General features: G+C 45.8%; 6 protein-coding genes across 7 annotated transcripts in view; 3 read left to right on the forward strand and 3 right to left on the reverse strand.

The window, feature by feature from the left end:
* Positions 1-50,255: 50,255 nt before the first annotated feature.
* Positions 50,256-59,297, reverse strand: LOC134037149 (desmocollin 2-like protein). Its single transcript, XM_062482500.1, has 16 exons — positions 59,046-59,297; positions 58,731-58,824; positions 58,350-58,543; positions 58,157-58,261; positions 57,426-57,581; positions 56,913-57,057; positions 56,641-56,795; positions 56,380-56,514; positions 56,046-56,231; positions 55,633-55,880; positions 55,289-55,431; positions 54,479-54,700; positions 54,032-54,253; positions 52,091-52,206; positions 51,649-51,978; positions 50,256-51,257 (listed from the first exon to the last, which is right to left on the reverse strand). The coding sequence occupies exons 1-16, from the start codon at positions 59,109-59,111 to the stop codon at positions 51,060-51,062; spliced, it is 2,715 nt and encodes a 904-aa protein (XP_062338484.1). The 5' UTR covers positions 59,112-59,297; the 3' UTR covers positions 50,256-51,059.
* A 4,668-nt stretch (positions 59,298-63,965) lies between these two features.
* On the forward strand, positions 63,966-72,825 carry LOC134036201 (desmoglein-2-like protein). Its single transcript, XM_062481023.1, has 14 exons — positions 63,966-64,136; positions 65,124-65,249; positions 65,796-65,951; positions 66,147-66,288; positions 66,412-66,575; positions 66,809-66,943; positions 67,061-67,246; positions 67,473-67,747; positions 67,949-68,091; positions 68,187-68,408; positions 68,631-68,864; positions 69,107-69,234; positions 69,354-69,689; positions 70,111-72,825. Exons 1-14 carry the CDS (start codon positions 64,083-64,085, stop codon positions 71,005-71,007), a joined length of 3,198 nt encoding a protein of 1,065 aa, XP_062337007.1. The 5' UTR covers positions 63,966-64,082; the 3' UTR covers positions 71,008-72,825.
* A 114-nt stretch (positions 72,826-72,939) lies between these two features.
* On the reverse strand, positions 72,940-77,166 carry LOC134036202 (tubulin beta-2A chain). Its single transcript, XM_062481024.1, has 4 exons — positions 76,979-77,166; positions 76,422-76,530; positions 74,980-75,090; positions 72,940-74,382 (listed from the first exon to the last, which is right to left on the reverse strand). Exons 1-4 carry the CDS (start codon positions 77,033-77,035, stop codon positions 73,298-73,300), a joined length of 1,362 nt encoding a protein of 453 aa, XP_062337008.1. The 5' UTR covers positions 77,036-77,166; the 3' UTR covers positions 72,940-73,297.
* A 3,505-nt stretch (positions 77,167-80,671) lies between these two features.
* On the reverse strand, positions 80,672-109,298 carry slc22a23 (solute carrier family 22 member 23). Its single transcript, XM_062481776.1, has 10 exons — positions 108,537-109,298; positions 102,201-102,304; positions 101,887-102,041; positions 92,277-92,445; positions 91,160-91,287; positions 89,431-89,533; positions 86,655-86,890; positions 85,732-85,764; positions 84,553-84,676; positions 80,672-83,297 (listed from the first exon to the last, which is right to left on the reverse strand). The coding sequence occupies exons 1-10, from the start codon at positions 108,987-108,989 to the stop codon at positions 81,791-81,793; spliced, it is 3,012 nt and encodes a 1,003-aa protein (XP_062337760.1). The 5' UTR covers positions 108,990-109,298; the 3' UTR covers positions 80,672-81,790.
* Positions 109,299-113,532: 4,234 nt separating this feature from the next.
* dspa (desmoplakin a) lies at positions 113,533-130,004 on the forward strand. Of its 2 annotated transcripts, none has more exons than XM_062481971.1 (24): positions 113,533-113,920; positions 114,544-114,628; positions 114,867-114,988; positions 115,129-115,267; positions 116,541-116,666; positions 116,903-116,962; positions 117,056-117,223; positions 117,549-117,653; positions 117,739-117,834; positions 117,974-118,099; positions 118,425-118,577; positions 118,736-118,890; positions 119,173-119,299; positions 119,667-119,853; positions 120,855-121,126; positions 121,336-121,517; positions 122,000-122,138; positions 122,332-122,525; positions 122,643-122,805; positions 122,895-122,978; positions 123,168-123,275; positions 123,549-123,647; positions 123,837-125,663; positions 126,196-130,004. In XM_062481971.1, the coding sequence occupies exons 1-24, from the start codon at positions 113,682-113,684 to the stop codon at positions 129,418-129,420; spliced, it is 8,181 nt and encodes a 2,726-aa protein (XP_062337955.1). In that variant the 5' UTR covers positions 113,533-113,681; the 3' UTR covers positions 129,421-130,004. The 2 variants fall into 2 exon arrangements, with proteins under 2 accessions (XP_062337955.1, XP_062337956.1); XM_062481972.1 differs by having other exon boundaries at positions 113,534-113,920; positions 123,837-124,334.
* A 1,069-nt stretch (positions 130,005-131,073) lies between these two features.
* Positions 131,074-143,507, forward strand: part of LOC134036722 (tensin-3-like) — a 32,168-nt gene continuing 19,734 nt past the window's right edge. Inside the window, 15 exon segments of the mRNA XM_062481777.1 lie at positions 131,074-131,429; positions 137,541-137,690; positions 137,693-137,710; positions 137,802-137,852; positions 138,364-138,447; positions 138,450-138,488; positions 139,167-139,231; positions 140,486-140,569; positions 141,150-141,262; positions 141,834-141,851; positions 141,854-141,893; positions 142,064-142,139; positions 142,282-142,411; positions 142,706-142,771; positions 143,412-143,507. The exon segment at positions 143,412-143,507 is cut by the window's right edge and continues 6 nt beyond it. Coding sequence (XP_062337761.1) covers positions 137,559-137,690; positions 137,693-137,710; positions 137,802-137,852; positions 138,364-138,447; positions 138,450-138,488; positions 139,167-139,231; positions 140,486-140,569; positions 141,150-141,262; positions 141,834-141,851; positions 141,854-141,893; positions 142,064-142,139; positions 142,282-142,411; positions 142,706-142,771; positions 143,412-143,507 — 1,012 coding nt within the window. The 5' untranslated portion in view covers positions 131,074-131,429; positions 137,541-137,558.

Below are 143,507 nucleotides of genomic sequence, written 5' to 3' on the forward strand. Positions count from 1 at the left end.
CTGTGTTCCTTGATAAACGAGTAGCCACTGTGGGAGGTAGATTAATCCCCATAGCTCCAGGTTTCCCTAGCTGTACTGAACCACAGAGTCCCAGGGCCCTTGTTGCTGTTACTGAGCCCTCCTGCTTACCTTTAAAAGGAGGAGCAAAGAGTTAGGTCCCTCGTAAAACAACACTACTCCGCTACCGTGTGTGTTTACAAGTGTGAATGTGTGCATACTGTATGTGTGTGCTTGTGTGTGTGCGTGCATTAGAAGCAGCTTTTTGTGCTTGTTCTTCCTGACATTTCTCTTTCTTTCTTTGTCTCCGGGCTTCAGAGAAGAATCCCTGGGAAGATAAATGCTATACTTCCTGACACTGAACACACTTTGTATCTTTCCTGCTGTCCAAGTGAGAACTCCCACTCAGGAAAGATGAGGAGGGGGAATTTATTTAACAGCCCATTTGGCATTCCTGTGAGCGACTTGTAATTTAGAGATTTAATAGCCTCTGAGATGGTTCAGGCAGCTCATCACCCACTGTTCAACAGCTTTAGAGGAACTCCTACCTATCTCAGTGTTAAAAAGACTTCAAACTTGTTACGGCGTGCTAACGCGTGTCTGCATCCTTCCGTTCCTGCGCTTGGTTCACGTCGACATCTCAGTCGCAGAGCCTCCAAATGAGCGTTGTTCACAATCCCCTTTCATACATGTCACTTACAGGTAGTCGAGCCCTTTTTTGGTCAGAGAAAAAAAAAGCAGTCTAAAAAGATTTGATTCTATATTTCTTTTTTTCCCCTTCTTCTTCTGACCTCTCCGCTTTTGCTCTGTAGGGGAAGGCCTCTGCTCGCTGCTTGAGTCCGGCCTGTGAGTTGGGAGCTTGCTCTACTTTCTCCTCTCTCTCCCACTGCCTGCCAATTTCCCTGACAAGCGAAGCTGAATTTACAGACGGAGGGGGGGGGAAAAGGGGGTCAGAGGGCTGTCGAAGAGTTACGCCAGACCGTCTACCTTCTCTGACGTGACCCCGCTCTCTTTAACCTGGCCTCCTCTCTCCATCCACTCCCTCGCTTTCCTCTCCTCCCTCTCTGTTGCAGCGAAGCGGGTTTTATCATCTGTGATAAAGCACCGACAGTCTGGCAAGAATCAACCCTGGATGGTTATTACATTAGGTCAGTGCCTTCTAATGGAGACAGTCCGGCACACCATGTCAGCGCCACAGGGCTACAGGGGAGCGGATACAGAATCCCTGTACTCCCTCTCACACACAAACACACAAGCAGACACACACACACGCGCACTCACGTGAGCGAAAAGAGGTTCAACTCGATTAGAAAGCTATTATGGATCTTAGTGCGCGCCATTTATTTGACTTTATGTAATTTGAAAATAAATAAGCAATTATCCATGTCTGCTTGCCACGCACACAGCTCTGTCATATTCCATTTATTTTTTTGGTCCCAAAAAATCTGTTTGACGAAATGGTCACTCTACTGTCTGTCTGTCTGTGTGTGTGTGTGCTTTTGTGTGCATGTGTGACACGGATTCCATACGAACTTCACACACACCTCCGAGGTCATTCACAAGGTCATCCCTGATGTTAGTTACAATACCAAAAAAGTGCAGTTCAGCTTTCGTTCCTCCGAGCGACAGATTGTTTCATTTGAGAAGAGTCTGTTTCCGGGTCTGATAGAAGCACACTGCTCAGGTGTCTGTAACAACGTCAACTGCCAACTCACCTGGGGCCTACAATTAGCGTTGAGCAGATGTTGTGCTTTCTGCGCCGCGGCAACTCAAAACGCCATGGATACAGCCTGTCAGCTCCAGATATCAAACACCCAGAGAAAAAAACGCATCCCTGTCCCTTCTGCCTGGACTATTTCCATATCTGCTTGCTCTGTTGTGCAAAGTAAATACACTCATACGTATAGAAGAACACAGACAAACGTCATTCCCCATCCATTGATACCAATCACTCAAAGGTCCAGATACCGAAGTCATTCATCGGTATTCAACCTTGCATGGAAAGGGGAATGACTGCCCTCCCCCCAACACACACACACACACACAAACACACCAACTCCCACCACCCTCAGTCCAAATGGCTTGACCCTCCCGTGGAGAACAGACAGGCAGTGGCCCCCAGGTGACCCTGGCCAGCCCTGCCTCCGTGACACGGGGCCACCTCTGATGAGGACCAGTGGCCGTGTGTGTGACGTGAATCACAGAGAAGTGCTTTAACTGGCCACGGCGCTGGACTCACACCGCCGTAATGATTATTAGGAGAGTCAGGGAGAGAGCTGGACAGATGGTCTCTCTGGAGGGATTCCCTATTAGGATGCAGCTGTCACCAGTGAAGACCAACTACCTGAAATAATGCATTTCCGTCTCACCAGCCCCTCTGACTGTAAGGTAACGACAAATTGTAGTCGAAGTTCCGCAGTTTTTCTATCGGCTGATTAAAGCCGGTATCTGTCTATCCATTTGTGATGCATAGATTCAGGCCTCCGAAATGGGACTGGGGGGGATCATGATTATGGGATACTGTGTCGTGTTGCTCGCTCCCTGAGGGCACCAATCAACTGCTCACTGCCAGTCTCCTCCGGATTGGCTGTCTCCATTAGTTAAGTCCATCTGTACTTTCTGCTTAATTAAATGGCTGGGATCTAGAGGTGCACACTGAAAGCCAGGATGGTGCAGCGGTTGTGTTTCAGCCACAAAACACACGCAATCCACAACCATGCAAGATGATCTCCGATCGTTTCAAGGTGTTTGTGCTCACTCAGTATAATCCCATGTACAGTATGAATTTGTCTCTACCAGAATGTTGCTGTGTACATTTCTTCAAAGGACAGCACTGCACATGGAGGGAACACCAAAGAACACGTTTCTGCCTACTTAAAATCTTACCTGGAGGCAGTGTGTGTGTGTGTGTGTGTTTTTATGCGGTGTGTGAGCGTAAACCTGCCTCTCTACTCTCTGTGAAAATGTTATTTTTCTGTCGAGGGAGTGAAGGTGCGTATCATTTAGGCTGTTTCTTTATCAGTTTGGAGGCAGAAAACACGGTGCTGGTGTAGCAAAACAAACAGGATCAATCTCACCAGCCGAGGCAGCGGAGCGGAGAGAAGCAAGATGGCAGCCGTAGGCCCATCGCCGGACGGCTCTCTCCCTAATCAGACAGCCTTCATAAAACCATGGGTTACTTTCATCCAGGCAGAGAGGGGGTGTGTGTCATGGTGGGGGGGGTGGGGTGGTCTAAAATAACGGAAAATAAGGTTTTATTATCATTTTTTCTTCGTTTTCTTCACTGGAGCTGACAGGTGTTATTTGTGATGGCCACGCGCAGCGCTTGTTGCGCAAACAAATGACGAACTCTCCATTTCTTGGATCTTTAAGCGTCTGTATGAGCGTTATGACAATAACAAAAAACTCAGCCAAGCCAAACTACTGAACTGTAGATCTCTGGTCAACTTTTCCACTGGATCTGTGCTGAGATTCTCCGTGCTACGGTACATCGGAATATGCATCAACGCGCTCCTCTGGAGATGCTCTCCACGGTGACCTCCCTCTCTCTCCCTCTGTAGATTAAGTACACTCCAGCGAGAACTGCAGTCAAGATGATAATTGTTATCCTCTGAGCGGTCTGAAGTGCTGACTAATATACAGGTTGGATTCCGAGCAGTGCTGAGGGTGATTTCCTTGGCTTTTCATCTGCTTGTGCAGATAGTCAGATACATGTACTCTAATGAAGCTCTGCGGCCATGTGCTATAGGCCCACCTGTTGTTTTGATGTTTGGGCCTCATCTAAAGCTTCACAGGCGACATCACTTAGAAAAGAGCATTACTGCAGCACTGGAGACTGCAAAGGATATGTATCTGTGTAGTACACTGTTACAGTCTCTTTTCACCTGGAGATTAAACATGAAAGAGAAGGGATGTTGCTGAAAAGGGCTCATCATCACCATCACCGCTCTCATCCAATGCCCCCCCCCCTCCACCTTCTGCCAGCCCCTTGCCACCTCCCATCGATGGCCTCCTCTCCAAACCTATTTTCATTACCTCGAGAGTTCTCTAAACATGCTCGGTGCAATCAACGGCGATCAAAACAGCTCCGGAAACCTGTCCAATAGCCTCTCGGCTGCTCTCTCGACAACTTAAAAGCAACTTCTTAGTCAAAGGATTTTGTTTCAAAACATCACACTTTTAAATGATCTCATTGAGTCCTTCCATTCCTTAAACCTTGTAATTCTTTCAGTCTGAAATGGGAACTGATAAATGAAAAGTCCAAAAGGACAGAATAAATATATGTCCTATTTTTCCTGTCCAATCTTTCCTGAAGCTTGTTTTTGTTCTTGTTGTAAGTGCACATCCTTTATACCGGATGTGCACTTATATCGTTTAGATTTTGACTCTAAAAAACATGTTTCACTGACTTGCTTTTGGAGTGTGGCTGTGGTATGCGTGTGTGTGTGTGTGTGGGGGGGGGGGGGGTCAGATTGTGTAATGCTCTATTGGGTTAAGTTTACTATAAAACATGTCGTATTTGTGTTCATGTACTTGATTTAGTTTCCCAGCAGTAGAAGATAGAGCTAACAACATTCTCCATTTGCACAAGTCATTCATGTCAATAACCAAGGGGAGAGTTTCTGAAGCGCAGAGCTGGTACGAGGGTGGACGAAGGGTGAAGCAGAGGGCAGCATGTTGTCTTCCTGTTCTAGTCCTTTCTCCATCATGTGATGACCCTAAGTCCCTTGGCAGGGGGCTGGGTCGCCAGGGCAACCCCCCCTTCATTACCCATAAGTCTCGGAGTCGGACTACAATATCTCATTGTGAAGGCAAAGGTCAAATTCTCCATTCTCCTCGTGAATGCACATGTGTGCTGTGTCTTTCGCCCACAATGCTCTTTTATTCAGCAGTACTTAGATGATAGATCATGACATCTACGTTAGAGAGAAGCTAACTTTAGAAGAGACAGAGACACTGAAAACATAAATACAACAGTACAATAACCAGTCATTCTGTGGATACCATTGTTTGCATTTTTTGTAATATTTGTATTTTTTGTATTTTTATATTGTAAATTACTGCAACTTATATTTTATTTTATTGTATAGTTTATTTTAATCAAATTCCACTTAGTATTGCTAGTTATGTACCCTTAGTATAGTTAGTCCTCATATTTAAATTTTAGATTCCTATATGTTTAATGTTTGCACCTTCCTGCCAAAGCAAATTCCTTGTCTGTGCAAACTTTCATGGCGAAATAAAACCCATTCTGATTCTGATTCTATTTGATCACTTTTGATTATATGGCATGTTTTTGGGATTCCAGTTGCTTTACATTTCGTTTCCTGGATGTAACTGCATGTTTTACAACATCACCCCTGGTGATCAGAAAATGAGCCACTTATGTGATATTCAAGTTTTAATTCATGTCTTTACCTCTTTTGAATTGTGACACCTTTTCAACACCCAGTTTTTTATTGCAGGAAAAGTACTCTGAAAGTGTCTCTTGTGATCTGCTTTCTGAGAGAAAGTGTGACATGAGCAGACAGGGCTGTGGAAGCCGAGGACATAATGGAGGCCAGGTTCACGGGCTCCAGGCGCTGGTCTCCACACGGTATCAATGTCTGCCTGGATGCCTGGCAGCACCAACTCACTGCAGACACCCCCCCCCACACACACACCCCACGCCCCCCCCCCCCCCCCCACCACCACCTCCAGAATCTCTGCAAGCTATCTAAAGCAAATAAAACAATGTTCAATTTTAGTCGACCTGACCTACCCCCCGTACTCACCCCCTACTCCCCTCGAGGATGAAAAAAGAAGTTGACTTTCCCATCAGCACAAAATTCTAAAATAACCAACCTTGCTGTAAAAATAAAAAATAACATTTGAGAAGGAGATTAAAGGAAAACTGTGGAACATCTGGCCAGCAGACTCAGGCAGGTTAAGGTAAACAGCCAGGCCTTTTATGGAGGTGCTCAAACCCTCTTGCAGATTCCAAGGTATGATGTGGAACACCTTCAAAGGAGCATGAGGCCAGAACATCTTGTGTTCATTTACCTCGTAACCAGGACAACACTCCTCTTCAAATAGTTCTCTTGGCTTAATATACTCCCGCAAAGGAGAAGATACTCCACACACACATGAACCTGAGAACCATGCATGCTGATATAGAAAGGACCGTGTAAAAATACACTCTCACGTTTACTATACACATACACATGCCCCCCCCACACACACACACACTCACACACACCCACATGCATACTCATACTCACACACACGCACACTCACAGCTCCTCACACACCACACACGCACTCACACCCACACTGATATTTTCAGACCAGCACCACATATTTGAGCAGTGACCTTCTGTGGAAGTAGGGAGGGGGTAGATTAATTAGTTCATGCCCGGCTCTGAAGCGAAGTGGCACGCCAAAGCCACACGTCAAGCCCTAGAACATCTGGCACTGGGCATCTGGCACCATACATCAAACCAGCTCCTCCATGTCCCTCTCTCATGTTGCCTTATCAAACTAGCTTCTCCTAAAACTAACATTTGCTTTAAAGGGGAAAGTGAGAAAAGGAGCAGGAGCTAGCTGGAGGCTTCTGGGTTCCGAGTCCCAGAGCCAGTTTATCCGACCAGGCCTGAACAAGATCCCTCTCTAAACATCTACCTCCTTCCCTGTGTCAGGGGGGAATGTTGGCCGGTATTCCTGGTGTAGGCAAGTTTCAGACACCACCCCCCCCCACCCTCCGTTTGTGTTCAGCAAATACGCAAATACACTCACTGTACTGTACACACAGACACACACACACACTCCTTTGGTCCAGTCGAGGAGGATGAGATGACCAGGGAAGCTGTTACAACCCCTCCAGGGCCCTCCACGCCTTGAAGGCTCCAATGAACAGAGTCTACCACCAGCCCTGTAGCCAATGAGAAGCCTGCAGGCGCTAGCTGTCACACTGGCATGGACAAGATCTCCATGCTGAGAGGAAGAGCCGGCCTGTCCCTGATAACAGCCAGGTAGCACACACAGTCTACACACAGTCTACACACACAGACTATGCACACAGATGACACACACAGGCTACACACACTACACACAAAGGCTACACACTACACACAGACTACCCACACAGACTACACACAAAGGCTACACACAGACGACATGCAGACACTACACACAAGCCACACGCACTACACACAGGCTACACACACAGACTACACACACAGGCTACACACAGACTACACCCACACACAGGCTGTCAATCTGGGTCATCCAGTATCTGTATCCACAGCTGGCCTCTACTACACACCAACCACCAGAGCCCCACCAGCATTGAGCATTTTGTCCTCACCCAACCCCAACCCTCTGCTCTGGTAACTACATTCCTGTCTTCTGACACCATGTAGGGCCCCACACCGCTGGGGAGATAAGATGCTGGTGGTGAAGAGCTGCCATGTTCTCTGTCACAAAGCAGCATGGAAGACTCTCTACCCTGCTGTGTGCGTGTGTGTGTGTGTGTGTGTGTGTGTGTGTGTGTGTGTGTGTGTGTGTGTGTGTGTGTGTGTGTGTGTGTGTGAGTGTGTGTAGTTCTCGGTAGTCAGCAACTGTAATTGAATGATATTGTGCGGGATAAATTAGATCAGATATTGTGTTTATTTCTCTGTCAGTTTAAATTATTGGTCTGCCTTGAGCAAAGACATACACACACAGACAGGCATGTGCCTGCAAACGTACTCACACACACACACACACACACACACAAACACAAGAAAACAGGTAAGAGTAAAAAGAAGAAAATGAAACTAAATCTACGTTTTGTTGTGTTTCATTCAAAATCTCACAATAGTAGCTTTTCCTCAAGGAAAAGACGGATTATTCAGATTGTTCCAAAGATAATTCCATCAGCAGTTCGATGGCAAGCACATAAAATTTAAAAAAATCACAACAAGATGTTAAACAAAATCTCAAGGCAAGTGTTAGAAGAGACGATGTCTTAGTACAGGAACATCTTTTATAAAACAGTAATTATGTTTCACATGAATCATCCGATCTTCCTTAGAAGGGATGATGTTTACAGTCCGCTCCAAATCCGATTATGTGAAATTTATTGTGTTTCTTTGTGAGTTTCTTTCTTTCTCTATTTCTCATTTTCTCCCTCCATTTCTTTTCCTCTATCTCCCTCCCCCCCCCCATCAGTCTCTCTTCCTCCGTCTCGCTCTTGCTCTCCCTTGTGTTGTGTGTGTGTGTGTATTTGTGTGCTTGGGGAATCGGTAAAAGCCGCTTGGGAGGGGATTGTTGAGGGGATTTTTTCTCATGTACCGTTCTGCAGGAAAGGGGGTAGAATCCAACTGTTATTGTGTAGGAATGGCCTGCAGCTTTATGTCTGTCTCCTGTTTGCTGGGTAAGAGGAGGTTTTGCTATACTAAGCAGGCTATGGATCCTTTCCCCACCAATCCTCCAGTAATCCTAATAATCCAAGCTTGCGTTCTCATTCCTCTGTAATAGGTGCCAGATGCTGATAGCCCAGATAAATAGCAAACCTGTGTTTTCATCCAAGGAAAATAAAACGGCGGGGGCCACAGGAATTTGCATGCTGTTCTTGAAGCATGTGAACACACACACACATACCTACACGGAGCTTTGAACGTCTGTATGCCCATCAAGACCAAGTGGGAGACGTCCTGGAGACAAATGTTGGACACGAGCCGCCCACGCATGTCCCACCCTTTATGCACGTTCACCAAATGCAGAGAAACAGGAGCGATGTACAGTTAACGCAGGGACGTGGGAGAATTAACGTCAGTACATCTCTCTCCCACACACACACACACACACACACACACACACAGGCAGACACACTCACATCCACTCAGAGGTTCTACAACCTCAAGCACAAGTCCCTGTTTCAAGGGAATTTCTGCAGCTATTGGGGCTGTACACATCATGTGTTTTCTACTGGCTCTCGGTGGAGTGGGGTATGCAGGGGGGAGAGAGAGAGAGAGAGAGAGAGAGAGAGAGAGAGAGAGAGAGAGAGAGAGAGAGAGAGAGAGAGAGAGAGAGGTGTGGTGCAGAGTATTGTTCAAACCCCATGTTCTGAAGGCTCCAGGCTGCTTGCACAGATTGCTTTTTCCCACTCTGCAGAGACCCAGGTGGTCTGGGGTGGAGACAGCGGATTGTGACTGGCCTATCGTGCCAGGAGCCCAGACGCCGGGACACGGGCTGAGCTGGCTCTCCTCTGGGTCTGGGAGAGCTCCCCGCACGTCTTGTTTGATGCTCCCATGCGTGCTGCAGGAGAGGGAAGCGACAGAAAGTCAAGCCCACCATCTCAATTAATTTAATTTGATATCGTTTGAGGCATTGTGGAACAATGGCAGCAGGGTATAAAGAGCCAAATATATGTTGACGTAGTTCTTGAAAAGAACCTTTATTCAAGTGGCACGTCGGATTTGGGTGCTGCAAGGCCAAATTCACAAAACAGAAATCACAGGATATATTTGTGAAGGTACACAGACTATTGTTCTGTATATCTGAGTACAGGCAATCTGTATCTTTTTTTCCCCGGTAAGTTTTAATGCAGCATATTGACTTTTTCTGAGAGGCCAACAAAAGACTGTTCTGGCTTCACTTTTACTTTAGCCTTTCAACAGAGAAGATGTTCTTCCTAGTATTTACTCCAGGCTATGATGTGTGCTGTCCTTCTCTGTGATATTACCGGAAATATATGAAGGCGCTGTTGCATTGAGAGTTTGTCGATCCTACTGTAAGTTCTCCTCTACTGTTATTGATTTTAGTTTCCTTGCTGTCTTTTTACTTTTCTTTCTCCACTTTTGTCCTTTTTACTCTTGTCTTTTTTTCTTTGGCTTTTATTACACCATGAGCTTTCTCTAACCTTCCTGTGAGCTCAAAGTGTCATCTCCAAAGGCTGAAGCTAAAGACTCTAATCTCCACAAGTTATACCAGTCCTGGATACTTCCCACCTAAATGTACCGTTCTGTACATGGTTATCAGATTGACATCAGTGAAAACATCATCATTTCATTGCGTTCGGAAAGCTCGCAAATGACAATAGCCACGATAACGGAAACGGCATTGACAATGACCTTGATGGTGATGGAATCAGTGTCGTTGATGGCGGAAGATACCGCGGTGATGGCACCAGCGGTGATGCCGATGACAGAGAAAGGGTAATACGATGACTCTCCTTTTGACAAATAATCCTCTGGCTCCATTCTATGCTAAAGAGCGCTCTCCTGCCGGGCCCCTGTTTAACTGACAGCAGTATACCTCCCTCCTCCTCCTCTTCCTCCGCCCTGGAGACACCAGGAGCCCGTACCAGGGAAGGGATCGATCATAGTAATGGCTTCCCCCTGTGGCGACTGAAGCCAGAGGCAGGTGACACATCGCCCCATCACACTGAACACAACGCTCCATCACGGCTGACAATGGTTGCCACAGCCCCGGACCAATCAGCTTCCTTGGCCACTTCATCATTTTGGCCAATCAGCTCTCACATCCCCCAATCAACAGAGCCCATTCGCTCTGACTTGATTGCATCACCCCAACTAGCTAACCTATCAGTTTCCATCCCTCCATGTCTCAACCATATTCGGAGAATGAAGACCTGCATGAAAATTTCAGCCGCTCAATAGATAATTCATACACAAAAGATCCCTTGTGCTTTCTTCTCCCCTCTGGTCTATTCCACAGTGTTCCAACGGCTGTCAGCAACCATATATCTTCAGCCTCTGACCGACAGACTCCATCTCAGCCTGTAGGCTTTGATCCTGTCCCAGCCTCCCTGCACTCTATCAATCCAGTCACTCTCCCCTGCTCTCCCCTGCTCGTCTCTCCTCTGCTCTGCAGTTGTCTCCCAGGGCCCGGGTTGAGTTCCGGCTGAGTAATGGTTCTCTCCATCAACCTGGGTTCAGCTGCCAGGGAGCCAGAAGGCTAGTGGGCACGAGGCTAGGAGCAAAGGCGCTGATGTTTATGGGGGGGGGGGGGTTGCTGTTCGCTGGCTAGTTAGTTTAGGTGTGCTGAGACCAGAGGGCTTCCAAAGGTCATTGGGAGGGATGTGTCACGGGAGCTCCATCGCTGATGCAGACAGACTGAGGGTTCCCATGGGCTTTCACAGAGCGTTGTCATGGTTCTTAAGGGCAGATGAATGGTATGTCAGAGGTAGAGCACTGGAGGGTGGTGTCACCTTACTGATCCGCTCTCAGAAACAACATCCATGTAGGAGAACCTTCTGGAAAATCTTCAATTGGGTGTTTTGCTTCCAGCTGCTACCACAAGCCTGTTTAGCTGGTACCAAACAGGTGCTATTTTAAGGATTTTCTCACAACCAAGGAGATAACCTTAAATTGATATTCTGAAGTGTAGAAAACCGTTTGTTCAGATCATCCATTCCTTAGATCTCTGAATTCTCCAAGGTGTCTGACAGAGACATGAACAACACATGATTGAGATGTTTGCTAAATCCTAGATACACAGTGAGTCAAACCATTAAACCCCCTCACCTTCTGTTTCAGATCCTGTCAGACAGAAACCAAGGCCATGACTAGGCGAGTTGTTTTCTGACCTGAGTTTATCGTCCCATGTGTAACCCTCCTTTTAGGACAATGGAGGCCCCCTTCAGGCAGGGATGTGTAACCGCATGAGTCAGGCAAACAGCTGCTCTTTGTTAGGCATAGTCAGTGTGCATGTCACACCAATGCTGGATGTGTGGGGCTGGATGATCTGCTTGTCCGGCAAAGGGATGGGTTTTTGAGTGTGTGTGTGTGTGAGTGTGGGTGTGTGTGTGTGGGGGGGGGGGACGGACGGACGCGGATGCTTGAGCACGTGGGTGAACATTCCTTTCATTGTGTTTGTATTAGCATTTCTCACACATAGATTTGTTGTCTCATTAATTGGCGATTTGTTCCCCAGCTGTTTTTGAATGATTACAGTGATGGCCCTTTAGAAACATGATGAAGGCTGGAAAAGCGATTAACCCCCTCCGTCTTCAATCCTACAAGACATAGACAGATTCCCAGATTATTAAGACAATCAGGGTAATTGTTATTGGCAATTGACAAGCTGAAACATATTTGACTGAAACACATCAGCCAGTCTGACAGAAAGCAACCTGTATTTAAGATGGAGCTGTTTCACTGACTGTTTACTGGGAACAAAACTGTTGATTCTTCTTAGGGAAAAATAAATGAGCTCATTTGTACTTGAAAGCTTCTTTTTTTCAAGAGTCATAAATTACTAATGTACAACAAAGCTGCTGTTTATGATTTTACCCACGTGGGATTGTTATTTGTTATATTGTTAAATTGGGCCATACTTTTCAGAAAGCGTTCTCAAACGGGAATCCACAATGGGGATGAAGATTATGCACATCTCAATAATTAAAATTTGTTTTGTATTGTTTGCACCATGCATTCTAAGACACTATTCTGCTATTTGTATCTATCTATATAATGACTATACAGTCTCTGCACAAACGATTAAAAGTGTAAAATCATCAGGGCAAATATAGGGTGAGCCTAAAAGGTTTCTTATATGAGTATGTGATAACTCAAGCAAATGCTTTCTAAATGCACAAATTGCAGTTTTGCATCATGATTCTTTCATAGATTATTCATTAAAACATAACAGTTGAATTCATATGTGCATAATGATTATGTTCCGCTGGCTCTTTAAAAGCTGGAGCGTGGACACGGCTGCTCACAGCATCGCCATGGCAGCCAAGAGCTCCTGAGATAAATCCCCTCGCTAATCAATGAGGGTCCTCTGCCAGGGCCGTATCCCACGGCCACGCCAGCCTATCACCACCATTTACACCTGTCGGAATCCATCACTGATCACAAATCATGAAGTCCTGCACCCCCCCCCCCGCCCTCTCCCCACATCATCGCACCCCGCTATCCTCCCATATGTCCCGAGACACACTAGACCCCCCCCCCCCCTCCAAGTCTAATAAACTCCTTACAGTGTCACGGCAGACATCCCCTTGTCTGGGAAAGCTCCCTGTTCTTAGTCATAAATGATTTATGTGACAGTGTTTCAGCCTTGTCTTTACTTTCTTTTTTTTTCTCGGTTTCGTCCTCTTTTCCCCTCTCCATCGTTTTGAGGGGCGTAATTAAAACCCTGGGAGCCGTCTGACTGTGCTTGGGATGAATCTCCCCTGGCACACCTCCATCTGGGGCCCAGTCGTCACACGTCCTTCTCTGCATTAGACCCCAGCTGTGCAAATTATCTGTCGGGCCCGCACAAGCCCGGCAAAACACCATCCTCATCCAAAGCTCCTTTCCTTTCCTCTCCCTCAAACCTCAGCCCCATCATTGCCTGTCAATCTGCTTTGTCCCTAGTCCCATCGGTCCTACGCCCAGACCCTCCACCCAGCAGCCATGACCCCATCCCAAACCTATTTCCAAGTTCTGTTCCTAAACCGATTCATGTCCTCACCCCCATCCCAGCCGCAGCCCCTTCATCCTTCCTTGCAGAGATAGAGAGTGAAGAAAGAGAGAGAGAGCGAGATGCAGAGATCTCTCCAAATCTGTCTCAATATCTCACATCAGTTCTACTTTGCCGGGCTGATTTGCTCCTAATTTGGTCTCAAACAGCTCTGTCCGCTGTGATCTGGTTGATGCTAATGGCCGCCGCAGTGGAGATATTTGGGTGGATGAAAGGCTTTTACAGAAGCATGCAGGGAAGATGGCCGACTTGTTAGTGCGATATCAAGCGAGAATGTGAGTTTGAAGTTTGTTTTCCCAAATCCTTCTCTTAGACAGGGTAGATATGAGAGGGCTTGTGACGGATGCTTCGGAGATTGTGACAACATATGCATGTGTCTGTTGGCAGCCAACGTTGCACAACACGACAAACAGACAACTGGAGCAAATGCTATGCAAGCAAAGTGAGAAATGGAAGGCCTATTTAGACTGCGTACATTCCATCACTCGTGATAATGTACATGTTTACATGAAACTTCTACTAGTGATTGATTCACAATGTTCTGTGAAATGATGATAGGTGTGCTGGTCTCAGACAGGAGAGGGACATGTGCATGTTGAGCAGAAGCACGAGCAGAACCTTGGCTGTTGGTAAACCGGCGCTCAGGCACGATGGGCCGAAAAGACCATCCGAATGAGCTTCACGACAGCAGTCAATCCCAGCATGCCCTTATAACATCAAATCCAGGGCCTCATCATTTGATGGGAGACAGCCCCTGTCTGACAGCCTAGTCAGAGAGCTTGTTTTGCCTCACGGTCCATCCCATTTAACGGGCCTCTGGCTCCAAGCGTGCGAGATACGGCCGATCCAATTTGGGCCACGCTCAATCAACCTAATTCTACGGGGGGACGGAGGCAGGGTACTGTAATGTGTGCAAGAACGGAACGCTCGACAAAGCAGCTTTTAAAGGTCATGTTTTCGCTGCCTCTGTGCCCAGAAGACCCTTATAGAGGGGCACGGTTTACCAACACACGGTGTAAATTCATCAAAGCCATTCAAGTCTGGAGTGATTAATGTTGTTAAGTTGGGAGCAGCAAGTTTTGACGGTGCAAGCTGGGACTGTGTGAAAACTGTGGTGTGGCTAAATCCCCACATGGCCTATTTATAGATTCTGCAACTGAAGAAACAGTTCAGTATATCTCTCAAATCAACAAATTGATTGGGCTTGGAATAAAGAAGCACAGTCTGCAGACCCCTCTGGTCACCTTCGTTTTTTTATCGATAGATACATACTGTAGCTGCCACATTGGTGAATTGTGCACAATATATGCAATATTTGCAAGGCAACAAACTTTACTTCACTACCCCTCTCAATATTCTCATCATTCTCCTGGAGAGCCCAGTATCATGCTTCTGACTCTGCAGTACAAGAAGCCAATTATATTGTCAGCATGGGACCTCCGCTTGACATCGCATGTCCTGATGGCCTAATGGAATAAAGGGGGTTTCACACACACTCCCGCTGTGTCCTTGACACTTTGAAATGTCTACTTTGCAATTTCTGTAATTTTGGTGAGGAGGGCGGGGTATTTACAGAGATACCACAGTGTGGACTGGACTCCAAAGGGGGGAGATTTTAGGCAGCCAATCTCAAGATGCGATCCAGGTATGGGGCACCAGTCACTAACCAGTGAGGTAAACAAACAAGTATTGTGTTCCATGAAGTTGTTGTCCCATCACCACAGTCACTATGCATTGATGTATTTCATATTGCAGTATTTGCATTCCTAGTTTCTTAACTTTGGATAAAGTGTGGCGGTTTGACCTATGGGTGACCAATGACATTAGCAATGAAACTGACCATTAATTGGAAGATGGCACCAAACCAAGCTGCTCCACAGGCCAGGCTCTTTGGGGGAGATCTCAGTAGAAGTGCACACTTGGCTGCATGGATCTCAGAGGGGTAGGCGCAAAGGCAGAGAGGAAGACAGCTTCACTGAGTTTCGTGCCTTGTCATCAACTCCCAGACCCCCAGACGTTTACAGGAGTCAGGAATGGTTGTTGTAAATGTACAACACGCAGTTTTAAAGTGAGTGCCAAGCCGTGTTTGATGATGGGGGGGCTTTGACTGCCTTGTTCTAATGAGCTCTACCCCCAACCACCAGATGTGATGGAGCCAGTGCTCTGTGAAGTTAACATCTGCACATAATTGGATATTGTAGCTATTGTGGAAAACATGTTGAGGGGGCCCCTTTTCACTGTTAGAACTCATTATCAATGTTTGTGTTAATGGTTTCGCCCAACCAAGGTTGTTCTGGATGCTAGCCCCGTTTTCCAGATTGAAGCAGTTTTGCAGATTTTGTTTTGTTCTGTTTACAAGAAAAGGTTTTCAACCCCTTGACTATTTCTTCCAGGGTTTAGGAGGTCTCTGGAGTGTGAGCAGCCTGTTCCACTGTTCCACAGTGACAGGCAAACTTGTTTCTTGGCAAACACGGACTGAGAGACAGCTTTAGTCACTTAGTGATTTGACACATCACCTGTCACACACAGATGTTAGACTTAATATGCACTGTCAAAGAAAAACCTGCCTGCCTGCCTGTCTGATGCTTGTCTTCATACACTGTGCTCAATACATAATTTGTATAATTTTCCTGACAAACGTCAAGGTGCATCTGACATCCAATCAGGGTTTCTACTCCATTTGTACCTGATGTTAAAAAATGTACCTCAGTCATTTGTACAAGCATGGGTATCAGTGTTTTAAGTAGTAAAAAGGTATATTTTATCATCACATACTGTAGGCTACTTTTTAAAATGTATCCTAGTATTAATCAGACTAAGATGCAGTGAAATAATTTTTGCAGAGGTGGGTGTCCTGTGGAGAGAAGCCTGGAGCAGCTGGAATAAATCTCTCCTTTCATGTCAGACATCCCCTTAGATGACCTTCTTCTGCTTGGTATTATCGTGAACAAGATTGAATAATTGAGAACACATTGCGAAAAGGGAAAAATTACCAGCCCTTTCTCTCTCTCTGAAATCCTTTCCATTTTACATAATCAGTGGGCATCTGGGCAAATGTGTGTATGTCTGGTTTGGATCTCAGATTGCTGTCTGCTTGTGTGAAGGAAACCCCGGCTGTGCTGGTCCCTGCTGGGGAACGGCCCCTTCTTCTTTCGGTGGCGTAATCTGTAACAGTGTTACTTTAGACATCCACTTCTCAGGGATGTGCATAGATTGTACAGCATAGATTGGTGTAACCTGACTCGTCAGATAGTTTGTTACACATATCCATCTGGGAGGTCGTCCTTGGAAACTGTTTGGGAAACAGCAGGCACTTTAAAAAAATCTATATTTGGTAGGTGATTGGATGAACAATCTGTCTATCACTGTCTATCCCGGTCTAACTTCATCCACTCCCGTAGCTGCCAGCCGCTCCTCATTGGACACATTGGATTATGATAAACGAAAGACTTGGAGCTCAGCAAGCATGGAATCTTGCATGGTTGTGATCTTGTGAATCCAGCTGTCTTGCGAGGTTTAACATTGGTGTAGATGCAGCACTTCCATGCCTAACAGCTCATTCTCCTGGTCTTCCAGACCGATGCAGAAATACAGACTGGCATACCTACAAGGGAAGCCAATCAGGAACAATGAGGAAGTGTAACGCGCCAGTGAAGTCAGCAAGGAAGGACAAAAGTGAGGAAGAAAGGAAGGGGGATAGGTGAGACGTGGATCAGCATGAGGAAAACTCCTCCCTCTTCGGTCTATTCCGAGGTGGAACCGACCGACACGATTCTCAGACCTACCTGTAGCACAAGGAGGTGTTCTACTGGACACTTACGTTTTTTCTTTTGCTAGAAATTCTTGACAGACTACCAAACATATACACAACAAACTGAATAGTTTTGTCCTGTTCTGGTCAAACTGAATGACATAATCAAACATCTTTGTACCACTTCTGTTCGTGTCTCTCTCGTTCTCTTTCAGTTCTCTTCTGAGGATGAGGAACAGGATGGAAATGATACTCAAATAGAGCTTCAGTGGAAAAGAGGCTGGATATGTTTAAGGCCTTGGAGCTTTGAGTTGCGTGGGTGACATCTGTTGTATTGATTCAAATGGTAGTGTTATTGAACAGAAGAACACAGAGTCCAACCCTGGCTGTTAATTGGTTTTGTGGTTACATGAGGTTTCAATGGAGAAGTAAAAAAAAAAAAACGGAATATTCTTCTGCTCGGCAATGTGTCGTTTATCCATGATAGCACCAATACGCTCAAAGACATGCAGCACAGCCATGGACCGCTTTGTGAAAACTTAATTAACACAAGTTTATTTCACTTGACACGACCTTGCATGAAGAAGGACACCACTTGCCAGTATGTTAGCCTGCTTCAGAGACTGTAATCCCACAGTAACTCACTAAGCGATAACAAACATGGCGTGTGATAAAACTACACTTCAACGGATGGAGAGGCGTGTGTTTAGATTTACAGAGATGTACTGGGTGACTCTGGGGAGGAGGAATGGGTAGCAGAGACAGGAGGTCAAACAGCAACACCAGAGAAAAAGCAGAGATATCCCCCATGATGTCTTACTAGTCATGCAACTTATATTCTTTGAATCGTTCTTAATATGAAATGGCATACACATGAACTGATTCTGGTCTGAATTGGAAAAATAACATCCAATCCTGGGTAACATCCTCCAAATGTTTTAAAATACTTCGCTTTAATCAAATTCTAAATTAAATAAACATACAAATTAAGTAAAAGGAATTTGTTATTGCCTCCCAGATCTCCCTTAGTTTATGAAACTAAAAGATGATGACTTCTGAAAGACGTCACAGTTAGGGAATGAATTTCTGTGCTGGAAGCTTCGCCCAATCCCCACCATGTGATTTGAATTGATGTTGATCTGTGTTTATTAATGTTTGGAAATGGATTCCAGTCCACCTGCGATGATAGCCAGACAACACATCAGTGCTCTGGTTTCATGTTTTTTTCATTACCAAAACTAAACAGATATTGATTTGAGAAAAGGTGTTTTTCAGGAAAGTTGGGTCCCACGGATTGTTAATTATCTGCCACAATCTCATACTGATCTGGAAGGTTGGTGGCAGACCTGCTAAATGATGTTCAGCAACATGAGAGAAAATGAACATCTTACTGTAAATTTTCATAATAACTCTCTATTAGGCCTCTAGCAGAAATGTTTTCTCTGATTTAAAAACTGGATGTGTGCCTTTCTGTTGCTCTGAAAGCAAAAATAATTTAGTTTTTTGTGTTTGTTCTGTTGTTCTTGTAGCAGACTTAAACCTCGTAGACTGGGCCGTAGAAAACTAACAGAAGAGGAAATTGCTAGTATTGAAATGCTGCGGGAAATTTGTGGTTATCTCTGGAACCTTTCAAGCTACTGCTAAGTCAAAACATCCCAATAATAGTAACCCCAATAACAGCAGCATTTGTTCCAGCATTTGTTTCATCCTAATGATAAACTGTATTTCTATACCTTTCAGAAGAAGCAAAAACCCAATATATTGACTGACAAACTTAATAAGTCTCCAACAATCCATCCAAGCATTTATATTTCCTTAGCTAGCTTTCAGCAACATTCTGAACCCAACATACATACAATTTACATATTACTCTTCACTTGAACCAGAGCAAGATACAGAATTGTCTGATGTCCAGTACTGCATGGACTGTGTAGACCAGCCTGTGTATGTGGTTTGTCTCTGACTGTTGACCCCATGTCTTCCCCCAGCCAGACCATCTCTGTCCCCTGAGGCCTCTGATGGGGAGCGCTTGATTGATTTACCTTGGTTCCTCTGAGCGGAGGTCTGGCTGTGGGTGAGGAGGGTGAGGAGGTGGAGGTGCTGAGGGTTCACCTGAGCGGGGGTGTAAACACGGACATGATGAACCCTAGTCGGGAGGAGGAGGGAGGGGGGGGGGGGGGATCCTGCCAGGGTAAGTCATGACGGAGAGGACTTTCCTCTCTGTGTGATCCCACCACCGACACACCAGTTTGAGATAACCTACCACACATGCTGCTTGAAAAAGCAGCATGTGCATCTTTTTCTCTCAGTTGCTTTGTGCTTGGAATGTGTTCACGGGCAGCTGTGTCAACAATACAAGAGGCCTGTGGAAGTTTAGCCTAGGTGCCGTGCCATCCTCCAACTGGCTTTTCTCGATATCAAGAAGACAGTCTGCTGTGCTGGCAGTGCCATCGTGTCTCACTGCTGTGAACTGGAAGTGTGTGTGCTGAATCCTGGCCTTCCGCACACTCGAGCAGCCCGCCCACGCCCAACGCCCATCTGCAAATCTGTCCCTGCCGCTATCAATGACAGGCACTTCTTTGCCATGGTGTGACTGTGAAGTTTATGTGTGTGTTGACAGAGAGAGAGAGCGAGAGAGAGAGACAGAGAGAGAGGGAGAGAGAGAGGGAGAGAGAGAGAGAGAGAGAGAGAGAGAGAGAGAGAGAGGCGGAGCGAGGTGACAGTTGGAAATGAGTTGAGAAATGCAAGCGGATGAGAGGGTAAGGCATACTGTAGCAAGTTTCATAAAAACATACATTTTACATAATAATAATGATACACTTACAGTATGCGGTTGCCGATAGAGTTAAGCTACCATGTGCCAAGCTGCCAAAATACCCAAGAACGCAATGACCCAAAAGATTTCCGAGGGTAATTGATGAACCTCATTTTTCCTTTTCTCTTCTTTCCACCATGCACACAGTGGCACATCCTTGCACACTCGGTGAGGACGAGAGAGATGAAGTCATCATCCACTGTTGTCTCATTTAGACTCTGCAGTCCCCACTCATGCGTATACGAACCCTCGCACCCCCCACCCAGACCCCCGCTCTCCTTTTTTTGACTTAATGTTGATAAATGAATCTGTTCTTACCCTGTCCCCTCACCGCCCTTAAACAAAACTGTCACTCTTAGAGAAGTGAGTCTGTTAAGATTCAACACCAGGATCTTAAAGGGGTCATTGACTGGGTTTTTGGGGCATTTCACATTGTTCCCTAAGGTCTCTGAATAGAGTATGTAACATTGGTTGGGCTGAAAATGGCCCGGGTGCTGTTCTATGAGCCCTGATGCATCCTGTGAAATAGCCCTGTGAAAAAACAAGAGGTTTTCTCCTTTTATGGTATGCTCATGAATATATAGATGAGCTGTGCGCTGATTGGTTGGTTTACAACGAGTGAAGCTGCGGAGCAAAGACGCAACATGGCCAACAGCACTCACTGAAACATCGAAGGTGGAGACTTGAAATAAAAACGTACAAATAAATCTATTGTGTCACACAACGCTGTTTCAACAGATTGAGTAGATATAATTTGAAATGATAACGTTAGTTGTTTCCACTTCTGTTGTCAAAGCAAACAGGATCGACTTAGGTGGGTATCGTTAGCACTACAGCTTAGCAAACAAACTATCGTGATTCAACTCAGCTTTAGTTAGCTCTAGCTATCTTGCTGAAAAATAGATCTGGACAAACATGCATCTTAAATTGTAGATTTACATGACAACACAGGTTATTTATTTGAATGAAACACAGTCAGGAACATGAAATAACATTAGCCCCATTGCCAATAAACTAAATCATCACACATTCTACCGATGCTAGATACAGGCAGGATACGTTAGCATTGCTAATAAATGTTAGCGTCAACATCATACTACAGCTTGCAGTTGTGATGAACATAAGGTCGGAACAGCACCTCTTTTCAGCAACAGCTTCATAGCTAATCCTGCTTTACATTGTCCCAGGTTTTCAAAACTGTCCTCTGTGAAATGGTTCGAGCAGATGTGTAATTGAGGATCGAACTGCACAGGGATCTTCTCATAGACAAACATCACAGCCCGTTGAGTGTTTGGTTCCTTAACCCTCGTGCTGCCTTCGGGTCACATGACCCAAAGGTTCATAACGAACCATCGTTGTGTTTACCCAATTTTACCCAATACAAAAACAAATAAAAATAATTTTCTTTTAACCTTCGCAATGTGGGGGGTCTGAGACAGCCCAACGGTTAAAAGAAAATGCTTCACTTTGTTTTTGTATGCGGTAAAGTTGTCGCAATACGACGGTGGGTCACAATGACTGATGGGTCAGAACGACCCGAAGATAACACAAGGGTTAAGAAGACTCTGAAAAGTGTCAGCATTCCCTCTGTATCTCTCTTTCAAATAGTCGTCAAGGACACAGGGGCTGCATACCAGCACTCTCGAACAGGGCTGTGTCTGAAGTCCTGAGAAACACAGCCAGAAAAAAAGTTCTACCAAAGATTTAGAAACACCTGTTACAGAGTAACTGGGCACCAGGTTCTTCCATTTACATAAAGTTCACCCTTGTGGAGGTACTGCTCCCATGACGACAGAGCCATCTACACTGCAGTGCAGTCAACTGTTAACGGAATTCAAACAGTGCAATTAGACAGTTGTTTCAGTCTATTAAACACAGTCAAGTCAGAGCTAGAGAATACTCTACAAATGCTGTTCATTTGAGCTAAGAGGATGTAAATGTTTGAGCCCTTTGTGATAAATGCAAATTTGCATTTTAGCTGATCTCCCAGAAGTTTCAGTTAGCATAATCATAATTGCCATGATTGCCAACTTGTGGTTCTCTCTTATTAGGTTTTAGAGACCAGCTCCTCCTCTCTCATTTGCCTCCCTGCCCCACCACACCCATCCCACCCACTTTACACTTTTAAAATGAGCAAGTAACAAAGAGGATAAATTGAGAGGAAAGAGGAGAGAGAGACAGAGAGAAAGTGAGAAAGAAAGAGAGAGAAAGAAAGAACGTTTTGGTTATCTAGGTCTTTATACCTCCAGCGAGAGTGTCTGAGTTCTAAGTTTACGAGACACTGTTTGCTGCAGCAGTGAGAGGCGGTTGCCAGATTTGGGTCAGGTTCTGCAGCCTGGGTTCAGGCACCACGCAGGCTTCTGCAGATGAGAGGGGGTGGGGGGCATGTAAATACCATTCCTCCTCCAGATGTAAAGGGGGAAGCATAATTGGGAGAATCTCTTTTACCTCAGGTGTCACAGATGGCGGGGTCCCCAAACAGGGAAAGGCATATACAGCCTTGCACACAGGCTGTGGAAGTTCACCACCCAGAGACCAGTTGACATGCCTAGCTCCATCAGTCACAGCTGAGTCCAAATATTCTCCACACTTCTGTCTGCAAGGGCAGGTATACAATGATCAAACCTGACTGATACTACAAATACTGTAAACTTCTTGGCTTGAGCTTGAATTAAGTCAACCAGTTCAATGAAACCAATAGGTGAGTCCCACAACTGCAAACTGTGAAGCAAACTCCCTCATACCCGGTCTATTGAGTCTGGTCTGTGTTCTGGGCTGGGATGGTTGTGGGTAAATCACAGTGACAGGGAGGCCCAGGGCCAAGGGAGTGTTGTCTGGCTAGATCACTTGGATTCAGCTCTCGCCCTCAACTATCATTAACCACTGGGGTCAGTCTCAGATCGACCTCAGTCACAGAGACCCTTGTGTGTCCTGGGCAGACAGACAGACAGACAGATAAGGCAGGCAAGCAGACAGGCAGGCATACTTACATGCAGGCAGATGATTGGAAGGATGAGGCAGTAGGGCAGGGGGCCAGACAACCAGACCTTATTTGTGGCTGGATTTAGGTTGTCTTAATCTCTGCATGTTCACGCATTTCTTTTTACACAACCCTTGTTTGTACTGTCGGGCACCTATTTGGATAAAGGGATTGGAACCAAATTTGTGCAATGAGTAGGTCTACCTGTAACTTAAGAGATCTTTACAAATTCCTTCTAGGTCTAGTGGTAGATGTTGCGGTGCGGCTGTCCGGGGATAGACCCCCACCTCAACCCACCATTTAATCAGCACTTTGATAAACTGATCCTAGAGGTTTTACTTGAATCTCTTCTGTACGTCATTGGATCGATTCATCCAGTTGTACCAGGCCAACTAATGATCTGAAGGCCAAGTAGGCATTTCTGAGGGCTCCACTTGTGAAGCCTGTAGGAATGGCATCTGTCACAAAAGGAAGGCTCCATACTGGTCTGCTTGTTCTGTATTGTATGGAGCTGCATTGCCAACTTCCATCTTCCAGCAGTCTGTTCAACATCAATAGTGTTGACCCTGAGATTAATGGAAAGATTGATGGTATTCTCAACATTTGGTTATAAGATTCATGTTATAATAAAATGTTCTGTATTGACCAGGGCCTCAAACATGGGGCAAAGCTCCTTTTGTAGCTGTGGAAAAAGTATGACTTTGTGTTTTGTTGAGAGTACACTTGAATTTCATGTTTCTTTCACCATCGAAGGTCTCAACTGAAGATAACAAGCGGATGGTTACTGTCAAAAAATCTCATCCCTTTGTGGTAAAGATGTTAAAGATGGTTTCACGCTTTACCACAGACATTTAGGACACTGGCGCTTAAAGGTTTATCCTGTAATGCACGTCGGATTTCACATCAGTTCCTACATCACACACATCCTAGAAGTGGAGGGTGAGGAGACCGATGGTGACAGGTTGCAGGTTATATTGTCGCTAGTCACACAGTAATAAGACAAAGCCACAAATCTAGTTGGAGATAGTGCCTACATTACTGTGTATATGCATTGCTCAGATTCAAATCACACATACACGATAAATGTTAATAACTTAGAGCCTGGTAACAACACTGTAAAAATGTTCTTTTTTTACCTGCAACCGCTAGATCTGCTGTCAAATGCTTTAACGGTGAGGTATACCTGTCCTCTGATGAAGAAAAAAAAAATGTTCAATGAGTGCACACAAAGACACAGATAGAGACAGACACACACTCACACTAAGTAAACACATCTGTGAGTGCTGGTCAAATTGAGACCTCTTCGTTTTGCGAGTGTGTCATTAGTAAGATGACAGGATGAAAAATAAAAGCAGAGCTCAATCCCAGCACTCGATACAGGGGCAGAGGACAGTGGAAAGAGGAAAGGAGAAAACAACTAGCCGGGTGGTGGACAGATACCCACTGACCCATCCCCCTCCCCCACCCTCCCCCCGGCTCCCCTACAGATGGAGGTAATGACCAGCGTGGGCTGAGGCATGCCTATCCTCACGGTGAGCAGGTAAGCTGGTGAAGTTCAATAGGATGCAGGATAAGGGCCCCAGGGTGTGTGTGTGTGTGAGAGGGATGGGTTGAGGCTCACAGACTCAGACAAACACAGCTCAGCACACACTCTTGCTTTTCAAACTACCAGGGCCTCTCCTTCACAGATGTGTAGCCTACCTACCCACCTCTACAGCCCCCCGGGGAGCCCAGCCCCGCCAGCCCAGCTTGCAGGGCTTCAACTTGCTGGGCAGAGGTGGGGGCCGGGAAGGAGGACGGAAGCTTGAGCCGGATCGAAGGAAGACAAACCCGAGGCGAGGCACACAGTGGAAAATGTGGTCCATGTGATAGAAAATGGGTGATTACCATTCTTAAACAACAACAAAAAAGATTTAAACAGTGGCTCAGATTTTGCCTTGAATTTATGGTTAAAGATAAGGATTTGAGAGATATACTTTATACAGTGCCTCACAGCAAGGTGACGAGTTGTGTATTCTTGTTTTCCATGGCTCTTTCTGTTGTGTTCACGTGCACATATATACACACACACGTAGTCACTGTTTCAACCCTGGTATCCAAGTGTGGAAAAAAAGTGGAAAAAAAACTCTCACTGGGGAGGCCAATTTCACTCTGTGTCTGACAAGCAGAAATTACACGTCTAATGGAATGGAATAGTTGTGCAAATTGGAGAAATAAAACACCGTTTTTTTTTCATCTAGGTGTCTCCTTAAATTCGTTTTTAATTTAAACCACCTTCACAGGTAATGGAGTGCAGTCAGCCTGCTTAGGCGCCTCTCGTCTGCCTGCAGCTCTCATGGATTCAGTTTGTCTAAGGTATTCATTATCAACTCCACTGACCATCATTTGGAGGCGACTGCAGCTAATGGTGCTGATGGCAAGATGACAGATGAGAGTCACATCTGACTGTGAAAGAAATGCAGTTAATTACTGACACAATGTGTCATGATTCACTGTTTTACTCTAAAGAGATGAGATGTGAGGGAAGCATGAAGCACTCACAACATAATACACCAGGAACCACTGGTGACAAACTTCCTCCCAGCCTCTACATGCTTTATCTCTAGGCTTTGGGGAGGATCCCAAAGAATGTTTTCTGCTTTGGTCTCACTGTGGCCTACGAGTCAATGTACCAGAAAACAAAGTTGAGATTTCACAGCTGCTCCAGTTCAAGTAAACAAGAGAATTCTTATGGGAAGATGGAGGTTGTGGCCAAGGGAGCTGCCCAATGGGTCATCTCCATTTGACCATAGGTCACCAAAAGTTTCTCTCAGTGAGAGTGCTGCGCTGTGTGTGTGTGTGTGTGTGTGTGTGTGTGTGTGTGTGTGTGTGTGTGCGTGTGTGAATGTGTGGGGTTACCGGGGAGACAGATTTTCTATGTAAAAGGTTTCTGAGAATCCCTCAAGCCCTTACCAAACCAGTTTTGCTCAGTCTAAATAATGAAAACAAAATGTATTTCAGATAGAATTTTTGACATCAAATGGTTTTATTATTAGCTGACTTCTCTGTGTTGGGGAATAGTGATGAATGGGGAAGGGCTGATTATCATAAAATAATGTTTCAAAAAAACCTCCTCATAGTCAATTAATTTGATAAAAAGACATAAGATAATCAACCCTTTCAAAGACAAACATTACAAAGGCTGTATGTTCTGATTGGGATTCAGCTGAGCAGTACAGTAGTGTGCTGATGTAAAACAGAAACCTTTCATATCACTCCTAAGGGAATTCTGTGGGCTGTCAGTAGCTTCCTGTGGCGATCTAAGGCATGAGAGACAAAGCAGAGATGTGTTGAAGGGCTTGTGGCAGAAATAGTATCTTATCACTGACCTCAGGCCCCTGGCAGTTTGGCTGAAGCCTCAACCCCCAACCCCCCCCCCCTTACATCCCCACTCATAGCAATACCGAACTTAGCTGACAAAAACACTCTTTCCCAACGTTCTGGGAAGACCGTGGAATGAACAGAGAATGTGGTGGGTGGTAGAACGAGAGAGACTGACACCACTGCACAGAGTTTAGACAGGCATGTTGTAGTGGCATCAACTTTGCAACTGATAAGATGTGAGGATGACATCGGTGAAGTTAGGGTTGGACCATGAGTGGCACGAGAGGACCTTGTATTGGCTATTATTTCCTGTACATTCATTCATTATTCATGAATATGCACCTTTACATTATTGTGTTCTTGATCTCCACACCTCGATTAAGTGTATTTTGCTGGAGGATAAAGCGGAACCATCTAAACAATTCACAACAAGCCTGGATAAAAAAATAATTGGGTAGGTTATGGGTTTTTTTGCCTAAGGGCTGGTCTGAAAAAGTTTGGCTTGTAAGTGAGTGGGTAACACTGAGTTATATACAAAGAAAATGACATTTGGTGCCAGTTCCAATTCTTTCCTCACTCACACAAACATTCCTACCTTCCCCAATTGCAATTTTCCATGATTGAGGACCCCGGTAGAACCAAAGAGTGAATCTACAGCCACAATGGAATAGGGAGAGAATAGCGATGCTAATCTGATAGAGGCGGACAAAAGACACAAGAAACGCACGACAAATACGGATGTGGCATGGAGAGAGCTGCATGGAAAATTACCTGCAATAAATTAAAGCCCGTGCTGGAGAGGATAGTAGTAAAGTGAGGCAGGGGAAAATAAATAAATGTGAAAGTGGCTTGCAGACTGGTTGTGTGTAATAGCCATTATCTGGACAGCCAGGAATGTCTCTGGGTAGCGTGGTTGGAATGCTAAAGTGTGGCCTGGCATGTAATTAACAGATAAAACTGTTGGTTCATTAAATGCAGATGCAATGTCATGTGTTCCGAGTGTATTGATCTGCTGCTTGCCGAGCTGGGCCTCCCTGCTCACCAGACTACTGACACTACATCCATCACACCTTCCACCTCGGCATATTTATAGAATTATAATTAGCTCTGCGCTCAAGCCAACATCATTAGCTTTGCCTTCTTTTTTCCTTTTCAAAAAGCAGTCATGCACGGTAATAATAGTGTTCTTAGCAGAGCAGACGGTATCTTTATCAAGGAAACATCCAGACATGGGATTCGAGAAAGAGAGAGTTAGACTGGAGGAAATATGGCAGTTTCAAATGACAATGAAAAATGGAAGAGGATGAAGAAGAGAAAACATGACGTGTTCTACTCAGGCAACAATGTCACCTTGGAAGAATTTTTAGATTGATTACATAAGCAGACCTAGTCATTCCTCAGAGATGGCCTGGTTTGATGATAGTTGATATTGCCAGAATATTCTGAACCCCAAAGCTCTGTTCTAGGATACCATGCAGGCACAGCTGCCTTTATTTTTTAATACCGTATAAAAGTATTTTACATTAATACTGCACTCTGCCCAAATACTCTCTCCAATACTATAAAAGGTACGGTAGCGAAAGGCAGAGGTAATAAACTGGCACAATTTTAACTCTTGACATTTTCACTTCCTTCAATCACATTTGAAAAGCACGGACAGAGAAGGCATATTCACTGTCCGTGAAGTCATGTGTGTCGATGTGATTCTAAGGGCCTGGAGGCCAATACTGGCCTTGCCGCTCCTCTCTGCATGCTCATCCAGCCTTGTAAAGGGGAGGTCGCTCATGTAGGACAGATTCAAGGTGAAAAGCTATTAGTTTAACATTAACCCATGGCTTTTTAGCATTAGCACCTGGGATGTGTTATTGTACATGGGATTGGACCTGACTGCACTTTAAACCATGCTCTCGCGGCCTTTGTGCATTGGCGCATTTTCAACCTGGAAAATGGAAAACGATTTCAATATTCCATTTTACAGAAACTCAAACGGAGATGGAAGATGCCACAGTCCTATAAATGACGGTTTTGCATGACATGGTCTTGAGTTTTATTACTGCAACATCATAATTGGTGCCACTGTCAGAGGCGCTGGTCACGGTGAGCTGGCAAGGCCTAATGAAGTGAGAACGTCTCTATTTTGTGACACATTGCTGCATGATTTATAGAGACAAAGGAAACCCAATCTCAAATACAGTATGTTATAGAAGAGCCTGTTTCTTTGACTTTATTTTCAGCTCGCTGTTCGGCAGAGTTAATGTAACTGAGCCTATCTAGTGTACAATGACCAATTATTTTATTTTGATGATTGGTTTTGATGTTGTTGCTTCATACACACAGACCCTTGGAGGTGACCTAATTAAACCAGAGGGTAGATGTAATTACTTGCCTCTTCATCCCCTCCAGGCACTATTGTTTTGGCTAGTACTCGCTATTGCTTGTGGACTCAATTACTGTCTTGGTGGCTCTTGCTAGGAGTGATTTAACCCATCAGTTTGGATAAACCCTCTAGAACAACACCACCAAGCATTGAGGAGCCCCCAAAAAAACAATTGATAACTGATTGACTACAAATGTACGTTATGCAATGGTCATTGTAGAAATAGTCATTGTAGAAATGGTCATTAATCCAAAGGTTGCCAGTTCGATTCCCGGCCGTGTCAATTGACGTTGTGTCCTTGGGAAAGGCACTTCACCCTACTTGCCTCAGGGGAACTGTCCCTGTTCTTACTGTAAGTCGCTCTGGATAAGAGCGTCTGCTAAATGACTAAATGTACCCTCATTGTAGAAATGGTCATTGTAGAAATGGCTGCTGGGTGTAGCTCAGCAGAAAGCGTATTTAACTGCAGATCGAGAGGCCACAGGTTTGAATCCCATCCTGTCGTTTTAGATGAAAGTGTGTTAAATGCACATTATAATTATGAATGACTGACTAAATGCCTGGGGGTTGAGTTAGTACTGAGACAATCCATTTCTTAAAAAGTCTAGTCTTCACATGGTGCTAGAGTTGAGGAGAGGGCAAGAGGAGTCTGGGCGGTGCTTGGGGGTGACCAGGGGTCGATGATAGAGTTTCTTATCACACTTGCTGTCATTTGCAGCTGCTGTCAGTGCCCGGCCTTGTTGGTAATTAATCACATCGGCTGGCTAATACATTCCTTCGATCCGGGTGATTCATTTCTCTGGACAGTGGCCCATGAAAGGTCATCCTTCCCTGGTCGTTGGTCATTCCGGGAGGACCGTATTCGCAGGAGGCGTGCCCTCTCATCCAGTCAATACATCTCTATCACGATGCACATATGAAATGAGTTTGTAGCGTCGGCTGGATTGAATTATCGTGTTGTTGGACCACGTCATCATGTCTGGGAATAACCTGGACAAGGTGACTAATGGCTTCCTTCCAGGCAGGCACAGTCCTGGTTAGTGTCACAGGGGTAGCAATCTTTGAAGTTGAACTACAAATTCACTTAGATGATTCTCTATCTACTATAGGTCTCTGGCTCACATGGGCGCAACAGTGCATTATAACTAACCGTTAAGTGAAGGCCCAGCTGTAGTATCCATGACGGGAGGCCCAAACGGTACGTAGAATAAAAAATCATCCAAACTGAAACATAATACATACATAAACGTCATGTCCATACTCTAACATCGCTCAAACGGTGCCGTTGAAAGACAAATGCAAGCACATGATGTGTCACAGTGTGGAAAGCACCCATGATGGGGCAGGGCTGAACTTCAGAAGGAGCAGATGAAAGGTCAGGGAGCAGGGATGACCGCCAACTGTACCTCCATCGTTTCGTCACCGTGATCATGTCAAGTCCACACACCACTCCACCGTGCCAAAGAGCGATGGCTGGCGTGTGTGCAGAACGGTCAATGAAAGAGGATGAGAAGGAGGAGGTGGGATTGGTGGGGAGGATGAGGGGGAATGGTTGTCAAGAAGGAGGAAGTTGTGTTGGGTATGTTCAAGATTTAGCAACCTCACTGACAGTCACACCAAGGTTGGCATTTCAGTGATTTCTATGGAATGTTTGTGATTAAAATGGTGGTCAGGCAGTTACAAATTGAGCATCCACTTCTGTGAAGCAGTGGTGTACTGGAGTTTCTCTGTGATGGTGGCAGGCAGTTCACCATACCACCCAATAAACATTTGCTATGGCAGCAACTCCACCTAAACTCTATTCGATGGGGACAGTGATTTGCCTGTTGGATAACATACAGGTCAAGAACCAAAACAGAATATTTAGTAGAGTTCCCACTTATCGTCTAGGTAAGAAGGTGTGACTGGAATCACCCAACACAGGGCAGATGGGTAAAAATGTATTTTCTCCAAGTCATTTCACATAGTATTGATCAGCTGGTTTGGCAAGCCAATGAAATCATGTGATCCCCGCCATCTATCATTGGTTTTGTGATTGTGTGTGAGAGCCAACCAAGCGCTCACATGGTAGTCACATCTTAGAGAGGGTGGAATTGAGACCATCTGGGAGCGCTGACCCCAAACACAGCGTGTGCGTGTCACAGGTTGACCCACTAAAGTGATACCCTGACTGGAGTATGCATCACTGTTGGAGTGCTTACCATCATCTGGCTGTGGACTTGAAACGCATCCAGCATCCAGACAAGGCTGTGTTAATACTAGCCTGACAGCAAATCAATAAAAAGAATTCCCTCTAGTTTCTCTGTCGGTGGATGTATAAAAAATGTCTTGAGTCTTAGAAACATGAAAGCGATCGACATGTTAGAGCATCGGTGAGGTTTAAGTTCTCTCGACTTTAGTATAAATAAACAATGAAGTGATCGCAGGGCTTAGTGTGGGATTTTGCCGCACAGTTGTATTGGATTTTCTGACGCCACCTGGGATCCATTTATTCAATGGTAATGAAGTTGTGTGCTTGTGTGCCCTCCTGTACATGAACATGCACGATTGCAACACTTCACATTGAAATTCATCTTTACCATCTGAGTGGAATCTGTGGCTTGGACCCCAAAAAAGCAGAATTGTGTTGACATGACCATACGCATGTAACTGCTTAATAGAATCGGTCAAATGTGGGAAATCTGGGCCCCCAAAAAATATTGACACTCACACTGTCTAACATTTCATGGCTTGCAGTTTTCAAATTCGAAACTTGTCACCTTGGTACCAAAACTAATTAAAAAGTAATTAAAATGCAAATGTGGTAAAGTGGTCACGGTGTATTCAGTGTTAGATGGAGGGCAGTTGGTGGCATTACATTTATCCTCAGTAGGCCTCCTCTTTACTTCTCAGTGTCTACACTCCTGAACTGAAGTACAATTCAGGTCTGACCCAGAGGAAGGCTATGCGAGGGGGGAAATCTTTTCTGTATGCTGGTATTATTTAGGCTTCCTGTTTCTTACTGTGCAGCACGCGCGCATAGACTGAGGAGTGGTATAGTCCGCTGTGAGCAGGCCATCATGGTTAGTGGAGCAGCTGCGGTGGTCCCCTCTGCAGGTGGTCTGATCTTTGATACAGATCTCCACCACAGGGATTACATGGTCTGAGGCCCAGAGAGACTCTGCTCAGAGTCAGGCCCCTAAGGCAGTACCCCCAATCAGCTCACAAACATCCTCTTCAAAGCAACCGCACGCACCCAAACTTGCTCCGAGTGTGTGTGCCTCTTCCTCCCAGAGTCGGTCTCCACCTTTCTCTCTTTATCAGCTTATCTCCCTCCCTCTCAGCTGCCTCCGTCAGATGCCTCAATCTCATCCGTTCTTACAGGCAACTCTCTTGCACTCTCGCGTTCCAGCATCTCCCTCTTCTCTCTGTTTCTCTCTCTCAGTGTATCTCTCTCTCTCCTTCTCTCCCTCCACCTCTCTGTGTGTATCTGTGTCTGCGAGGAAACTCAGTGAACCTACTCTTCTCATTGCCATCCCATCTTGGCTGCTGGCTGCTGATCTGTGTAATTCCTGGACGAGACCCGTGTGAGATTGGCAGGGGGCTTGGTTTCCATTAAAATGTCTGCAGCGAAAACACACACTTCCTTATTGCGATTGCATATTGATGATGCACACGACATAGGCAGTCATGGAGAAAAATAGAAACAGAAGAAGATATAGTGAGTGCGTGTGCGTGTGTATGTGTGTGATGCCAAAGGAGACTACAGAAAACAAAAGATGCTTTGATCCTGGGGGACTCTGAGTGCATGCTACCTCACACCCCACCTCTAGTTTCTAATCAGGGTACCATCTTCTACAGAGCTCTGTGAATGTGGATTAATTAAACAGATTGTATCGTGTTTGACACAGTAGGAGGGTTGATCTCACTCTCAAGCACACTAGAAAGGCAAGAAGAGCTGCAAACCTGTCTCAGATGTCTCTTCAAAGAGCATCCCCTAAGTGGAGAAAAAAAAAGTTTGATAAACCCAGTAAGACTCCCAGCAATACCAAAATAATGATCGCACCGCTACAGTATGTTCATCACATGTACCTCTGCTGCACCCTGGTTCTGACATTGGACTTCAAATGGTCTCTTAACAAAGACGAGCACAAACAAGTAATCTTCTTTCAGAAGGCAAACATCCACTCAGTGGTTTTATGTGGCATCGACTGGATGCAGAGATGAAACATCCAGTATGACAGTGGTCCGCTTCTGATCATTAAGTACAATACTTAAAGTAGACTCGATCCACATTTGTCCTTTGTCCTGTTCTTTCCCCACAGTAGATTGATTGTTACACAGTGTTATAAAGCTTAGAAAACATATTGTTTTTAATTGGCAACTGACAATAATAGCACAGATGTATGAGTAGGCGAGACATTACAAACCTTCTGGATCCTCTCTCATCTTTGTGGAAGGAAGGAAGTTGCAACTGAAGACTAACCACTTCCCTGGAAAAAAGTAACTAAAAGTTACTTTAAAAGTAAAGTAAAAAGTTGTGTGCAACGCAACACACACGCGTGCAGACATAGCCTACCAAGAGAGAACCCCCAAGTCGATTTCTAAAGTCAGCGAGAAATTCAAGGAGATGGACGACATCAAATGAATTCTCGAAGTTGAAAAGCACAGGGAGTTGTATGACCTCCACCACCAATTTGACAAGGACAACGTAGGCTAGATAAGGATCAATGCTGGGATATAGCCAATGCCATGTTTATGTACCATGTCAGCGTAAAGGAAAGCTCAGAGTAGCTGAAAGGCTTGGTGACCGGCGCGGAGAAATGCGCGTCTGGTGTGAACACGATCGTGGCGCTGCGCGGCGCGTCCAGGTGCTTCGCAGCCAGTGTGTCCCAGGCGTTAGACTCTGTTGGCACAAACATCTTGTCCACAGCTAGAAAATATTATTGTGTGTAATTACAGTATTAACTAATGGTATTAATTAATGGGACATAAAAATTTGAGTCATTTTTCAAGTGCTTATATTCCAGGGCTGCATTTTGCTGAGGATGAAAGTAAAACTTTACTTATACAGCCATGATCTGTGATGCGTCCTCTAAAGACCCGGCAATTCAATCAATTTCCCGGCACATTTGCAATGTAATGCAATGCAGATGTACACACCGCCCCCTACCGAACAAGATGGGTAGCTCGTTCAGCAGGGAGCTGAAGAAGAGCGGCTACTGACGTCACTCTGCTGCGCCGCTCAGATTGCTTTTTCGTTTTCGAATTCTGAGCAGTACTTTGCGGGCAGACCACGAAAATGAAAAATCAATGTCCGCTCTGTTTTCTTTTTGATTATGGCATAAAATGTGCAGTCTTGAAGAAGAAAATGCAAATGCAAATAGAATGATTGATTACTAATTTTATTTATGAGTCCAATAATGCAGCCACATTCTTAAAATGAAAAAGCATTTCTGCAAATGCATTTAAATTTTCAAATTTTACATTTCCAATTGAATTTAGGTATCTATTTGCTGGGGCATATTTTGAAAATTAAATCTCAAATGTCTATTTCTTTTTCATTTTAATTAAGTGAAAGATTGAGCACTTTTGAAGAAGAAAATTAAAATGCACATAGGAAGATTGATTACTAATTTCATTTATGAGTCAAATAATGCAGCCACATTCTTAAAATTAAAAAGCATTTCTGCAAATGCATTTTAATTTAAATTTGGGTCACAATTGGCTTCCATAGTATCTATGGATCTTTGCTAACGTGTGATGTTGTGACGTTAGGCTAGCACTGAGATCCCTTCCACACAAGGCACTTTTTTGCCACAAAAACATTGTAGGCCTATGTGTCGTTGTTAACGTGTGATGACATTGTGACGTTTAGGCTAGCACTGAGTTCCCTTGTGCCACACAAGGCACTTTTTGCCACAAAAACTTAATTCAAGCCTAAACCGTCAAACGGAACGTTCGCACGAACACAAGCAACTCAATCGGGACCAAGACAGGGTTTAGGGGTGGGAAAATAATTATAAAATGATAAATATATATGAGAGAGAACAATGGTTGTGCTCGTCGAAGGCTTGAGCACACCCAATTAGTTATAGGCTACATCCCTACTGTGGGATGAATCGGGGATTTCTTATGTGCTCATGTTCATCACAATCAGTAGATAAGCTATTGCCTTATTATCTGTTAATGCAGGGGTACTCAATTACAAACCCAGTTCTGGAGGTAATTTTGTAGTATCCATGCTTTGTGTGACATTCTCGTTACCACTTAGACAAGGGCAACCCATCCTATGACATTCCATCCTCCAACGTCACGAAAACACACGTGACTACCTGTAGCAGAACATTCGTTTCACGTCTGTTAACATGGGGGATAGCTAGGCTAACTATAGCTTTACTGCAAGGCAGCTGCAGGAACGCCACAAGCAAAGAGGCCAGGGTGATAACTATTTCTCATTTTACTTTGTGATGTGAAACACAATTATGAAATGTAATGTACAATATTAGCTGATATTATTAAGGAAGGGGCCCACATCTACTTTTGGAAACGGTAGTCTACTATTTCACTGAAGCATTAGCATCATGACATTAGCCTCTGTTGCCCGGGCAACACATACTACAGTGGTCTATGATGCATCTGTTTTCAATCTTTAAAATAAACATTCCTCACAAATACATTTTCGTTGTAGGATTTATTATGACATTACAAGTAAACGATTTGTGGGTGAAATTATCATTACCTGTGGTTTCAAACCAGTGTAGCTCACTGCAACGCTGTAGCCTACGCGAGACACTACAAAAACATCTACACAACATGTTCGGCACTCCCCTTACTTAAATCGAAAGTCTAACTACTAACCTGAACTTCATTGCCACAGCCTAAACTTTGTCAATCTGTTCATGAAAATAATTAATTTCAGTCTAAACCGTACAACGGAACGTTAAATCCAATTCAACCAACACAATCGCTACCAAGACAAACACAGCAGTAGTCTAGTACTGTACTGTAGTAGTAGAAAATGCGATGTTACTGACAATGATCGCTACCAGTGAGCTTTTTATGAATGAGCGATTTTCCACTAAATAAATGTCAAGCTTATTTACGTTTTTGGGGGCATATTTTCAGTTAGCAGATGGTACTGTTTGAATCGCGATTCCATCTTCTACTGCCGGTAACGTCGTAGAATAATCTTCAAAGGGGGTTCTTTATTAATGAATGAATGCAATATGAGTAGGCTAAATGCCTGAAAATATCACGAGAAGGGAAAACTTAAAAGGACATTTAAGTCATAGAGATTAGGTCCATTTTTACACCGGTCTGCCAAATTTATTCGTTTTGATTCAGCTATGAGGCTACCTCTTGCAGGGGAAATGAGAAGACATCATATTTAATTCTACACTTCACTCGTATTTTCAGTTGTAAATGAGCAGCACCAAAAAAATGCTTTTAAATCTATGTAATGTTTATAAATAATAAGTATGCATTTTAATATAAAATATACAGATATATCAGTTGTAAAAATGTCATTCAAAAACGGACCCCTGTGCAACCGACGCAAGCAAGCACACCCTACAATTTCCCCAGAAATTGTACCCTCTCTAGTTATTATTATTATTTTTTTAATTTCTTTTTGCCCCCCTAAAACTCAGTCAATATTTGGCCTACATAGACAACGTAGGTGTCAAAAGTTTCGTCTTGGTAGCGATTGAGTTGCTTCTATTGGAATTTACGTTCCGTTGCATGGTTTAGGCTGAAGTTAAGTTTTTGTGGCGAAAAGTGAAGGGAAATGAGAAGACATCTATTTCATTCTACACTTCACTCGTATTTTCAGTTGTAAATGAGCAGCAAAAAAAAAATGCTTTTAAATCTATTTAATCTTTATAAATAATAAGTATGCATTTTCATATAAAATATACAGAAATCAGTTGTAAAAATGTCATTCAAAAACGGACCCCTGTGCAACCGACGCAAGCAAGCACACCCTACAATTTCCCCAGAAATTGTACCCTCTCTAGTTCGTTTTGATTCAGCTATGAGGCTGCCTCTTGCAGGGGAAATAAGAAGACACCATATTTCATTCTACACTTCACTCGTATTTTGAGTTGTAAATGAGCAGCAAAAAAAAGATGCTTTTACATCTATGTAATCTTTATAAATAATAAGTATGCATTTTTATATAAAATATACAGAAATATCAGTTGTAAATATAGCTGCAAGCAGCAATGAGGTGGCCAAGCAGTCGAATGACCCATAAAACATGTTGTACATCCTCAGAAGAGGGTTACGAGTACACGCAACAAGTTTGGTGTGAATCCATCAAAGATTTGCTGAGATACGACCCAACTTCCTGTTTGCTGGCTTAATGGCACATTTTGATTGGCCGTATTGGGCAAACGGTTTTGAAAATCCAAAAAACATATGATGGCTTTTGTGAGGCTTGGTCTGAAGATGATCTCTGCCAAATTTGGTGAAGATTGGAAAACATTTGTAGGAGGAGTACAGAAAAAACGTTTTTTCAGTAATTCAAAATGGCGGCCGCATCAATTCGGCTGTTATCACAAGTTATCATGTGTCACACACGGGATGTCCCAAGATATCATGAGACAAAGGAATCACTTAATAAAGGCAAACGAATCAACAGTTATTGGCCAAAACACATTTTTGCATCCTGCGGCCACGCCCAGTGATCACATGACACCAAATTGTTTGGACATCCTCAGATGAGGGTTCTGAGTCATCATACCAAGTTTGGTGTTGATTACTCAAGGATTGGCTGAGATATGACCCAACTTCCTGTTTGGTGTCTTTGCTGCCGATTTTGATTGGCTGTACCGGACAAACGGTTTTGAAAATCAAAAATCTTTGGATAACTTCTGTGAGGGTTGCTCTGACGATGATGTGTGCCAATTCTGGGGAAGATTAAAGAAAAATTGTAGGAGGAGTAGGCTTTCAAAGGTTTTCGATAAAACCGGAAATGACGGAAAATCTATATAACCGGAAATTGACGTCATAGGGTGTGTTGAACTCGTCCAAGTTTGTCCAACTTTGACCCGTTGGTGGCGCTAGAGTGCTCCAATGGGAGACATGAAACTTGGTGAATATAAAGAGGGGACTGTGCTTAATGAGTGTGCCAAATTTCACAACTTTTTACCATACGGTTCTAGGGGCTGTCATAGACTCCAATGGCAGAATAAGTGTAAATATAGCTGCAGGCAGCAATGGCGGGTTCCTCCTCAGCATTGCAAACCATTACAAAATTGACATGACACAGACATGTATTTCATACATGTACACAACATTTCAAGACAATTGGATCAATGGCTGATTTGAAGTCATTTTTTGAAATTCTTCACAAATTGTCACTGTAGAGAAATATCCATGCTGCCGACATTATGGGTTCTTGAGACTTATTTGTTCCCCATTGGCAATAAGGCATGCGTACCAACTTTTAGACATGTTGGACTGACAGGGTTAAAATGCCACCCTTTTGAAAGTGACAACTTTGAAGCGTGTTGTGTCAGGCCACCTGTGCTCTGGTCAGGCCCATCATGCAGAGATCCATTCTTTAAAAGCTTTGATTACAACAATAACTTTATGAAAGTGAGGATACACTTCACTAAAGGAAGTGTGTAGGTTATGTACTACTACTGCTTGCTCTGCCCACACACTTTCCCCATCCATGCTGTTTCCCTCTATCCCAGCGCAGGTCATGCCAAGGCATAAATGCGGCAGCCGTATGAGTATTAGAAGTAGCCCAAAAAACATACCATACACAGTCACACTGTTTTCAAAACTGAAACTGGTTAGAAGACCATGGCTATTAGAACTCTACCTGAATTGAGCTCTCTCTAGAGTCTCAGTCAAACAACTGTCAAGAGTCATGTAGGGAACTGGACCAATGTATAGCTAATGTCCAGCTGTTAGCAAGTGTACCTTGTGATGGTACAGCAGCTTAACAATACTTTGTCATGGTCAGACTCTCTGATCCCATTAAACTACACAACATGCACAATCAGGGTGACCAACAGTATTAACTTAAGTAAAAAACAATAACATTACACACATTTAAGTGAACGAACACAACAACTGAAATCCCTTGCACAGCTGTTGTAACCAAACTATTTTCCACAGCTATTTGCGTTTTTGGTGTGCACTGCATGCTGGGTACCCAAGGGCGCTGACGCTACAATATTTATTATCTAGCTGTCTTCCGGCTGTGTAATATGACGAGATGCTAGCGATGAAAACATGAAAGCTTGTCTCGGGGGGTCATGCATGTGATCTCACTACAAGCTTTTGATTACACGTGAGGACTGTTAGCAAAGTATTTCTATTCGTGTTTTGTTAGTGATTGAATGGTAATGTCAGCTAGCTAAAAACAATGTTAGTTAGCTTGGCTAAAATGGTTTTCATAGCAACAGATATCAACAAATCAGATCAATCTAACTTTATTCAGAAGGGGGGGGGGGGTGGGAACATATAAACTAGAGGTGAAATGGTAGGCATTGTTCTGCCTTGAAGCTGCATGCGCATCCTCATTGTTTGTAACCACCAACCCATCTATATGTAAAGATAACATCCAAGCTAGCAATTTCGCCAAATTTGACTGCAGATTTTTTACACCATATGTACTTCGTTATGGTTTTTGAGTCAAACAACTTGCTAAATGATTAAATGTCTGTTAAATGTCAAATCCAACTTTAAATGTATAAAAGAGAGAATTAAACCTAGAGGTTTAAAAGGCTACGTTTGTCTAAACTGACATGCACAAACTCAGAGCACTGAGTTTCAACATCCATGTACACATTTTGTCTCTTTTTTACTCTACTCTTTAACGCATGACTATGTTTAACTTAATGTCAGCACCTCTCTGTCATCAATTGTCTCTGGAGTGGGGGATGGGGGCTTCTTATCCAACAAATTACATCCCTGAACTTTTAAAACATATCAATGGCCTACTACAATTGTAAACATCCTTTGGCCTTCCCATGCTGGGAAGAAAACTACAGTTTTTCTTTGATTAAACGTTGACCTTGAATAAACGCTGCACCAAAAATGAACATTGTGTAATAAATGGCACCTTCGATTAAACGCCTCCCCACAAAAATCAGAAAACGGTTATTTAATTGGTTAAATTAAAACACAGTATTTATTACACAAGTAATTTACAAGTGTAGCATACTATTATCCCATGAAACACTGGCAGGCACAAGTGTCTTTCTTGCTACAGATTTATTTGAAGCTTTTTCTCCAAATCCACCGTTAAAACTAAACTCACGCTGTAATGAGAAAATAAAGACCACTTTAGCTTAATATGAACATGCAATGACATGCGCAGCATGTAAATAACATTCACCAAAGTCAAATACAGACACAAAACAACATACTTTGTTGGCTGCATGCTGTAGCCTACACAAGGGAATAGAGGTTTCCTTAGATTGCTAACAACCTCTATAACAACCTTAAACTTATCACTTAGAGTGAATGTGCATAAAGCTCCAGGACCTGACAACATCCCTGGCTGTGTTCTCAAGGCCTGTGCTCCTGAACTGGCAGAGGTGTTCACTGACATCTTTAACCTCTCCCTGTCGCAGTCTGTCGTCCCCAATAGGTTCAAGGGAGCCACCATCATCCCAGTCTCTAAGAAACCATCAGTGAGCTGTCTCAATGATTACCGCCCTGTTGCCCTGTTGTGATGAAATGCTTTGAGACGTTAGTCAAAGACCAAATTACATTCTGCCTGTCACCTGCATTAGACCCACTCCAGTTTGCATATAGGCCGAACAGGTCTACAGATGATGTTGTAGCTTTGGCCTTGAACACTGCTCTCTTTCACTTGGATCAGAACAACATATACGTGCGGATGCTCTTCATCGACTTCAGCTCCGTTTTCAACACCATAGTACCATCCAGGCTCATCATGAAACTACAGGACCGGAACATCAGTCCTTCCATGTGCAGCTGGATAGGACACAGGCAGTACGGCTAGGTAACATCACCCCACCAGTCTAACACTCAGCACTGGTGCCCCACAGAGTTGTGTGTTAAGCCCACTGTTGTACTCTCTGTTCACCTATGGTTGTGCAGCCACAAACAGCTCCAACACTATCATTATGTTTGCTGATGACACCACCATTATCGGCTGCATCAAGAATGGTGATGAGTCTGCCTACAGAGCAGAGGTGGCAACAATGACATCCTGGTGTCAGCATAACAGCCTGTTGCTTAATGTAGCAAAAACCAAGGAGTTGATAGTGGACTACAGGCGGCTGCAGGGAGAACATGCACCCATTCACATCGAGGGCACAGCTGTGGAGAGTCAAAAGTTTCAGATTTTTTGGTATCAACATCAGTGAGGATCTGAGCTGGACCACCATATTGGTGTGGTTACAAGGACAGCGAAACAGAGGCTCTTTTTTCAGCGGCGACTGTGGAAATTTGGCATGGACTGCACTATACTGACCAATTTTTACCGGTGCACCATTGTGAGCATACTGACTGGTGGCATTACAACATGGTTTGGCAACAGCACTGCCCAGGACAGGAAGACACTACAAAGAGTGGTCAAATCTGCACAGCGTATTACAAGGACTGCATTACCATCCATTCAGGACCTTTACAGCCAGCGGTGCAGGAGAAAGGCCAAGTGGATCATTTCTGACCCTAGTCATCCCTGCCACAGTCTTTTCTCCCTCCTGCCTTCTGGAAGGCGATACAAGAGTATAAGGTCCTGTACCATCAGATACAGGGATAGTTTTCTCACACATGCCATAAGGATGCTGAACTGTCCTTGAAATATCTTTTTGCACTACAATTTTTCTTATTTTTTCTACCCTTTTTCTCCATCCTTTAGTATTGAATTTTTTTATTCTGCAAGTTGAACGGACATTGAGCACAAAGAATTTCATTACTTATAAATGCTGTTTATGAGTATATGATAATAAACTTGAACTTGAAACTTTTATCAGAGCTTTAAATTGTCTGTGCTTCGCTTGCTGTTAGGTTGTCGACTCTCTCACTCATGAGCGTCCCAAAAGGCCTTCAAAATAAAGTCACGTAATAATTCTGAATACAATTATATAATTCTAAATTAAGACATTGCTTGAAAAAAAATTATACATTATTATAATGCAATTGCGACAATTGCATTCAGGCCTATAGATAGTTATACATATTGTATACAATATGGCGAGGTAGCTGACTTAACCATTCCTGAATGTGCTTTTCATCAACACCAAGTTTGCGTGCTATAGATCTGTTGCTGGTGGTGAGTGCTTTCTGCACAGGTTTCTGTTTGAAAGCTAAAGTGTAAGAATGTTACGGCATGCTGCGTTAGATTTGTACACAAAGTAGAGACACGCGCGGCATACATTTTACACTGGGCTTTTGTTTGACTTCCTTGTCTATTCTGTGTTTGTCTATGGCTGCACTGCAGCTACAATTCACTGAATCTCTCTTACCAATTAAACGTTGCCCTTGAATGAACGCCACCCTCGAATAAACGCTGCACCACTAACTGCTCTATTAAAAGGGTTCACTATGAAGCAAACCATTCTAACAAAATAATAACAACATTTACAATGATTTCAACAAGAAGTCTCTCTGACTTGACAACTCTCTAAACAAGCAACTTTCCAAAGCAATCTCTGAAACAGCTGACCAGTGTGGTAATTTTATGTTGACAACTAAACCGCTGATTGGAAGTGCGCGGCTGATTGCCAATCACGAGATAGGGAGACTGATAGCCAACCGCCAACAAACGCTGACTAGACCATACCTGCATGCAGCGAATAGAAAGAAAGAGGGGAGAAAAGAAAAAACACACAACCACAACTATACTGAATTAGGACATTTTAAACATGGGTCCGTAACAAAGACGTTGTTAAAAATGCTCATTCACATTCATTTTTCTCAATTAATCTTATCACTTAAACACACTGGTTTAGCATTTTTTCCCACAAGGAAGTCTAACCTCAACAGTGGATCCTTGGTCCCTGGATCTCTTGCTGGAACATGGCATCTAAAAAACACATAGAAAAACCATCAAAAACTATGAAATGTAACATACCACACTACTGCTTAACAATTTCATAGTCTTACATTATCATAACTTCATACTCAACAGTTCTAGTATACAGACCTTTAAGAAAATATTGAAATGGTTAGGATTCTCAAAACACCAATCTCTGTACTTAAAAAAAATATTTAGACATCCATTATTTACCTTTATTCAATTTACACTGTCTACATTCAAATTTAAGTCTGTAAAATGTAAACATAGAGAAACGGACTCGACTATAAATACAAATTAAGACCAATTGAGAACAATTTATCTTGCAAATGGTTTTTACTTTAAATTCATGTTTCACCAAAAGAATCATCACAGTTTAACACAAATAACCAAACCTTACTGTTAAAATACTGCCAAGCCACTGACTCACATTAGAAAATTAAAACAAATAAACATAGCCTAGAAGATGTACCTGTAGGTCAATTACATAATCAAGAGCATGGAGTAGGAATGGATGGATGACAAAATACCCCGCCGAGCCCAATCCATTAAATATTTCCTACCCATAAGTTAATTTCCTGAAATGCAATAATTCACCAACATTTTGACAATTTCATGCTCCAAACTTTGTGGGAACAGTTTGGAGATGGCCCCTTCCTGTTCTAACATGACTGTGCAACAGTGCACAAAGCAAGGCCCATAAACACATGGATGAGCGAGATTGGTGTGGACGAACTTGAGTGGCCTGCACACAGTCCTGACCTCAACCCAATACAACACCTTTGGGATGAATTAGAGCAGGGACTGCGAGCCAAACCTTCTTGTTCCACATCAATGTTGGACCTCACAAATGCACTTCTAGAAGAATGGTAAAACATTTCCATAAACCTCTTAAACCTTGTGGAAAGCCTTCCTAGACGAGTTGAAACTATTATAGCTACAAAGGGTGGTCCGACATCATATCCTATGGTTTAAGAATGAGATGTCACTCACGTTCATGAGCGTGTAAAGGCAACCGAGCGAATACTTTGGCAGTTTAGTGTATAAAATTGATACAAATATAAAATGTTATCAAGAGATAGGAAATCGTGCAGCATGGTACAAAATGCCGATTACAAACGTATTGTAGGTCTATAGGCTTTCAATGGAACTCCTAAACGATCAAACCATGAACCCAAACAAAGCTAGCAAGCAAAACAACCATGGTACCATTGCTACTTGCTTATGCTAGGTAGCTCTAACTGTGCAGCAAACTAGGCTACCTAGCTACAGTTTCAAAAAGAATAACTTACGATGGGAAGACCGTCAGAAAAACTTGGAACGAACAAACAAAATTACATCAACAATGACATGTAGCTAAAGATAGAATAACCCAACCGTAGGTACGTACAGTACATAAATTTGAAACGCCGTCCACAAAAGCAAAAACTAGCCTTAAGGGTTATAGCTTGCTCGGCATTTGTTTGACCTCCTTGTCTATTTGTTTGTGTATGGCCGCACTGCAACTACAATTCACTGAATCTGTCTTACTAATTAAACGTTGCCTTCGAATAGACGCCGCACCACAAATGATCATTGTGTAATACACGCTGCAGTGTTTAATCGAAAGACACATTTGGAACTCACCGTACTAATTTAAATTACATCAACAATGACATGTAAAAATAGAACAACCCAACCGCATAGTTACGCACAGTATACAAATTTCAAACGCGTCTCACAGAAGCAAGTATAATGTTAAAGATTTTACGACTTGCTAGCCTGTAATACTGTCTGTACAAAGAGATATCCTTAGCTCAGCTAGCCTAGATAGATTAGCTGCTATCCTGTTTACGATAGTATAAAAGTCTTCAAGTTATCATACGAATACAAACGCTAAAATACATGTTTTGTACTGCCATTGTAGGATCTTATTACTCACTGTCAAATGTAACAATGAAAATCTCTGAGGGCTGCAGGAGTTCTCCAACGATAAAATAAAATGGTCGTCTTCTTGTGCGTGTACCAAGCTCGCGCGTGTGTCAAGGGGCTCTAGCCCCTTGTGTGTGTGAGAATGTGGAGCACGCGCGCACAGGAGCAAAGGGAGAGAGGATTTGGGGAAACAGCCCTAGAAATTAGCCAAGCATGCATGTTTCAAATATTCACTAAAAATCGAGTTTTCATGTTACAGTCAACTTTTTCTCAGATTTGTGTACTCAACATTCTCAAGAGTCTTCATATGAACTAGTGATTGAATCAGAGTATAGTTTTTTGGCCGGCGGATGTGTAAAGCATTATTTTAGCATTAGCAATAAATTCAATTTGCTTTATATCAATCATTTTTAGAGGTATGAAGTTGCCTTTGCACATGGTAACATGTTGTAGTGTCTTCCACGTGACATACCAAGTTTGGTGTTGATATCTCAAAGATTTGCTGAGATTTGACCAAACGTCCTGTTTGGTTGCTTTGTTGCAGATTTTGATTGGCTCTACCGGACAAACGGTTTTGAAAATCAGAAATCCCTACGATAACTTTTGTGAGGCTCAGTCTGGATATCATCTATGGCAATTTTGAAGAAAATTCGACCAAAAATGTAGGAGGAGTAGGGAAAAAACGCGTTTCCTTAATCTTTATTGTACAGACAAATCCAATATGGTGGCCGTTATAGCTTCTTGAGGCTTTTTTATTCCTCATGAGAAATAAGGCATATGTAATGAATTTCAGAATTTTGGGACTTATGGCCTGCAAATGGCATCAATTTGAAAATTGACATATTGGGGCGTGGCCTGTAGCGCCACCTATTGTCTCACATGGCCCATGTTTGGTATGGTAGTTACTAATGGTCTGCAGTTTCAACATGCCAAATTTCACAACTTTTTACGGTACTGGTCTAGGGGCTGCCATTGACTCCCATAGGTAAAAAATAATAATACCACCAATAACAATAGGGTTCTCCTACCGGAGGAACCCTAATAATAATAAGAAAAGGTAGAAACACTTAAGTGGCTTCGCCGCTTCGCGGCTTGGCCACCAAAAATGTCATTAAAAAACGGACCCCTGTGCAACCGACCCAAGCAAGCACACTCTACAATTTCTCCAGAAATTGTATCCTCTCTAGTTCTGTTGTGTGATGAACTTAAAACTCATTTTCAATTCCACTTTGCAGGATCTTTAAAAACATCGGTTTTGTGCTGCTCCCCACTGGCAGCACAAATGCATAGCCTACTTGTCAGCCCACTGTCTGAAATTTGCGATTTTCGGAATCAACTTTTTCGCTTTTTGTCGGGTTTTGTCTCGCCATGATTTTCGCTAAGGAAGAAACAGGTACCGTTAGCAAATCGATTAGCCTGCGTTGTTGCGAATGAACAACCTGCGTGACCCACAGAGGTTAGGGTTAGGGTTGCGGCCAACGTTGAGTGAGTGAGTTGTCATGGTGATTACAGTTATTACTGCTCCTGATTGGACGGAAGATAGAAAACAACATCTCGTAGGAAAAAAATATAGGCGCAATATCACGCACCAATGAAAACTCGCTTGGACTAAATGTTGATTTTGGCTTCGGTCCAAATTGTATTGCGTCAGGGTCCGGATCCGCCTATTGAGTACCCCCGTTTTATTGTGTTCTAAACAGTCACTGAATAAAGCCAAATGACCCACTGTATTTGCTGACAAGCAACACATATATACGTGGGTTAGACTCTGTTTGTTAAATCATGTTGACTAATTAAGACACAGATCCATCTCTGGGGTCTTCCAGCAAAATGATTTATCCGATGAACTTGACAGTTGCATGTTTCAAATGAGCATGGTTGACAGAAGTTGTAACCCCGAAAGAAACACAATGGCCCAAACAAATCATTAAACTAGGAAATTATACTCTTGCATAATTAATGTGTTAATAATTAAAGGGGCATGTTCTCCCAATTGGTGAGAATAGTCACAGGCCAAAGGGATTGCAGTATTGTCAGGCATATCTACTGAAATGTGTTTTTGAGCGATGCCATAACCAACATGTTTAGTTGACAATACTCACACAGCAAATGGCATAACATCTGACATGTTTACTAATGGAACATTCCATCATCAGATGTAGGCTAGTTGTTTCTCTTTAATTGTCAGTCTTACTCTAGGCCTCCATGTGGCAGCATTTACAATGTATCACCCTCATAAAAGTATCCATCTTGGTCTGTAGGCCACTGCTCTTGACAAAGAACTGAAATGTTGCCAAATAAACGTATATTCTCTGTTTAGGAAACACATTTCTTTCATACTCACTTTAAAGGATATTTTAGACAAGGTTTGTGTTTTGAGTCTTGGACTGCCTTGCATCATTAACTGTGTGCTCACTTGCAGCCCATTAATCATCACCAGTAAGCCTACACGTGTAGATATGAATCTGGCCACACCCACCGCTATTTTAAGCAGAAAGCGAGACATTGGGACTGAGACCTTAATGAGAGAATCAAGCAACCGATTGTGTCTATTTCTTTTATGTGGTGGTGGTGGGGGTTCCATAATATTCCTGTCAGTATTAAAACGCTAAACATCATTGGTGGGCACATTTATCACATGTTGGCAATGTGTAAGTCAACTGATGTGACATATGTCTTCATTTGTTATGTAAAGTTCACTCAAAGACGTTGAACGTATATATAGACACTTCTGGCAACAAGCATGCCTGCATGCACCAGGCAAAGATTTAGTTTGTTCTGTTACAAATTACTTCTGAAACAGTACAGTATACCACATCCAGTGTCACTGCCATCATGTATAGTATTTCCAGCTACCCACTACCGTACATGGGACAGGAGAGTCAACTGTGGAGATGACGGTACAAAAGCAGACATACACAGATCTGTTGCGCTTCTGTGTCGGCACTCCTGCGGTATCTACTGAAAAGTGAAGTACGGATGTGGACAAATGACAAAGCTAGTTTGTGTGCTCCAGTTTCAACTCCAGAACCAGTGAGACTATCGAAATGACCAGAAGACTCCCTCTACCCTGAGGGAAGAGCCAGGAAAGAGGCAAGAGTGACACCTACTGTTTTAGATTGGAAGGCCATGCAGTGAGAAGACCACACGTGTCTACCGTATACATTTATGTGATGTTGTCAATGCTGTATAGAAAATACTGTAGTGTATACGTGCAGCAGATAGGTGTGGTCTTCATAGACCCTAGTTTTAGAGTGTTCCAGACACTTAGCTGTTCTAAGAGCATCTCCGTATTGGTCTCCGATGTGGCCAACTGCCATCAGAGTTTCCTGCGGAGAGAGAGAACGCAGGATATCTCTGGAGATTGTTTTCAGAGTACGCAGAAAACTAATTACAAGCAATAAATTAATTTCACGCTGCCGCTTTGGAATTAATTGCGTCTTTAAAAGAGTGACTGGGAGCGATGGCTCAAGCAGCGATAAGAGTGGACAGACCGAGTAAATGAATTACAGCAACTTGCCAATGGCATCGCTTGGCGGTGGCCCTTCATGCCCTTTAAATGAATTCTTTCAAGACTTTAAGTTATTTAAGTCTTTTTTTTTTACTGTAAGTTCATTTTTGGTCTGAAATGTTCTCATGCTACAGTAAATAAACATTCAATCTATTGCCATAGGGATTGAAAGTACAATAAAAGTATTCAAAGGTTTTGTTAAGTTATTATACAAATTATTAATGGGAAAACAACAAATATAAAGTTTGAGACCAAAACATCAGGAAGCATGTTGGTTGTTTGTATGTCTGTGGCACTATCCCTTCACCCTGTCACCTATGAGGTGATCATTCTGACCATAGGTGGAATATTTAGCACCAGATGGGTGGTGCTACGGACTAAGTCCGATGTTGTTCGACTGTAACCAGGAAACCGTGACAACAAGGCCTCCATGGGAATGTGAGGTGGGTACATGCGAGGTGAGGGGACATGACACATTATGTATATTTACTAGATTTATGATCTTATATGAAGGAGAGTAGAGTTAGTAGACTATGATGCTCTTAAATTATTGAAAATGTGCAAGAATTCCATATTTCTTTATATAGTAGCATATCTATTGCATCACCCATGAATGATGGAATATTAAAATGTAAATATAGATCATATTTAGGTTTATTAGTACACTGTATGTGGGTCAGCTGCACGTTTCTATTATTTCTGAACACAGAAGCAGTGAAGTCATTTTTGAGGATTGAAACAGGAGTGTGCTGACTTCAAGATAATACTAATTGGCCCCAATGGGAATTTGAACAAAAATCCTTGATGTGACTTCTCACTACTCTCTAGCAATGCTCACATGAAAGACCCCTCCCATTGCAACACATTCTCATAAGTTTGACAGTCGCAGTAATCTTTGTTGATGTCATCGTTGTATTTTTCAACACACTGCACTGTTTGATCATTATGAGAGACGTCATTTTCATTCAGATAATCCATGTCTGTTCATGTCCATTCCCTTTGTCTGTCCACTAACATCATTGATATTTATCCCCCATAGAATGACAGATATGGACCCATTCATTTTACTAACAGCTTGTGTACTAAATGAATCAACTTAAGAAAGATCATATCTATACCTATTTCTGATACAGTATATTTGAAACAGTTTTCTGGAAACAGCTTTAGCTGAGCTAAATCTTCTGCTGGGCAGTTCACTGGTATCATTCTGAATGGTAATCAGACAAGACCCAAAATCTAATTTATCTTTAACTGAAACTAGAAGGCCTACCCAAGGCTCTGGACAGAATACTGATTTCAGAGTTACAGTGCACATGTCATATTGTTCTGCCGAAGGCTAGTTCTAGGTAGAATCTTAAGAGGATTTGGTTAAAAGGTTAACTGGTGTGCTTGGTAATCTCATTCTAGCATGGTTACTGTGTATCTCAGAGGTCTATTTATTCCCTCCGGGCCACATAATTGGATGGGTTTGCCAACTATACGTTTTCACGTTTAATACTTTACACATAAATACTTGTACAACACTACGTTGCTGTGTTTGTTGTGTATATTCATTTGTTGCCATTTAAAGATTGGTGTTTGAAGGTACTGATTCATCTTTCTTATTGCAGTTTCCTGGCGGTGTCAAAAGGGTTCCCAAGAGCCTACGTTGTACTTCAGACAGGAAGTGACAGGAAGTGACAGGAGTGTGTGTTATTTATAGGTGGAAGGAAAGGGCTGTTGTTTTGTTAGGAGAGTAGTCCTAATAGGTTTGTTGGTAATTCGCAACCTTTAAAATGCTGCTGGAAGTCCACCTGAAGGGGGAAAGATGTGTGGTGGAACACGAATAACACTAGAGTTCCTCTCAGCTCTCTGCATTCTTGCTTCTCTCTCACACTTCAACTGCATTATGGTCATCGGACACTGGGTAAGCACAAGTGCGAGCCACACCCTGTAAATGATTCACCACATACTCTACTGTTTATCTACCTGTGTAAACAGGCTCCCTGGTAACGCCTGCACATAATTATACTCTCTCTCACACACATAGGCAAGTACACACATGATGTACAATTCTCCTCTCTAAAATGTTCATACTTAACCGAATAAAGTTTAAACATGAGAAGGGAACACAAAACAATTTATTTTCTGTCAAACAGCTCAAAACCATCAATAGAAATACTGTACATGTACTATAGATAAAAATATATAGTTGGGTGATCATATTCCACATATTATCACAATTAAAACTGTTGCAGAAGGGCAGTCTGCTGACTGAAGTATTAATTGAACACTTCTTTTCAGGTATTCATCTTCATTGGTATGGTTCTGCTTCAAAAAGTGCTCTACTTGCAGAAGTTTTACAGTACCCATGCTAAAACAATGACAGAGAGCTGTATAACATCCAGCCCTCCACCTGACAGAGTACAACAGAACCACAAGGTAAAGGGTGGGGTGGTGGAGGCAGCAAAACACCATCTTGTGTGTGTGTGTGAGATTATGGCCATGATAATACAAATAACAGTAGACTATCAATTGTGCACTTACAGTCTTCTTGTCTAAATGGCTTGGCACATTTTGCTTTCTAAACCCTCAATAAACCAGTAATGTGACAACCATTCTAATACATTACAAATGTGCCCAAACTTCATCTTATTAAAACATGGGAGAAACCTATTCTTAAATACCACACACCAATTTACTCTTATAACACTACTAAAAAGGTTAGCAAAAAGGCCAAAAAGCTATAAAATACCAACCAACCCTTTGCCACAGAATACGCAAGTATCCCAAACATAAAATCCAGTGCAAATCCAATACGACTACAACGAGCATCCATAGCAGTTCAGTGTGATGACCCCACAATGACCTCTGACATTGCGGGGTCATTCACGGCTGTAATTCAAGTATCACTCAGTGCTCATTGTTCATTTCTTGGTGCAGGCCTCTGCCAAGGTCTGGAACTTAGGCCCCAGAGTGTTGAGAAAGTCCAGGTTGTCTTGGTTACCCTGGTCACTGCAGCAACCCACAGAGCCGGCCTGTGAGCCCACTCCCTCAAAGCCATACGCATGCAGGATGTCATCCGCGTAGCGCTCCTCTTCCATGGTCCCTAGGTACGTCAGCTTCTACAGGGTGGGAAACACAGGCCAGTGGGAAGAAGGATATTAAGTTTGGTGGTATTACTGTAGCATCCAGAACAGGATATTTCACAGACAGATATTACACAGGGTATTACACAGATAAACCTTACACTGGCAAGATAAGACATATGAACGTTTACAGAAGGGGCCAGACGAGATTACATGGAAGAATTGACAGTGCTCTCACCACGAGGGAAGAGAAATATTAAACCTTGGAGAAAAAATGGCCGCATGTCTAGCATGTGAGACTTTATCTTTTTATTAAGTAGGGAGCTGTGATATTGACCTTTGTTGAACAATCTCCTGTCTAGGTTTAGGTTAGTGTCATTAACAAGATGAGTTTAAGCTCAGGATTAGCTGTAGTAATATATATTACCTTTTGTAATAAGCGTCCGTTGGTTTGCCAGGTGTGGTTTGCAGCAGAGTCTGTCAACTGGTGGAAGCAACCAGTGTTATCCATAGCGAGATTATCACCAGCGAAAAACTGTCCTCCTCCATATTGGCCTCCACCATTGTACTGACTAGGAGAGAAGCTGTTGTGCGAATCGTTGAACAAAAGGCCACTGGACTGGTGGAGCAAGTTCTGTTGGGCGTTCAGAACCCCTCCCTTTGCTAGCGAGATTTTGCTGTCTCTGAATCCCGCGTCGGCCATGGAACCTTTACTGTCAGCAGTCGCAGACGCAGGAACAATAATGAGATTGGAATCCTGAGGAGATGGATGTCACCAAAAAGAAGAAATAGAATGAAAAAATGAGGTCTGTAAGCAGTAGGATACAGTATGATATCCCTTCCTGGTTCTTTCATCGTGAGGATCTTACCAGCTGGTCCCCCGGGGCCTCCGTGTTAGACTTGAGGAGGACCCCGCCACTGTTGCCCATATCATCCATCTGTTTGTTCTCATCTTTAGTCACACAGACTAATGCCAGCACCACACCTGCCATTGACGGAGAGACAAAGACATTAAGTTAAACAGCTCTGTAAAAGCATGGCTCCAGAAGCCACTACTGGTTGATGCATTCGTTTTCTGAGTGATTCGCTCCTTCTCAAAACCCTACTGAATCACTTCTGCTTTGACACATACTGCATAATGTACATTCAGTATACATTTTATATAGACATTTAATGGTTCCAGTCTTCCTTCAGACAATGCATACTCTTATCATAAGTGTATATGTGTCATAATTTGTTTTGTACTTGTTAAGGTCAATATTTATTTATTTGACAGTACAATAAAACCCCAATCCCGACAAGTAATCCCTCCCTGGAAAACGTGTGTCTGTGGTGTAGCACGGTGAGGAGGAGAGGAGGGCGGAGGGGGACTCACAAAGCAGGGTGAGGAGGAGAGGAGGGCGGAGGGGGACTCACAAAGCAGGGTGAGGAGGAGAGGAGGGCGGAGGGGGACTCACAAAGCAGGGTGAGGAGGAGAGGAGGGCGGAGGGGGACTCACAAAGCAGGGTGAGGAGGAGAGGAGGGCGGAGGGGGACTCACAAAGCAGGGTGAGGAGGAGAGGAGGGCGGAGGGGGACTCACAAAGCAGGGTGAGGAGGAGAGGAGGGCGGAGGGGGACTCACAAAGCAGGGTGAGGAGGAGAGGAGGGCGGAGGGGGACTCACAAAGCAGGGTGAGGAGGAGAGGAGGGCGGAGGGGGACTCACAAAGCAGGGTGAGGAGGAGAGGAGGGCGGAGGGGGACTCACAAAGCAGGGTGAGGAGGAGAGGAGGGCGGAGGGGGACTCACAAAGCAGGGTGAGGAGGAGAGGAGGGCGGAGGGGGACTCACAAAGCAGGGTGAGGAGGAGAGGAGGGCGGAGGGGGACTCACAAAGCAGGGTGAGGAGGAGAGGAGGGCGGAGGGGGACTCACAAAGCAGGGTGAGGAGGAGAGGAGGGCGGAGGGGGACTCACAAAGCAGGGTGAGGAGGAGAGGAGGGCGGAGGGGGACTCACAAAGCAGGGTGAGGAGGAGAGGAGGGCGGAGGGGGACTCACAAAGCAGGGTGAGGAGGAGAGGAGGGCGGAGGGGGACTCACAAAGCAGGGTGAGGAGGAGAGGAGGGCGGAGGGGGACTCACAAAGCAGGGTGAGGAGGAGAGGAGGGCGGAGGGGGACTCACAAAGCAGGGTGAGGAGGAGAGGAGGGCGGAGGGGGACTCACAAAGCAGGGTGAGGAGGAGAGGAGGGCGGAGGGGGACTCACAAAGCAGGGTGAGGAGGAGAGGAGGGCGGAGGGGGACTCACAAAGCAGGGTGAGGAGGAGAGGAGGGCGGAGGGGGACTCACAAAGCAGGGTGAGGAGGAGAGGAGGGCGGAGGGGGACTCACAAAGCAGGGTGAGGAGGAGAGGAGGGCGGAGGGGGACTCACAAAGCAGGGTGAGGAGGAGAGGAGGGCGGAGGGGGACTCACAAAGCAGGGTGAGGAGGAGAGGAGGGCGGAGGGGGACTCACAAAGCAGGGTGAGGAGGAGAGGAGGGCGGAGGGGGACTCACAAAGCAGGGTGAGGAGGAGAGGAGGGCGGAGGGGGACTCACAAAGCAGGGTGAGGAGGAGAGGAGGGCGGAGGGGGACTCACAAAGCAGGGTGAGGAGGAGAGGAGGGCGGAGGGGGACTCACAAAGCAGGGTGAGGAGGAGAGGAGGGCGGAGGGGGACTCACAAAGCAGGGTGAGGAGGAGAGGAGGGCGGAGGGGGACTCACAAAGCAGGGTGAGGAGGAGAGGAGGGCGGAGGGGGACTCACAAAGCAGGGTGAGGAGGAGAGGAGGGCGGAGGGGGACTCACAAAGCAGGGTGAGGAGGGCCAGAGGTAGCAGCATGGCCAGGATGGCCCATCCTCCCAGGGTGGTGGATTTCTGCTGGGCCACGCAGGCTCCGCTCCTGCAGCGACACACCCGGATGGTGACCGTCTGCTCCTCTCCCATGCCCTGCAGGTCTTTCACCACCAGGGGGACTTCGTAGATGCCTGTAGAGAGCTCCCTGGTCTGAACCAGTGTGGCAGCAGTATCTAAAGTGGAGAAGTGGGGCATATGCAGTTTAACAGGCATTCTGACAATCCAAATCGGCTTAGGGACAACATTTCCGATTTTGGTGAGGCTGCGAATGCTATCTCAAATCTAAAAATGTGTAAAAAGTGAGTTGTAGTCTCTCCGTTCCTACAGTAGACAGACAACGTTAGCTAGCAGCATGTGGACAGTAGTAGAACACAGTGAGAATCCTCGTCACCACACACCATTAAACCTCTTCACAGCCCATTTCCCGTCATTCTTGGCCCCCAGCTGGAAGCTGAAGGGGGAGGAGTAGGGAGGTCCGTCTTTATCCTCGGCCACCGCCAGCGTAGAGCCCAGCTCACCGCTCTTCTCGCACACAACCATCTGGGCGGAAGGCAGCTCAGGGGTGTGGTCGTTCATGTCCACCACCTCGAGAATCACCATCCCCGAGCCGGTCTTGCCACCTGAAACACGGCAGAAGATAACGCAGTTCAGGGAAGTGTCCCAGAACATGTGCCCCGCCGTTGGAAACACTTGCTGAGAGAGGATACTGTATGTGTCATGACAACACTAAACGGCTGTCATAGGTGGTTACAGGTGTTGTCTGAGAATGTCTCATGTTTCTCTCTGAAATCACTGTCTCTTTCGGGTAAACAGTGAGTAATCTATCTTTCACTCTCCATGTTCCTTTCTCTCTTTCCCAATCTGTTACGTACACACCCAGGGCACTCAGGGTACACTCAGACAATTTAAGGTGCGCCAGAACATCCTACTAACATTGCCTCAAGGTAAAAACATAGTCCTCTGTAGCAGCATGACTAAGCTATAATTATGGCCCTCTGACATGATTGTAGAACCAGCTCTGTGACTTATCTAAGAAAGTTGGTCCGTGCAATACAAACAGAAATGAGTCAGATAATCAGGAAAAGTCATAAACTAAAATCGGACTTTTATTCTCTATCTGGTATCTGAAGCCGTGAAAGGGACTTTGGAGTGATTGGTATGAAATAATGTGGAAAAAGGAGCAGTTGTTTAGTACAACATGGACTTACTGGCATCCACAGCCTTCATGGTGACATTGTACAAGCCACCTTGAACGTAGTTGGACTCCCTGTCTATAGTGTTGGCCACCTTCAGCTGACCACTGTTTTCATCCACACTGATCCAGGACCCTGGGTCGACAACCTTATAGTACCTGGGAGAGAAGAAAAGCAAAACATGCAGGTATATTAAAGTAGTTTCGAAGGAATTGATTTTGACTGCCCTTTAAATGCCTCAGATAGGGATTTTTTTTTTTTTCTTGTTGCAGAGCTGTACCACCATCTTGTGTTGGGATCCACAAATGACAGCCACACAAGGAGGATTGGAGACATGGGGAGAATCTGACAGGGCTTACTTGATGCCAGCACTGCTCTTGGTCTCGGGGTCGCTGGCGGCGTAGGTCCCCAGGAGGGTTCCATTAGATGTGTTCTCCTTGACGCTGATGCGCATGGTGGGAGCGCTGAACTCCGGCCCCTCGTCCTCGTTCCCCACGTTGACGTCCACAGGGATGGAGAGCCAGGATTCCGTGGTGCCAGTCAGATCAGCCTGGTTCTTTGCCATCACCTCCAGCTTTAAGTTCTTGGCTGCTTCATAGTCTAAAGGCTGGAGGAACGAAAGGAAGAAGTTCACATGCAAAGTCCATGTCTCAGACAACAATGGACATGATATCATATCACTTAAGTAATGTATATTGCTTCTAGAAATACAGTAAGATCAGGAATCTGTAAATCCTGTTCAGTGAACAATATGCGTTGGTGAGGAACTCACCTTGGTCAGGTAAAGAAGGCCTTCGTTCGTTTTCGGGTCTCTTTCGATCTTGAAGTTACCGTTTTCATTGCCCTTAGTGATGACAAACTCAGAGTTCCAGTTGGGTGTGTTCACCAGGTCCTTGTCCTCGACAGGGATGCGGAGGAGGAGACGTTGTTCCAGGTTCTCCATGACGTCCAAAGTGTACTACAGGCAACACACAAGGTCAACTGAAGTCAAATGAACGTGAATGATCACACTTCATATAAAGAGTGGCATTGTGTCAGATAACTTATCAATACGTATCAACTGTCCATTTTCCCATCCGCTATCAACCTCCACCATCACCACGTACCGATGACTTGGTGAAAGTGGGCGGATTGTTGTTCACATCCCCCAAAGTGATGGTGGCAGTGCCGGTACTGAACAGGCCGTTTGGTGCTCCGCCCATGTCCCGGATTTCAACTATGGCCAGATGAGTGTCTTTCACCTGGAGAAGGAAAACAAAGATTCCATTGCAGTGTTGGTTACAATCTACAGAGCCTCAGGTGGAGATACCATGGTGGTGCTGAGAGAGGCTGGGGTGGAGGCCAAAGGCGGGGGGGGGGGTACTGACCTCCCTGTTCAGATCGGAGGAGACGGTGCTGATGACGCCGGTCTCTGGGTTGATGGAGAACAGGTCATTGGCGGATTTGAGGGAGTAGCGGATCTTGGTGTGGTCCGAACCCTCCTGGTCTCTGTCCGTGGCCGTAATCTGCCCCACCACCACACCTACAATGCCAAACACCCAACTCGGGTTTTAAGGAACGTTCACGCTCTAAATATACTGTACGTGGTTTATTTGGAGGTGTTTAATGGGAACAGGAGTGCCCTGCCAAACACTCTCACCTGGCTTGCTTTGCTCTAGTACAGAGAACTGCAGTGAGCCGGTGAAAGTTGGCTTGTTGTCGTTCACGTCATCTACGTTCACTGTGATTGGCAAAGGCAGGTCTGTTTGCACGTTGGTCAGTCTGTCGAATACATTGGCTTGGAACTGGCCAGAGACAAGACATGAAGTTTCAGTTATGGACATTATGATATTCAACCTAAGTAGAATGTCCTTTTCAGTAGACAAAATAAAAAATACAGACATAAATATAACATGGCAAACTCTGTCATCTGATGTGATTAGCAGCACGGGTAATTGTCAGTGAAGTGACTCGAAAGGTCAAACACAGCATGTTGGACTTTGTTCATAGAACAGAATAATTCTTAGGCTGTGATGGATATTTTGGATGCTTAAGACAGATTTGAGTGGCTCAGATTCATAGTCATACGAGGCCTTCTTCACAGAATATAAAAAACATTAGGATGACTGATGGTGACTAGGTGATCATACTCATCTTTAATCCTCGTACTTACTGTGAACTTTGGAAACTCCTCCCGATCCACAGGCTGATGCACCCTCAGCAACCCTGAGTTCCTGTCGACACTGAACAATCCCCTGGGGTGCTCGTCAACTCCCGGCCCACTGATAGTGTAGTACACACTGTACATAGCCGCGGAGTCAGATCCAACCTATACCGGCAAACCCCAAACAACTCAGTGTCATCACATCATAGGGAGTCAGGTGGCTGAGCGGTGAGGGAATCGGGCTAGTAATCCGAAGGTTGCCAGTTCGATTCCCGGTCATGCCAACTGACGTTGTGTCCTTGGGCAAGGCACTTCACCCTACTTGCCTCGGGGGAATGTCCCCGTACTTACTGTAAGTCGCTCTGGATAAGAGTGTCTGCTAAATCACTAAATGTAATGTAATGTAATGTATTCAGTACTGGCGTTTTTAAAGTGTAATACACACTTTCAATTTCAAAATCAATATCTATCGTTCAAAACCCATCTTCCTTTGGACGGTAGGTTTTTGTGAAAAGATTGAAAAGCTCCCACAGTATATAGGACCTTGAGGCAAGTTACAACACATGCATCCACCACCCAATGGCTTTGGTTCCTGTGTTTGTGTATTTTTCAAGGGTGTGTCTATGAGTTTGTTTTGCCCCATACAGTACCTGTGAGTGTGAGAATATAGTAGAACATGGAGCAGAAGATAGATCAAGTTAATAGTTGTAGTAAAAAAGCAGTAGTAGCCACTGTCTTACCAGATCTACATCTTTTGGAAATGGTTGCACATCATTTTCTATGATGTTAAAGGGTATTGGGCTCCATCTTCTCTTGGAACGCCTCAGAACCCCATCGTTTTCTACCTAAGATAGGCAGCAGAAGATTCCTCACGTAACACATTTGTACTATTTGAAACTGTAACTCTCCATCAACAATGAAACTGTCAATCACCTCATTTGTACTACGGACGAGATAGACATCCATCACAGCCATCTGACCACTAGGGTCTGGGTAACGTAGAGAGAATATCCTCCCATTGGCTGGCACTGTGGCTTTGTGTGATGTTATGATGGTGCCGTCTGCTTGAACTGTGAAGTCTGGGTCACTCGAACTGATATCAAACGTTTTGCAGCGGTCCATGTCAACTAATAAACCAAAAGGAAACAACAACAATTGTGGTGACTGTCAAATAAAGACAGAAATAAGTGGATCATAGACTATGACATTGAATCTGTTAACTACAATGCATTTCTGTAATCATCACTGATGATGGGTTGCGAGCACAGAAACATGTGGTAAATCAGAAGGATACATGTATAGGAACAGTAGTACCTTTAGAAAGGACATATCCAGCAGCTATAGTATGGGGTACTGATACTTGAAGGGATCGTTGGAATGAGCAGGACTCAACATAGCTGAAAAGATGCTGGAGAGAATATTTCAATTGTAATTGGTAATTGTCTGTACTGTATACTTCACACATGCTAATTTTGCCATCCTGAGTTGGCTGTTTTATGTTTGTCAAAATGTCCTCTCAATGTTTCTTAGGCATACTCTATAATTATTGTTTAAATTCTAAATTTTCTTTGAAACTTCGTATTCACAGTCACGCAAACTTAACTGAAGTAAAAACAGAAGGCTACTTACCGAAAATAAGCAGATATTGATGACAAAACCTGGTGTGATAAACCACTTCCGCTTAATATAAGACATTCTGTAACAGCCAATCGATCAACAGTAGCCTACTGTGTGTCGATGTAGAGTCAGACGGTGGCTATTTGTCTTCTACCTATGAATCAGTGGTTCGGTAGTATGAGTCTTGAGTACAAGATACTTCTGAATATCTTTCTACGTTTTAACGGTTTGCCTCACCTCGCAACAACCTAAGCATTCAATTGGCTATGAAGTCCTACAGACGTGCGCCGGGTGACTCACCTCTAAAATGCCCCACCCGGTCCCTGGATCAACTCCACCCTTCTTGGGCGTGGGATTCGAAGAACAGGTGAGAAAGTGGACGGCAGTTTCGGATTGCGTGCAGTGACGGTCCTAGCACATTTGGCTACCCCCCGCCCCCCTCACCACCACCACCACCAGGTAAACTGCACGACAATGGACACGAACGCACTACCTTTTTATGCCAGCAGAGGGCGCCAACCACAGCACTGACATATGACGTGCCGCGGTGGGGAAATTGCCGCCCCTCTCTTCATGCCGCCCCGGGCTGCTGCCTGCTTCGCCCGTGCCAAAAACCGCTACTGATTTTGCGTGTGACTGTGGTGTAAACGGACTTCTTTTACCGCCAGGGGGAAACATTGTATCTCTGGATTTGGTCATATTCGTCCCTCCAGTTTACCTAGTGCACCATTAATTCTTTTCTGTAGCCTATCTGAGGGAAATGATTAGTTTTAAATGATATATTCTCCTTCAAAGGCATTTACACTAACAATACTGTTTTTAGTTCACTTCCACACCTTGATTGCGTATGACGCAAGAGAGATTTAATCTAGAGTAGCCTACTAGTAGTATTTGATGTAATTTAGGTCTTCTTAGAGTCTGTGCGTGAACAGTTTTTGGTCTGTTGTTATGGTGTGCCACGGTTTGACCTCTCTGGCTCATCTTATGCAGCATGAGGTTGAAGGCTTGTGGTAAGTGAAGCTGCAAAGGGCTCTTAACTAACCCCACAGGAATGTGTGTTGGATGAGGGCTGGCGTGGGGGAGGCTGAGCTCACAATATCATCACAAACTGCTGATAAGACTGGTGAGTTACACAGCCTCCATAGACACCACAACAGCACTGAGGGAGTTATACAGCTACAAGCAGATAACATGTCTGATTATAATTCTCACATTATAAACAATGAGAGCTAGAAGTAAAAGCTTTACTAAGTGAGACTGGGTCCAGGGGGAATTTGTAATTCTACAATAGTGCCCCTATTAAGTCTTATTAGTTGAATTCTATAGTGGAGAAAATACTGAGAATTTGACTGAGAGATGAGCAACACTTTCTACTATGACTACACCTAGCCATGGGCCTTCTCCAGCTAGAGGAATTTAACACTGCCATTCAAAACAGTCTGCCAACACCCCTGCAGAGACAGTCAGATAAACCTCCTCTCTCAGGCTTCACAGAAAATACAGGTTTTCACTTTCCTCGAGGCAGTGTTCGTTTATGCTGATTCACCAACATTTACAATATATCTTACTGATTAAACATGTTTCTGTTCAGTGATTGAGGGAGCGCGCACTCATTTCACTTACCATAGGCATTCATTAACTGAAACCCCTTTGTTTGAGTTACCCAATGTAAAGAGGAGTGTTTGTGCTGGTAGCAGGGTTATTCCAGAAGAATACCGTGTTGGAATAGGTCCCTAATTGTGAGACATAGGCTGGCTACTGTATGTGTTTCTTAAACATGAAAAATGTCTTCCAGTGAGTGATTTAGGTTGAGCAGCTTGGACAGAATCTGCACTCTGAAGAAATCTGCTCATGCCCCACCCCAGTCCTGCTAAGCCCATTGTAATGCATTACCAACTAGAGAGGGTACAATTTCTGGGGAAATTGTAGGGTGTGCTTGCTTGCGTCGGTTGCACAGGGGTCCGTTTTTTAATTACATTTTTACAACTGATATTCCTGTGTATTTTATATAAAAATGCATACTTATTAATTATAAAGATTACATAGATTTAAAAGCATCTTTTTTTTGCTGCTCATTTACAACTCAAAATACGAGTGAAGCGTAGAATGAAATAGATGTCTTCTCATTTCCCCTGCAAGAGGCAGCCTCATAGCTGAATCAAAACGAATAAATTTGGCAGACCGGTGTAAAAATTGACCTAATCTCTATGACTTAAACTTCCTTTTAAGTTTTTCCCTTCTCGTGATATTTTCAGGCATTTAGCCTACTCATATTGCATTCATTCATTAATAAAGAACCCCCTTTGAAGACTATTCAACAACGTTACCGGCAGTAGAAGATGGAATCGCGATTCAAACAGTACCATCTGCTAACTGAAAATATGCCCCCAAAAACGTAAATAAGCTTGACATTTATTTAGTGGAGAATCGCTCATTCATAAAAATCTCACTGGTAGCGATCATTGTCACTAACAACGCAAAATGCGATATAGCCCTGTGAACAGATTGACTAAGTTTAGGCTGTGGCAATGAAGTTAAGGTTAGTAGTTAGATAGACTTTTGATTTAAGTAAGGGGAGTGCCAACATGTTCTGTCGCCGTTTGACTTCCTACAGCTATGTAGATGTTTTTGTAGTGTCTCGCGTAGGCTACAGCGTTGCAGTGAGCAACACTGGTTTGAAACCACAGGTAATGATAATTTCACCCACAAATCGTTTACTTGTAATGTAATAATAAATCCTACAACGAAAATGTATTTGTGAGGAATGTTTATTTTAACGATTGAAAACATATGCATCATAGACCACTGTAGTATGTGTTGCCCGGGCAACAGAGGCTAATGTCATGCTAATGCTTCAGTGAAATAGTAGACTACCGTTTCCGAAAGTAGATGTGGGCCTACTTCCTTAATAATATCAGCTAATATTATACATTACATTTCACAATAGTGTTTCACATCACAAAGTAAAATGAGTAAATAGTTATCACCCTGGCCTCTTTGCTTGTGGCGTTCCTGCAGCTGCCTTGCAGTAAAGCTATAGTTAGCCTAGCTATCCCCCAAGTTAACAGATGCGAAACGAATGTTCTGCCAAGGTAGTCACGCGTGTTTTCGTGACGTTAGTGACGTAGTGACGTTAGTAACGTCAGTGACTGTGGCTAGCAAATTAGCCACCGTTAGCTTCACTTTTCACCACAAAAACTTAAGTTGAGCCTAAACCATGCAATGGAACGTAAATCCCAATAGAAGCAACTCAATCGCTACCAAGACGAAACTTTTGACACCTAGGTTGTCTATGTAGGCCAAATATTGACTGAGTTTTAGGGGGGCAAAAAGAAATAATAATAATAATATATATGTGAAAGAACAAAGGTTGTGCCCTTGCCGAAGGCAAAGCACACCCAATAATATATATGTGAGAGTACAAAGGTTGTGCCCTTGCCGAAGGAAAAGCACACCCAATAAATATATTTTATCTTGACAATCTCCTCTTGGTTCTCACCAGCTGACAAGTTCCAAGGAAGCCTCACCTGTCATAAGTATTGATTTACAACACATCTAATGAAGCAATATCCGGATGACAAGTTCGAACTAGAGAGGGTACAATTTCTGGGGAAATTGTAGGGTGTGCTTAGCCTGACGTTTTTGAATGACACCTGACGTTGGGGACAACTACAGAAAACCAGAATCTGGGCGGACCAATGAAATTGCCAGGGCGGGCTTTATACTCCTATTGGGGACAACTACAGAAAACCAGAATCTGGACATATATATGTCTATGTGTCCATCATCGTATAAATCTGGACGAAATGTCCGCCCAGATTCTGGTTTTCTGTAGTTGTCCCCAATAGGAGACCCTCCAGACCCAACTTCCCGACCAATTTTTTTTGTGGGTGGGACGAAGTTGGGCTGGCAGCCAGGCTAGGGTGTGCTTGCTTGCGTCGGTTGCACAGGGGTCCGTTTTTGAATGACATTTTTACAACTGATTTCTGTATATTTTATATGAAAATGCATAGTTATTATTTATAAAGATTAAATAGCACACCCAATGAAGCCTCACTTGTGAAACATCCGATGAAGCAATTTAAAAAATACTATATAATTAAATTGGGGGTGGAAGTAGCATGGTCTTACCAGTCTAGATCAAAGCACACGGCTCTCCCATGTATTTGAATGTACAGTTACTGGTAACTTGGCAACAGTTGTGAATCAATTATAGTCGTCTCTCTCACACGCTCCCCCTTCAATTCTTATCTGTTTCTGTCTGTCTTACTTTGTATTTCTAACAGACACACGCGCACACACACACATGCGTGAGCTTACACACACACACACACAATTATTTCAGTTTTAGCCACAACAAATTTTGCCTGCACCCAAAAAAAAGAAAAGGAAGCGTCCCCATTAGTTAGATATTTTAGGCTAATGATGTCCATCTCGGGACAGAAACAGTAAGAATTTCACTGCCCTAAGTGAAGTTTTACAGTGCTAGATCACAGACCTGCTTGTCTCAAGATGAAGGCCAACCGAATTTTCGATTTTGACAATTTAGCTTGTTGTTGTTTATTGTGTGTGCAAGTGTGTGTGTGTAAACATTTTAAGGCAGGCCTTTATGACAGTTAGGCAATAGCATGCAGTTATTGACAAGGGATATTCAAGAAAAAGTCCTAGAACATATTGAACCAAACGTTCAAAGGCATACTTAGGTAATACTACCATAAAAATATAAATTGCGAGCATTTGCGTTGAGTATTGAGTATTGTAGGCTATTGTAAATTTACAAGAATAGTTTGACAAATTTGTCAAAAGAACATGCACAAACTATTCAATTTGCACCAATGTTGAGATGAAGAGCTTCGCATTCCCGATATCAGTTTATAGCTGTGAGAAGAGTATAAAGAAGGCACCGCCATTCTCTGACTCATCAGTATTTGAGAAAGTTTCGACACGGTAGGAGTGGCCAAAGTCTTAAATAACCGAGTTGAATAGAAATAGGCTCACGATACGGAATTTACCTCGGGAAGGGAAACATTACACATTTGTCCAGCTACAATGGTCCGACTTTCAAAATCCAGCGTTATTTTATGGTTACCGTTCATGCTAACTGTAAGTACGATATGAGTTTCTGTCCGAATCGGGAAAAGTGCAGGTGTTAATTATCGTGTAACGGGACAATGGTGTAATGTAGCCTATGTCATTTCTAATGAACGCGAGATGGGTGGTGTCACTGATGGATCTAATTATAACGGATTAGTCGGTATGAAAGACTCATAGACTATGTTTGCAGATTTTAATTAGACCTATGGGTTTGAGTTTATTGACTGCATTCCAATGTTGTTGCCTATAGGCGTACCCCTATGGCCAAAAAGCTAAACCAGTTTATACAAAGGAATAATAGTAACAGCTGTTGAATCAAACGTTTTTTCAGTTTTTGAGAAATGAGGTTAAAAACTGTGTAGGCTACTGGTAAGAACTTTTGTAACAACAAAGTAATCCTCTGTTTACCCCTCAGAACCCCTTGAACTCCTCTGTTTACACTCAGAACCCCTTAGGTTCTGAGTGTATATAGATGGGGTCAGATGGCTAAGCGGTTAGGGAATCGGGCTAGTAATCAGAAGGTTGCTGGTTCGATTTCTGGCCGTGCAAATTACGTTGTGTCCTTGGGCATTTCACCTTACTTGCCTCGGGGGAATGTCCCTGTACTTACTGTAAGTCGCTCTGGATAAGAGCGTCTGCTAAATGACTAAATGTAAATGTATATAGCCTGTAAGGCAGTGCTAGAGTAATTAATGTTATCGGGCAATGACAACAACTGCAATACTGCATGAAAAGTATAGTGGTGATAATGTTTGTATCTACGAATATCCCAAACGTTTTGATATACCATTATCCAACTTTCCAAGAAACATCCACCAAATCAAGATTTTGTGTAACCTATGTCGTCCTAAGGAGTCTAATGGAATCTTTTACATGCAGTATGAGTCGTCATTCACTGATTCTTTTTTCCCAATAGATAGATTTAGATATACATTTTAAATAAAACACTTTGATGATGATGCATCCCAGCCTATTGAATGACTAGTTTCTTGATAGTTTTTACAGGTGGTGGCAGATGGTGACGGTCAGAAACTGAGAAGACAGAAGAGAGAGTGGGTTATTCGTCGTCCTCGTCAACTATATGAGAATCATGATTACCAAGGCCTGGACTTCATTGCTAAGGTATGATCTTAACAGTGACACAGCATCATTGTGGGTGGGTGTGGGATTGTGCCACTGTTGCAGCTCATATTGTACCCATGTTGACACACTGAGTAATGTGAGTTATATTTAGTTTGAATACATTTGTACCAACCTTTGGTTGCTTCAGTAAATGGTTGAGAATGATCCAGTAAAATCCATATTGTAGATCTTCCTTGCCTTCCTAATTCCTCCTTTCATTGATGGTGTTTTGATGATGAGTGTTTTCTTGCATCTATCTATCAGACCAGCAAAATAAAATAAAAGAAGGGCCACGAATACTTCCCTAATATCTGTTTTGATTTTATTGTGATTTAGTGTTACCTTATGTTATCCCTTTGTATAAACAAAGTTCCCATGTATTGTTCATGATCCCTACAGTGGATTCACTGTTCTGGAGAACTAAATAGTAACATTTCTTATTTGTTTATTTATTCATATTTATCCATATGTTTATTCATTTATTATTCCTATGACCTTTATATATAAAAACTTGAACAGGATTACTGATAGGCGTCTCTGTTCTAGATTCAATCAGATAATCAGTATTGGTCACCGGTGTTCTACTCCCTGACGGGTGATGGGGTAGATCAGGATCCAGTGGGCTTGTTCTCCATCAACTCAACCAGTGGCCTGATCCGAATCCACGACAAACTGGACAGAGAGAAGAAGGACTCGTACCATGTAATCCTCACCCACACAACCCGTATCTTCTCAAAACGAACGCATACAAGATCAAATCAGCTCGCTTGTTCTCTTTTCTTTCTCTCACAGAGAACATTCTAAACTCGAAATCTTCGAGTTAGGCCTGTGTGAAGACGCAAGGTCTCTGTGTATGTGGTGATGACACTGACAAGGTGCATGTTCTGACTTTTGCAGTTCATCGGAATGGCTAAGTACAGCAATGGACAACGTGCTGAGAAGGACCTTGACCTGAGTATTGTTGTCCTGGACAGGAACGACTGCCCACCTGTGTTTTCAATGTGGCAGATTGGAGAAGTGTATGAACACAGCGCAGTAGGTGTGTGGTTCACACTTGATTTCCCCCGTGCTCCAGACTCCTCATTAGTGAACGTTTCCTGCCGTGTGCTTTTGAACTACGACCCCTGTAGTGGTGCTTATGTCTTTACCCGGTCTATTCCAGGCCAAGTTGTCATGAAAGTGAACGCGACAGATGCCGATGAACCTGGCACTGCGCACACTCAGATTAGCTTCAGCATCGTGGAGCAGTCCTCCTCAGACGGGATGTTCTACATGAACCACAAGACTGGAGAGATCCTGGTCCTCCAGACCAGTCTGGACAGAGAGGTGAGAGGTCATGATTGATCAGCACTAATAATCACAGTACGCAAACTGGGATTACAATGAGACTGAGGCTATGCAGATCAATCCACATGGGTTAAATGATGATCTTAAGTCATATGAAGCTGAATTTAAATTCCCTCTCAGACTGACACTTGAGTGCTCTACCTAGAGCAGTGTTGATACTTGAATGGAATCCAGTGGGTGAAGGCTTAGTTGATATTGTTTTCATTGTCCAGACACAAGACACATTTACCTTGACGGTGAAGGGTACTGACATGAATGGAGCCGCAGGAGGGCTGTCTGGAACAGGACAAGTGGTGATTAAGTTGCTGGACATCAATGATAACATACCCACGCTGGAGGAAGAAAGAGTAAGGAGCAACAAACACAAATACTGTCTTCTTTCAGCCCAGACCTACTTATATGAACCCTGAGTGAACCGGTATGTGCTGTGGGTTGGACCTTGTGTGACGTGGTTTGTGTTGCAGTACGAGGGGAGCGTGATGGAAAACACCATCAGCATGGAGGTGCTGAGGATCAAAGCTGTGGATCTGGACTTGATGTACTCCGACAACTGGCTGGCTGTATTCACCATTGTGTCTGGCAATGAAGCAGGCTACTTCCACATCACCACTGATTCCAAGACTAATGAGGGCATTATCACTATCGTTAAGGTACGGTTGGGCTTTAGCTTGTCTAAGTAAAGTATACACTGTGCAACAATGTAGTCTAAAACAAGAAATTGCAAGAAATTCAAGTTAAAGTTGGATGGAATAAAGTCCCGTCAGTCCCGTCAATCACACGTGCAATCAAATCTAGAGCAAGATTTAGCTTGATGTATTTAACTAAATACCTTCAATTGACTGTTACTATCTTGCTCTGTGCCTTTTAAAAATGAAGGCTTTGGACTATGAGGAGCTGAAGGTGTTGAACCTGGGGGTGAGTGTCTCCAACAAGGCAGAGTACAACTTTGGCTCTGTCATCAGCACCCACCCCCGACCTAAGATCTACACCATCAAGATCAACGTGGTCAACCAGCTGGAGGGACCGCGCTTCCAGCCTGCCATCAAGGTGGTGACCATCTCCCAGGACAAGACCACGGTCTCCCTCAACAAGATCATCACCACCTACGCTGCCATTGACAGTGACACCCTGCTCACTGCCACCAACGTGAGGTAAGAAGTCAAGCTCACATCCTATGTCATTTACTGCACAGCAGGTACATCTCAAGCAGGCGTCAATATACTGTATGTCACAATGGCGGAAAGTGACTATAGACTGTGTTTGATTACATTAAATATGAACTGTATACTGTAGTGCTGTGTGTGAAAGGACACTAAGATACTGATATATTTTCTGATTTTTCTTTCGGTCAGATATGCCAAACTATATGACATAGACAACTGGCTGATCATCGATGAGAAGACGGCAGATATCAGATTAAACAAATGGCCCGACCGAGAGTCCAAGTTTGTGGTTAACGGAACCTACACAGCCAAGATAGTCTGCATCACAAACGGCAAGTGTGACAGGCCCATGGAGGCCCTCATCGTCATCATTCATCTGCTTTGTCACTTTCACATCTAAACCAAATGAATTCTTGTCGGTTTACAGAAGTAAACGCCAAAACGGCCACAGGGACAATTGCCATCCAGGTGAAGGACATCAGCGACAACTGTCCTACCCTGACCGACACATCTCAGACCATGTGCCAGTGGACCAACATGGTTTACGTCACAGCCAAGGATGTGGATGCCTTCCCCAACAGAGCACCCTTTAACTTCCGGGTGATTCAGGCAGGCAACAAGCAGAACTGGACCATAGAGCGTCTTAATGGTTGGTCGTAGTCTGCATCAAGTATATATTTTACTAAATGTTTTTGTGGTTGAAAATGGAAAATATATAGAATACAAAAACAATTTAAAAATATCTATAATAATAATAATAGTAATGATGATAAAGTAGCTCAATAAAGTAGTCAACATTTTCAACTTTCCAAACTGTCTTGGCTTACTATCTTATGGTCCATCTTGTTTTTTTGCCCTCGCGACTTCTCAGACACCACTGCGATCCTGCGAGACCACGCCTCCCTGTGGCCTGGGGACTACAGGGTTGCCCTGGAGATCCCGGACCAACAGGGCAAGGTCTGTGGGGACGTCCAGTGGCTCGACGTGGTGGTGTGCACTTGCGATGCCGCCAACACGGCCTGTTTGGGGCGGCACACGGACAGAAGAACCACGTTCGGAACACTGGGTGTCCTCATGCTACTCCTGGGACTGCTGCTTCTCCTGTGTGAGTCCTGCCTGTGTGCCCTTCGCACTCTCTGTCAGGTTGATAACAGTCACGTCGAGGGACGGAAGGAGAGTCTCTGTCTCGTAATTCAGCCTCTTCTAGTGTTATTGATAACGCGCATTAACAATAGCCCTCGTTTGAGGCCCCGTTTTGCTACTTTATGGTCTTTAAGGTTAGCTTGTGGGTGAAGTGTTTCAAATGTGGCCAGTGATATGAAAGGAAATGTGTGCGTGTGTTTCCAGTGCTGCCCCTCTTCTTGTTGTTTTGCCTGTGTGGACGGGTGGAGGACCTGGGAGACTTCAAGGCCATCCCGTTCGACCCCGCAGAGCACCTGATCTCATACCACACGGAAGGACAAGGAGAGGACAAGGTACAGAGAGCCCTCCGTTCCCATTGGCTCAACACGGTGTCACTTTCACACAACACGCGACACATAGGCTGATACCGCATATCGCCGTGCTCTCATTGGCCCACGCGTTCCCTTCCCAGGAAGTCCTCTTGCTCAGGGTTCCTCTGGAGGTGGACCATGGTTCCATCAATGCCGGGGACGTGAAGAAGTACGGAGATAATCAGAGGCTTGAGCTAGGGGGGGGTGTGGGGAGTGGAGGAGCTGGAGGCGGCTTCACCTCCATGTCCACGACAGACATGTACGGTGAGAGTGATTTCCACCAGCACATGGTCAGCGGGCACGACCATGTGGACGGCAAGGGCGTGGGCGTGGGCGGAGCCACCATAGCAGGAGGGGAGCAGTCCTCGTGTTACGATGCAGGGTTATATGGTGGGATCGCCCTGTCTGACAGCTTCCTGGAGGAGTACTACTCAAGTGTGAGTATCAACACTCAGCCTGATGTGTAGAATATAAAATGTGTTATTGTGCTGTTTTTTAGTTTTAACCTGCCAAAGGACTACAGATGTGAGTTAATTTAAAGTTATAATCTGGTAAGGTGCATCAAATGGTGACATTTTTGTTTTAAACTGTACATGGTCCCTTGGTCCACAATAAATATACATATAGGTTGCGGAAGTCATAGTCTCAGAGACATGAATTGTCCCTGACTTAACAAGACAAACTCTAAGTTAAGTAAAACAAACAAAGTCAAGCTTGCAGTTAAGACAATCTTTTGTTCGGGCCTATGTATGTGAACAGGAAACATTATCAATCCTAGATTTGCAATACTGTATTGTAGTATTACAGTATGTTACGTTTTTGAAGCCGTTTTATTCATGGGCTGTTCACTGCTTGCAGAAAGCCAACCATGCAGCACAACATTCAGAACAGCAAGACGCCCCGATGACCTACGACTACGAAGGTCAGGGGTCACTGGCGGGCTCGGTGGGCTGCTGCAGCCTCCTGGAGCACGACAACGACCTAGACTTCCTCAAGTTCAGGTCCCTGGCCGAGATCTGCCGAGGGTCCAGCCTGGAGGCGGAACAGTCTGTGGGGGTGTCCGTTTGTCCCCCCAGACCCATCCCATCCTCAGGCGCCCACATTGAGACCTCCCTGGACACGTCTGCCAACCTCAACACCCTCACCAGCTCCGGACTGGCCTCCTCCTCCTCCTCCATGCTCATCAAGGAGACGGTGCTCAGAGAGCAGGGGTCCGCCAGCCTCCCCAGGGTCCACGTCCAGGAGAGCATGCTGGTCCCCAGCCAGACCCCCCTCATCCAACAGCCCACCAAGTACTACACCTCCGCCCCGGCCCTGTACGTGGTCGAGCCCCAGCCTCAGGTGCTTCTGGTGGATGCGAGGGGAGCAGGGGTCGGGGGCCAGGTGGGGGTGGGACAGGGACTGGTGCAGGTAGCAGGGCCGTACGGCTCCCAGCAGGGCATGGTGCTGGTGGAGAGGCAGGTGGGGGGGAGTGGAGGGGCTCAAGTGCTCACCAGCACAGGCCAGGCTGTGATAGGAGGAGGCCGTGTTGTGGCCGGGGGAAGCCACACCCTGTCAGGGGGGAGTCAGGTCTCACACATGGTGGGGCAGACCGTGGTAAGGCCAGGGCATTTTGCCACGGGTTCAGGCATGTCACAGGGCAGCGTGACGAGATCCAAACATGTCCGTGTGGTTGAGAGCAGCTCAGCAGTGGCTGAGGGCGGGGCCAGTTCTGCCGGCCTGGCCTCGGGCGTGGCCCTGGGGGGGTTCTGCTGAGGAGCACAGCCTGGAGGTCAGAGTTCCCCATGTGGAGATGAGGGCTCAGACTGGCTCCTCACTGGGCTCCAGCTCCCAGGCTGGATCTGTGGGGTCAGACGAGGACTCTGCTCTCATGGCTGCTGCAGGCTCCCTGGGCAGCCACACAGTGCTGGTTCAACTGGGACACATTTTTATGTAACTGATGTCATTAATGCCAACTTAAAATGATTTAAATGGTAGCCCATTTTGTACATGGAATGGAATTCAACTGGAGCTAAACTGTCAAAAACCGAGCAATAGTTTTTGTAAATATATGTCTATGATCTATTTTGTAAAGTCAATGATTTATGCTTTTTTAACAATGGAAAATATAATTGGGGAATACATTTGTATACATATTTACTTTGGATGAGTAAAAGTAAGATTATGTGGGGAATCTATGTAGGATGGGCTACTGCTATGCACTGATATACATGAATATTGTTAACATTGCTACAATTGTTTAGCAAATGCTCACTTTCAAGATTTCATGTCTAATGTATTTTCGATGTATGTACTTTTTTAAATCCAAAAGCAAGGCATGTGCTCACTTTGTGTGTTCTGATGGGCGTGGCCTCAAATTGGATCACATTAGCAAGACTATAATAGGTCCAAATAAATTAGCAATGTTTCATCTTTGAGATGCTAGTCCAAGCACTTGTCCTCTCAAAGTTGGACTACTGCAACTCGCTGCTCGCCGGTCTCCCAGCATGCGCAACCCGCCCTCTCCAGAGGATTCAGAACGCAGCAGCCCGTCTGGTCTTCAATCTACGCAGACGCTCCCATGTTACCCCGCTCCTCATCTCCCTCCACTGGCTTCCCATCACGGCCCGTATCAGATTCAAGACTCTGGTACTGACCTTTCGAGCGGTGAACGGGACTGCACCCATCAAGTCTCCCCCCCCCCCCCCCCCCCCCCCTCTTCTGACAACCGTCTGGTGGTCCCACCGCTCAAGAGCGCCCAGTCCCAACACAAGCTCTTCTCCTGTCTGGCCCCCCAATGGTGGACTCAACTCCCCACCTCCATCAGGGACACTGACTGTCTCCCCACCTTCAAGAAAAGGCTCAAGACGCACTTGTTCCGGGAGTACAACGGCACTTAGGAATGCTTGGCTGGACCTGATGTTAGTTTCCTCCAGGATCACAATGACTCGTATTGAGAGACTTGTTGCTCTTGTTGGTTAGTTGTAACGGTTTTAAATTCATGTACTCGCTGTGAAATATTTTACTGTTGATTTTGTTATTTATTTTTTCTACTTGCACTTTTTGAGTTTCATGTTGTTTAATTGTAACTTGTTTAACTGCATGCTCTTATGGTTCTTCCCTTTGGCACTTATTTGTTTTTTTCACAATGTGTGCTTCATGTTTTGGCTGCTCGCAATGTTTGATCAGTTGTTATGATCAGTGACCTATGCTCTTTTGTAAAGCTCTCTCTTGGAAGTCGCTTTGGATAAAAGCGGCTGCTAAATGCATAAATGTAAACGTAAAATGTCTCCTTGTGTGCTATAATGAGATTAACGGCGTTAGACAAAAGCACAAGCTGAGAACGTTTTAGTAGTCAAGAGTAGATCATTAGGATGGATTTTGTCGTAGAAGTTTTCAACCGCAACATCCCCACTAACTCAATGTTGTCACTTCAAGTCTACTGTAGGCACAGACCGTACAGATATTTACAGAAGTTATGTAGACTTTTAAGATAAAGAGGAGCAAATCCACTGGACGTGTGCGAAAGCACTGGGGTGTGATGAAGAAAGGGTTTTGTCTGTCTCTTCATTAAAGGACTGACTAAGTTCAGTTGAGTTCATATATATGTGTTTGCTCAACTGACATAACTGCTTATTTCTGGTAGTGTCTTTTGAAGGTGTAACCTTATATGCGTGTATATTATGAAAATGTACAAGGACTAGAATGAATAGGATAGAACATTTTAATTTTGACTTGTAAGAGAGAATGCATTTTGAGGTAAAGGTAACAAAAAACATACTGGAAGTTTCTGACACCAACATTGATAGCCTAAAACATGAACCGAAAAACCAATTACTACAGTATAATAACAATTACATAATTGTCATATTCTACATCGATCATGGTCTTCAAAGAACATATTCAAACCGCCATGAGATGCGGCATAGCTTAAAAGCTATAATTAACTTCATACACACACACACACTGCATAGTCGGAAACCTCTAGATCTCTGAACAACAATTATTGACGATTTCAAGTGACTGGTTAGATATAGCACAGGCTGGTACTTCCATATGGCACAGATCAGTGACGGACTTCATGACGGACCTCCTCTTCATCTTCCACCTCGTCTTCCTCGTACTCGCCCATCTCGTCGGCGGTGGCGTCCTGGTACTGCTGGTACTCGGACACCAGGTCGTTCATGTTGCTCTCCGCCTCGGTGAACTCCATCTCATCCATGCCCTCGCCCGTGTACCAGTGCAGGAAGGCCTTGCGGCGGAACATGGCGGTGAACTGCTCGGAGATGCGCCTGAACAGCTCCTGGATGGCCGTGCTGTTGCCGATGAAGGTGGCGGACATCTTGAGGCCGCGGGGAGGGATGTCGCACACGGCCGTCTTGACGTTGTTGGGGATCCACTCCACGAAGTAGCTGCTGTTCTTGTTCTGGACGCTCAGCATCTGCTCGTCCACCTCTTTCATGGACATGCGGCCGCGGAATATGGCCGCCACGGTGAGGTAGCGGCCATGGCGAGGGTCGCAGGCTGCCATCATGTTCTTGGCGTCAAACATCTGCTGGGTGAGCTCGGGCACGGACAGGGCGCGGTACTGCTGGCTCCCCCTGCTGGTGAGGGGCGCGAAGCCGGGCATGAAGAAGTGCAGGCGGGGGAAGGGCACCATGTTGACGGCCAGCTTGCGGAGGTCGGCGTTGAGCTGGCCGGGGAATCTGAGGCAGGTGGTCACCCCACTCATGGTGGCGGAGACCAGGTGGTTGAGGTCGCCGTAGGTGGGCGTGGTCAGCTTGAGCGTGCGGAAGCAGATGTCGTAGAGCGCCTCGTTATCGATGCTGAAGGTCTCGTCAGTGTTCTCCACCAGCTGGTGCACGGACAGCGTGGCGTTGTAGGGCTCCACCACAGTGTCCGACACCTTGGGAGAGGGCATCACGCTGAAGGTGTTCATGATGCGGTCGGGGTACTCTTCGCGGATCTTGCTGATGAGCAGGGTGCCCATGCCTGAGCCCGTGCCCCCGCCCAGGGAGTGGGTGAGCTGGAAGCCCTGGAGACAGTCGCAGTTTTCAGACTCCTTCCTCACCACGTCCAGGACTGAGTCCACCAGCTCGGCCCCCTCCGTGTAGTGGCCCTTGGCCCAGTTGTTACCGGCTCCGCTCTGGCCTGAAAAAACAACCGTTCACCTTAGTTAAAGATGCATCGCCTTGGCACTTCATATAATAACATCAAAAGTACATCATTATTGGGACTTGTTTGTACAAAGTGTTTGGGCTTGTCAGCAAAAAATTTAATATTACTTGCAAATGAAAACAAATACATTAACAATAACAACAATTTCACCAAATTAAGCAGTTTATTTCTTATACGATTTTATGAAAAAACAATTACCCTATAATAAATTGTGAATTCTTCAGAAAAAAAGAGTGACATTCGAAGTGAAAACAAGAGCACACTACTGTTGAGTGTGTTATTGGACATGTAATAGAATTGTCTGCGCCTCCTATGTTTTATCGAGTCTTAAATCCTCCTGACCAGCAGCGCTGCAGGACTGTCCCCTGTGGGCTGGGTTTTGCTGAGTCACCTCGCTGTCTGTGCCGCGCCTGACACGATGGCACATCACATAGCGTTGCTGAGGGAGTAAAACTTGCTTTGGCTGCAGAGGATGTGACAGGGAATGCTGACAGCAAGGGACCGTACTGGTACGCAGGACAAGTACAGAGAAGACACCACCATCGCTCTACTGGACCTCCGCCCACTCACCGAAGACAAAGTTGTCGGGTCTGAAGAGCTGTCCGAAGGGCCCGGAGCGGACCGAATCCATGGTGCCGGGCTCCAGGTCCACCAGGATGGCACGGGGAACATACTTGCTCCCTGTTGGAGGGAGGAGAGGGAGGAGGGAGAGAAGGGGGGTGTGGAGTTATAACCCGCAGGATATACTGATACTGTGGGTGTGGTGTGGTGTGGTTCTGCATCTAAGACAAATAGAGAGAGCATACAACACTGCTATGATAATGTGCAAAGACGTGGTCATATGTGGGAAATATATGCTGGAATCTTTTGGGAAGTGCTAATATGTTTTGGGTAATCCCTGGGTGTGTTTGCAGGGGACACTGTGTGCATGGGGTGCTGCCCTCACAGAGGGGATCCCAGGACATCCAGGCTGGAACACACTGCAGCACATGCTACGATGCCTTTGATTGTCTGGGCCGCCCTCCCTCCCTCTCTCCTCCCCTGTCTCCCATTCGCAGACTGCAGCAAAAGCTTGCAGTGCTGAGAACTGCTGAAGAGTAGCGAGGAATGGGGGAGGGGGGGGGGGGGTTCTGGCAAAGGGGACAAAAAAAAAAGCTGAACTGTGCAGAATACATTCTGAGTGAGATGTGATCTCCCAGTGGACTTGTCCTCTTTATCTAACCAACTCTCCTCTTAAGTACTGCTACTCAAGATAAATTAAAACCTTCCTAATCTGTCTGCATTTAAAGAACAATGTATTGCATGAGTGCATAAGTGCATGTCCAATAGTGGTACCAAACATCACATTGGCTCCAGCTCACCGCATTGACTGGAAACAAGATATGGCTAGCTAGCCATACTGTAGCATATGCTAGTCTTCCATTACTGGCCACTGCCTCTGCCACCCAGCTGAGTGGACACGTGGTGACGGATATAGTGCCGACAGACAATGGATTTCAAATGACCTTCTAAAAGGCTGGCCAATATAAACAGACAAACGCGAACACAGGGTTTTAGGGCTGGGTCAATTATACAGACACTGCAGATACCTGTCTAACCTGGCATTGAGAGAGGAGGGGAGAGAGAGAGAGAGAGAGAGAGAGAGAGAGAGAGAGAGAGAGAGAGAGAGAGAGAGAGAGAGAGAGAGAGAGAGAGAGAGAGAGAGAGAGAGAGAGAGAGAGAGAGAGAGAGAGAGAGAGAGAGAGGGAGCTCTATTTAGCAAGTCCCCGCTGTCCTCATTTTCCCCAGGTGGCTAGCTGGGGCCTAGTTTTCCCTGTCAGGCACAGATTACAGAGCAGATAGTTGAAGTGAGGTCTGTAGCTTTTACATCATCATTCAGAGAGCACTGCAACAACCTGCTGCAGGGTTCAGCTATTGTTCATCAGCTATTGTTCATTGTCACATACAGAGATTCCTCCCCAATCTGGCCACAGCCTACAGACATTGCAGGACTCATTATGATGGATATTTACCTGATGCTTCATTGTAGTACACATTTATCCTCTCCAGTTGCAGGTCACTGTCACCTTGATAACTGCCAGTTGGGTCGATCCCATGTTCGTCACTTATCACCTCCCAGAACTATTATTGGGACATGGATTGATACAAACTTAGAGGTAGGATAAAAACCGTAACTTGATATCTTCCACGCGGTATTGGACTAGTGCTTTGGCGCATCTCTTTTGATGACAAAAGGACATCAGCCAGATGCGTGACACTACTGCAGCCATGAGCCTCATGTCCCGGTCAAGTGGACCGCACCCTCAGAGGGATGCGTGGAATTGTTAAATAATTTCCTGCAAACTTGTATTTACAGAACACAATGTCAATATCAACAACATTGCCTACATACATTATATATAGACAATGTGTCGCAGATCGAGGTGCTGCGTAACAAGGCAGATTTAACATGCAGGGATAATGATTAAATGGTACGTTGCACAGGAATTATTTGATGAAATATCAAAATAAATCTAAACTCGGAAGTTTTTGCATAACAGTTGCTGCGTCAGAAGAAAAATAAACATACCTTGGCTCCAATCTGGTTTCCACATTGTCCAGCCTGGATGTGAACAATTTCCCTCATGATGCTTAGTGGGCGCGAGCAGCAAGCTTTGTGTCTCAACTTAACCGGTCGTCCTTCTGTGTCACCGCTGTATTTCTTACTCTGAGCACTTTCTACATTCCTCGGGCTAAGGGTGAGCCTCCAGCACCCACAAAATGATGCTGATTGGGTGACGTCACACCTCCGCTGCATCCCAGTACCCTGGCCAGCCTATCACAGGCCACCGGTTTGATGCAGTGGAGCATTTGACCGATCTGCATCGGTCACCGTGACATCATCCTGTCCGAGACAGAACGCAGCTTGTTACCCATTATGAGTGACTCATGGCTTTTTTAAGAAATAAAAGTGATGATTTTATCTGTGAATTTGATAGCAAACTCTGCAGATTGGCAGATTGTGGAGGTACCAACCCTCCAGTAGCTGCAGTCTCTGCTGCAGCGTTTGGACATACAGTTAGGTCCATAAATATTTGGACATTGACACAATTTTCATCATTTTGGCTCTGTATACCACCACAATGGATTTGAAATGAAACAATCAAGATATGCTTTAAGTGCAGACTTTCAGCTTTAATTTCAGGGTATTTACATCCAAATCAGGTGAACGGTGTAGGAATTACAACACATTTGATATGTGGCCCCCCCCCCTTTTTAAGGGACCAAAAGTAATTGGACAATTGGCTGCTCAGCTGTTCCATGGCCAGGTGTATGTTATTCCTTCATGGGAGTTCGTTATTTCATTGACAAGGAGCAGATAAAAGGTCTAGAGTTCATTTCAAGTATGGTATTTGTGTTTGGAATCTGTTGCTGTCAACTCTCAATATGAAGTCCAAAGAGCTGTCACCATCAGTGAAGCAAGCCATCGTTAGGCTGTAAAATCAAAACAAACCTATCAGAGAGATAGCAAAAACATTAGGTGTGGCCAAATCAACTGTTTGGTACATTCTTAAAAAGAAAGAACGCACTGGTGAGCAACAGTGAACACCAAAAGACCCGGAAGACCACGGAAAACAACTGTGGTGGATGACAGAAGAATTCTTTCCCTGGTGAAGAAAAACCCCTTCACAACAGTTGGCCAGATCAAGAACACTCTCCAGGAGGTAGGCGTATCTGTGTCAAAGTCAACAATTAAGAGAAGACTTCACCAGAGTAAATACAGAGGGTTCACCACAAGATGTAAACCATTGGTGAGTCTCAAAAACAGGAAGACCAGATTAGAGTTTGCCAAAAAACATCTAAAAGAGCCTGTACAGTTCTGGAACAACATCCTATGGACAGATGAGACCAAGATCAACTTGTACCAGAATGATGGGAAGAGAAGAGTATGGAGAAGGGAAGGAACTGCTCATGATCCAAAGCATACCACCTCATCAGTGAAGCATGGTGGAGGTAGTGTTATGGCGTGGGCATGTATGGCTGCCAATGGAACTGGTTCCCTTGTATTTATCGATGATGTGACTGCTGACAAAAGCAGTAGGATGAATTCTGAAGTGTTTCGGGCAATATTATCTGCTCAGATTCAGCCAAATGCTTCAGAACTCATAGGACGGCGCTTCACAGTGCAGATGGACAATGACCCGAAGCATACTGCGAAAGCAACCAAAGAGTTTTTTAAGGCAAAGAAGTGGAATGTTCTGCAATGGCCAAGTCAATCACCTGACCTAAATCCAATTGAGCATGCATTTCACTTGCTAAAGACAAAACTGAAGGGAAAATGCCCCAAGAACAAGCAGGAACTGAAGACAGTTGCAGTAGAGGCCTGGCAGAGCATCACCAGGGACGAAACCCAGCGTCTGGTGATGTCTATGGGTTCCAGACTTCAGGCTGTCATTGACTGCAAAGGATTTGCAACCAAGTATTAAAAGTGACAATTAGATTTATGATTATGTTAGTTTGTCCAATTTTTGGTCCCTTAAAAAGGGGGGGGCCACATATAAAATGTGTTGTAATTCCTACACCGTTCACCTGATTTGGATGTAAATACCCTGAAATTAAAGCTGAAAGTCTGCACTTAAAGCACATCTTGATTGTTTCATTTCAAATCCATTGTGGTGGTATACAGAGCCAAAATGATGAAAATTGTGTCAATGTCCAAATATTTATGGACCTAACTGTAAATATGCAATAAAGGTCAGTTTGGACCCGTTTTTTATTCATAGTATTGGAGTTTATTTCTGAGTAATACACAGGGGAGTTAATATAGCTAGCCAAGTCAATAATATAGTTCATAAGCCTTGATCTAAAGTTAAGATACAGAGGATGGAACAAGCAGGCACATGGAAAACAATAACTGATGCGAAATGTGGAAGAAATCACTTCACAAAGAACAAGAGGCGTCAAGATATTTGATCAATAAATAGTGAAGTTTATTACAACGACACATATGGCTTATGTACAAGTGCATTACTCATGTTAAAAAATGGTAAAAATAAACATGTCAATCAGTGGTTTTTACATTCAATCCACTCAACCACCAACACAGGGGCACTGAAGCAGTTTATTGTACACTTCTTATACACAGAGGCTGTTTCCCAGTGTGTTTCACAAACTATGAATCCATCAACAATGACAGTCTACATTACAATTGTCTGTTTTACTATCTCTGACGGGAAGACCTTTGTCTTATCACAATGTTATATATTCTGTGTTCATCTACTTAACATAAGCACCCCCTTATCAACACCTCAAGATGAACCTATCAGCTGGCACTGAATATGCTATTACCTTTAAGTTCTGAGAAAATATGGAGGTTGTAACATCCATGTCAGTCAAACATCAACTAATCTTGCACGCCATTGCATATCCTGAATGTCAACCAATGAGAGTGACAAGTTGCTGACAACAACTGTGTTGTAACCCCTTAAGCAACCCTAATCCTAAAGCATACATCCCACTGTTATAGATGGAGGAGTCCATCACATTTGAAATGACAAGACATCATTTAATTATTGTACATTTGCAAAAGGTCTACAGTACAATGGCATTGTTTTAATAGAAGAAATATGTCTGTAAACGGTGACCTATCTACATGTCCATTCCTTCATAGAACTTCCTCTCCAAAGCATTTTTATGTCACATCTTTAGCTAGCATTGGCAAAGCCCCAGACCTTATGTAAGTATCATATTGTTCGACATCAGACAAGAGGGAAGACAGTCGTCATGTATGTGTTTTTAACACAATAATCGGAGGTTTTCTTCAAGAGACCTGATAGCTCTCTGTCATATCCAGACTGATTACGATGAAATAAGTACCTTGTGTTAATGGTTTCTACATTCATGAAATAAAAAAAGATGGGAGAAAGGCTTGGAATAAAAAAAAAAATCACAAATAAAGCAATACTGCAGCTTTTGTAAATGAAATTAGTTTCATATACTTTCGTTACAAAAACAAAACAGGTTTTACATTTCAAAAGAGAATCCACGTTTATAAAAATGGACACTACAGTTTGGCAACGAAAAATGTATTGTTGAAGGAAGATGCAATTATTTTGTCAATTCGGGGAATAGCTTGGTCTGTTCCAGAACAAGGCATTCTGACCTTGTGGTAAAAACGTTGTTTTGATGACAATGTCATATTGTGTACATGCTTTGTCCACCTAGCAAAGGATAAGGTGTCAATTACTTTCACACAAACACTGAAGCTGTGCCTTATAGCCTGGAAAAATGAGGGCACCCCATGTGAAGGCAGAATGTTCTTCTTTTTTTCATTTTTTTTTTATCAAGCTCAATATCGGTAGCACAACAACATAAGGTTTGTGATTTACTGACAACATCATTTTACAAAAACTTTTTAAAATGCATTGATTTCTCGAAAAGGGTGGAAAAATAAGAATACACTCCTTCAGACCAATGGAAAAGGTTGATGCCCTCACACTGTATCCAGTCCAGTGTTCAGCTCAGCATAGTGACTCGGACCACATGACTCCAGTATTTTTCACTTTTGAGTTTCCTACAATACAAAGTAAAGTCCTTGGACCTTTGGAAACAAATTTGATTAGTGTGATTGATATTCACACACACATGCTTTTATAACACTCAGGGCTGCCTAGTTCAGCTATTTGTCTATTGTATTTCCCACTGTCCAGTAATGGCAGATATTTTCTATAAATCGCATGACACTAAACACATAATTTGCAAAGATAAATAACTTTGGGTTTTAGGTGGTTCAGCAAATATGTCCATTCTTTGTCAAAATAAAAATAAGCCTCAATTTGGTTTAGAATTCGGCCATTTAAAGGACATTCATAATTCAACATTTGTTTTTTTAGGTAAGGCGGTTTGCTGTCATCATCAACACACTGGGCGAACCTCTTACGCAAATGCACAGATGGATATGACTTCTCCAACCAACCACGTCATACTGTAGCAGTGAAAATGGGCTTTTTGGCTCACCGCCCCTCAGAAAACGACACACCGAGACTCTCCACAGACCAAATCCCCAGGCTGGCGATGTCCAGTGATATTCAGTCCAGTGATATTCAGTGGGGCAGAGGGGATTCCCACAATGTCAAAGCATGACCGCTAACTTCAAGCCTCTGTCAAAACAATGTCCTCAGTGGCAATAGCCAGCTAAGAGGCACCCCCAACAAATACCACCTCCTCACCTCAAGGTGGAGCCAGTCTCTCTACAGAGCATCTGAAGGGTCCGAAACCTGAGCCGGCCAGTTGGTACATGTCTGTCTCTCCCCCCCCCCCAGGTCAAGTGACATGAGCTGGGTCCCGAGTGGGGCCCAAGCCCACCCCCTCCCGTCTTCTCCATGGGGCTTGAGACATTGGATCATGAGGAGTCCACTCCGTTCACAATGCTATTTCCTGTGATGGCACAGTCTGTAACTGGGAGGAGACCCGAGTCTATGGGGGAGGAGACCGTGCGGTCCACGGGGGAGGCAGGGGGGGGCGCCTCCAGGGGAGGACAGTCTGTTGCAGCAAGGGGTTCTGAGTCTATGACAAGCGGGGTGGTGGGGAGGACAATGTCTGTGACAGGGAGAATGGTACAGTCCGCTGTGGGGGGAGGAGTGGAGGGGATGTCAGGGGTGGATGCAGTCCCACGTACTGATGGAGACACGGGGTCTGGTAAGGTGGGGATGATGGAGTCTAGGGTGACAGGGGGTGGGGATTCTACGGAGATGGTGATGTCCATGGGAGGGGGGTCAGTGTCATTAACCTGAGGGGTGGGGGAGCGAGAAGGGGAGGGGGGACGAGGGTCAATAAAAGGTTGAGCGGAAGAGTCCAATACGGGTGGAGGGGTGGTTTCAAGTACATGGGAAGTGGTACAATCCAAAATGGGGGGAGGGGTGGTTTCAAGTACAGGTGGGGTGGGATAGTCTAACGTAGGGGGAGGCAAGACTTCAAGTACAAGGGAAGTGGTTGAGTCCAAAGTGGAGGTAGGGGCAAGTTCAAGTAAGGGGTTGATGGAAGAGTCCTTAGCTGGGGAGGGAATGAGATCATGGAGGACTGGGGAGGGAGATGTCGAGGTAGGCGGGAGGTCAAAGATGGAAGTGGTTGATACCAGTATGGGGGTTGAGGGCGGGTCTGTGACAGGGGAGTCCAATGAAGAGATAGAGAGGGGGACAATGGCAGGGGTTGAGGGTGGGGAGTCCTTGGCAGGGAAGGGGCCAGAGTCGTTGACCAGGGTGGTGGGCGAATCAATGGAAGGGGCGACAGAATTCATCAGAGGGGTGGTGGAGTCCTCAGTGGATGCCAGGAGGGGCTCGGTAGTAGAGGGCGGAGCCTTGTGCAGAGGGGTGGAGGACAACAGCTTCTCCTGACTCGCCAGTATGACCCCGCCTTTACCCAGGGCAGAGGGGGTGCCTGGGGGCGGGGCGAAGGAGCGTCCGTTGCGGCCCGCCGGCCGCGGCTTGAGCACCCCGAGCTCCGTGCCGGGGGACGCAGACACCTCGACGACGGAGGGCGCCGTGAGGTCCACGGCCGACGAGGCCGTGGAATCCATGGTGGACGTGGCCACCGCCTCGTGCGGCGGCGTGTCGTGGACGCGGGCGTAGTCCCTGCTGCCTTCCTGGGGCGCCAGCAGGAGGCGCTGCTCCACGGGCTTCCGGGGGGGCAGCAGGGGCGGGCGGGTGTAGTACTCGCTGTCCGCCAGCGTCTCCGGGAGGGGCTGGTAGCGCGTCTCGGGCAGCAGCAGGATGCAGATGATGCAGATGAGGGTGCAGCAGGCGAAGATGATGTGGTGGAGGAAGTAGCCCTTCTGGTTGTGGAGCTCCATGATGGGCGCGGTTAGGATGCCAAAGCCAGCACTGGCCAGCACCAGACCCAGACCACCACCCCTGCATGGAGGAGAGGAGAGGACAAAGAGAGAAGGGGGGGGGGAGGAGAAACCGCAGGAGAGAGGAGGGGTGAGGAGGGGGAGGAGGAGGAGAGGACAGGAGTAGAGGAGAGGAGAGAAAAAGAGGATGGGAAGGAAGGGAAGGGAGAGTAAGAGAGGAGTCGGTCATCTCTTATGGACTATTTAAACAGAGGAAACACTCCATTTTGATCTCTGGACATTTTTGTTTGGACTGTTCATTGTCCATTAATGTTCTCCAAAAAGGAGAAATGACCCAGTGCCCGTACCCATGTCAAGACACACATAACAGACCCAAACCAACAAACCAGGATGTCTCCTGCAAGTATTTTCAGCTTGGTCATGTTTCACTAAACACAGCTCATTCTGGACTCCCCACATCCAACAGATAACTAAACATCTAGTCTCAAATGAACAAATGAATCATCAAAGGCCATGGGTGTGTTCTTGACTTATCCCCGGCTGTTTGTTTTGCAGAGTGCTGCAATCCAACCAAACCGCATCCTCTCCCTTTCCTCTGCATGCAGTGCTATTACTCTTCAGTCTGCTCTGGGGTGCCATTCCCCTCGGCCACCAGATGGCGCTCTGTAGCTATTAACAGGCGGTGCGCCACACACCTTATATAACCTTGGGGCCAATACAGACCCAGTGTGCATGTGTTTTACAGAACGTCCTCAGACGTGAAACTGATTCCCACAATGTGTGGATCTAGCATTACACGATCACAGAGGTATGCAAACGAGGGGGGGGTGACGTGGGTTCTGGGATCTCTCTGGAGGTTGGGTGTGCTGCTAACACAGCTGTGTCTCCTGCTCGTACCCCTTCTCTTCAGCTCAACCTTGAGCAAGTCATCTCGCCGGTAGGAACGAGAGACGACCCAACTAGTTAAACAAGGGTTATACAAAAACAACCTTCAGAGTCCTCGAGCAAAATCAGCTTTGCCACTGTGATGCTCTCCACAGTCCACCCATCCCCATAGGTCCACTACGACTCACGTTGAGTATTAACGTGACATTATATCGGCCAGAAACTATCTTATGGTGGCTCTGCTTTCTGTGGGCGTAGGGATTTGAAACCGAAAAACGAGCACTTCGTCCTCTGGCCTGGTAAGCGTCTCCTGAGGCACAGTGAAAATCCCCATTCATCACAACCCACAAACGAAACCTATAGTTCTCCATTCCTCCCACCCCTCCCCGGAGCGCTCTAGTGGTCTGGTCCCAGTGTGTGGGAGGGCTTACCTGATGACTGTGGGGGTGATCTCAGCACAGAAGAAGATACTCAGGTTGCTGACTGCGTGGGAGGAGAACATGCCGATGATGGAGAAGGCAATCGAGAAGTTCTTATTCAGCGTATCTGAGCGCTCTGCGCAGGGAAAAGACACACACACATTAGCCATTATTCCCAAATTCGTAATACAATGAGAACAGCTTTACACGGTTTGAAAACTTTTGATGAGGCTTTGATAGCCTGTTGAGAGAGTTTCTAAACTCCATGAACTAACCATGGCTGGCTAATACCGTCATAAATTGTTGACTGACTCTCCAAAGGTCATACAATGTAACATAAGTGACTATACTGCCCAGTCCAACATCCTGAATTTGGGATGGTGGGTTTAACTCGGATCTGGATTAGCATTCGGAATACAGCCTGTCTGATCCGCCCCAGCTAATTTAAAAGAAAACAGATTGTACAAACAAACACACACACACACACACACACACACACACACCCAGGGGGGGACTGAGGACATTGAAATGAGCCTAAAGAGGATGATCCGAGTCTGGTCTGTGATTGGTTTGGGTCTGTTCTTATCTCTAATCCCCAGTCTGTCTGACAACAGCCCAGGCTCATTTAGCTGCCCACGCACCCACAGGGAGAGAAGGAGAGTATGAAGAGATTGATAAACATGAGAGGAGGATGAAGAGGGTTAGGTCTGGGTTAGGGTTTGTTACAGGTCACAGCTGTGTGATTCGAAGAGCATTTTCCTGATGGTGATTCTTACAGTCTATGACTTGGCAGCGGACACAGCCAACAGGTCAGGACAGGTCAATAAGGAATTCTGACAAACTTCCAAACCGATTTCTACCAATATGCTCCCGTAAACTTGTTATCAACAGCTTGGAAAACAAATTGGTACAGAACCAGCCATTGTGATTCATTGTCATTCTGTTTTTGATGTTTGTATTATTGGATTATGAGCACTGATAATGGATTGATGTTTATGTATTGATTCAATTCAGCATACATGCTGGACCCTGTGACAAGGTATTTCACCAGACTCCATCAAAAATAGAGAGTTTTCTGCAGAGGTCATGTGAGCTAGCATTTATACTGTTGTCCTCGACTCCACCAACCCAAATACAAGGACCCACATTCCAGTAGCTGTGTAAGAGAGAGAAACAAAAATCATACTTTACCTATGTTCAGCTGCACGCTGTACTTGCCCACCACTGCAAGACAAACAAGAGAAAGAAAGAAAGAAAAAAAGAAAAGGCGTTGAAAACAAGGTGGTGATAACACCGGTGTGCAGGCAGCTGACACCAGCCGACACCGGTTAGGACAGCACCAACAGAGCACACGCAACACACACCCTGCCGTTCCCACTCCCACTTCTTCCTGCTCGTATATATCGACAGCTTTATTAGAACCCGAGGACAAGAGTGTTGGTGTTGTCTGTAACCTTGGAGCACCCACAATCTGGTCAAATATTTGCTAGCTCACATTCAAGGAACTTAAAAAGAGCAGAAAACATGCGTGCCGCTAAAATATGTTCCCTTTGTTCGGACAAATTTTGTTTTGGTAAACATGAAATGGCGAGCTTCCATCCCGCAGTTTTTTTTTGCTCCAACCCCAGCTTAAACCAGATGACTCGGTACATAAATCAGAGAATAATTAGAATAAAGGGCAGTAAAATGAAGAATGCTCATTTCCAAGAACAGGGTTGAGGATCTCCAATACATTCTATACTAGGCACTTTCTCCGCACTATAGCTAAACTCACATGACATTTGACATTGACATTTGTGTTGACGGAGAAACCAGATCCATTGCCGAACGAGGTTTACATGGGCTGGAGCTGACATTCAGGCACTCATTCAGTCATTCGTCATAATGACTGAATGAGTGTCTTTGAGTGGTCTTTGAGTGCCACAAATAAAGAGGTTTCCAGTAGGTCAGATATCTCAAGCCACTCTTTTAAAGACAGTCTTGTTGCATAAAAGAGCATGTTCAAGGTCAATGCACTAGGACTAGGATACTGATACAGCATGATCTATATAGTGGTGGTGGAGGAACAGATAGAGCGATGTGTATGGTATTGTAGCGTGTGCGCGTGAGCTCACAGTTGAGAAGGCCGAGTTGCAGCAGCGAGGCCAGAGCGGTGATGATCATGAACATGAGCAGGCCGCCGCGGCGTCCCATCAGCCCCACGGCCGGGCACAGCGCCAGGCAGGACGCCACGGCGATGCCAGCCTTGGTGTAGTAGTCAGCGTAGAAGTTGTGGAATATGGCCGTGTCGTGGGCCTCATGGTCCATCATGCTGCGGGCGAAACAGTGGTGGATCCCATAGCCCGTCAGCCTGGACACCAGAGGGGAGATCCAAAACAATGACGCCAGTTATTTCCTGCTCCGTTCAATTTGGGAAAAGCATTTTTCAATTTGGCAAAAACGACCTTTATTCAAATGTGTTGAAAGTGGAATGGGAGGAAACATATGAAACAATATGAATACAACAAATGTGCCGTGAAAATTGGTCCTTTGCAAACAGACATCTTCCAAAGATGTGGTGCATGGCTAGGTTGAAATGATGAGTCCCAGTCTATTCAGTATATACTGGGGAGTCAGGTGGCTGAGCGGTGAGGGAATCGGGCTAGTAATCCGAAGGTTGCCAGTTCGATTCCCGGTCATGCCAACTGACGTTGTGTCCTTGGGCAAGGCACTTCACCCTACTTGCCTCGGGGGAATGTCCCTGTACTTACTGTAAGTCGCTCTGGATAAGAGCGTCTGCTAAATGACTAAATGTAAATACTGTATATATACACACACACACACACACACATCAATGAACTGGCTTCCCTAGGTCAGGCAAAAGCAAGGCTGCTTCTGAAATCAAATGCCCAATATTTTGCACGACTTGGTGCTTCTTTCAAAAACTATTATATCAATTATAATCAGTAATGTAACTTTTGGATTACCCAGACTCAGTAATGTAATCTGATTACTTTCCATTACTTTTGGATTACTTTCAAAACCTAGTTTATAACCAGTTGAAATTTGTTTACATAACCTGTAATAAGACTAAATCAAAAAACAAATTCTGTTGGACCCCAGAAACTGTTGCAGCAGGACATACAGTAGCACTCCAAAATAAATAGAAAGGTCACCCCAATTTATGTCAATAAGGGTATTACTGTTAAGCAAATGTGAAACGTCAAGGAGAAAATGGCCAATGATAAAACCAATGATAAAATTTTGCAATTAAAAGGATACATTTTGCAAAAGAAAACTGACTACTCCCAAATGTAAAAGTATCTCAAAGTAATCCTCAATATTTTTCAAAAGTATCTGTAATCCGATTACTTTTTTTTGCCAGTAAAGTAACAATTATTTAGTAATCAGATTACAGTAATCCGTTACTCCCCAACCCTGTGGACCAACTAGAGTCCGTCTGTCAGAATTGTCCAACCAGTCAATTTGAGAGTAAAAAGATATTCCAGAAAGGTTCGAGATATACTTCCTCACTGGGCTTCACTGTCATCAACACACACACACACACACACACACACACACACACACACACACACACACACACACACACACACACACACACACACACACACACACACACACACATTTTAAACCGAACGGGACCTTCATAAAGAAAGGCGAACAACATGCTCCCCAACTTCATGAAGAAGAATGAAGAATTGTGAAGTTTAACAGTGGGAAAAAAAGTTTACTTGTTAGGGGACAATTCAAACCATTCAATGTATTCAGCAATGCATGTAGCAATCTGCATGAAATGTCTTTCTAGACCATGTTCTGTGTATCAAACTTTGTGGCAACAATTCAAGGCCCTTTTCCTGTATCAGCTTGCTAATGCCCCCATACAGAAAAGCTTTATTGAGTTTGGTGTGGAAAAACTTGACTGGCCTGCACACTCCCTGACCCAAACATCAAACACATTTGGGATCAATTCTAACGCCATCTGCAAGCCAGGTGTAATCACCCGACATCAGTGCCCAACCTCCCTGATGCTCTTCAAGCTGAATGGAAGCAAGGCCTGCATCACTGTTCCAACACCTATTGAACCTTCCCAGAAAGGGCAGTTCCAGAAACAAAGAGGGAACCCCTGATCTTGGAATGAAAGGTTCGACAAGCAGGTGTGTGTATACTGAGCAGTGTCCCCATACTGTACTGTTGGCCATGTCGTGTAACGATGTGTAAATGTATGTTTGTATCTGTGTTTTTTGTACAGTATACCTCTTGACGTGCCAATAAAGCACCTGAAATGTTAATTGAATGTAGAGAGAGAGGGAGAAAGAGTGTAGATGATGCAGAGGGGAGTGAATAAGGGGTTAAAAAGGGAAAGATGTCACCCAAACAAACACACACAAAACGTGTTTGACTAGGGTTTCATACAAACAACGCTCATGTAAAATTCATGGTCAGTCCAAAGTCAGGTCCACCGGGCAGTAAAATAGGAAACATTCAGGCCTGAATCTGGCCAGGCCACAGAGGAGGAGGAGGGCCAAATGGATGAACAGACACAGGGAAAGACGGACAGAACGTCCACTGGAGGAGGAACAGGGAGCCCCTGATCAACGCTGCATCCAACTGACCAGTCAATAGTGCGGACGCCTCAGCAAGCCATTGGGCCGCTGGCTGGCAACACCACACACACGCGGCCAAACTAGTTCAAGTTCTCTCTCTCTCCCTCCCTCTTTTCTCTCCTTACACACACAATATGCAGACATGATTCCGCCCAGGCCTGTAGTTCACCTACGTTTAGATACTCTCTACTCTCTCTAATTGCTCTCTCTCACTCACAGACCAAACAAATCCCACACAGGTAACATAGGAAACAGGCTGGGACACACACAAACACACAGGACTTACGAGTTGACACAGAGGACCACGATGTTCTTCCACAGATTCCTGGTTCCCACCATCTTAACGATGCATGTTCTCTTGGGCTTCATCTGCAGGGCTCTCTGCAGCTCTGAAAACAGGAGACCACACCAGGGTTCAGGAGGAGACATGGAACATCATGAACATCGTGTTTTTTTGGTAGAGCCAGGAGCAAGGCATACATGACAGCTGAGAGTCACAAAAGACAATGTGTCCACATGACTCATGTCGTCCTGTCGTTTCTGCGGATATGACAGGAAGGGGGGACTGAAGGATGAGTAAACGTACGGCTGATGGACGAGTGTGCTTTGAGGAGGACAACGCCCTAGTGCCTATCTGATGGGGCAACGGCATTGTTTTGGAATCCGACCGGTTGCCATGGAAACAAACCTTCTACATTCTGCCTGGGCACGTGACATTCCACATGACTGTTCTGACTTATCTTTGACTATGCGTGCGCGTGTGTGTGTGTGTCCAACCAAGCAGCATACCTCTTCCACTAATCCCCCATACAACATGACTCCGCCTTTCAAAGGGTAGAAATAATAGACACACTCACACACTCCGCACAAATACCCATGTGTGGATACCTGAGTTAAACATAGCAGGTAGCTGGGGCTAAACTAAACCCATGAATACAGCAGATGACTTTGTCACTGTGCTGACACACCCACATTGTCTCTCTATCCCTGCATCAGCACACACTGGTCCAAATCTCCAGGAGCAAAAAAAAAAAAAGAGTACATTTCACCTTAGCCAGCTAGGTTTTTCTCTGTACTGTTCCGTTTCTCAGATCAACATGTGTCCTGTGTAAGATCTTTCTGGATGCTAAAAGCAGTGTCTCTAGACTTGCCCAGCAGACATGTCTGGATATGTAGGGTAGATGTTCTGGTGTGTTCCAGGACGCACGTCTGGCCCCAGACTACTTCTGCAAGAGTCGGGGTCAATGGGATTAACCTGCTCCCATCTGTTGACCATACACCCTGCCTCGCCTCTCCTCCCCCTGCCTCGCCTCGCCTCTCCTCCCCCTGCCTCGCCTCTCCTCCCCCTGCCTCGCCTAACCTCCCCCTGCCTCGCCTCTCCTCTCCTCCCCCTGCCTCGCCTCTCCTCTCCTTCCCTCCCCCTGCCTCGCCTCTCCTCTCCCTGCCTCTCCTCTCCTCCCCCTGCCTCGCCTCTCCTCCCCCTGCCTCGCCTCTCCTCCCCCTGCCTCTCCTCTCCTCCCCCTGGCTTGCCTCTCCTCCCCCTCCCCCTGCCTCGCCTCTCCTTTATTGTTTCTCCTCCCCCTTCCTCTCCTCTCCTCCCGCCATTCTTGTTTTGATAAAGATAATCAAAGGGCTGGAGTGCCTGGAGGGGTTTGGGGAATGGAGGGGATAGACAGGGTGTAGGTTTACCAACCCCACTATCCCACCGACCCAGGAGTCGACCTGTTACCATGGGTACCACAGAGGAGGGGGCCGAGGGTTGGGGGTGGGATGTCTATCAGGCCATCAACCCTGCATGCCCTAGGCTGACACCTCACATACTGTTAGCCACAGATCTTTTCTTACATAACCGTATAACTGTGACCATTTGGCCAGGAAAAAACCACAAGGAATGTAAATATATCCTTATTGATTTACTGATCAATGCATTTCAGGTGAGAGCCAACCCAGGTAAGCCTAATATAAAGGGCTGGGGCCGATAAGGATGGTGTCTCATTTCCCTGTGTGAGGCCTACCTGTGAGGATCAGGTCAGGGTCCAGCTCAGTGTTGATCTGGTTCTTCTTGGCGATGTGTCCCATGATGTACTTGGAGCGACTGTACTGCTGAGTGGACAGCAGCCACCGCAGCGACTCTGGGAAGATCCTGAGGGGAACGATACACAACGGAAGAGTCCCTCATTAATAAAAGAAGGGCTAATGAATCCAAATCAAATCCGTCTTTTTTTTTTTTGGGGGGGGGGGGTGTCTCCTTGGGAGCCTGTTTCAGATGCCATTATCCTGGGAATTCCTTTCCTCGCTCTCTTTCCCCCCCCCCGCCACTGCTCTCTTCCGCTGCCTCTCTCTTTCTCGATCTCTTTCTCTGTCTCTTTTGTTTGGGACTCATTGGGCCAACCATACCGAGTCTAATCTCAGATGGAAGCATTGAAATCATGTGATAACTGTCGAATGATGAAAACGTGCTTTGTTCAGGTGCGTCGCGGAAAACAATGACAGGCTTTGTGTTTGTCTTTGACAGACCCGTTTCTGAGCTCAGTCACTATACTTTGCCATGGCAGAGTAAATGGAGGTCAACAAATTAGTATTTACAAGCCAGCACACCATCGACAAGTAACTTTGGTAACGGTAGAGGTAGTTTGAAGGCAAGTTATAAATAAACAAACAATAAGATATTATAGCCATTACAGAAAGATAATGATTAGTGTGGAAATGTCCTTCAGTACTAGCATATATTCTTAGGCCTCTGATAACATAATAATGTTGAATAATAATGAATGTGAGGTATTGTCAGAACATAGATTATGCAACAAGTAGAAAATGGAATGTAGGTGTTTAAAACGAGTGACTGAAAGTGTTTGGAAAGGGTATTGCATCCAAATATCAGTCACCACTGTTCTTGCTGCACATTTTGTGCAATGTCTATCCAAAAGTTCGAGGCATTAGGTAAAAATACTGTTTAGGGGTCTGCTCATTGCTCTAGAGCAGGATATCAAGGGATGGCAAAGCACCATTAAGCACATTTCCCACACAATAACAGATGTCTATCTTCCTCAGGATGACGTCTAGACTACACATCTGACCGAGACCATCACACCAGACAGGAGCAGCGTCAACAGGGGCTGGTGGTCTCCTCACCAGACGTAGGAGAGCATGAGGAACAGCGGGCACACGATGACGGCCTGCAGGACCTGCCAGTCCCGACACAGGTATGCAACCCCGGGCATCAGCAGCTGCCCCCCCAACACCACGAAACTGGCCACCATGGTCACGGTGAAACGCCAGCCCGGCAGACACAGCTCAATCCCTGTGGGGGATGAGGAGGGGGGGGGGGGGGTGGAAGAGAGCAAGAGAGAGAACAAGAAAAAAAAGAGAGAAAGGGGGAGAGAGAGAGGGTACATGAGTCAACAGTGCTACTACACAAATACAGAAATCGTCCATTCACGACACAGACAGAGGACGGAATGTTCGCAGTGGCCCGACGCCCTCAAAGAAACGCTTGTTTGCGAGCCAGGAATTTCCAGTTGTAAGGAAAATATCTCTCCATTGTTCCCATTACGATATGCCTACTGCATCCCAACTTTGCTTTCACTTGAGAGGTTAGAAGGACCTGTTCCGGTTTTTGAAAGAACATATTGGCATGAATGAGTGACTATTTATTGTTTTTGGTGGCAGGAAAGATCATCCTGGTGTTATGAGCTGTACGTCGCAAAGGACTTGCTCTTGCATTTGTGAAGTACTACAGTTTATCAGGGATGGCCACTATAAGACACTCCTTAGATGACCTCCGGATAACCTGGAAAGGAACACACACACACAGAATTTGATAAGAACGGTTGCCAAGTCAGTCCTTCCTGCACCCTCGTTCAGCCAATCAGCCAAGTGAGGCAGGCAGGAACCGAGCGAGAGAGAGGCTCCTTGTGTTCATTCTCTCCCTATCAGAAAGACCCTGATTCATTCGACTGTTCATTAGCATGCGCGGCGCGCTAGCTAGCAAGCAGCAACCAAAGACACCTCGGCCTTCCAGACCGCAGAGCAGCAGACACGCCAGGAGGACGCGACGTTACTGTAACGCCCCCGTTCCCACACCGCTCGGCTCTTTTGTCCTTCATTCATCCCTTTATCTTTCGTATCTTTCTCTCTTTCGGGGGGGGGGTCTTTTGTGCAGCCGAGAAACGCAGGGGCTGTTCCAGATGGGGCCATTCAAGGTGACAGGGCCGGGATAATACAGTGACTGGAGCGGCAGCTCCGCTCCATTCCTCAAGGAAAGAAAAAACAACAAAAAAGAAGGACCCCGGAATTTCAATGAGGCTCTGCCCCCTCCTGAGGACATGAATAATGTTCTCTGTTCAGGGACAGTTCTGCAGCTGGAGCGACAAAAGCCAATGAAGAGAAGAGAGGGAGAGACAGAAAGAGGGGAGGTGGGAGGGGGAGACAAGGTTAGAGAGAGAGAGAGAGAGAGAGAGAGAGAGAGAGAGAGAGAGAGAGAGAGAGAGAGACAATGAGTGAGGAAGACAGGGAGAAGGAGGCTAGGAGAGAGACGAGGAGAGTAACCTCACCCCAGTCTTCCCTCCCACCCACCAGCCCTCCCCAGTAGGAGTCCGCGAGCCCTCAGCATGGATCAGTGATGAGGAATTGCAGGGGACGGCATTCCTCACGGGTGTTTTGGAGATCCTGACGATGCACCCGGTCGCACTGAGGCCCCACAGTACGTCATGGGCATGGGAAAACACACACACACACCCCCACCCACACTCCTGAGGAGTGGGGGCCTTCTGAGCTCCTTACCCCTGCTGACCCTAATCCTCCACATCCCTCTAGATCAGCACTCCCACAATGCACTGCTCCAGCCTGGGCCCCTGCTCACACAAATCCCCACTGCTCAGCTGATGTCATACACGAGGCTCTCTCTGAAAGTCCCCAGTGACACGGTAACATGGCAGGGTGACGGAACTGACCTCAAACAGAGCCTGGGTGACCAACACAAGAAACTACCTTGAGCTGACGTCGCGACAGCCCATGCAGTGGATGTTAGAAAGCCGTCAAACCGCCAAAGCACTTCGTGGTTTGCTGACTAACAGGTGGTTTGGCTGACTCTGCAAAAGCGTGCCGCAAACCTCAACCGTGTCTCTGGTCAGGAATGTGTTCAGTAGCCTGGACAACCAAGGGACAGAGAGTTCAGTGAGTCAGGAGGTTGAAGGTTTCCGCTTTTACCTACTCTGACCACTAGAGGCCCTCAGATAGGTATTTCCCTGAGCCCAGCGGCCAATGAGGTGGGTGACCTTTCTGTGTCACATGAGATCCTCATGGCTTTCTTGCCATGATGTCACCTCTGACCCTGGCCTCTGGGTTTGTGTGTTGCTTGCACGGCCCCGGGTGCCTTCTGTAACAATCCACATACTGACCGCTGTGCAACCTTATGATGCTGTCAGGACTTTCTTTAAAAGGCACATTTAATGCAATGAGCTCACAGTGGATGTGCGTGTGTGCGTGTAACCTGTGGTATCACTTTCCCCGCGGACTTTCAGTTTAGGTCACACTCATTGATCAGGTGCTTATCTCTTTGTAACACGATCAGTGGGTCACAGTAGACTTTAGACAAAACATTCCAACTTTAATCTCATCTACTTTTACACTTGTTGAAGATTACTCTATTCATACTGAACTGCCTGATTGTGTGTGTGAGTTGGTGTGGGTGTGCTTAGTAAAAACAGACCCTAATATCAACACAAACGCAGAATATCAGCCTTGCTCCCAGATGGGAACAGAGCAGGAGATAAAAGACACTCACTCTTACACAAACACTGATAAAGTGTCCATACAGTCCACAAAAACCCTCAGTCATCAGAACTGAAAAAACAAATAGTGGAGATCTCTCACCCCCTCATAGCCACCATGATACTACACCAGACACACCACCAAAATCATACCACAACTCGGATTTCAAAACCATCTGAAGAGAGTTGTTTGTTATGGTGGCTTGTCGAAGTTTAAGGTTAGTGTATTATTATGGATGGGAGGCTATGGGACTTAAGCTAGTGTCGGGGCTTTATAGATGGAGACAGCTATGGGGCATAGTTTAGTGCATGTTGTTAGATTAGAGAAGGCTTTGGGGCCTAGTCTTATGTATCAGGGTTATCAGGGTAGTGTCATGGTTGACAGTATAAGAAAGGTAAAACTATGGGTGCTGGGTTATTGTGTGGGCTTGATAGATAACAACAGATGGACAGAATGAGGGGAGGAAGTTAGCAGAGCTGCCAGGAATGCAAACTCCACAAAAAGGTGAACTTTAACCTGCTCACAGAAAACACAGCACCTACACTTATTTATATAGACACGGAAAGAGGGGGGGGGGGGGGGGAGGGTTGGAGGAACAGAAGAGGAGGAGAAGGAAAGAATGGTTTGTAGTTCAGCCTGTGTATCACACACAAATACTCACACACATACACAAACAGGCATTCTCTCTCTCTCCGTTTCCCATACCCCGTGCCTACACATCCTCTTCTATCTCCCCAAGAAGTTGGGCTCACATGAATACATTAACATTCAAAGTCAGGGCCAGATCACAGATCAGAAACCGTATCGGTTCCTGTCTCTCTCATGCACAGGCAGAGGCAGACAGGGGGAGAGAGAGAGGCAGAGAGAGAGGCAGAGAGAGAGGCAGAGAGCTGACTGTGGCTGCTTGCTGCTCCCCAGGGAGCCTGAGGCATGCGATGGTGAAATGAAATGCTCCTCTCAGTAGGACGGACAGAGTCCTACTGCTGTCAACAGGCCTTAAGGAGAGACATACATCAGGGACCTGCACTGCACAGACAAGCACATTTACACACAGACGGAGAGACTGTCAATAGACAGTTGGACGGAGACAGGAAGAGGAAAGAGAGACGGATAAATAAAGAGAGAATGAAAGAAAGAAAAGAACAACATCAGAGGAGAGAAAGAGAGAGACAGAGGGAAAGCGACCACGCACTTTATAGGACATCCAAATAGGGCCCTAGCATGGATACACACACACACACACCTTCACTATCTAACACCCCCTCTGTTCTCACCTGGCTCTCCTTTATCACTGTACAGGGAGATTAATGCCTGTGGTAAAGTGGGAGCGAAGAGGAATGGAGGGGAGAAGAGAGGATAAGAGATGAGATGAGGGGAAACGAGAAGAGAGGAGATGAGGGGGAAAAGAGAAGAGAGGAGAAGAAAAGAGAGAAGAGAGAAGAGAGGAGAAGAAAAGAGAGAAGAGGACGCGTGATCCGGCTTGGCGTGGCCCATCCCAGCCCGATCCAGCCATGCAGCAGACTGTGAGCAGAGCTGGCTCGGATCCTATCCGAATAGAGAAGCTTCGCTTCCACCACCAGAGAGGAAACACGCGCACACGCACAGACGGTGACACAATTTCCCCCCACCTTGATCTGTCATCTCACTCAAAGGGAGGAGGTAATGCATTTATGACCTGCACACACATGTTCTGGGGGCCACTTCAGTGTGCCTATCCAGCAAAAGGAGTCAACAAGCAAACAACCAGTTATTTCAACGTTTTGTACTTTTCCTAAACTCTCATCCAAAAAACTATTTGGCCCTGTTGTGATAGCCTCCAACCCTTCTGAGGACTGTAAGCCTCTGATCTCCCTGTTCTATTGGTGGAGGATGGTGAGCAAGTGAGGAAGTCTTACTGTGATCTGACACACCTGTGTCCCTTCACCTTTAAAAGAGAGTGGACCCCCTACCTCTGGGAGGCCTCACTCCACCCAACACGTTTTGTTCAGTTGTGGCATTGTTGGACTGTTTTGTCTCTATGACCTTCAACACTACTTGTCACTATGACTACCCACCCCCACACACTTAACCCTTGTGTGGGGGTGGGTCATTGTGACCCACCGTCGTATTGCGGCAACTTTACCACATACAAAAACATAGTGAAGCATTTTCTTTTAACTGTTGGGCTGTCTCAGACCCCCCACATTGCAAAGGTTAAAAGAAAATTATTTGTAATTGTTTTTGTATTGGGTAAAATTGGGTAAACACAACGATGGTTCGTTATGAACCTTTTGGTCATGTGACCCGAAGGCAGCACAAGGGTTAAGCACTGATCTACTGATTGACACACCATCATCATCATCATGTTTTTTTGGTGTTGCGATTTGATATAGGAAGTTGTTTAGTTTGGCATTTGCTCTCCATACATGTAACACTATACAAACCCACGTCTGAAAAACTCAAACAAAACTACAATTCTTTTACAGGGACGTACTATACATAGAACCATTTGTATTGTACCACAGTGAAACGATCTGAGATTCTCATCTGGATCTCAGTTTTGAGAAAACTGCCCCCTGACACACATACGTTTTTGTTTTTCCTAATGGTAGTTTAGAGGATATCCTTCTCTGTCACCTCTGTGTGCAGATACAGCAGCTGTATAGGGGCCGTCACCATAGTGGGGCATGTACTGTGGTCCTGCTTCACCGTGATGATGTAGCAGTGGGAGCAGATACCAAGTACTCCAACCACACAATCAATGTAGTGTCGTGAGCGTTTGGGTGTGTCTAAAGCACAACATCCCGACAGAATCAATCCCACGTAGCTTGACAGGTTTTGGGCGGTGTGATTCTCTAAAGATTTCAAAATGGAGGGAGTGTTCTATAAACGTTTGCGAGTTTGAACAACAAATTAGGATGAGGTTGAGTGGATAATGTGGAATTGTTAGCCACAAACTTTTGACTGTATTTTCCATTTGTTCCAAATCATAATTACAATGAATATTTGCTCCTACTTTAATCACACCAATACATTTGACATGTGTACTGAAGGTGGCAGACAAGCAAATGTGTTCTGTACAAAACAGTATACTGTGTTTAATAGAAGGGAACCATATGGCAAACATCAACACACACACAGCTAGTAGTATCAAGTGACATCATCAGGCCTACCAGACCTCACTCAGCAGGACTCAAGGTTCACCAACAGACACACACACACACACACACACACACACACACACACACACACACACACACACACAGTCAGGTGACATCTTTGGCTACACCAGAGCTTCTAAGTAAGCAAGACTTATGGCTCATTCGTTGTTCTCCGTTTTCCAGTCCCAGATGCACACACACACACACACACACACAGGCACAAACGCAGGCACGCACATTATCCTTCATAAGCACATCCAACACGTGTGAAGAGCGGGTGACATGCATGCAAAGAAATGCAAACACACTAAAACACATTTGTCACGTGCATTAGCACACACAAACACACACAGGCAGACACGTGCTCAGGGAACAGGGTGTACCCAAGGTGGGACGCAAGGATCCTTTTTCTTCTGAATGGCTTCTAGATCCTGTGATCACATGAGCTGTGTGGCCCACACAGATAAGCAATGTGTCAGAGGACACACAGGGGTGATAGGACACACCAAAGTAGGTCTGTGTGTCTGAAGCCATCCTTTATCAAGAAGCCACTGTACAGAGCAACTGATGCTTGCTGTAGGCTAAACTGGATAATCAGCCATTACCCATTTACAAGTCATAAAAATTGCAGTTAGCATAGATGGCTAACTTGCAGAATGAAGGGAGAGTACTTGAAAACAAGACCACCCCACTGCCCCAGAGCACAATAACCCTGGTTCACAGCGGTCACAATGAGCTCACACAAACAAGCCAGCACACAGTCAGCTAGCATGACTCAGAGTTAGCTAGCTCTGTGGGGCGCAAAACACTCACCGAAAACAAGCCGGGTACAACAAAAGCTCTCTACATATACACTTACAACAGCTAGCTAGCATTAGTGTGACCCCTGGGCTAAGCTCTGGAACTCGGCCTGCAAGGGATGCTAAGCTACAGTGCTCAAATTGCTAACACATAATTACAAGATGGAACTCGTATTTCTGCATCCTAACCCTACAAATATAGCAGTGGAGCATGATGGATCGGATAACTTAAGCTTGCTGCTTGGGCACTCTGCTTTGTTTAATATATATAACACTGATGAGCCAAAACATTATGACCACCTGCCTAACATATTGTTGGTTGCGCCAACCCACTGACCCCTGCTCAATTGGACTGAGATTTGAGCAATTTAGAGACCGGGAGAATACCTTGAACACTTCATTATTACCATTACTGAACAATGTGTGCAGTGTGACAGGATGCATTATCCTGCTGAAAGGAGACACTGCCATCAGGGAATACCAGTGTCATGAAGGGGTGTCTGCAACAATGTCTAGGTAAGTGGCACGTGTCAAACAGTGGGGAACCTTGGACGCCCAACACCCTGTCGCCGGTTGGTGGTTTGTCCATCCTAGGACCACTGCCGTTAGGTCCTGACCACAGCTGACTTGGAGCACTCTAAAAGCCTCACACTCTGACCCAGCCATCTGTCCAGAACAGTCTGGCCCTTGTCAAACTCCCAAGTTTATGAAAACTGACTGTTTGCTTACCACCCAATCTACCCAGACGTGAACAGGTGCCCTTGTTAGGAGACCATCAATGTTATTCACTTCATATGTGAGTGGTTAGGATGTTTTGACTCATCAGTGTATATGGTGGATGAATTGAAATGCTTTGGACTGCATGGGAGAGCACATTATGTAAATCAGATGTACACACAAACAGGCAATATAGAAAGGAATGCGTTGACGTCAGGAGTTGAGGTCTGTTCTCTGCTCTCTCTCTCTATGTTCTCTCACTGTTCATTGCTATTCTATGGTTTTTCTGTACCACCCACCCCCAACCCAATTTATTTTCCCCTTCCACACCCCCTTTATCCCCCCCCCCCCCTCTCCGTATGGTAGTTAGCGTCAGGAGCAGTATTTGGTGTCGCCTCACATCAGGCATGTCTGCCCATGCGGTGTTTCTGAATCTGACAGGCCAGCAGAGCGGAACAGACACTGCCTGCCTGCCTGCCTGCCTGCCTGCCTGCCTGCCTGTCTGCCTGTCTGTCTGCCTATCTGATTACCCTTCCCAACCTGTAAACAACACAAAAGTCAGACGGGGCAGCAATCAATGTTGCATGATTCAAATGAAACCTTCAACTGACATGAGTAATCCTGTTTCAAACTAAATGTGACCGATGTTGTCTTGATGCAGCTGTGTGGGTTGAATTAACCAGAATATCCCAGCAGGTAAATGGGTTAAAATGGTTTACATGGAGATATGTATGATGAGCTTGACAATCACCACCACAGACTTTACCTGGATTATGACTCATGTTTTGTACTTCAGGAACGCCTTTTCTACTTCAGGAATGCCTTCACTGGAAACAGGGATGACATCACTGATGTAACAATGACAAGATCCAGTATTGGTTATCTCCAGAGAGAAAAATACTGACATGACACATCAACAACCCTCAGACTTTCCCAAAGTTCCGTGTCTAACTCAAATGCAGAGAGGTATGTTACTGTGTGTATTTAGTCCAGTGAATACCTGGCCTCAAGCAAGAGGTATAGGTGTTTAATAGGGATTCTTTTTTGCTGAGATAGATAGATACAAACTTTATTGCCACACAACAATGTTGGTGGTATTCTTTTGTCATAGGTAGCTCAGTCCAGTGAGGAGGGGGGAGCTTTTAAGGATCCATTGTGCAAACAGACCGCAAGGCCCGGTCATCAAGACACGTGTAACCCCCCACCCCCCTCCTCCCCCCCTCCTCCTGGCCGTTACCCGCTTGGGCTAACGTGGATAGCATATCCAAAGGACAGATTATTGCTCATCAAACCTTAACTGTGCCGAGACAAAAGGTCACAGCAGACTGTGCAGGGGAATTCATCTCCATGACTGTGCTTTTGCTGCAGTCACCTGAGGACAGGTTATCTATGGCCCTAACCACACACACACACACACACAAACACACCCTCTGTATCGACCAGGTCTAGCGAAAGTCCAAAACCCAGGGTTCAAAGTTGAATTAGTTCTGCCTGATAAAGGCCGCCAACAAATCAGAAGTCGTTCCAAGGATAGCGCTGCACGCTCTGTGTTTGATGGCGTACATTGCGAACACTGACCCAGAGCATTGATAAGGTCAGTACTTCACCGTCACTCAATAGCTCCCCATTAGAGGTTAAAAGCTCTCTCTATTTGAAGCTTCCTTCTAGTAGAGAAGATGTACAGACTACAGGAGAACTCTCTCTCCCTCTCTCCGGTCACATTTTCCTACCCACCACCACATGGACTCAAACTCACCTAACCTCCACAACTTCTCAACTCTCTTCCTCTCCCAGGAACCCGTAGGATTCTCTGGCTGGGTTCTGAGAACTACAATCTAAAACCCAAAACAAAGGCTGAGTCCACAGGGAAGCTGGCCCGGAAGGTGAGCCTCCCATTGTCCCAGACCTGGCTGTACAGCTGTGGGGCCACGGCCTTGGCCTTTCCCCACTGCTGCCTCCATGTTTAGTACACACAGCGCAGGCTCCTTGACCCTCGGACGACCCTCCACAAACATGACCCACTCCTGAAAAGCTCAGCTTTCCTTGCAGCTGCACCTCACAAATCTGAAACCAATGGCCTCCCTCCCTAAACGGGTCAAAGAGGCCGCTAACACAGAGACTGACAGAGGGAACGGGCCCACTATTGGACACCGCCTGAGAGACAGACGGCGACAGCAGACAGCGACCACCCCAAGTCCCAAGACTGACATGAGCTGCCTGCCGTAGTCTGGAGGTAGCCCTCACACTGACAGACCCTGCGTTGAGAGACTGAAGGGTGGTAAGCAGAGTTCCTGGGCACGCAGCAGGACTTACTGAGGACGTAGAGGGAGAGGGTGATGCCGGCCAGACAGAAGCCTTCAAAGAAGCGCACGGTGCTGAACATGGGCACGTTGATGGAGAACGCCACGGTCAGTCCGAACACCAGCATGAAGAACACAGAGATGATCAGCACCGGATGACGGCCAAACCTAATGGCCAAGGAGAAGAGGAGGAGGAAGGAGTTGATGTGACTAAACAGCTTTAATTTTGTGATGTACTTGTTCCCTCCCACAAGACAAAGGGTACAAATGAAAGAATTGCCCTAATTAAAGGGTCGGTCAAATGTTAACAGAACGAGAAAGACTTACCAGTCGGCCAGGACTCCGAACACCAGGTATCCGAAGATGGAGCCCACCAACAGTGAGAACTTGGCAATGTGGACTTTCCATGCTGACTCACACACCAGACTCCACTGTAGAGACAGACAGGAAGGTTCACCAACACAGTCCATGAGACCCTCTACTCTTCCACATAACGCATCATTAGAAACAACTTTCAGAGATATTCTGGTGGATTGCAAACCTCATTCGTCGTGGCTTGGGTTTCTCAACCAGCCACACACTTATTTACCGAATTTCCAACCCCAAAAGATCCCTATTCTAGCACTGTAGGAAGCACAACAGGAGTTCAGAGGAGAAAACCAAGAGTTCACAACCAAGAGCATGACCAGTATGCAGGCAGGGTCTTTCATTCTAATAAGTAGACCCCCTACTGTGTCTAATCGTATGCAACATCCCCCCACTGCCTTCCTTCCTTCCTTTCTCTCTCCCTCTGGCTAGTGACTATATCTCCTCTCTCCAACTGCAGTGGGATTCCCTTCATGCAAAATATGGTGTGTGTGTTTGTGTGTGTGGATTTATCTCATTTGCTTCCAGAAAGTAAACCTACTCTGGTTTTGAACACGTCTAGGAGGTTTAGCCCTGGGCAAACACACCCAGATGAAAAGGCACATTGAACTAATGAAAAATCAAGTCATTATCAATTGAGTGTATTTCATGTCATTTGTATAGGGGTGAACACATTACGAAGAAAGGCTTGCTTGGCTTGGCAGCTCTAGTCTTACTAACATTCTCCATTCAATGTGAAAGTTGCAGACATGGGTGTATGGGGGCGAGTCAGAGGACAGGGGGGGGGGGAACCCCTCTGAGCACCCAGCTGCCTGGAGGGGTTGGGGGGCAGAGACGAGAGGGCGGGGGGGGAGGGGGGGGGTGTCGCAGAAGGGGTCTGGGTGTGGCAAAACATGTGTGTGTGTGGCGACAGGTGCATGACACATGGTGTATTAACTTAACATTCTTCATCCTTGACCAAACACTCCACCTTCACTACCCTAGATTATGGAAAGAAATATATCCACAAAGTAGTCTTGAAAAAAATACAAAAGTGCATATGATGTAACTATGTTCTCTAGTATCAAGCTCAAATATGAGAATTGAGCAGACTTGTATGTGTGGCTCCTGCTCTAAGCCAGGGAGATCACAGCCTCTTGTAACCTCTGGTTCAACAACCTCATTCAGATCTCCCGGATCCCCCACCCAGTGATCATGTGACTCACCCATACCAGTTTTGCTCTTTGCGTATCAGTGTCGCCAGAAGGCAAACGAGTTCCAGTTGCGCAACAACATCTCATACAAGAAACTAGAGCGTGTCAAGAGAATCATGCTCTCTGTTAGGCTGTCTAAAGGGTGTGTATGGAGTGAACTGAAACTGTGACTATTGTCCAACTGTGTGACAACCAAGGCTGTGGTCAGGGCCACAAACACTCGACTGGGCAGAATCACAGTTGACCATACACTACATATCCTGTGGTTGAAAACAGGAAATCACGCTGGAAGGTATGACGGGGAACTGTGGTCTACACAGCCGGACCGACATGCCTGACAGGACGCCTGACACACGAGACGGAGGGATAGCAGGTGTCCACATTTGAGCGTACTAGCCCTGGAGGCTAGCTTACCCTTGCGCAAGACATCCAGTTCCTCTTTTAAGGACACAGAAACAATGCAGGGGGATCTGCTGTGTCAGAATAACACAGAACAAAGCTAATCAGAGGGCGACAAGGAGCTGCCTTTCTGAAGTGTCATTTAGGAGTTGCTCAAGACAACACATCCGTCCCGGTTAGGCAACATGGAAACCTATGTGACAATGTGCTGAGCGTGGACAAGTCACAGCAGGGGTCTAATGATCTGCAGGACACGGTGCTCCCTCTCTAAGGACTGTGGATACAGGACTACTGTCTCAGTCATTTGAATACACTGAATTGGTCTCTCTGTGAAGACAGTGGGCAGGGCTTGATCATCTATTAGCCGACAGGCCGAGGACAAAAGCCCCACTGGTAACCCCATGTGTGAGCTTATGTCTGTCTGCCTGCCTGCCTGTGCGTGTGTGTGTGTGTGTGTGTGTGAATGGTCCTTCATCATCTGTGAGTCTGATTAGATGAGGACAGCATCAGCTACAGGTGATGAATACATGTGTAACTACAGAACGTCTGGGAAAGGAGGAGATGAGAGAGGGAAAGAGGGAGTAAGGAAGAGAAGAAGGAGAGGGATAGAGTGAGACTTAGCAAGTGGACGAGCCAGATACTGTGAAAAGAACAAAAGCATGAAGGAGAGAGAACCAATTATTATTATCAGAAATATTCTTTTTTTAGGAAAGATAGAGGTGGGAGAGGTAAGGGAGACGCGTCTGAGCAAGAGAGAGGGAGAAAGAAAAAGAGATTAAACCCTCCCAGTGTGAGAAAAAAAAGCGAGACAAGTGAGAGACTGCTGCATGGATACTGCCTAGCAACAGACTATCACCTTGGTTATCAGACACTAATTGCAACAGTACGTTTAGCGCCGATTGTTTCCTTACTAGGTTAAGAGAACAGACGGCGGGAGTGGGAGGAATAAAGTAGGAAAGAGGGAAAGACAGAAAGACGGTGAGAGAGGGACAGGAAAAAAAAGATACCATGCAATTGCTGCTACCTCTCAGAACCAACATTCCATGACATTACAACACAGAGGGGTTTTTTCAGACTCCTTTTCTGTTCAGAAACGGCCCTTATCAGAAAACACCCTCCAGCACGCCTACACACACACACAAACAAATGCTGCCTTTATTTTAATCTTTCAGTTCCACAGGCCACCCTTACGTCGCTGCTGACTGTGCAGCTGTTGCACAGCCTTTTGAATGCTGACTAGGCATCTGGGGATGGGATGCCCACTCTCTGTCTGGGATCTGAGGGCTGCAGAAGGGACAGGCTAAGAGAGGAGATAGGCTAGGAGAGGAGACAGGAGAGGAGACAGGCTAGGAGAGGAGACAGGCTAGGAGAGAAGACAGGTTAGGAGAGGACACAGGCTAGGAGAGGAGATAGGAGGGGAGACTGGGGAGGAGACAAGCTAGGAGAGGAAACAGGCTAGGAGATGATATAGGAGAGGAGACAGGAGAGGAGACAGGCTAGGAGAGGAGATAGGAGAGGAGACAGGCTAGGAGAGGAGACAGGCCTGGAGAGGAGACAGGCCTGGAGAGGAGAAAGGAGAGTAGAGGAGACAGGCTAGGAGAGGAGATAGGAGAGAGGAGAGGAGACAGGCTAGGAGAGGAGACAGGCCAACCGGGTGGACTGGGCAGCTGGAGAAATACAATAAAAAGAGGCACGCTGAGTCCTATCTGTTACAGTATCACCTCTCAAGATTTCCAGAGCCTTCTTTTTTTAGTGGTACATTACTCCACAATGTCCCTATCTCGACTCTGCCTTTGCTAAGTACTCACTTCCCAATTAAAAAGGAGGATGAGGCGATGAGAACCTTCTTCTGGCTCCCCAAGGTGTTTGAGCTCTCGGCTGTAATGGAGAAGTTCAGCTCAACTCCCAGTAGCGTTGACACACCGCAGGGTGTGAGAGTATCTGAGAGAGAGCAGGGGAGCACAGGGAGACCCTATCGGTGTCTTTCAGTTGATGATCCATTCTCATTTCAGCAGCTCACTCCAATTAAGTCAAGCCCCCAGGAAGGAGGCCCCAGACGCAATTAGAATGGGCCCTCTCCGCACTGGCCAATCACAACCCTCCTACTCTTTTTTCAACGCGCTCCCTCGGAGTGGCCCTCTAGCAGGAGCAGAAGTTTCCCGCCGACAGGCGGTTAATCGTCATGCAGCACACATACTCCCTGAGACATAACCCCAAGACATCCACCTCAGAACCTAGAAAATGGCTGTACTAGTCATTGCCGTGGTTGTTTACGTGAGTACGTTAACCCTTGTGTTATCTTCGGGTCATTCTGACCCATCAGTCATTGTGACCCACCGTCGTATTGCGACAGATTTACCGCATACAAAGACAAAGTGAAGCATTTTCTTTTAACAGCTAGGCTGTCTCAGACCCCCCACATTGCAAAGGTTAAAAGAAAATTATTTTAATTTGTTTTTGTATTGGGTAAAATTGGGTAAACACAACGATGGTTCGTTATGAACCTTTGGGTCATGTGACCCGAAGGCAGCACGAGGGTTAAACATGTCGGTTGAGGGTTGACAGGAACGGAACAGAGGCTCATTTCAGCCGGGTTTGCACTCGGCAGGCACTGTGCTTCTCTCCCGTCTCCAGGATAGGGTGACCACACGTGGTTCAACAGGGTCGTGTGCAGCGGATACGCCCGAGTCAAATGCCAAGGCAGCCCTTCCTGTCTTGGTATCACATCCTGGTGCGTCAGCGCTGGACATGGGGATCCTGGGAGGAGCCTCTCCTGTCGGACTGTTCCCAAGGCCAAGGCACAGAGGTCAAATCTGGCTAAGGCACTGTTTGGGGGGAAGACGGGGTGGATTCCATTCCAATGTGTCTATCTGGGGGAAGACCTTTGAATCGGTTTCACTTCCCCCTCGTGGATGACCTTGCCAGACTGCGGAAGGCTGTGTAGGGAGAATGGTTTCCAGTGATTGTGGCTGCCTACAACACAAACATGCAGTGCTAGGCTCCCTCTCAGGTAATCAAAATGGGAATTTTCAAGATCCAACATTAGAAGTCCAGTACAATCATTAATGTTTCACCTTGGAAAGTAATTGAACGATCGCGCAGACATATTCCAGAACCTGATTAAAAGGGCTTATCTTTAGTGAGTACCATAAAGACAGTCAGCCTTCCGTCCGAGATTGCAGAATCCCCATTAAACCAGGCAGTACATGTAAGTTTCATGCAAGAGTCTTTCGGTTCTTGGTGTGATATAAAACACCACATTTGCAGTGTTTGTTCTGCCTCTTATTGACTTGGCTGCTGGCATATGAGCAGGCCTCGGTGTGGCACAGCATGCCCCCACCCCCTCCTCCCCTAGCGCAGGGCCTTGGCATCAAAGCCTGGCCTTCACATCAAAGCTGCTCCGTCTATGCCACTCTAGATGAGCCCTCTTAGCCACACTCATGAGGTAAGCATGCAGGCGTGTGCAGGTACTGCGCTGCACCCACACTGCACTGGTGTGTTTGTTTTGGCTCTGATTGTGATGGTGTAGTTTCCAGAAGCAGCCCCACTGCACTCCCACAACATGTCCATAACAAAGTCAGCCGTTTGCTTCAGTCTGGTGTAAACACACCTGTACACACCTTGGGAACACAAATGACACAGGGGCTGAATTGGTCCATAAAGGGACAACCTTGAAATCTGTCCTTTGACATTTATCTTATAGAAATCATTATCTCACTCTACTAGAATGTTATTTGCAAGAAAGAGAAAATGAGTACAGTACGTTTAGTTAACATTACCCTGTAACACACTAACATACTGTAGTTGTGAAACCAGTAATTGACAGTTTTGGAACCACAATGGCGAAATGAATTTAATCAAGTCCTGTAATTTGATGACTACAAAGTAGGTTTAATGAAGGCTGGACAGTGTTGCAAGATCCTATAGACTTCCATAACGTCAGTGTTTCATATTCAATAAAACGATGTAGGCTACAGTCTTCTCTACCTCAAAAGTACCCCACTTAAATTAACCCTAAATCCAGATATGTAGTTTGGAACCTAAAATTGGCGCGGCACATGCTTACTGTTAGGCCAAGTGACATAAAAAATCGGTGTGAGGGGTTATTTTAGGGAATGCCTTCAGAGAGCTCTAATGGCGTGACAGTGCTACTCATTAATCCAGGGCGAAGCATTTGTCCAGTGCAGTTGTGACAACCGGCACATTCCGCCGTGCTCCGTGTGCTGAGGCGGGGAGCCCGCTGTGACATCGCTCTGCGATAGCTTGCACCTCGTCAGCTGTTACGATGACTCATGGCAACCCGGTCTGTCGACAGTGCATGCTCACTATCTTCCTAGTGGTCTCCCCACACACTAATTTGACGGACATGATTATTTATAGACCCCGTGAATAAGTTAATGGTGCTATGACACACGCTACAACATAACCCACCCAGCGTGGATAACCATTTCACAGAGACTAAGTCTAGGACTTAAAAATTGTGTTATCCAATAAATTAATCTTAAATATATGAGAAACGTAGGTGTTACGTAATGATCTCCTACAGATTTGGGTAGTCTAACCCTGGAAGCCCTGGAAACAAAGATGCCGGCATATCTGCAGTTCTTGATTATCCTAGTTTTCCCACTGTCCATGTGGGCTAATCAGAAAACATTATTGAATGGATGGGAAGTCATTATAGATTCTATCAAGTTGTAGCACCTACCTTTGTAACCACATTCCGCACAAGTCCTGTGTGCAGCTCAAATGTCCATTCCTTGCACATGCATTGCATGTTAGCAGAATCATTGTGAGTGCCATAACTGCCATTGGCATAAATGTACGCTGGACGCGTAGTGGTATTACCAGGACCATTATATAAAGAAGAATGAGTTCTTGACAAATTGGTCGTGTTTGTCAAAGGCTGAACACATGTGTTGTTCGGCTGGGCAAGAAGGAAATTATCAGAGTACTGGCTGAATCCAATAAATATCGCCGGGATCCATGTCAGGACGATTAAATGTCTCTGGTACTTCCCAAATCCCCCGAGAAATGGCAAGACACAAGCGTCAAAGCGAGTGAGCAATCCCGGCGACGTGAATTCAGGGGGCACAAAGCCGTTCTCCGGTTGATGGTCCTCCGTTTCGAGCTGCACCACGGCCATCGCGGTTTCGCTCATGGATGCGTCTGTAGCGCAGCCGGTTTGGCAGTGCTACCCCTGTCGACTCCACAATGCGTCAATGCCCCCGCTCTGCTAGTGAAAGCTGTGCGCAGTCAGTCACTGGAATTGAAATAAGACGCACTTCTCTATTAACAGGAAGCTGTTCACTATGCTTCTCTCCTAAGTGGACAACCCTACCACTGCTGTTAAACGATACGCACTTGGCTGACCGCAGGTTCAAATCCAGCTAGGTTAATTAAGAAAAGTGCGAAAGAGAAGTTTTCCATTCGTATCGATATTTTCTTTCGAGTTTGATCAATTTGCATACAGTCAGCGAAGGTGTAATGCAGTGCCGGAAGAAGAGGCGAAGGGTATTGCCCTGCCCCTTTTTGAGACTGCTACAGGTAACACACCTGTCCAAATACAAATGCCTTTCTCATTTTGAACACACAAAACCATCCATTTCTTTCCTAAGCTAGTGCTAGCCCATTGAGCTACGGTAATATCAGTCTACACGCCCACGGCAGTTCTTCAGGCTACTATAGACAATGTGCAAATATTTTTTTGTAAAACAGAACCGACTTGTGTAGGAGGAATTCGCTCAACCCCCGCCCCTGGATGTATCCATCCTAGTCTTACTGGACTGGGGTATACCGACAACGCGCATATAGCGTTGTGCTTGTGTGGTTCTTTGTAATATTGTGATGTCCTTACCCACCTATTATGGTGTAATAACTGGGAGGTTCAAATCCAGCATCCAGTTAAGATTGTAGAGAGAACTCATGTATTTTGGGAGTAAAACACAGAAGGAGAAAGGTAAACACACTCACCTTCACCTGTTTGTAGTTGTAGGCAATGCCCCCCTCTGCAGTTAGCGGTATGTAACTACAGCGTGTTTTACAGGGCTGCTGGAAAAGACTGCAGTAGGCCTGGCAGTGTTCTGCATCGAGTCGTCATTGACACACTGCTGACCTCTACCGGTCGACGCGAGCAACAGCGGGATACAATTGGATGACAATTTTAAATGTGCGTCCATTGTTTTAATTTGTGAAATGAGCATCTATTCACACTGAAAAATAATTAATGGTACTTAATAATAACTAAAATACTTGATAACAGCTATAACGTTTCTTATTATTGGTCTTAGTATTGTTCAAAACTTGGCCTGTTGATTGTTTATTGATTGTGTATATTGTACACACTACTAGTGTGTGACAAGGGGTTCTGCCAACAGAAATATGCACAGCTGTGACAGAACCATCCACAATCCCACAGCACAATCTGTTATTGTGCAAACCTACGTGTTTATCTCCTTGGCAACAATTTAAGGTGTGCCTAGGAACCGCCCTTGTGAGAAGGAGTTCAACTGGGTGTGTATCACGTCAACTGTCGGCAAACTTGTCTGAATGGCCTGAAAGTTTGCTACAGTTTAAGAATCATCTGTCAATTTAAGATAACATTAGACCGATTTGGATTTCAGTCTCTTCACGAAGACAAATCATTATAAAAAATGTGGTTTATAACAGAATCAAAGTTCAAAGGGTTTTTGTATGTCACCGGTCTCAGGGCTGACTGGGAAAAAAGAGAGCTTTATTGTAAGAAGAAGATAACATTGTTATTCATGTGAGTTAGTCTGCAGCTGAACAGTCTTCTTGTGGTTCCCAGAAGGCTACTGTGACAGGGATAACCACACCCCTCCAAACTCACTTCCCAGATTAAGCTGCACACTATACTTACTGAGTATACTGTACTAGGAAAAGTGCAAACTATCCATTTGCAATTTATCAATAGTAGATCCTGGTATAGGGCGGCTGTCAAAGTTCAACTGAAAGTGTCTAAGGACTTGGCAACACATGATGGCTTCCCACGTTTACGGTATCTCATTTGAAACACACACAGACACACACGTTCACAACCCACATTTTTTATTTAATCTTGACTAGTTTCCCAGAATGCAACCATTCATGTAAAATGCATAAATATGATATATACATTTTTTATCTAGCAGATACTTTTAGGCGACACACACAGTTCATACAAGTACAGCAGATAATCAAGCACCAGAATCCACAGTTCTAATCGTGTTTAAATGGTTTGTGCCAAAGAAAAGCCTGTATTTACCAGACCCAGTGCAACAATAGCATAATATGAACACTTAATACAAGTTTATTGAATCATTGAAGAAGACAGACAGTTATAGGGTGGGAAATGTAATTTGTGAACATTCACAGGATTTGGTACGACTGTATGACTCAACCAATGATGCCACTGTCTGGTAGAATAAGGTGTGTCTCCAGGTGGTTGTGTCCTTCAACAATTATCGTCACTGTGATTCAGGCAGCACAAGTAGGCGTAGACCTAAATGTGAATACAAACACATTCAACATGCAAAACGTTGCTGCCAGCCTTGATCTGTGTATCTCTCATGTCAATGATAACAGGGTAGGATATCTAACCACCATTTTATTAAGTTATTGAAGGAACATTGTACAATGCTGTGTACAAAATGTAGCACTATGTCACTTTGTCGACAGGAGTTGTAGCAGGAGTGTATCTACACTTTTTTTTAGGTGGAATAGAGCAAATGATTTCCACAATGCACCTTGTGTGTGTAAACTTTACAATATACCATTGTTCCACTCTTAAGTGGAGCTCAAAATTACTGTTTCCTGAGTTATTTTCAAAATTATATTTGGGCTGATTGTGGCTGGACAAAAAATGTGGCTGATTGTGGCTGGACAAAAAACAGGAATAAAGTTAATGATTTCCTATGTAGCTGTAATACTGTGACCAACTTTTACTTTTATGACTCAATGTGACAATCTCTCTATGCATACAATAGGCACATACATGTGTCTTTGTGTGTGTGTGTGTGTGTGTGTGAGTGAGTGTGTGAGAGAGAGACAGATAGATTGATAGATCTATAGATTGATAGATAGATAGATAGAGAGACAGAGAGAGAGAAAGAGGAGGGGAGGGGGAGAGAGAGAATGGGTAGCAGAAGAACAGGTTGCATTAAGCGAAAGTGGCCATTGTGCAAATTTCCCAAGCTGTTTCTTTTTTAGCCGTGAAGGTAGATCATGCCAGAGGGGCGACTGTTGACATAGAGCAGGAGGAGAAGTGACACACCCTTTTTAACAGCGGACCTTGGTGATGAGTACCCTGACAGGGTGGCCTAGCCCTCCTGTGCCACACCTTCAGACACTATTCAGTGATTACACACTACAGCTCTGACTAAAGTTTCCCCCCTCCCCTCCCCGGTTCCGACACACACACACACACACACACACACACACACACACACACACACACACACGTAAGTCCTACACGCGAAATGTGCGTGGAGCGGTTTTATATTATGTCTCAAGCTGCAGTTTAACTGTAATTGCTAAATTGCTAATTTAGGGAGTGTGTTCTGAAGACAACAAGTCTGATCCTGGTACAGGGTATAAGGTGGAGTTCTGCCAGTGACCTGTCATTTGTGTTCCTCTTTCTCAGGGTGTTTCCTGCTCTCTGGACTACAGTTATGTCTACAGGCTCAGTCATGCTTTCTTTCTTAGTAAAGAAGGGATTACTTCGAAAAAAACGTAGCTATATTCTGAATGAACAGTGTGTGGGTGGATGTGTGTGTTTAATCTTATGAACAAATAATGAAGTATAAAAGACAACCAAAGAGCAAAGTTTGCCAAAAAGCAGTCAATCAACTGGATAGTTAAACAGTCTGTTTCCTTCTCTCGCCGAAAATAAAGTGTGTGTAGAATAATCCAATAGGCCAAAACACCAGAGGGCTGAATGTGTCCAAGATGACTGTCCGCTGACTGAAACACAGGCTGTAATCTGTGGTTGGCTGTGTGTTGTCTCATGTCTCTACACTAGTGTCAACAGGTCAGTGGGTTATTATTGTATTTTTAACAGGAGATTTTGATAATGTTGATGATTTAACATGGTGGATTTTTATACAGAAATATTGTTTTACAGCAGAATCATCTAATGAAGGTTCATCTCTGTAAAAACAAACAAGTTATTTTTCTTTTGCCCCCCACTACCCCCCAGCCCCCCTTACCTTTACTCATACAGACACACACACACGCTCCCACACTAATTCACATAATGTCCCGTAATATGTATGACTATGAGTGGGGAGTCTCTCAGACACTGCAGACTGGGCGTGTGCCTCCACCTCCTCCTTTTCTCGCTCCTTTCCCTTTTATTGTCTTCCCACGCCCACCTTGATGTCTTAAAAATGGTCATATTACCAAATTATTATTATTACTATCATTATAATTGTGTTTCTTTAATAGGCGGCGATAGATTCATATAAATGCCGTTCTTTAAAAGCAGAGACAACAGGAGTCTTTGTCCGGTCTGTCGTCCTCACAAAAGAATGTCGTGAAGAACGTGGAAAAGTTCTTTGCACCTTAGTTCTGCATTCCCTTCCACACGCGGAAGTTTTGCGAGTCCCCTAGAATTTAGAAAAGGGGGTTGGGTAAGGTAACGAGGGGCGTGGAAAACACAAGGTGTGGTTTTCAGCCTATCAAACCGCGTCCTTAGTGTGTTCCGTATGTTGACAGTAGACTACCTAGTGAGAAATATCTGCGACAGAGAAGGTTGAGACGGTGAATGTAGTGTCCTTCTCCCTTTTGGAAGACGGGATACTCTTTAGCAATTTGCTTTTACTTTTAAGATTTGAACATCACAGACTGGAAAAAAATGAGTATGTACGGGTCTCAATCGAAACTTCCGACAATGGGTCGGAGAAGTAGTTCTCGACCAGACCTCGCAAGTGCCAGTTTTACCAGTCCCAGGATAGACGGCGGTTCTGTCTTTGGGGGCAACGGATTCCAAACTCAGCATGCGGACCATTACAACTATACATTCTCGAAAACGTCCATGGGAGGAGGAGGTGGTGGTAGTGGTGGTGGTGGTGGTGGTGGAGCTCAAGGGGCAAGGTAAGCACCTGGATAGAAAACAATTTGCAACTCAGCGTTTATCATGGCCTGCCACTAGAACTATCAATTACAGAGATAAAGTTGGGTTATTCGATGAGCATTTATCAAAATCTATCAGTATGGTGAATGTCTTATGCTTAAAATGAAGATCAACAAATACGGATACCATCAAGGGTTCTGTTGAGTGATTGTTATGTATCCTGTTAAAACTTGAAATGCATTACTGTAGTCAGAACATTCTCATCCAATCTCTTGAATCAGAGCCAGCGGGTTCAAGGATCCAATTTGGGTTATCTTCAAGAGCAGAAATGATTTGAAACCTCTCGATAGACACAGCCCTAACCTCTGTTTTTCACTTACCATGATTCAGAATGAAGTTAGAATAATACTTGCTGCTGTTTGTATCTCAGATGCTACTGAGTGGATTGTTGAGAGTGGCAATTGTTGTTTATTCCATTCAGTGACCGTTTTTATAAACATTTAGCCAATAGATCCCTGATATGCCAGTACTGTACCATACTGTAAAGAAGCTTTGAACTTTAAATAGTTGTAAACAAATGTTTTCTATAGTTTTACAAAAACGGTTTTGCATGGTGAACCATCACTCTACTTGTCTTGTTTAGTGTGCTGAACATCCAGAGCAGAGCTGTATACCTGCAGGGCAAGTGTCAGGAGTACCTCCACACAGCTCAGATGATTCTGGAGAAGGTAAGAGCGCTGCACGTGAAAGCCATGCACCCAGACACACACAAATGCCTTAACATACAGGCACGAAGCAGGAACGTGCATGTGTGGATCTCTCACGCGCTGTGCAGTCCGTACAGCGGGTGCGTATAAGCGTGTGCGTATTAAACGTGTGCGCATAAGCGTGTGCGCACAGCGCCGATGTATGTGGTGTGTCTTGATGGCGTGAGTTGGCTGACCGACCAGTGTTGTTGTGTCCTAGGGGGGCTCAGCTATGGAGGTGGACAAGCTACTGGGCATGGCTGCTGAGAGCCTGGTGCAGATGACGGGCTGCGCCCAGGACTTGCACCACATGCACCAGCCCAATGACAGCCTCTTCAGGAGGTAAGCTTGGGTGTGTGCGGGCGGGTGGGAGAACATGACGTGAAATGCGTACGGAACAGAGTTAAGTGGGGAGAAAAAGAAAGGTGACTTAGAGTGAGAGCTAGACCAAGTGACCATCTCCCCCCACCCCCTCCCACCAGCATCGAACATTTACAGGGAGTGCATAGAGGACTCCAGTTATCCATCACAGGGACAATCCAGAGGCAGAAATTAAGCGGTTCGCGGGAAGAACGTGGGAGGAGCTTCATTGACGCCATGTCTTGGATTACTCAACAGAAGGTGAGCTCTAAACTTCCCCTGGTGTCTGGTGTCACGCAACGTCTCCTGTCATCCCCCTGGGGTGCAGAGGAGGAGGGGGGAGAGAGTGTGCTGGATGACTGCATCCTTCTGGAAGTCCAACTCATTTTCTCTGAAATTCACTGCCTACAGGCTCACAGCCTTCTGTGAGGTATATGGGTTTGGTGTGTGCGTGTTTGTGTGTGTGTGAGAGAGAGTGCAGTCGAGATTGCCGTCGTACACGGTGTAGCCAGTCCATAACACTAAGCTTATACATATTCTGACTTGCTGTGACACACCCCATCTGATTACACTGCCAAAAGTCTGAAAGAGGGGGAGGAGGTGGAGAAGGGTGGGGTGGGAAGGGAAAAAAAACAAACACGTAGGCCTGAGAAAACGTGTGACAGAGGAAGACAAAGAGAGAGAAGAGTAATATATTACCCCCTCCACTGTGGTTCTGTGTTAGTTTGGCTGCTCTCTTACACTCCAACATGGAAACGTCCTTGCTCGCTCACACCTCTGTCACCACTCCCTGCCACTCCTTTCTCTTCCCTCCTTCTATCATTACCTCTCTTCCTCCCTCTATTCAGTTGCTTTGTTTGTTTTATCTCTCCCCCTTCATGTCTTTCTTGACTTTTCTTTTTCTTTGGCCCCCCTCTCTGTCCTCCTACCCCCCCCCCCCCTCTCCGCTGACCCTGTTTCTCCTGTTGGAGACCCTCTGCAAACTCCTTGCTAAAACCATAATTCAGTCTGCTAATACAACTTCAAGTCAGGTCAATGTGTCTTCTCTCCCACATATAAACTGCCCAGACTGATATTATGCATGTTACAGCCGTATAGAGAAAAGGGAGTGGTGAGAAAACAAAAAGAGTCAGAGAAAGAAGAGAAAAAAGGGAGGTTGCAGGGGAGGAACTGGTTGCGGGTGGTTTCTGGATCTTATCAGAGCTGAGTGCTGTGAACTTTGGCTAAAGGGAATACTTGGAATAGTTTCCTGCTGCTGCCTGACAGCTTGACAGTGGGATTAGTTAATGAGTATGCACTGACACCTAGAGGCCAGGGAGAAGACCAACAACTTCTGCAGCAGCCAAGGCCTTTAAAATACCCAAAAAACAAAATGGTTGCCGGAGCAATTTACGTTGCTCTCGTAGATGGTGTAATTAACATGTTTGTTCGAGTGTCTGTGTGTACGTGTGCAGGTGTGTGTGTGTGTGTATGTATGGCACCATTTTGACGTGTCAACGTCTTCATGACTGTCCTTCCCCTGTGTCGTCCGCAGCGCCTGATCGAGATGTCCCCGTGGGGCGAGGACGCGTCCAGCATCGAGCAGCAGATCATCATCCACAACAAGTACCACAGCACCATCCAGAGGAGCCACGAGGTGGAGCGGGCCAAAGAGGAACTGGTAGGTAGCCGACATGATAGGTTCAAATATTCTGTGAAAGAATTTGCTTTAGTCTGCCTGCTGTTTGAATTGTTTTGGAGTGACCCCATTGGTTGTGTTCACTGGCGATAAGTATTTGAAAGAATATTGTCTCCTACTCCTCCCTCACTCCATGGACTCTTGATTAGTCTTTTACTCGAACGCCCTTTTCGTTATCACACCATGGTCCTTATCTCATATGCTTGTTATCTCATCAGTTTCAGAGGAACGATAAGGCTGGCCTCCATGCCTTGGAGCAGGAATGGGACAACTTGCAGGTCAGTTAGCTGTCACTCAAATGTCATAGGTCAGTCACTTGAGAAAAGGTTGCCACATTCGATAAGCCTCGTCCGTTTCGTCCCCGCATCCAGAAAATGTCCTCCAGTCGCACTGGCCAGCTTCGAGAGCTGCAGGGAATCATCGAGGAGATCTCCCACGCCATCATGTGGGTGAACGAGCGCGAGGAGGAGGAGCTGGTGTTTGACTGGGGAGACAAGAACATCGACGCCTACATCCCCAAGAAGCAGGAGAGCTACTCTGTAAGGCGCTGGGTGGACAGACAGGGTCTGTCTAAAACTCTGGGTGGTTTCTAGAAGGTCTACATCATAAATAAGTCAGTCAGTGTGTTTGTGAAGACTTGTGCTTCCTCCCCCGAGACCTCATCCTTGGGTTGAGCTCAAAACTCTTCTTGTGACAAGTCCGATATTTGGAGTTTGTGTTGGCAAAAGTCTCATAAAATGCGACGCTGAGAACATAAGGTGCTAGTGAATACAGTGGTGGAGAATATGTGTAGCCTCGATTTGCTCTCCTCTAAACAAGCCCATGTTAGCAACATGATCTTATCATGCACTCTTTCTATTTTAGAGGCTAATGAGAGATCTGGAGGTGAAGGAGAAGGATCTGAACAAGCTGAAGACCAAGGTGGATGGTCTGCTGAAGAACAACCACCCAGCCTACGACAAGATCGAGGTGGGGCCTGCTCTCGTTCGGCTAGAGATTTCCAGTGTAGCCTCGTGCTCGCGGTGTTATGCTAAGTGTGGGGTATGTTTCTTAGGCCTACATGGACACTCTGCAGACCCAGTGGAGCTGGCTTCTTCAAATCACCAAGTGCATCCACGTCCATCTGAAGGAGAATGCTGCCTACAGCCAGGTGAATAAGAACACAAAAACACACGCGCAGACAACCAACCACGCACTCAGGCATAAGCGTGCGAAAACGCACACGCATACACACACTCGCGTGCATTTCTATACTTGACGTACTCATTCATGACTGTTTCCACATTCAGTTCTTCAAGGAGGCCAACGACACGTATTCAAAGCTGCAGAGGGAACATGAGAACATCCGCAAGAAGTTCACCTGTGACAAAAACACCCCCCTGGAGAACCTCACAGAGCTTCTGAAGAACCTGGAGGTAGAGTACGCTGCACCTGCTCCAACACATACAAATCTTCCATCCTGTTTGAAATACATTACCCTTCACAGATTACTAGGTAAACAACCATTTGAATACGAGTTTCGACTGTGTGCCATGTATTTCCTATGTATTCTTTTGTGACCATGCTTGTGACACCAAACGAGATATGAGAGTATCAATTTGGGAAAAGGATATTCTAATGCATGCCATATTTGCAAACGGTTCGGGTGCTTGCGTGCCTAGTCTAGTGTCGTAGTCCCTAATGATGTGCAGTGGCCATCTTTTCATAGAACCCCTGTTCTGTGTGTATACGTGTCCACAGAGAGAGAAGGAGAGGATCGTGGAGAACAAGCGACAGGTTCAGTCCTTGGAAAACAAGTCCAAGAGCATCGTCAGACTAAAGCCACGCAATGCTGAGGAGAAGAGCACTAGTCCGGTCATTGTAAAAGCCCTGTGTGAATTCAAACAAGACCAGGTCAGACACACGCACACACCTATATGTATATACACACACACACACACACACACACACACATAATGCACAACCACACATTAAAGTACATGCTTTGCTGGGGAAAAACAGCCAAGCAGGGCAATATTCCGTCCATTAAAATGTGTGTGTGTGTTCTATAGAAAGGTATCTTGAAAGGAGACGAGGGAATTCTGAAGGACAACTCCCAGCGTAGCAAGTGGCACGTGACGGGTCCTGGAGGTCTGGAAATGTTGATCCCCTCTGTGTGTCTGCTCATCCCCCCTCCCAACCCCCTCACCATCGGCCTTGCCAACAAGTAAGATCCCTCCTCCTCCCCAAGCTCTTGGCCCTAGGCCCTGTCTTGCCAGTAAATCCTTTCTTCCAGAGAAAATCTCGAATGAATCATCAATTAAAACACTGCAGTAAAGCTAGGCTGAAATCAATAAGGCCTTTGAAAATGAGAAACCCTTCTCTTCAGGGCCTGATTGACAGTTGAGAATAGTATGTCTAGAATGAGAGTGGTTAAATTGTAGAACTGTACAGTGACTATTGTGGCTTTGACAGCTCCGAGTGATGTCTCTTGTCATGTGCTCTCCAGGAACTACCAGTATTATGAGGCCATCATGAGCATCTGGAACCAGCTGTACATCAACATTAAGAGTCTCATCTCCTGGCAGTACTGTGTTAAAGACATCAACCACATCAACTCCCTCACGCTGTCTGTGGTAAGGCTGTCCTATGCCGAAACTTCATTTGCTGTCCAACACTTCATATGGTTGCCCAAAAAGCAGCCGATCAGAATGGGAGTTTACCGTACGAGACAGACCTTCTGTCATTTTAAACAAGTTACTTCTACCTCAGACTAGCCGTTCCAATTTGGAAATCTCCGTTTGTCGTTAAGACCAGTGACTGACAAGGCAAAGTTCTAATTCAGGGGTCTCCAACCCTGTACCTGGAGAGCTCCCTGTCTGGAGACCCCTGTTCTAATCAGACCCATCATTGGGGACTCCCTCTTGTGGGTTGTCAAACACATTACCTACAGCCCAGTCTGTCTTCAACCCTGACCTCCCCCCCCCCCTCCCCTCCAATCAGTTGTCCAAGATGCGTCCTGATGAGTACCGCATCATCATCAAGAATCTGGAGACCCACTTCCAGGAGTTCCTTCGCAACAGCCAGGGCTCCGAGATGTTCGGCGAGGACGAGAAGAGGAAGATCGAGGGCCAGTACGCTGGGGCCCAGAGCCACTACGACACTCTGGTGATCCAACTGCCTGCTTACAGTGAGTGAACCGGTCATCCTGTTACTAGCTTCCACTGAGATACAGTAAATGTCCATATTGCCTCAATACCTATGTGTCAATAAATCAAATATCATTTTGACTGATGGATTTTCAAACCTAACTTGCTTCAAGATTACATCACTCTGAAGTACCTTTCCAAATATAACAATGCCTGCCACAGGAGACACAGCTTATTTTTTATACAGTAACTGAACGTGGCAATTGCCAGAACTGTGAATAGCTCACAAAGATACTGTGAAGTACCAGGTCAGAGGTTCAAGACCAGCCATAGCCATTGAGTCCGTCATGACACTGATTATTTGTTTAGTGAGACTGTGAGCCACTGCAAAGGAAGCCAGGTAGACCACAGTATCTAGCTACCTTGTAGTATAGCTGTATATAGTCATAATAATAATGGTATCACTCTGAGGGTATTACTACACAAAAAGAGCCAGAACTATTTTTTTTTTGTAGATAATATCATGCTACATATGCTACATCTAGTCAACGTATCAGATTTCTTGAATCATGTGTGTAAAAGTTGTATTTTGAACGATAGTGTGAGACTGCATCGGACACTGCGTAGTCCCATTCACGTTAGTCACTCGGTGTACTCACGCAATCGCCCTTTCCAAGCATGATAGTGCCTGTGGCTCAGTTTTCTAGTACGTAGCATATGTAACTCTGAGGCTGGCGGTTCAATTCTGGTTTTAGCGATCATTTAGTATTCTGCAGGTTGACATGTGCTTTTAAAATTCCTTTGTCGTTAACATCTACATTTGACTATATTTTGCAAATTTGAGGAGGAATCTGCCATTGCTGCTTGTTATTAATAGTATTTTTAATGTGTAAGTATATGTAATGTCACTGGTGCTATCTCAGATGCTACTTCATGAAATGCCACTCCTCCCCCCAAATGAGCCTATTGGTGCCAAAGAAAACATCTTGTCAGTCAATCTGTAGTGTTGATGAGCAATGTTAAATACAAGTGTCACCCCCAGATGCCTCTGCCACTAATGTGGATGTGATCAAGCCCACCATGTCCAAGCCCATCCAGGCGGAGACCACCAAGAGTACCACCAAGACGACTGTTTCCAAGACCACCATCCAGACTCCCACCCCCAGCTCTGCCCTGAGCGTGACCCTGCTCAGTGAACTGAACGCGCTCAGACGCAGGCTGGAGCTGGCTGAGTCAGGCCTCAGTCAGCACCTTCACGTTCCTCTGGGCGAGAACAGTGTGCAGGAATGCTCACAGCGCCTCCTCAAGTTGGAGGTATGGAACTGCAATAACTACTAGTTTCACTTGAAGGCGTACGACTCCTGACATTTGCTGTAAGCAGAACTGCTCTGACAAGAGTGGAAAGGTTCAGTGTTGTATAACCTTTCTGTACCTGTCTAGCAACTATTTGGATGAAGCCCACTCCTTCGTTCCTGTGAACAGATCACTATGTTCAAAGCTAAATGTTGTTGTTGTCGTACCAGGGTATGCATGGAGACCTGGACGCTATCCGCGACGAGTACCTAAGGCTGAGAGAGAAGATCTTGAGGCAGCTGGAGGGAACTGCGGCTGACTCGGAGCAGGCCAAGTTCCTGCGCTCCGAGCTAGAGGTCCTCAACCAGAAACTAGGAGACCTGCAGGGCCTGTCATCAGCCTACCAACAGAGGTAACAACATAAGCAACCAGCCTCGGGCTTTCTCCTGAATACCACTGAGTGAAAAGGAGCTGATAGATCGTTGTTGTGCTGTGCTGTGATAGATAGAAAGAGTATAAATCCTACTCAATCCTATTTTTGCCTTTGGGCACAAAACAAAGGGATCCACTAAGGGGACAATGTTTTATAATGCTAATACTGCACATCTGCTTGGAGAGATTTGAGTTCTGAGCAACTTAATATTAAGGAATAAAATAATTTATGAATATTATAAATAATGCATCACATTACATAAGATGACTAATGAAAATTCTGCCAAATACAGCATTGTCAATATTAAATGTTTAATTTTTTTGTATATATATAATTTTTAAGTAGATCATGGGTAGTAGTTGATATTTTATGTCAGATACAGTATTTTTAGAAGGAAAACATTGTAAACAAATGTTTTTGTTTAAAATTTTATTTACCCTTTGTGCTGTTGTGTTGTCCAGACTTACAGCTCTGAGGGCCTTGCTCCAGAGTATTTTAAAGGCTGAGGATGTCATCAAGGTCCATGAGGCTCGTCTGACTGAGAAGGAGACCACCTCCCTGGACCTCAACGAGGTGGACCGCTACCGCAACACTCTGAAGGTCAGACACACACCCCGTCAGAACACAGAGAGATACCATGTTTACTTAGAGGTTATTTAGGGGTTTTGTAATATTAAGGGAAGTTTGAAATGTGATTTTATCTATTTCTTTTTAAGTTATCAAAGTTGTGAATCAGTATCTCTGTGTGTTTGTGTGTATATATCATATTGTACCTGTTCTTATTTCACTTTAGCAAATGAAGTCAGATTTGGAACAAAAGAGAGACCTTCTGACAGCGATGGACTCAGACCTGGCCAAGGCAGTGCACTGCAACGCCCAGATCTCCCAGTCCTTCCACAAGTGTGACGTGGATCTGTCCAAATATTCAGAACTGGTGGGTCAGATGACCGACCGCTGGCGCCGCATCCAAGCTCAGATCGACAGCAGGTACGGGTATTTCGATCTCTGCACAGATAGGCTTCCACACACACACACACACACACACACACACACACAGTAACATTACTTGTTAACGCTTCCCCTCCTCCTCTCGCTGCTCCTCAGGGTGTGGGACCTGGAGAAGCAGGAGAAACAGCTGAGTCACTTCAAGCAGAGCAGCTCAAACCTGGACCAGTGGGTCGCCAGCGCCAAGAAGCGCCAGGACACGCTGCAGACCACCAAGTTCACCGACATCCAGGTCCTCATGGAGCAGCTCAACCAGCAGAAGGTACGCTTCAGAAACATCCACTCCTCCTGTGGACCAGACGTATTGATTTCAAGCACTTGACAAACGTCTTTCTGGTGTTCTTTGGCCAGGCGCTTCACAGTGAGATTAAAGGGAAGAAGGAGAAAGTGGAGGATGTTCAGAAGGAGGCCGACACCTGTGCTGCCTCCATAAAGGTGATTAGGAGTCTTGGACTTAGTTATTGGACAGGATTTAAATATTGTATATGATACTAGACACACATATCATATATTATACTACTGTGTATGTAAACAACACAATTGTAAACATAAACGTGAAAAACGTACATGCAGTACACAACGTAAACACAACATTTCATGTCTGTGGTACTGACTCTTTGATAGGACTATGAGCTGCAGCTGGCCTCCTACAGTGCTGGCCTTGAGACTCTACTCAACATCCCTATCAAGAGAACCATGCTGCAGTCTCCTGCCACCGCGGTCAGAGAAGAGGTAGGGGGCATGGTGGACCTGGATAGGTCTTTACACTGGCATTGCCGCCAAATGAGATCACGACTCCAGCGGTGTCATTAATGCCCCGGAATAATTACTGCGATACCATGTTAATCCTCATTTGTTAATCCATGCCTTTTGGCTTGATAGTTAAGTCTTTCGATAATTCCACGGACACAGTTGGCAGCGATTCACAGTTCAGCCCCCTTGTGAGCATATTATCGTGTGAAGATCTGGCTGTTTATATTGACGTACTGATTCTACCATGACTAGGCGGCTGATCTCCAGTCTCGCTACATCGAGTTGCTGACTCGCTCCGGTGACTACTACAAGTACCTGGGAGACATGCTGAAGAACATGGAGGAACTAAAGGTAAGCGCTCGGTTTGTATGACACACCGTATTTACGTCAACTACACGACCTACGGCGTCTTCCTTAGCTGCAGAGAAGCAAACGTTGACAAATTGAAGGAGTATGCGGTATAGCTCAATACAGGGAACTATTTCTTTAGACTGTAGGAAAACCCTTGTGCTTAGCCAAACCTATTCTTTCTCCCCTCAGATCAGGAACACCAAGATTGAATTGCTGGAAGAAGAGCTGAGGAGACTGAAGGACGACATCCAAGACCGCACCCAGAAAAACCGCTCTCTCGAAGATTCCTTGTCCCGCTACCAGCTGGAACTGAGCCAATCCAAAGATCAGCTCATCTCCATGGAGGAGGTGAAGAGGACCACGGTCATGCAGGTGAACGCGGCCCGCGAGAACCTGGACAGCACCAGCAGCCAGGTGAAAGATCTCAACGACAAGCTGGCCCGCCTCACCTTCCAGCTGGACGAGGAGAAGAGGAAGAGGAGGCTGGCCGAGGAGCGCTACAGCAGCCAGCAGGAGGAGTACGAGGCGGCCGTGCGGCGGCGCCAGAAGGAGCTTGACGAGCTCAACTGGTCGAAGATTGACCTAGAGAAGGCGGTGAAGGACAAGGAGCGTGAGCTGGAGAGGCTGAAGATGCAACTAGAGGAGGAGGCGGCTCGCCGGCGAGGGGCCGAGTCGGAGATCTCTAAGGTAAGAACCCAGTGCAGCCAGGAGATTAGTCAGCTCAAACAATCGCACGAGACGGAGATCCACGTGACCAAGACCACGGTGCTGAAGACCTCGGCCCAGAAGGAGGACCACGCGGCGGAGCTCAGGCTGCAGTGCGAGAGGGCGCAGGCGGAGAAGCGCGACCTGGAGGAGGAACTGAGGAGGCTGAGGCTGTCCGTCACCCAGACTGAGGAGATGAGGAGGAAGGCCGAGGAGGAAGCCCTCCAGCAGAGGTCAGCCGGGACTGAGGAGTCGAGGAGGCGCACGGAGCTGGAGGTGCAGCTGCAGACCGTGGTCCATCAGAGAGGGGACATGGAGCTCAGACACAAGGAGGCCCTGGCGGAGGCTACAAGAAGCAACCAGGAGAAGGACCGGAAAGTCAGCCAGCTCACCATCAGCCTGGAGGAGGAGTCCAACAGGAGGAGAGCCCTGGAGGTGGAGATCGCGCGTTTGAAACAGAACCAGGCTGAGCTACAGAGCAGGCATGCCTCCACCCTGGAGATGGTCAACAAGCTGAAGGTGTCTGAGCAGGAGATCCATCTCGTCCGAGTTGAGCTGGAGAAGCAGACCAACGAGAGGACCAAGACTGAGCAGAACGCCCAAAGGCTGCACGGCCGCATCCGGGAGCTGCAGACCTTGGTGGATGGACTCCAGGTTGACGTTGAGAAGCACAAGAAGGAAACCCAGGAGGAGTTCACCCGGAGGAAGAGGATGGAGGCGGAACTGGAGAGGATGACCCAGAGCTGCCGGGAACACACCACCACCATCAACACCCTGAACGCCAGGCAGGAGGAGGTGTCCACGTCAGGGAGGAAGTACCAGCAGGACCTCAGAGCCCTCCAGGTGGCCCTGGACCAGAGCTTGAGGGAGCACAAGACCACCACAGAGCGCCTGGCTCAGGTGATGGCTGAGCTGAAGGCCCTACAGCAGCAGCTCCTCCAGGAGCAAGCCCGGGTCAGGGAGGTGAACCTCCGCAACGAGAGCCTCAGCAAGACCATTGAAGACAAGAGCCGCCTGCTGAATGACTGCACCACGGAGATAGAGAAGCTGAAGAGCCTGACCCAGACCCTGACTAAGGAGAGGCTGAGACTGGAGGAGGAGCTGAGGGGAGTCAGGCAGGACAGGGATGAGCTGAGGCTGAGCAAGGACAATGTGGATGGGGAGAGCGCCTCACAGATCTCAGCCCTGCACATCCAGCTCCAGAGCAGCAACAAGAGAACCCTGGACCTCCAGGCTATCATCAATGACCTGACCAAGGAGAGGGAAAAGCTAAAGTCGGATATAGACAAAATCCAAAAGCAGTCTATTGAGGTATCCAGTTTGTTTGAAGGGATCAGTATCATTTCAACAAATTTCTGCATGATAAATGGGGTATAGGAAAATCATGATGAAAACACGTTTCCTAATATTTGATCTGCAAATGTAATTATTTTTCCTGAATGACTTTCAATGGTTTGCGTTGCACTAATGTTAAAAGCATGCTTTTGGTTTACACATCAACCCAATTCACTAACTGCTAAAACATTACGTCAGACTCTGCGTCACACAATGCACACTTCTCACATAATAGGTTTCTTCTCATGCTGCCTGCTGGATAAGGGCTTTTTTTTGGAAAATGCCTTAACAACCAAGATACACAAACTACTATTCATGAAACACTCAAATGGCATGACTTAACCATTTATAAGGTGTTGTGAAGGTGTACCTTCTTTTTGCTATGTTGCTTAACAATTGGTATAGGAAAGAAAATGACAAGTGTCACATGGCATAAGAGATGGTCGAAACCAAACTTCCCAACTCAATGTATTATTATCTAATCTGTCCTTTGCCTGTTTTCCCCCAGACATCCATTATGGTGCAGGAGTCCCAGAACCACTACACTACACTGCTGCATGAGAAAGACGGCCTGCTTGCCAAACTCAAACTGCTGGAACAGGACAAGGGTCGCCATCTCCGTCTGGAAGAAGAGCTCAACCGCATCAAGCTCTCCCTGGACACAGAGCTGCGCAACAAACAGCGGCTCAAGGAGGAGAGCGACACCATGCGCAAGGACTTCACCTACTGGAAGAGCCAGTACGACCTGAAGGAGGGCCAGGTGAGACAGAGCGACTCGGACAGGGAGAAGGCGGAGCGGGAGAGGGGCTCCCTGAAAAGCGAGGTGGAGAGATTGATGTTGGAGCTGAGGAGTGTGGAGGACAGATACCGCAACCGGCTGCAGAGCTCTGAGACGGAGGTGTCGACCCTGGCCCTGAAGAGAGACGCCCTGGAGAGGGAGCTGAAGAGGCTGCAGCAGAGGCCTGACGCCCTGAGCAGGCAGACCCAGACGGACGAGAAGCTGCCCACCGTGGACCCCAGCAAGCTGGTGTTCGAAGGCGTCCGTCGCAAAGTCACAGCCCACCAGCTGTGCGACTGCGGCATCATCAGCAGAGCCACCCTGGAGCAGCTTCTGAAAGGCCAGAGGACCATCGAGGAGGTGACCGTAGACATCCAGCTTCATCTAAAGGGCACGGGCATAATCTCTGGCATGACAGGAGGCCCCCAGGGTAAGATGTCCATCACTGAAGCCAAGACCAAGAACCTGCTGACGCCAGACAGCGCCCTCATGCTGCTAGAGGCTCAAGCTGCAACAGGACACATTATTGACCCCAAGTTCAATGAGAAGATGTCGGTGGACACTGCTTGTAGCAGAGGGGTGGTTGACACAGAAGATAGAGATGCCCTTTTGACAGCTGAAGCAGCCAGCGTAGGATTCAAAGATCCATACACTGGCAAGCTGCTCTCTGTGGGACAGGCCCTCAAGCAGGGCCGCCTGGACAAAGAGACAGCCCTCCGTTTGTTACAGGCCCAGGAGTCTGTCGGTGGGATCCTGGACCCCGTCCTGAGTGTGTACCTGGCCAAAGATTTAGCCCTTGACCGCAACTTGATCGACGAGGATCTCTACAGGGCTCTGAACAGGAAGCCCGCTTGCTACGTAGACCCGACCTCCAAGGAAAAGATCAGCTACAGTGACCTGAGGGTTAAGTGCAGGATAGAACCAGTGTCAGGTCTGCTCCTCCTCCCTGCTTCAGAGAAGAAAATGACCGTGCAAGGCCTCCGAGGCGAGGTGTCTGTGAGAGATTTGGTCGACTCCAACCTCTTGGACGAGGCAGACTTCCAGAAGCTAAGCCAAGGCCAACTCACCAGCAAGGACATTGAAGACAAGCTCAAGAACTATCTGCATGGCTCCAGCTGTATCGCTGGGATCTATGACGAGGCCAACAACCGGATCATGCCCATCTACCAGGCCATGAAGGATGGCCTGCTCCGACGAGGGACCACCCTGGAGCTCCTAGAGGCCCAGGCTGCCTCAGGCTTCATGATCGACCCAGTCAACAACCTCTATCTAACTGTGGACGAGGCCTGGAGGAGAGGCTTGGTGGGTAAAGAGTTCAAGGACAAGCTGCTGTCAGCCGAGAGGGCCGTAGTGGGATATCGAGATCCTGCCACAGAGAAGACCATCTCTCTCTTCCAGGCCATTGAGAAGGAACTGATAGAGAAAGGCCATGGCATCCGTCTGCTGGAGGCCCAGATAGCGAGTGGTGGCATCATTGACCCCAAAGAGAACCACCGCATCGATGTGGAGGTGGCATACCAGAGGGGCTACTTTGACAAAGAGATGAACGATATCCTCACCTACGAGGGGGACGACACCAAGGGCTTCTTTGACCCCAACACCCATGAGAACCTGACCTATATTCAGCTGAAGGACAGGTGTATCAAAGACCCCAAAACTGGTCTAGTGCTCCTGCCTCTGAAAGACAAGAAGAAGCCCGAGCCCCCCAAGGAGAACAGCCAGACCAACATCCTGCGGAAAAGACGGGTGGTCATTGTTGACCCTGACACTGGGAGAGAGATGACGGTGCGGGAGGCCTACCACAAGGAGCTAATCGACTATGACACTTTCCTGGACCTGTCAGAGCAGGAATGTGAGTGGGAGGAGATCACCATCAAAGAGTCGAACGGCTCCGAACGTCTCGTTGTGGTCGACAGGAAAACCGGCACTCAGTACGACATCCAGAAGTCCCTGGATCAAGGAATCATCAGCCAGAGGTCTCTGGACCAGTACCGGGCCGGAACCCTAACCCTCCCCCAGTTTGCTGACATGATCACCAGCCGAACCAGCAGCATGGAGCTGTCAATCACGGCCAGCACTGCGGAGGACGTGGAGACATGCAGTACCCCCTCCCAGGCCACCCCCTCCTCTCCCACTGTCCGCAAACGCTTCAATAGCATCTCCATCACCCTCTCCCCCGCAGAGATGTTTGATGACCATAGCCCCGTGGCGGCTATCTTTGACACAGAGACCCTGGAGAAGATCACCATCAGCGAGGCGTTGCGGAGGGGTTTAGTGGACGCCATTACTGCCCAGAGGCTGCTGGAGGCCCAGGCGTGCACAGGAGGCATTGTCAACCCTGCCAACGGCCAGAGGCTCCCCCTGCAGGATGCTGTGCACCAGGGCATCATAGATGATGACATGGCCTCCAAGCTGAAGCCTGCCCAGAAAGCCTTTACTGGCTTTGAAGACGTGAAGACCCAGAGGAAGATGTCAGCTGCCGAAGCTATGAAAGAGAAGTGGCTGCCTTACGAAGCTGGCCAGAGGTTCCTGGAGTTCCAGTACCTGACAGGGGGTCTGCTGGAGCCTGGCACCGGGAAGCGGGCCACAATTGAGGAAGTCATCCGCAGGGGCTGGCTGGATGGCAAAGGGGCGCAGAAGCTCCAGGACACCAGGAACCACATTAAGAATCTGACCTGCCCCAAGACCAAGCTGAAAATCTCTTACAAGGAGGCCATGGACAGCTGCATGGTGGAAGAAAACAATGAGATGAAGATGCTCCAGGCATCTTCCATGTCCACCAAGGGCATCAGCAGCCCCTACAACGTGTCCAACCCAGGCTCTCGCCCCGGGTCAAGGGCCGGATCACGAGTGGGCTCCAGGACGGGCTCCCGCAGAGGCAGTGTGGACTACTCCTCGGTTAGCTACAGCTTCACCACGAATAGCACGTCCTTCAGCAACAACTCCCTCTCCTAATGCAGAGGAGGGGATCAGAGGGCCAGAAGACCTTAGGTGATCTTGAATGTTTTTACTTGTTTTCTTTAGTTGCTGTTTCTTTAAGTATATTGGTTAGGGAAGGATACGTACGCAATATATTACTTTATAAAGGAGTTTGATAGACGTTCTGATCTAAACAGATCTATGGCATTTTATGGGGTTTTGTTATTGTTTTTAATTGGGAAATATATCATTTGTGTTTAGTATATCTTCCACTTTCATATCTGATATGCTTCGTTTAAAGTCATGCTTATGCAGGATAAAGACTGTAAATCTAGAAATAAGTAACTTTACGGTTTTAAATTGTTAATCTGATTTAAATGTAGCTGATTTACTTGCTGTGGAAGTCAACTGTGTTTTTTCCTTTGTGCTTTTCTTTTGAATTTGTCACTATTGTTACCTAACATACATCGAATGGTTCTCAATTGAAGAGAAAAAAAAAGCAGTAGAATGAGTTAAATGTTAAAAAATTTATAAAATGAAGTCAAATGTTTTATTCTCATGATCAAACAGTATATTATCATATAGTGCTAAATGAAAATAAATACATGTAATGCCTATAATATTCGTGTGGTTTAATATGTCCTGGCACCTTCACATTTATAATGAAAATGTGAGGCATTGCAGCTGTAACAGGAACATGTAATATCAGTTTTCAACCATAGATGGTGCTAAGAGCCATCCATTGTCTAAAGTGAAGTAGTAACAGCTATGTTTCCATGGCTAGTAGTTTGTAGTTTGAGAACATAATGCATCATGTAAGGTAATTATTGAACTGGGACAGAACACTTTGCCCATTTATATGAAGCCCCCCAAAATATGAATGCTTTCTAAAGTCCAGAAAGCATTCATAGTTATGTGGCACAGTAAATCTATATTGTTAAATACCACTTGTGAGACTTCAAGAAATAGGACACAGGAATGTAACTTTGTAAAGGCTGAGACAGATAGCTTTTTGAACAATGGCAGTCTTCGGACAGAGTCAATCATTAAGCAGGTCACTGCTTCAGCAATCAAGGTCCACAACTCACAAATTGATGTTATGTAACCCAAGTTTCACTGTTCACGGCAGCCAAACAAGTGATCTCAGAATGCCAGAGGTCATTGGTTATCAATGTATCATTGCACCACCACACAATAGAAGGTACAGTGTGTGTATAAAAACAGTCAGCAAAACTATTGAGGGAAAATCTACAAATGTACATATTCAATATTGAACTCAGGTTTCTCATCTCATAAGCAAATATATTCCTTCTGTCTTGATTGCTTTCTGAAACACTCGAAGTCCTATTTAAAGATCAAACAACATATTTATAGTCCATCAGTTCTGGATTATTAAACTAAATGAGAGGATTTGTATTCTTTGTCATCTCTCAAATGAAGGAGTGGAACACTTAAGAACCCCCCTTCTCCTTCCACCACCCACCCATCCCCCCTGCCTGACGCCCTCTGTGTGTGTGTGTGCGTGTGTCTAGAAGTGGCTAAAATCGAGGCAGACCTGAAGAAGGCGCAACTGTGAGAGAGAGAACGAGCGAGAGAGAGAGAGCGCGAGAGAAGAGGGAGGAGGGGAGGGGAGGGGGGGGAGGGGGAGGGATCAGAGGAGGCAGACCCAGCGGCACAGTGGGAGGACTGTCCCATGCTAGGACTTGTGGCGGCTGCAGCGGCCGCCTCTTCCTCGACAGGAGGAAGTGTGTGGGTTGGGGGTTGAGCAGGGGCAGGAGCAGTCCAGGAACATCAGCAGCACTTCCATTTTAACACGAGACCGATAGAGACAGAGACCAGAGGGGGAAGCTGAGACAAAGTGAGCTCTTTGACTTGCCTGTGATCAGCCTGCAAGCACATTCCAGCAGAGGGAAATGATTCTCTCAGCCTCCGCTAAGCCCGTGTGACGGGGCCAAGCACTCTTCCCCCGGATCCTAAACTCGCTCACAAAAGGATCCCAAAGGCAAAGAAAGGAGAGTTAAAGGGCCCGTTTTCAGCTTGTTAAGGTAAGGCTTTGTGTCGTGAACTCTGTTGTTGTCTTTCAGTTGCAGAGGGGAAGTTGTTCTGTGGGTCTGGTTGGGACTTCAAAGAGGGATCCCAGTTTGATGCAGCCTCCTGGAAGTAGCAGTCTTAACTCTTTTTAGCCGGTGGATCAAGCACGTTACATTTCAGCTGCATAAATGATTCAAACGGCAAAAAAGGGGCATTGCTTGGTCTTTATTTACTTTGGCTCCATGCCCTGCAAAGGAGGAAAGAGGGGGGGGGGTATGTATGTGTGTGTGTGTCAGAAAGGGAAATACTTGCAGAGCCTAGTGTAGACATAAGGGGACCATTGAAACCCAACAAGCGGCAAGGTTGTGATTTCTTTGAATGAAGCAGGGTGTTGTTCATGAAAATCCACGATCTCCCTTTAGAGACGCTTCTCCCAGAGAGAATCTCAGCACTGTGAATGTTCCACTTGTTGAATTGGCGTTTGCTATGGTTGAGGGACTCCATGCTGTTGTGGGCTTTGGTGTGCTGGAGAGCTTTCTAATGGGAAACATATGGAGCCATTCCAGAGGAAGCGTCTAGTCCTCGCATAGGTTAGTCGATTTTTGGTTGACTAGCAAGGCTGCCAATGGAAGGAAGGTAGGAAAACGATAGAGAAACAGAGACAGAGAAGGAGTCTCTCTTGGAGTCACAGCTGCTGTGTGGTATTCACGGCCCGAGGGCTGTAGTTCTCTGGCAGCCATTGTTGATGACATGTCCAAGTCCTTCTTACCTCACTCAGGCTACACCCTCCTTACCTGTCTCTGGCCATCCGTGTCTTTCCTTCACATCTGAAAGCACACTCAGCCAACCAAGCACGCTTTTAGATCCTTTTTCCGTGTCCACTCATGACACCAGTTGAATAGGAGGGTGAACGTGCATCGACCACACTGTGTGTTTTTATGAAAGTTACAGTCGTTTCCTTGAAATCGGCTTTCCTGATAACTCGGTGAAATGAGATGTTTGCTTTCTCAAGCGCCATAGAAACAGAAAAAGAATCCCTTTCTTTGACCCTCTCCGTCTCTGATAACCAGAAGGTTGTTACAAAGAACAAGTAAGTTGTAAGTTACCGGATGAATGGGAAAACCTAGATAGTGTGGTTTAGACAGGTGGGTTGGCACAGAGATGGGTTTGGCTGTACTGTGTGTACAGTGTGCAAAACACACTGACCCACCCACACCAGTGCTGTCTGAGACCGAGCACGGTGGGGGCTGGGGGGGGGGGGGGGGCATCACACTTTGTCACAGCAACCCAGCCGTCAGCCACCCAGCCAACATGTGTAAGCCATTAAACAGTGAAGGGGGGGGAGAGAGAGAGAGAAACAGAGCGAATGAGAGTGAGGAAGAAAGAGAGAGCGGGAGCGTAATCCATTTTGGAACGCATTCCTCTATGACCTTGGGATAGAAGACGGTAATTAGGGAGTTCTTTAGGAGCCTGGTGGGTGCCTAGATTCACCAAGCCCTGGGTTCTCCTTTTTTATATTCCCTTCAAAATATCTAGTGAAAATGAGAGACAAATACACGTTTGTGTTCCAGAATGACTAAATAAACAAGCTATAAATACCTCTCTCCTCCCTCCCGTGGCTTCCTTCGACAGATTCCACGGTTTTGTTTATTTCAGTTTTTCAGCATTGAATGGGCGTCAAAGCCACAGCGTAAATGCACAGAGGCCTGGACAGGAAACAGACAGAACAAACTGTGGCCTCCCACCTCACTCTCTCTTTCTCTCTCTCCCTCTCTTTTGACAGGCTCAGGCTGTTGGGTCACAGGAGATGATAGCCCGCCACTTTTTATTCCTGTCAGGTAGAAAGGCAAGGCGCTGGCAGAGGGGATTTCAGAGTTATTAGATGGCACCCACATCTGAATGCTAAATATCTCCATAGGCCATAGTCTCTGTCGGACATTGCAAGGCATTCAGGGAAATTGAAGAATGAAAGCAGTGGACCTGTTGTTCTCTGTGTCTGTTCAATTGGAGATACCAGATATTTACAAAGATCTCACGAGAAACACTCAAACCCGACCCCCCCACCCCCCCCCCCCACCCGCATCCCCCCATAGAAACATCACATCCTCATTTGAGCTCTGGAACCAAAGAGAGTTCTGCAAATGGAAGCTGGCTCTGTTTTGAAAAACATTCCAACCCATCCATCTGGTCATAAGCAGCTGGACTTCCTGAAGACTTTATGGCACTTTAGGTGTCGCTGAGGGTTGAAGACAAACAGTTCAGAGATCATTAATGTAGCCCAGCACAGGGACTTCCAGAGAAACGGTGTGCACCTCTGTGTGTGGCTGTCATTTTATTTCGCTCCAGTAGAAAGGAAAATGTTTCATGCTGTGCTGAATATGCCATGTTGTTGCCTTCAGATATGGCCTTGCTTTGGTTCGACTAGTTATTTAGGCCTGAATGTGTCAGAACTGGGGTTTTGGCACTCCCTGAATAAGATCATACTGGAACTTTCTATTTCTGAGTGTCGCTTCCACCAATGGAGATCTTTAAGCTCTGCTTTCTGCCATAGGAATATACTCTGGCTTTATCTGACCATGATGAATACTCAACAGGCGCTAAAATGGCCACCTCCACCCCTGTCAATCACTGTGGGGCACCAATTGGAACGCTTTAAAGTTTGACATTTGACATGGCGTAAGTGCTGATTGCTTTCATATGTGTGCCGACCTAAAAAAATATTGAAAGACATGAAACTTGCATTTAATAGAACCCTGTTCTATTTTTTCCCATCCCTGATTGACACACTGATCTCTGAGATTGAAGCTTGTACTTTGCTCATTGCATTCCAACTCAGCTGTATCCATCGATTGATCTATTGGTCCTCTGACACCAATGAATAAGACACGTCTGGTATGGATTTTTTCATTTTAATTTCTGGCCAAGAGTATAAGGACCAGGATATATGAATGATTTTACACAAAATTATTATTATTTTTTGACATGCGATGTCCAGCTGCAGCAGTCAGCCCTCTGCCTCCCAGACAGAGTCTGGGTCCTCATTGTGTGGTTTCAGACTGTCTTTAAGAGATAAAGTGCTTCTCTCACCTTAAGCGTCTTCATATGTTATTCATTTTACGAATGAAAGGAACCTTCTTTTTTCACCATAGGTTCTCCTATCCTTCATCTTCAAACTCTCATGAAACGATCAAGTGCAAAAACATCATAAATCACGCGCAAAACGTCTTAATCTCCATCACCACAGCGTGCTGTGCTATGGAAAATGTAGCCCAAATAACCCTCGGACGTGTAGCAACCAGTTGAACGACGCATAAACAAAACTTAGTGTAATTGGCATCTCAGCTGCTGTGGTACAGTCCTGGGTTGCTATGACTTTATAACCCGTGACGGACCAGTATCCAGAGATTTTGAGCACTCTTTGTCACCGCAATGTGCTTGGGAATGAAAACAGGCATGATGTCATCATTCACATGATTAGGCTGTGCCTCAGCCTCGAGGACCAGTAGTTCACTCTACATGCTGGACGTGTTATTTGTTCCAGTTCTGCTCTTAACAACAACAGTCTACATGCTGTCATCACCTCACTGACAGTGTAATAGAAGATTCAAGACAGAATTTGCCAGGTAAGGGGAATGGCGACCAGGAGAAAGCGAGGCTTTGTCCCAACAATATTGAATAGCTTCCTATCCTCACAACCTTTCCTGGTTATCAGACCAAAAAAATGTGTCTTACACCGCGCAGCCTTTTTGGATTTGTCCATTGCTCTTAGGATCCACACAACCTGCAGGACCTTTCCTACCTGTGGGGAATGAAGCAGAGCTGGGGGATTGAGACACGCCCTAATCCCCCAGGATCCAGACCCACTGAGCCTGTCTCTGCTTGTCTTCCCTGGATCTGGCAACCCTGTCTCTCCAACACCTCTACCTACCCCTAGCTCTTCTCCCCTGGGTGGGCTCCAGCTTAGAGATCCTTGGCACTGCTTGTTGGATTGGCTTTGTGGACCAACGCCATGCCCCAAACCAGGAACAAAAGCACTCAGTGCAAATTAAAGACCAATTATCTAGAGTGCGTGCTGGGGCATGTAGTTCCAGTTTGCTTGAGTGATGAGAGGCAGAGTGGAGCTGGAACGGACCTGCTGCAGCATAGCATATGTCTTGACAATTTATCTGAATGAGGCTATGGACTGTGAAAAGGATTCATTGGATCAGTTTATCCATTCAGAAAAAGAATGCTAGAGATGAACCTATTCTCACATCCAATCAGTTCTCCAAGAAGCTCTGCACTGAAGCCAACCAAACACAACCAAATCTTTAACCATAACGTTTCAGAGGTTTCATTAACATTCCCTGACACCTCAGGGTCATTCAGAGGTTAAGGGTTGGTTTTGTGCCATACCTCTCCTCTCTGGCACAGAGCTTCCACACTACCTAAAACCCCAACGAGACCATTCTCCACCACAGAACACACAAGCCTCAAGTGTTGTTGGCCGACATGTTCATTAATTTCTCATTAGTCAACAGTTTTTCCTCTCCAGTTCTCAGGAGAAATAAACTCCACCATTAGTCGCACCATTCCCTTGTGACTGCCCCACACACACTCTACACACACTACGTCTCTCTCTCTCTCTCTCTCTCTCTCTCTCTCTCTCTCTCTCTCTCTCTCTCTCTCTCTCTCTCTCTCTCTCTCTCTCTCTCACTCACACACACACACACACACACACACATACATACACACACTCAGAACAACACGTACACACACACTGTCGTGCACAACCGATTACCCCCCAAGTCTGTTTCCCCTGGTGATGACCCCTTCACACACACACACACACACAGCCCCCTTTCATTCCGCACTGAAGGCTGGTTTAAGCCCTGTGTGGACGGCCCCTGCTTTATGGCCCCTCTCTGGAGCCCTTCAAAGTGTTTGACTTTAGCCTGCAGTCACTTAAGTCAGACTTAATTAACACATGCATTCTCCAGTCTGGACCAGCCAGGTTTTTTTTAACAGTTAATCACAACAAATAATCAGGTGACAGGGAGCTGGAAGCAACTGAGTCAAATTGCTAGTTTCACTGCCTTTGCTACAATAGATGTGTCTGTGTATATGTGTGTGTGTTGGACAGAGAGAGAGAGAGAGAGAGAGAGAGAGAGAGAGAGAGAGAGAGAGAGAGAGAAGAGAGAGAGAGAGAGAGAGAGACGAGAGAGAGAGAGGAGAGAGAGAGAGAGAGACAGAGACATTTTTACTCCAATGAAATGATTTAGTTTTATCCTCCAGGTCCAAATCAACTTGATGCTGGTCAAAATAAGTGCTCTCAAATTCCAGTTCCTGGAGGGGATTCTCTTGATGGGTAGCCAGCAGTCCAGATCCATTTTCCTGTCCTCTGACTGAGAGTAGAGACAGAGCAGCAGAGCAGCGATGGGTAGATAAGAGAAGTGCGTATGTGTATTTGTGCGATGTTGTGCGTGCGTGCGTCCATGTGTGTGCGTCGGTGTGTGAAAGTCTCTCGTGTGTGTATGTAGTGGTTGAAAGTGTGGGTATCAGGAAAATCTCAGCTACACAGGAAGTTCATTGCCATGAGGTCACAGCAAGACGCCATCTTTCAGGGATTTACAGCACACTGCAGACAACTGGTTCCAACCGGATTTCTTTTGCAATTGTATTTGTTTTGTTTCCTCTGTCTTTTCTGACAGTCTGACAGTCTGTGTGGATTATGCCCCGCAATGTGGATAGTGTTGTTGTCGACATTTCCTCTTTAAGTGAATTGAGTAGTTATGAACATTTCACATAAAGTCTTCCTCACAGTACTTTGTTTGATAACATACAGTAACCTTCAACAGAAAATTACATGACAATACTTTGTAACCCCCATATGGACAGTTGGATGATAGACTGTGGAAACAGAACAGGTTTCTTTAACATACCCCATGTTGGGATTGGGGACATGCTCCAATAGGCCACAGTCTAGGGGGGGTGGGGAGGGGGGGGTATTAGACACAATGACTGATTCCAGGGACTTTGTCCATCAAATATTGACAGGAGTGACATGATTAGCATACTGTGAGTGCAGCGAAAAAACAACCGGCTCCTGAAGCATTTCAACAGTTTGTGTGTGTGTGTTCTAACAGCACGACCCAGTCTGAAGAATGGAGGAGGGATACGAACTGGACCTGACTTACGTGACGGAGCGCATCATCGCCGTGTCCTTCCCCCGGGCTTGCTCTGAGGAGATCTACTTACACAACCTGAAGGATGTCACTCGGATGCTAAAGTCCAAACACACTCCGACAACTACCTGGTCAGTATTAATCCTACATGATGCAACATCGTCAACATAAATGTCATCAGTTATTTAATGTTAAAAGGACATTTTTGATTTCTTCCTCTAGATTATCAACCTGTCCGAAAAGAGATATGATCTCTCAAAAATGAACCCCAAGGTATTTGATACTCAAGAATACCTGTGCTTTTCCATAAAAAGAAATGTAAGACTTCCTGTACGCAGAGCAGAGAAGGCTGTAGTAACACAGCAATTCATTGCCTTGATTGTGACAAGTTGTGATGTTTTCTGAGGTCCTTCAGAGAACCTTATCAGTGGATAGTCTGGAATTGGTTGAGCGACTGTGATATCTGGATATGCTGAGGTTTACTGAGAAGACATTATAGACATGGCTGTATATACACATCTCTACAAAGTGTGTGTGGGTTTATTTAAGTGTTGACAACTGCCAAAGCAAATTCCTTGTCTGCAAACTTTCATGGCGAATAAAAGCCATTCTGATTCTGATTCTGGTACAGGTAAAGTTTGGACACATGGGAAAATGTGTCCAAACTTTTGACTGGTACTGTACATGTCAGTGCCCACTTCACGTTAGAAAAAATCTGTCACACAAATCACACTGTTTATCATAGAGTCTAAACGTGTGTGCTTGGGGGGGGGGGTGTTCGCAGACACTGGACACGGGCTGGCCTGACCTACATGCCCCTCCGCTGGACAAGATCTGCACCATTTGCAAGGCCATGGAGAGCTGGCTGTGAACGCTGACCCCCTACATGTGGTGGTCATCCACTGCAGGGTGAGACAGTGTTGGAAATATTTTGAGCAAGTTGGTATACAGGCTGAAAAGAATACTGCTGTGCAAGACAGAAAGAGAAACCAGTGCACCCAAATGTGGTTGAGCAGAAGCGGAACAGCCAAGGAATGTTCCTCTTCGTCTGAACTTCAAGCCTTGCGTAAATATGCTGGTTGTTTGATCTTTGCGGTGCATGTATGAGGAGCAGGTGTCAACAACTGTTGCAGACGAAGCATGACTCTTTCCACAAGCTTTAGACCGTCTAACTGACATTCAAAGGTGACACACTTTCCAGCCTCCACACGGGGGACACGGAAGTCTTGTCTCCATCCTGTAAGTTAGTTCAGAACACGTATAAAAGGACCACCGTTTACTGGGACGTTTCAGACAACTCTGAACCGAGTCAGACTTGTTTCCTCGCTGGCAAGAAATAAAACGATTGAACTTTCCTTGAACCTGACGACTGTGCACTTCTTGATGAAGAGATTTACCTAACAGACAGCCACTCTCTCCTGTGATCCTGGATCACAGAGCACACGTAGAAATGCTTCTAGGAATGGTAGCGTTATTTCATATTGAGGTCATGCTCCATGTTTCTGTCCTAGTCAGATTGCTCTGGACTGGGCATCAATCCAGGTTCATGGCTAACTGGCTTTTCCTTCTTGTTCTCTTGTGTTCCAGGGAGGAAAAGGCCGGATCGGTGTTGTTATCTCATCTTTTGTCCATTTCACTGATATCTCAGCCAGGTACGTTTTGGGCCAGTCGATGCATATCTGTGTTGTGGGTTGTTGGTGGTGTCAGAGCTCGCCAGCATAGGTCCTGCAGACATAACACCAGAGGCTACTCTTCTGTCTCAACCACTGCTATGTCACTTAGTCCCTTATCCTATTTCCAACGTCTCAATGAGTCAGAAAGTGAGTCAAAGGATAGCCATCACGTGTGGATTTCAAAAGAACCACACATTGTCAGTCATGAATCACTAGAACTGAATTACAGGAACTAGCATGCAAGGACCCCGACTGCCGATAAACGGTGATGTCACTTTCTCTGTAGATTCTGATCTTAGCTGGATATATTATCCTAATCGGAGATGAAAGACCCCAGATGTTTGGACACTGCTCCTCAGAGAGACTCAGAGCAGCTGCACCTCTCCTAATCTCCACAATTAAGACCAGCGGCAAATATTTGGGAGACATTAGGAGAGGAAAGCGGCGGAGGCTAGGTGCTGTGCATTTGGACCTGGCCTTAATGAGCTTATGCAGATCCGTACTGCACACAGACTCTGTGATGTGAGCACACATCAGTCGAGACAGGATAAACGGGCTTCCCCCCCTCCTGCTGTTTCTCCCCTACTGTGGGAGACCAAGCACACAGGAGCAGAGGCCAGGCCAAGCCAGGCCAGGCCAGGCCAGCCAGCCAGAGAGAAGTGGAGGGACAGGGCCACAGGAGAAATGGGAGGACTGAGGGAAGCCAGATGGAGGACAGAGACATGGAAAGCAAAGTGAGACGATCGGAAAGGGAGGGAAAAGAGAGAGAAAGTGTGTGTGTGTGTGTGTGTGTGAGCGAGAGATAAAGAGAGAGGGAGAGAGAGAGAGATTAAGACAGAGAGGGAGAGATCTCCTGTGTCTGTTGGTTTTGGTCCTGTTGGAATAGCAGTGGCAGGAACACCCTCTGGCCTCTCTTTCTCCTCCTCTCCCCCTCTGTGTTTGGATAGGGATGGTATTGTCTTCCTCTCTGCTGGAATCCCTTGTCTCTCTAGTTACTTTCCCCCTCGTTCGCTCTGTGTGTGTGTGTGTGTGTGTGTGTGTGTGTGAGTGTGTGTGCGTGCGAGCTGTTGTCTGGGTCAACTTCTATCCTTTCAATGCCCAGTATGGGCATTTACATTTTACAAGTCCTTTTGCAGGTGCTCGAATCCAGTTGTTGTGGCGTGTGTTTTGAGGCCTAGCGTGTGTTTCGAGGCCTAGCGTGTGTTTTGAGACCAAGCGTGTTTTTCCCCACAGTGCGGACCAGGCCCTGGATCGCTTCGCCATGAGGAAATACTACGACGACAAGGTGTCAGCGTTGATGACCCCCTCGCAGAAAAGGTCAGCCAGTCAACCAGACACAGCCAGCTTCACCCTGTGTTCGCACACCCATCGAAAAATGAATGATTCCTTCCTCGCCTCATCCACGCTGTCTGTCCCCCCCCTCCCCCCCCCAGCCCAACCCAACCCCATTTTACCCCCCACTCGACCCCACCACCTCCACCCTGGCCTAGCTCCCAGACCCATGCTCCCAGGGCCCACCTGAACCAATACAGCAGCCGTTGCGTGCCTCTGTGTTGTTTGCCAATTTCCATAGAAAAGGGAGCCAGTGATAGTCTTGCCATTGTTGCTAATAACAGCAGAACGGGATCCCATGGTGAAACCTTATCCTCCTGCGTCACAACCGAATCACCGTGACTCACTCTGTTTCCCCCCTGCCCACGCACACACCGACACACACAAACGCATTCAAAGAACACACACCGGCTGACTTGGAACACGTGGACACCTAGTAAAGGCTGTTAGGCAAGGTCACCTCGTGTAAGACCTGTGGAGCAATGCAACTCTATAAGGTGAAGGTAGAGCTCAACTGTGGATCCCCATGTGACGAAAGTTGTCCTCCGTTTGTCTCTGTTCTCAGGTACGTATGGATCCTCAACAGTCTTCTGAGTGGATCCATGAAGATCAACGCCTCCCCCTTGTTCCTGCACTGTATCGTTCTTCATGGGATTCCCAACTTTGACGCTTCTCGAGGTACCTCAGACAGTCACGGATGTCTTCCCTGCTTGAGTGGATATGATCACGCACTGACGAATCACCAGTGCAGCTCAAAGGAGCTGAAAGAAGAAGAGCTTAGAAAAAGCTCACAAAAAATAGTAGCAATAAAGACCCCAAAGACCAATCTAGAATGCAATATAGGGCTCAGCTTGCAGCATATAAAACACACACACGCACCGCACACACACACACAAACCTTTCAATGAAAAGAACTGCTTTATAGTCTTACCAGTAAACCCAAGGGAACCCACACCCATGTTTCCACTTAAACTATCGTTTTTTTCACACGTCTTACTGAGACAACAAAGACTATCTTCGGATGGAATCGCAAGCTTTGCCGAGAAACACAGCAAATCCTGAAAGTACAGTAAAGAAGAGTACAGTATGTTTCACATAAGAGCCCCACAGATAGTACTAGGTGACCAGGTGAACATAAGAGGCTAGATTTGATAGCCTCCCCAAAAAATTCTAGCATTTCATACAAACAACTATTGTGGAAGACAAGGGAAGAAATGTGATGATTTATGTCTTTCTGTCCTATTTCCAGTTTGTCGGCCCTATTTAAAAGTTACCAAGGGATGCAAGCGGTTTACTCCTCAGGGGTCTAGTAAGTAATTCTGAACAAGTTCAAAGCTAAAAATAAGTATTTTCTTTCGAATTTTCTATGTCATTACTTTGGTTCTTCTCTCCCTTGTGCTTTTTGGCTGCTGTTGCATATGTGGTCTGTCTGTGAATATCTGTCATTAATAATTGTCTGTCTGTCCCTCTGATACACAGTCACATTGGTCCAGGACACAGAGACAGGATATGTATTAATCTGGAGCCTGCACAGCTGCTGAAAGGAGACATAATGGTAGTATTCACAATCCTAGAATTCAGACAGCTTGATGAAATGTTCTAGTTGTGTGACTGAATATGTTGTCTGTCAGACTTTAGGGAAACGAAGCAGAGTATAAAAGCACAGTGAACAGAATGTCCTATTGTTTTTTCCCTAGGTGAAATGCTACCACAAGAGCGAGGTCACCTCAGAACGTGAGGTCGTCTTCAGACTCCAGTTCCACACGGGAGCCGTGCAGGGCTTCAACCTCGTGTTTGAGAAGGAGGACATGGAGAACGCTAACAAAGGTAGAGACATTCCTAAACTGTAACACCGGGAATACGACCCCAACAGGCCTGTGTTTTGCATCGGCACGTCGCCATTAGCATTAGCGTCAACGCTGTATAATGCAGCGTTCAGGGCTGGAGGACTTCCTTTGGGCTTGGTAACTACAGATGGCCTTATTGAAACACACGGCCTGTTTTCCATCAGGGGTAATACGTGGGGTTAAGAGGGACTATCCTGGTCACAAGTGGCATCATTCATCCATTTCACGGCTGGTTATGAGGTGCTACTCTTATGTCGGTGTGTTGATGTTCCAGATCCCAGATTTCCGGATTACGGGAAAGTGGAGCTGGTGTTCTCCGAGGGTCCAGAGAAGATCCCGGGTAAACCCCCTTAGAGTTGTTCTTGGAGAGAGATAGAGAGACAGATAGCGAGAGGGAAAGAGAGAGATAGAGGGAGAGGAGTGACTGTGAGAGTCCGAGGGAGTTTTAACAACAGACACATACATGGTGCTTTCACCATTCAGCCCCTCCTCCTCCTCACCCCCTTGACCGCCCCTCTCTACCCCCCTCGCACACCTCTCCTCCCCCCTCACTCCCCCTACACCCCCCCACATCCCCACTGAGACGAGGAAGTGGAATTCTGCGGAGGGGAAATGTAGTGTGAAGTGTGTGCTGACAGAGAGGTAAAGAAGCACAGCATGTCCTGCCCCACAGGAGGATGTGTGTGTATGCGTGTGTGTGTAGGCGTGTGTGTGTAGGCGACGTGTGTGTGTAGGCGTGTGTGTGTAGGCGCTGTGTGTGTGTAGGGCTGTGTGTGTGTACGTGTGTGCTTCTTTCAATTCATAAAATCTAAGTCCCAGTGATATGGTTCAATAAAGCAAAGGAGCCAAATATCACAACATAGTTTTCCAAAGACTGCACTTATCAAACACAGTGTTTATTAGCATCCCACCGTCTGCATCATTTAACGATGTCACACTGGATTTTGAAGTGCAACTCTAATCGTTTGTTATTGGACCAGGTGCAGAGAGATGGCAGAACGGGTCAGACGTGAGTGTGGACTACAACATGGCCGACCCTCTGACCAGATGGGACTCCTACCACAACATCTGCGACG

This window comes from Osmerus eperlanus, chromosome 16 (assembly GCF_963692335.1).
Source record: "Osmerus eperlanus chromosome 16, fOsmEpe2.1, whole genome shotgun sequence".
Lineage (NCBI taxonomy): Eukaryota > Metazoa > Chordata > Actinopteri > Osmeriformes > Osmeridae > Osmerus > Osmerus eperlanus.

Excerpts from the sequence above, each read along its gene's own strand:
- LOC134036201 (XM_062481023.1), top strand. The coding sequence starts at position 64,083 with ATGGTCCGACTTTCAAAATCCAGCGTTATTTTATGGTTACCGTTCATG. Across the intron at positions 65,250-65,795 it reads GCCTGGACTTCATTGCTAAG|ATTCAATCAGATAATCAGTA; the intron begins GTATGATCTTAA and ends TCTCTGTTCTAG. Across the intron at positions 68,865-69,106 it reads GGGACTGCTGCTTCTCCTGT|TGCTGCCCCTCTTCTTGTTG; the intron begins GTGAGTCCTGCC and ends GTGTGTTTCCAG.
- LOC134036202 (XM_062481024.1), bottom strand. The coding sequence starts at position 77,035 with ATGAGGGAAATTGTTCACATCCAGGCTGGACAATGTGGAAACCAGATT. Across the intron at positions 76,531-76,978 it reads GAAACCAGATTGGAGCCAAG|TTCTGGGAGGTGATAAGTGA; the intron begins GTATGTTTATTT and ends TCCCAATAATAG. Across the intron at positions 75,091-76,421 it reads GTACTACAATGAAGCATCAG|GGAGCAAGTATGTTCCCCGT; the intron begins GTAAATATCCAT and ends TCCCTCCAACAG.
- slc22a23 (XM_062481776.1), bottom strand. The coding sequence starts at position 108,989 with ATGAGCGAAACCGCGATGGCCGTGGTGCAGCTCGAAACGGAGGACCAT. Across the intron at positions 85,765-86,654 it reads GCAACTCGGCCTTCTCAACT|TGGTGGGCAAGTACAGCGTG; the intron begins GTGAGCTCACGC and ends TTTGTCTTGCAG. Across the intron at positions 84,677-85,731 it reads CAGCGTGCAGCTGAACATAG|AGCGCTCAGATACGCTGAAT; the intron begins GTAAAGTATGAT and ends TTCCCTGCGCAG.
- dspa (XM_062481971.1), top strand. The coding sequence starts at position 113,682 with ATGAGTATGTACGGGTCTCAATCGAAACTTCCGACAATGGGTCGGAGA. Across the intron at positions 117,654-117,738 it reads CAGCCTACGACAAGATCGAG|GCCTACATGGACACTCTGCA; the intron begins GTGGGGCCTGCT and ends TATGTTTCTTAG. Across the intron at positions 119,300-119,666 it reads ACTCCCTCACGCTGTCTGTG|TTGTCCAAGATGCGTCCTGA; the intron begins GTAAGGCTGTCC and ends CCCTCCAATCAG.
- LOC134037149 (XM_062482500.1), bottom strand. The coding sequence starts at position 59,111 with ATGTCTTATATTAAGCGGAAGTGGTTTATCACACCAGGTTTTGTCATC. Across the intron at positions 58,544-58,730 it reads TGGATATGTCCTTTCTAAAG|TTGACATGGACCGCTGCAAA; the intron begins GTACTACTGTTC and ends TTGGTTTATTAG. Across the intron at positions 51,979-52,090 it reads AGGCCCCGGGGGACCAGCTG|GATTCCAATCTCATTATTGT; the intron begins GTAAGATCCTCA and ends CCATCTCCTCAG.